Genomic DNA, 144,179 nt, shown 5'->3' with positions numbered 1-144,179 from the left:
CAAATCAAAATAGAATATGCGCGCGATGGAAAGATTTCCAGAGGCTATATCATGTAAAGATTATAAAGACCAAAACTAAGGTAGAAGAATTGGTTAAGTTATTTACTCCTTTTGGCCTTTCAAAATCAGTCCAATATGATGAAGGCTCTAATTTCATGTCGGCGATTTTCCACCATCTTTCCACCATCTTATGTGTGATGTAGTTAACAGCCAGTACATAAAGTATATAACGGCTTCAAGCAAAGAGCGAAGTAAAACAGCAATAAAGCAGATATGAGCACTTGTTTCCCGGTGTTCCGATAGAAACTAATACAATATACCATGGCGTAAAAATTGCGGTTACTATACCTATGAAACAGCACCGGCAAGGACGAATCCTCTCAAGCAGGAATGTTTGAAATTTTAAAAAATCCTCTACTTGATGGGGAATGATTTCATACAATAATGTAGAAGAAACTGGAGTTCACCATATATTTATGTCCAAAACTGAGACAATACTTTTGGCATGTGCACTGACTATGGATAGTGAACATTGTTGTAATAATATTCATATCCAATACCAAAACTCGAACATAACATTGACTAAATTGGAATTGCCAACCATGTGAAACGTTTTACCATTCTTAAGGATCGTAGCGAATTATACCCAAGAAAAAGCAATGGACATTTTGTCATTCGTAACTCCAGAAGAACTTTATCAATATAAAATGATGCAGTTTCGTAACAAAAGTTCATCATCAGCGGTCAAACGATTGATCAACCTGTTTAGATCTGGTATAAATAATTATTAAGCTTATATAGATAACGTCATCTGGAACAACGACAGATGTTAATATCACTGGAAAACCATTCTGAAGTTCTTTGGTCGACTCATTAATGGAAATTGACACAAACTTTAGCTGATCATGAGTATTGCACTGCTTGTCCTAAATTCTGAGGACATGTGTTGTACGGTCAAGTTAAATCCATATAAGTTTAAGTGGAGACAATCGTCAAGATTGTAGCACCTATTAGTAAAATACAACAGATGATATATTTTGGTATCACTGGCTAGTATCGTAATTTTGCTCTGCTGTTTCCATAAATGCTATCATCCTAACGAACTGTTAAGTAAACTAAATTAAGTTGCATTGGTCTGACATATGTTAGGGTGTTTTTGACAAATTAAAAGCCATATGTAAGAGTGTACACTTTCTTTCATCTATAGAGATCGGTCAATCATTTCAAACGCTTGTTTACGAAATCGATGTATAGGTTGGTGGAGTATTAATTCAGGAAAAGAAAACAGCTCTCGATAATGTAGTGTGGTATGTTTTACAAAAGCTTTAAGGAGCACAAGATAAATGATTACATATTCCAGAAGCAATGTCAGGTTTAAATCTTCGCTTTCCAACATATTGAAGTGTTTGTTGGTTTCGTTCCTTATTCGACTAGTGTATTCCTGTGCTGTCAACCCCTGAATTTTGATTAACTAAATCAAACAGAGGAATAAATCGGATATCTCAGGAGTACAACATTGACATTAGGCTCATGAATGTAAAATATGATCTAATTGTAGAAACACTTTCACGTTTAATAATATATATATAGATTTCCTGTCTGTGCAGCCGGTCCAGTCAGAAACCTACAGGCTAATCCATCCTGTTTTGTCTTATATTTGTTATTATTTACACTTATTCTTCATTGTTTAGATCATAAAGTGTCCTAGTGCTCGTAAGATTGCAAACATTACAATCAAATATTATAATGTTCATATAACGTCCAACAGCTCAGTATTTTGGAAGCGATACATATTTCCCACAATTGTGATATTGAGTTTATAAAACGTAGCTGTAGGATAAAAACAAGTCACTAAAACATTCGGGCTTCCCCGTCTCCCAACACATAATTGTTAAGAAAGCATTCATAAAAGACTATATTTATCAATGTTGCAAACAATTACACCTGCCTTGGTCCTACAAGTGTCGCGCTAATCCCGCGTATATAAGGCATTATAAAGAAATTTACTATACTACTGCTTGTATAATTGATGTTCAGTTCACGTCTTCCAATTTGATTTTAGTTAACAAACCAAAACGAAAAGTCATTACATTTACAATAATTTGTTCCCTACCGTTCTCTCTTTGTAAGGCAGACATAATCTGCATCTACGCCACTAAAAAGAATTTCATCTACGCACGGACCAGATGTGTATCTTGAAGCGTTTGTCTTAAAAATATTAAATCCTTGTCCATGCTAATCTAGCCATTATGGAACAGTTCCAGTCATTTAATCAGTACAGATTAGCCTACAGTGCAAACATGTTCCAACGTATCCGACATCCCACCGAAAGAAAACGTATATATCTTCACATTTACTTGCTCTACACCATCACAAAATTGAAAGAAATGATCCGATTGGCTGAGCGTTTTGAATATTAATGAGTTATGACAAGGGTTTGTAAAATTAATCAGGGATATACGACGATAACAATAGGTATATAAAGGAAAGGGTGTACTTTGTAAAACCGTCTTTGGCAGAGTAAAAGAACGATTGTCAGGTAAGTGTAGTGTACTTTGAACTTATTGCTGGACATTTTCACAAACATGTTTTAAAAGAACTTAAAGAATATTTTGTGAATTCATATCATTTTCATCACTCAATGAACTAGTACTTAAATAAACAATAATATGTCGTGTTCAAATGTGGAGTTTACGTATGTAATATCTGACTGAAAGAAGCTACTTATAACAGTACATTATTACATTGTTGCATTGTTGCCACTTTACATGAGACAAAGTAATCTGATATCCAGTGCAAAGGGGCAGGTATCCTTGATGAACTATTTTTATAAGTACGTACTGATGTACTTTCCATAATAAATACTAATTACTAGGACAATTCGCCATTGCTTATGGTGCTAAGGATTTAAATGATAGTACACAATTGTCTTCTGCTTGAGTCGAATACAAAGGGTTACTTAATTAATAAACATATTTGTTGCCTATTATATTTTGTCGTAACTTTATATGCTTTACAGTTTAGAAGCTCAACAATTATTGAATTTAAAAATATCGTTTATATCTCACAATAACATCATCACATGTTGCGGGTGTTGTCAACAGCAAACAATGTTATGAATATTGTGCTACGATTACACATTTCAGAATACTCAGAAGGTTTGTGGAAGAGAATATTAACATTAGCCCCCTTTCACCATGGAGAATTCCTACTATTCGTGTCGACGTATTATCCTGGAAATTACTTTCTTCCCTTCGGTTCAGATTCTGTTCCAGTAGATTCCACAAATAGTTATATAATATGGCCCGTCCACAAATAGTGATGTGGTTATAGACTCTAGACGAATCAAATAGTGTCCCACGTTGTGCACATTCATTTCAAGTAAAATATTTAGAGATAACACAACGATGATGTTATTATAATATGCATTATTAACAAATTATAAATGTAAACAAAAACGATCCACTCAAACTATCAGCATTAATTCATAAACGTTGCCTTCTATTATTCTGTTCCACAGACGTCCTACTACAAACATGTTAAAAAATACCGTTGGTGTGGTATGGGTAGCAATTGTTATCGGTGAGTATTAGGTTTTCAAATATGTTTAGAAAATAATGCTTAACATTATTCTCCAGAATGTTTAATCTAACCCTTGCTCAGGTTGCGTTAAATTAGGTCATAACTCGCCTGATATTGGTACTATTGTAATGCCGCCATAAGTATCAGTATTGATGTGTACCACCCTTTTCTCATTGCTTAAGGTTATCAGTTTTATCCTCTCCATTTTCCTGTAAATGATTTTTTTAACATTCTACACAATTATCTGTGCAAGATTAATTTAAATAGAAGACTTTGCGTTATTTAAATGATTCACGCTATTTTCTCAGCTATTTGCTAAACATAAGTATTTTTCTTAGCATGACTTGAATATATAAGCTATTAAACTTCTTTTAAAGTGTTTATTTTGATATCCTCGACAACCAGCATATTTATTCCTTTCTATCTCTATCTAAAGGAACTAATTCAGTGACCAATGGCATCCATCTATTCGGTGCTGCTACATCTGAAAATGAAGAGGCAAATGTAAAAAGGAACGGAACATCGGAGGAAACATTGCAATTAGTTAGAGCAGCATTGGAAGCTATTTTTAATCCTGAAGGTAGCGGAGCATCGTCTGAAGATGTTCTAACAGCATTGCGCCGATTCAGCAAAGTATCATCTGTAAAAGTAGCCCATGCAGTTCCACAAATTATCAGCTCTAATGAACAAATGAGAGAAGCATCTCAGGTTAGACTTGTTCGTCAAGTTTCATCCGAAGAAGTTCCACCAGTACTTCCCCAAGTAGTCGGACCACTATCTCGTGAGGAAGACGAAATTAACGACATGAGTAGAGAATCAATTGAAGCGTTAGAGCAACAAGATCAAGAACTCGGCAGAGAATCACCTGATGTGGTAGAGGAACCAGAGCCCCAAATCGGCTAAGAATTACCGGAAGTGGTAGTACAAACAGTTCCAACGGTATTCAGCTCCAAAAGAAATTAATTTGAACTCTTATTATGTTTTAAATAAGGATAATAAAGAATTTAATGCATGACGTATGGACAGCATATCCATTAAGCAAAGTTATACTATTTAGTTGAATATGTTCGCTACTCTTTCTATAGTCTTGTTAGCTAAACTAAATATATATATATATATATATATATATATATATATATATATATATATATATATATATATATATATATATATATATATATATTGATAGATATAATAGCTAGATATATAACAAATAAATATATTTTAATGAAATGAGCAGTACTTTCCACAGTATTATTTTAATAGCAGGAAATAGCTTGCGCAAGTCAATATGTAAAGCAAAAACTTTATTTTCAATAAACCAAGTGACATTCGAACATCTCAAGGTATTGACTGCATTGTTAGCAGACAGTTCAGTAATACGAAACATATGATACGATCCATCTTTTCATATAAGAATTAACTATCTGTATATTTCTATAAACAGTTCTATATTTATCTTCAATGCAAATATTGCTTGTTAGACAACAGAAATTGCAACATACGAAAGATAATAAGTCCATAGAACACATTTAAAAAGAACGATTCTATCAAAATAGAAACGGTGAAGAATTAAAGTTTGTCTTTCAGAATTAGCTTCTCAGTATTGGATTATAACGGTAGATATGTTTTGTCAAAATCGCTATTAAATAATTTTAGCTCACACTGTTTATGGTTGATTTGTGCCTGTCAAAATGTAATGACAGGAGCCCCCCCCCCCCCCCCCCGACACACACACACACACACACACACACTCCAATATTTCTCCCCAGTCTTGATTAAACTTGGATTACATCTAAATTAGATTATCGTCTGGGACATTTGATAAATGTTAATACATACCTTTTTTACACCGCTTACTTCAATGTTTCTTTATATTTATGTCGCAGGGTAGGGAAAGGGAGATACCCATTATTTAAGTGACTTGTTTCATCTTACCACTATGTGCTCTGAATCCAATGTCATACTTGTCTGAACTATACAGCGTTTTCAAACAGTTTAGCAGAAATGTATTAGTCATGTTTCATATGAACACTAAACGAGGATTGATTTTATAATATGTGATTGTATAGTAGGCAATTTTGCGATCTTTAGGAAATTTCAGAACCTATCAGCGATTCGTAAAATGTATTAAAAAAATTTTGATGAATGGAACGGTTTAGCCTCTAGGTTTTTTACTATAACGCCTACACAGACACACAAATACACGTACACACATTGTGTGATTTGCTTACTAAAGAAAATACAAGTTGGGTAAGATAAGATTATATAACTTACTACACGTCTTTGGCATACTATTAGCACAGTGTGTACTGTAAACCTCTTACTGACTTCATAAGTCTTAGTGCTGAAAGGGTACATTATATATAATATTAGTTATATAACAACACATTAAGACACATTACAACGCGATATACAGCTACTTCGAAATGCTGCGATGGCGTGTTTTGATGTTAGGCAATGTGCAATGTTGTTTTCGAAATATTTTAAAAACAAATTGTAGGTATGTTTCTGTACATGTCAAGAAGGTCCGATTGAATAGAAAAAATTGCTCTTCTTAGTTTGTGATTTCTCATATGTGGCTAAAGACTATATCGATATAACATGTTACGACATTGAAACTGAGAGCAGGGCATTAAAGTCTAAAGTGACATTCAGAAGAAATAATGAGAACAATATGATGTGTCTGAAAGTTAGTTCTTTGCATGATAATGAGAATAAATTAAACCGAATCCTCTCTTTTTCATTCTTTCGCTGCAAACTTATACCTAATTTTCATTATAATTTAAATGATCAATTAATATCAACAAGAACAAAATATGCGACATATACATTATTCGTGAAACTAGGGTTGTACTGCCTGTCGCATATAATCTCTAAGTAATAAGCAAATACAAACATATGCATTTCCATCAGTTCAGATTTGAGAAATGGCAACAGACGCTTATTGCTTGAGTAAAATGGTATGATGAATAAGTCTTAGCATGGAAACAGGGATGGCGTCAGTTGTATCATCTTTCCTCTGCAGTTTCTTATATTTCACCCAACATTTCACATCGGAACTGTATGGCTCTACGGTAGCGTCAACTTTTGTTGGGTAACTAGATTTGAGTATGTGAGTGTTGCCGGCGTACAATTAGTCACACACCGGATGTTGATCTTTGTCACTTGAAAACGGTTGAGTGTACATACTGAAAAAATGGAACTGAGAACGGCCTTGTGAAACAACAAAACATAAATACAATGGCTTGGATAATTTCTAGTGACGGTCCCAATTTGTGCCCTGCTGTCTAGGCAGATGATGAAACATAGGATGTATCAATATCACATACATGCTTGAGACGGCGAGGTAATATAGTGTGTGTCTATTACGTCAAATGCATCAGAGAAGTCACGAAGGCGGATCACTGCAATATTTCCACTATCCAAGACAGAGAACGCCATTAAGTACTCTCTGAAACACCTTTTCAGTAATATATCGAAGGCGAGATGTGGACTGTAATGTGTTTAAACGAGTACTAATAATTATATCAGATACAAGTTAGGATAGAAGAGCATTTTTAAAGATTTTTTTATATCAATCTGAGGTTGGAAACAGAGTGGTATATTCTAAATCTTTTGGTCAAGCCTTGGGTGGTTCAACAAAGGGTTGATAATGGTGCTTTTGAAAAATGATGTGAATTTCTCGGATGAGAGAGAAACATTAAGATCGATTAGCGAAGGCAATATTGAATCTAAATACTCAGCCAGCAATGTCGATTACATGATAAAGGGGCGCGTTTCATGACAATCTTATGTACTAAATCTAAAATGAGAGGCTCAAATTCTGTATCACAACTGTATGACTCAATTGCATTGGTGTTAGCAAGCTTACCTATATTTGTTGTATTTGTTGTCAAGAACAAAATTGCAAACAGGTCGAAAGATCAACCGGAGAGAAAGCAGTTAGAAGTAATGCACATTTGTACCATGACATTAGCTTGTTGTAATCACAAATGTTTCTATTCAGCTGGAACTTTCAGAGATACTGGCTCTGTAATATGTTAATACTGATGTGAACTATGTTTGTGACGTTCGTCTTAGCAGCTTCATAGAATTAGTTATGATTAGTGAGTCAGGTTGAAATCCAAAGCCTCTAGGACTTCCTGCGTTCTCTTCGTGCAGTGCGAATCTGTTCCTCAACACTACTATAGCATGAAACACACTTCTAAATAAATGTGAACTTTGTTGATGGGGATTGTTTGTCCAGTAATAAAAACAAGTACCTATTAAGATATGACTGTTGTAGGTGGTGACGAAGTTGATACGTTTACTTGGATGTCATGCATCTGATGGTTTATATCAATCATGCGAAGTTTTATCTGCGCAAGAATTACAGATGGGTCGTTAGTACCAATACATTAGGATGGCATATGACGCAGAGGTGATCCGATTCACTTTCGTGGGACACCAATGAAGGCTGTAGAATATTGTCATCAGATCTCTGAAGATTCTAGTCTTAAGCTTAACTATATTTATGAGTTGATTGTCTAAATGTTTTATGAGTCTGAAATTGAGAATACAATCTAGGGGTGTTGATGCGTATAGGTTTCCAGTACAGCGAAATTCAAAATTTGATACATCCAAGAATAATCATGCTATCAACAATCAAATTTCCATGCTTCATTAGGGTTTATAAAATGCTCGAAAAAGAAATATTTGATCAGTCTTTTTCGACTAGGAGGAGGGCGGTAGAGGACGACATTAATTGAATGACAGTTGGTTTATTGTGAGTGAGGTTTGGTCAGTTCAAACAATGTGATGTCGAAATTGAAGGCTTTAGTTTGTATAGGACGTTGAGTTTTAGAGTTTGATTCTATAAATAGCCATGTGTGTAGCGTTGGAATGGTTTGATGAGGTAACATGAGGGCTGTAGATAGGCGCACATTGACTCATTATCTGACATTATTAGCCATGCTTCTGCTAGCAAAAAACATCGATATCCCGACCGTTGATATAATTCAAGTACTTATGTGCGCTTTTTTCGATAGTCCTACTGATTGGGCGTTGATTAAGGCACTGCGCAGCGATGGCTCAGACTTCAAGGATGACGACTTAAGACGAATTTCAAATACGTTATATGAATTAATGGTCTAGTTTCCAAATTGGTGTCAAGGAATTGGAGGAAGAGAGATAATTGGATTTTTTGTGATACTGGTATCAGTTTCATATCTTTGAAGAAAAAAAAATATAAAACAACTTTACCTTTCGTCTGACCTTTCGGTGTATTTGGTAACATCTGCCATTTATATCATTACTTTGCTACTAAATAAATGCTATCTTTGCCGTACATTATTCACGCATCCGTTTTTATATTTTATAAATATAAAGGCAAACTGTCGCAATTCTGAGAGTATCTGACTTTGATATTAACAAAACAACTCTTAAACACTTATGTTTGTTACTTATTCCATCATTGACGGATCATGTCAATCTAGGTTTAGGAGGTTACAAACAATTCATTTAAAATATAAGTAAGTTAGACCTGAATTTGTCGCAATATCGTCGTTTATATGATGTGAATAAAGCCTATCAATAGTTAGAAGCAAGATATTTTACCTTGATTGAAACAACAACAAAAAACAAACAGACAAAGCTTACCAAATTTCGATGGGATTTCCTACATCTTTGCTCTTTTACAAGAATGTATCCCTTTATATGGGGACATACATCCAAATTCATTGTTTAATATGTTTAACACTGTTTGAGTTTCATGCACGTATGCTTATTATTGAATCTCATTTTTACCATCCGTTGTCAATTTGTATAATATTGCTTCAGATAGAACACGTCAGATTTCGGCCGTTGATGTCCAAATGGGTTCAAGATAAATTTGTTTTCAATGTCTATTAGCTTCCAGAACGTTTTTCATTTGAACAGTATAATATTGACTATACCCGCAAAGCTACAGCAGCATCTATTTATATTGCAGTTATATTAAGCAAAAACGTATGGTACAAATGGTAAAGCTTCCAATAATTTATACAAGTAAAAGCGATACTCAAAATCACCTGAACAGAATCCAATAATGGGTGAGTAAATTTGTCACATCATCCGATAGAATTAAGAAACGGTGTGTCATGGCAATATCTGTTGATGGGAATCTTAGCGATTCATTGTCAGAATTGAACACAATTGTAAATCGCACTAAACTTGTGCTGTCTCGAGACAACGATTATACACTATACACACCAATTACCGTGGCTATCATTTTACTTCATCATGCACATTAAAAATGAGGTTGAAACATTTTTCCATATTTTCTTGTCTCGTTTTAAGTATTAAAAGGCTAGCATTTATTGGAATGTGTACAGGTAGAAATATTAAATATTATCAGAAATATTAACCCACCTGCGTATTCAGCATTGGGACATTAAACTCGACGTAGAGTAGACACCTGAAAAGAAGCTTACAACCTTTTATTATCAATCTAAACCTTGAAACATTAAAGATCATTTGTTTATTGAGAAGAACATAAACTACCATATTGGTTGACTGTGTAGTCTTTAACAGACTGAAGTTGAGCAAAACTTTATAAACATTTTAAAACTCACACACACACACACACACACACACATATATATATATATATATATATATATATATATATATATATATATATATATATATATATATATATATATATATATTCCTTTAAGACAATGAAGAAACTATTTGCATGCGGCCGACACGACGCACAGTATCTGGGCTATAAAATATAGACAGCAATGTTTCAAAGTTATGCATCTTTCTATTTTCTTACTTTTCTCATGGGACAATGTTTTCTTATTTATTCATATTTTGAAGTATTGTTATGTAATCCACTAAGGCGAACATCAAATACAAACCAGTAAGATTTATTTGTGAAGAAGATTTTGATTTTTTCAAAAGAGGAAATTCCTCAATGTTTATCATAAAGCATACTTATGCTACAATGCCAGCTTAATAGAACAGATATGACAAAAGACATTGTATTAGGAGTTCTGCTTTAAAAAAAACACAAAAAAAAACAACAAAAAAAAACAACATACGGCTAATCTTTTCTCACCTGGTAAATACCTCTATTATTCAATTCGCCACATGGATGAGTCACTTATATTTAGCTAATAGCCCTCCCATATCTCATTTCACTTCAATAATTCAATAATATTATGATATATACTACTTTGGAACCCTTCATAAATGACAAGAAATTTTCCATTTGGCTGTTAATGTGTCATATATCCTACGTATGTAGCGTTATTAATGTTTACTGCACGGCAATCTTTGACAAACACAAGAATCGAATGAAGTTTTTGTTGTTGTTGTAGGGTTTAACGCCATTTTGTAGCACAAGATAGGATATATATGGCGGCCGGTTTAATTTGTGTCGGAAGAACTCTGGTAAACCCCGGGAAGAACCAACGACCCACGAGAAGCTACCGGCTTTCTCACATACCAACGTTAGCCGAGCCTGAGACTCGAACTCACGCAGACAGAGGTGAGATGGCAGTGATCCGTAACGGTGAGCGCTTTAGACCACTCGACTACTCCCCCCACCCCTATGAGGTAAATGAAGCTAAATAGAAAACGTGTCGTTATCACCGCAGGGTAAGAAAATGGTATATGTCATTTAGTCGTATCCTTCAATTCAAATGCAACCATCACATTTTATACATCTGCATGCCATAATGTCAAGAACTTTGAGATGATTTGATACATAATGAAATTGCTGACGCATGAAATGGATGTAACTGAAGCCTACGTACACCGATCACCTATCGTATGCACAATGCGGTAATTAAAATGATGACATCAAATATTGGGCAATCCGTGAAGCAGATTGTGACAACTGATCGTGAACACAACTCATAATATTAACGATATAAGCCAAGTTGATTATTAACTAACGGCTCTAAGATATATATATATATATATATATATATATATATATATATATATATATATATATATATATATATATATATATTAACTGATGTATATGCTTTAACGTTCTGCCCTCAAGATAGTCAGTATTTTGTATATGATCAAATGTTAATTGATTTATTAAAATAATACAAATTCCATGCATTACATGCTGCTTTATACATAAATAGTTCTTACTTACGTTTTAATTGCAGGATGGATTAATATATTCATATTGGTAAGATCTATTTCATAAAATATGCGATTTATACAATAGCAACATTTTAGCAAAAAGTAATCAAGAACACATTTTAATGTATTCCAAAAATAGGTTTAGTGCCACTGAACACTTTTTTTGATTACTGTCTACAAATCTGTAAAGTCAACAGTCTCGATTAACTCCTCCGATTTCAAATCATGTAAAGAAAATCTTTAGGACTCTATTTATTCACTAGGGTCGGCATGGTTAATTGCTTTTACCAATACTTCTTCTGAGGACTGTCGCAGTCGTGCTTTTGTCGTCTGGAATGCCTCAGTCGTTTGAAAATGCATCTGATTCAATGCTACTATGAACATTAAAAGTTACAGATCGTGATGATACTGTTGATAATTGTTCCACTAAGGCACATCTGAGGACGAGCATATCACCGATTAAATTAAACAGCAAACAATAAACCCAATATGTTAAAATTAACCACCTTTAACATATACAGATAAGCATTCTGAGTTCTGAATGTTCGCAAAAGAAACATATGATTGGCCCTTTACAACTTGGAAAGTCTCTATTATTTTATTGTACTATTATCCTTGAAATTATTTTCATCTGTTTCATTTTTCATTCAGTAGATTCTATAAATATTTCAACAACATTTTGTTGAATCGCAAAAATATAATTCAAGATTTGAATACGCAATAACTTCCAGTGAATGTCTTTAACCAGACCCGAAATAAAGAAATGCAACATACAGCTTGATTCTGCTAAAACTTAAAGCACGAATGACCAAGTCCTCACAGTTGCAAGATAGTCTAGTTATCTATTTTACCTCAGTTCACATTTAGCATTTTCAACAACAACAAAAAAAAACATTACCATTTGGTATATAACTTTGTAGAATGATTCTGATATGTACAAAACAATAATCTGGACTATGTATATTAACTTAGAAAATTACAAAACCTCGACCCAAATAAACATATTTACTTCTTCCAATAATAATAACAGTGATTTTAAATCTATACAGAGAGAATATATATTAGCTATGTATTAGTTGTTTACAATTAATAAAAAAATCAATCAGGTCAAGCAGAAATGAACTCAGTTTTGAACAAGGTCAAGTGCAACATACAATGTTGCATTACAATAACATGTATTGAAATATAAAAAAGTATTTAAAAACTAGCTCACAATGTAAATTATATATATATATATATATATATATATATATATATATATATATATATATATATATATATATATAAAATCACAAAAAGGTATCGACTACGCCTGTGTACACGTATTATCCGCTGACACTATGTGTCCATGTTACTCACAAGCGTATTCCGATTAATTTTTTGTTGCTCAGTGACAGAAATGAACGAATTAGAATCAATATTGTACTATTTATGGATAAAGGATACTGATCGACTGCTCTAGTGTCACATCAGGTAAAAAGTATATGTGCATGCATACATTCAAAACTCACAAACTGCTCACTAGTCGCGACTGTTACTGCTGTTGTAACATGGAAAATCCACAGCATACATTCACGCCAGAGATTGGATAAAAACTATTACATGTAATGCAGGTGAGCGAAAGACAGTCATGTCGCGATTGGGGACACCATCAAGAATCTGCGCAAATGGATTCCAGTGGATCCATTTTCTAATAAAAGTGAGCATGATAAACATCGAAGGCGCAATGAAGGCAAGGTCTTTGAGTCAGAAACGTCTTTGATTGTGGAAATATTACCGTTCACAAAAAGAAATTCAAAATAAAACTGACAAAGTCAATCAATTTAGGTGCGATCGTGGTAGACTTGTTGAATCTGCTCATGTATGTATCTTACCATGACAAGTTTAAACCGCTTTATCAGAATCGGGTCATGATACTGTACATCGACACTGATTCGCTCCTGATGCATGTCTCCACCGATGATGCATATGATACAGCCCAGTTTGACGAATGAATTTGAGACCAGCTGTTATCTGAAAAACATCTGATGGATACACCCTGATGGAATTTGCCACATGCATGTATGGTTATCATGTTACTGCAAGCCAACCTAAGATTGATACTGTTGCGTGCAGTGGATCAACGTGTCAAAACAAATCCTGTTTTCACTTCCATATTTCCTGAAACAACATGCAATTCCTGTCGTACAAACCGGAGATTTTGGTCCATCAGATGATGATGGCCCAAACAGTAAAGGTTTGATTGTTTTGGAGTATCACTCCGTTCTGAAATGGTAAACAGATATCGCGTCAGTGACATAATCTTATTGTCCACCTTCCAACTCTCCAGGCTCATAAAGATACCGAACTAACTAGTATCCTAATAGTTTTACTGGTGCAAGCTGTGAGATAATATTATGAGTAACAGTAAAGATCTATTGTTGAAACGCATCGGCAAGTTTTGATCGCGTAGTGCGTGTAACGTCATCGTTTAATGCTGCTATAATAAATGGAGGTGTCCATTCATGTGACCGCTCTTGTCTCAACAGCAAGTATTATTGACCGAATAACTGTTCCAAAAAAAGTGCGATTAAATCGCCAGAAAATAACTTGATCACAAAATACGCTGATAATCTCGACTCGTAATGGCACATTGTGTTTGGTCAACATTACAGTCACAGATGAAATAAATTCTTTGCTCGGACCTAATTGTAACAATCGTAGCCATGTCAGTGGGTCGCGTGAATTAACTGCGCTTAAGTGCATCTGGGTCATTTGCAGAATCTGTTGACGTTCACGGCTAAGCTTTTCTTTATCTGCTTGCCACATCGACAATGGTTAGTGCATATTTGTAGGTGCGTAACTCACCCTGTCCATCGCAGACACTATCGTGCGAAGAAATAGCAAATCAGTCTGATAAAACTCTTTTGCAGCTTGGACACCAAACCAGCCACTTTACATCTTTTCTGGTGAGCGCAATTAAACTTTCTACAGTGCTTGTCTGATCACACATATTTGAGCAACCCGGTGAGTGACTTAAGATGCGCTGCATAACTGTTCCATGATATTAGTAGTCCAACTGTAGATCAATCATGATTATTGTTGTCAAAATGTAGATCTACCATAACTATATATATATATATATATATATATATATATATATATATATATATATATATATATATATATATATATATATATATATATATATATATATATATATTCAAGGGTCAGGAAAACCATTTGTCGTTATATCATGACAGTTTCAAATTGGCTTTGCCGCGAAATACTTGATCCGTCTCTCGGCCGAGTAGGTGCAGTGGCTTAGCAATGTTTAATATCCTACATGCCACAATTATTTTTTCAATATTTTCTAGTTTGCCTTGTTGTATCAGCGCACATGCATTTGCAGAATAGCGCGACTTAGCTGGGTTTTTTTTATACAATTAACCAGATGAAAGCTTTATTTTCAAATATGAATCTTTCCATGAATCTGTTTATTATGAAAACACCATGTGTGAGACTTTTTCAATGCATGTCCCTGGCATATGTTTTCATAAAATACTAGTTTTGTGCACAAAATCGAAAAGTTGCTCGTTAAAGTCTATATCTTTTGGTGTTGATAGTGATAATTTTTGGTAATATCGAAATATCTTCCTTTTCATCGAGTGATCGCACATCTTTTATGGTTAAGATCCGTCCTAAGATAAGAGCCAGAAAATGTACAATTTTAGTATTTTTTGTCTTCTCTGTGTTAGATTCACTTCACGTAATGGACATTTTCAAGACAAATTGTTACTATCCAACGCCAGACGATGACATCAGCAGATATTTGTAAACAACTGTAATTACGTTTTACAATAAAGACGTTGCAGACTTACATATCGAAAGATAGATTTGAAGTTACATGACAGCCTTTACACGATGCGTTCCATCTTAATATAATTATAAAGTATTTTATGTCAATATTACAGCTGATTAGTATATTTGGCGAGGAGGGGTAGTGAGAACGTAACAAACTACCACTTGTTATAGTCAGTCGGAAGGTATCCCCTGGATGTTTCTTCTTTCAAAGGCTAGTCGGTGACATTATCCATATCATTCTCATGAGAAGTAATTATATTAAGAAATATATGGCGAAGACTTCCTTTCAACTTGATAATATATCAAACGTGCAGTTGTTTGACCATCGAAGCCTAACAAACTGTCATTTTTTAAAAATCGTAAATATGTATAATTATATGGTATTGACGGTATTTATTTTTGTTAAACTATACAAGCTGTCATAAAAATAAAAATATTAAAGACCACTTTACCATCGAAGGCTGAATAAATGTTGTTTTCTAAATGTTAGCAAAAAGACCACCAAAATTGCTCTACCGACTAATTCCATGCAATTGTAATGGTACATGCTGGAGAGTACAAGATGTATATATACTTACTAATACAGTTCTACATATTGTATATGGTAACTAGAACATACTTTTAGCTTTAGGCAGAGTTCTAACATTTTGATTACTGTAATCATGATAGATCTACTTTTAACTACTATCGATAGATCTACATTTTGATTACTATAGTCATGATAGATTTACATTTTGACAATTATAATCATGATAGATATGCAGTTTGATTACTGTAATCATGATAGATATACATTTTGATTACTGCAATCATGATAGATACGCAGTTTGATTACTGTAATCATGATAGATATACATTTTGATTACTGCAATCATGATAGATATACATTTTGATTACTGCAATCATGATAGATATACATTTTGATTACTGTAATCATGATAGATATACATTTTGATTACTGTAATCATGATAGATATACATTTTGATTACTCTAATTATGATAGATATACATTTTGATTACTGTAATCATGAAAGATATACATTTTGATTACTGTAATCATGATAGATATACATTTTGATTACTGTAATCATGATAGATATACATTTTGATTACTGTAATCATGATATATATACATTTTGATTACTGTAATCATGATAGATATACATTTTGATTACTGTAATCATGATAGATATACATTTTGATTACTCTAATCATGATGGATATACATTTTGATTACTGTAATCATGATAGATCAACATTATGACTTCATTATGACTTCTATACATATCTACAATTTGACCACAAAATCATCATAGATCTACATTTTTAATAATATAGTCATGCCAGATCTAGATTTGGACTACAATAGTCATGATACAGTTACACTGTGACGAATATAATCATGATAGATCTACATATTTGACAAATATTGTCATCATAGAAATACATTTGAACTACTATAATCATGATATATCTGCATTTTGACTATTATAACCATGACATAGATGCATTTTGAATACTATGATCATTATATATCTATTTATTTATTACCATAGTCATGATAGATCTACATTTGACCACTATTAGTCATGGTAGACCAACATTTTGCTTATTAGTCATAATATATCTACATTTGACCACTATGGATAGATGTACATTTTGATCACTATAGTTATGAGGGATCTACCTTTTGACAACTATACTCATGTTTTTGTTGTTGTTGTTGTGGGGTTTTAACGCCAGTTTTCAGCACACGAGAGGCTTCACATGGCGGCCAGTATTAATTGTAGAGCAAGAACCCGGGAAAACCCCTGGATGAATCACCGACCCACGAGAAGTTATTGGCAAACGTTTTCACATGCCCACATTGGCCGGATCCTGGACTCGAACCCACGAAGGCAGAGGTGAGATGGCAGTGATCCGTAATGGAGAGCGCTTTAGACTATTAGACCACTCGGGTTCCCAACTATAATCATGTGAGATCTACATTTGACTACTATTAGTCATGGTAGACCTACATTTTGGTTATTATAGTCATGATCGATCAAAATGTTTAGCAATATAATCATGATATATTTATATTATGACTAATATAATCATGCTTTTTCCTAAATGTTACTACTATAGTCATGAAATATCTCCTTTTGACAACTAGAATCATGATATATCTACATTGTGACTACTAGAATCATGATGGATCTACATTTTGACTAATATAGTCATGATATATCTACATTTTGACTAATATAGTCGTAATATATCTACACTTTGACTAATATAGTAATAATATATCTACATTGTGACTATTATAATCATGATAGATCTACATTTTGACTAATAGGGTCATGTTATATCTACGTTGTGACTACAATAGTCATGATGTAGCTACATTTTGACTAATATAGTCATCATATAGCTACATTTTGACTAATAAAGTCATGATATATCTACATTTTGACTAATAAAGTCATGATATATCTACATTTTGACTAAAATATAGTCATGATATATCTTCATTTCGACTAATATAGTCATGATATTTCTACATTGTGACTACCATAATCGTGATATATCTACATTTTGACTAATATAGTCATGATATATCAACATTTTGACTAATATAGTCGTAATATATCTACACTTTGACTAATATAGTAATAATATATCTACATATTGACTATTATAATCATGATAGATCTACATTTTGACTAATATAGTCATGTTATATCTACGTTGTGACTACAATAGTCATGATGTAGCTACATTTTGACTAATATAGTCATCATATAGCTACATTTTGACTAATAAAGTCATGATATATCTACATTTTGACTAATAAAGTCATGATATACCTACATTTTGACTAAAATATAGTCATGATATATCTTCATTTCGACTAATATAATCGTGATATATCTACATTTTGACTAATATAGTCATGATATATCAACATTTTGACTAATATAGTCGTAATATATCTACACTTTGACTAATATAGTAATAATATATCTACATTGTGACTATTATAATCATGATAGATCTACATTTTAACTAATATAGTCATGATATATCTACATTGTGACTACAATAGTCATGATATATCTACATTTTGACTAATATAGTCATGATATAGCTACATTTTGACTAATAAAGTCATGATATATCTACATTTTGACTAATATAGTCATGATATACCTACATTTTGACTAAAAAATAGTCATGCTATATCTACATTTCGACTAATATAGTCATGATATATCTGCATTGTGACTACCATAATCGTGGTATATCTACATTTTGACCAATATAGTCTTGATATATCTACATTTTAACCACTATACTGGTGATAGATCTGCATTTGTTCTTCAATAGTAATGATAGGTCTACATTGTGACTACTATAACCATGATATATGTACATTGTGATTATTATAGTCATAATAGATCTATATTTTGACTGATATAGTCATGTTAGATCTATATCAGTCTTCCGACTTTAACCCTACGTTACAACGAAGTGGACAAACTGTGGAGAATTCTTTTTTCGCAGGAAAAAAAAACAAGTAAACCAAAACAGCTTACAGTTGAAAAGCTCTCTGAATGGAAATGAATTATTGACTTATACGAACGCTACGTCTCATATAAACATAAATATGTTCGACGTCATGAAAACGCATTTGATTAGAATACCAGACTGTATAACGAGCAAAAGGTTAATAAAAGAGGAAAGGCTACTGAATATGAATGGCAATACTGAAGCACATTTGTTGAGATTCACACTATGTATGAAATAAGTGTAATAGTTTGGTTTATCAAAACACTTCCTTTATTACACACAGGGCCGGCGCCAGACCCGGCCAGACTATCTGGCGCACTAGGCAAGATTAGATTCTTTCGCGCCCCCCGCCCCCCCCCCCAGGAAATTATCAATTTCAAAATTTATAAACAATATTTTTTTTTAAAAAAATGCGCCCCCTGAAATCAGCGCCCTAGGCGGCTCCCTAGTTTGCCTATATGGTAGCGCCGGCCCTGATTACACCGTGTATTTTGATCATATAACTTAAACAAACAAGATGAAATTTTAAACTGCAGAGAGTTATACATTATGGTCATTTTTTCAGAATCGTGTCAACGTTCCCCTTATACAATATATATGTGCGTCGTGGTACAGAAGATATACGTGTCAACGTACCCCTATACAATGTACAGGTGCGTACTGGTACAAATAGGTTCACACCATAGTGGTTATGTTATCACAATGTGATCAGCATCATGTTACAACTACTTTTGTAAGGGGAAAATTCAAACGCAAATGAGAATGTCTGGGATGAAAATATATTTGTTGTTGTTGTGTCAGTTTATTAAATATATTTTACATTTCCGCAATCACCTTACTGTACTCTGGTACGAATATGGGTCCGAATTATTGTAGTTTATATGTAGGGCTGTACTCATTCGACGTTAAATTGTCAAAATGCACGGTGTATAAACAAACTGTTGCAAGAGTTTTAAGCACGCAGCTTGGAATAGTCCATAATTAAAAACATACATAATACTTATAACTAATTTGTCATTTTCCCAGGAAACTAATGGATCATACTGTTCGTAATATTAATGTATGACACATTAAGAAATGTATGTTAGAGAAAAACGGAGAGGTTGTGTGAATTCCGAAACAATGTGAACGCAAAATATAACTCAAAGCGTTAGGCCAATTCGTCGCTAAGCTTGCCAATGACCTTGACAGCATTCATTGCTGAGGCACTGCCAGTGACCTTGATAGCATTCATTGCTGAGGCACTAAAGAGATGATTTACGTTCATTATATTTGCATCACAACACGGGAATATATCATATACCAGTCTCGTTTACGTGTTATTTGATTGCGAAATACAACGTTAAGTTATATTCAATACTGCAAGCATTGGAAAGTACATTATAATTATATCATAAGGAAAACAATGAATTTTGTGGAAAGACACTTGAAGAAGTTACAAAAATAATTTATATCATATGATCGTTGTAAATATTTAGGTATTTTTCTTCTTTAAATTGAGGCGGTTCTTCAAGGCATGGATAAAGATATTGATGAAGCCCGTACGATTCTTGATCTATTGTTTAAAAGTTTACAGAAATTAGATTTTCTTCTAACTCTGCAATTATAACTATGACTACACCCCTTGTACAAAATCTTACCTACTGGAATGTAATATGGGGACATGAAAATCTGTATCTAGCTGAAACATCACATAGTAAATTACGGTATGGTTCGTCTAACATCGTTAACAACATGTGACATCGTACATAAATTTTCATCATGATGCAGCTTATTTCGTATTTGAATATGTGTGGAATAGACTGGAGTTTAAGTAATGTATTTGTATCTGTGTGGAAGAGACTGGAGTTTAAGTAACGTATTTGTATCTGTGTGGAAGAGACGGGAGTTTAAGTAACGTATTTGTATCTGTGTGGAAGAGACTGGAGTTTACGTAACCTTTCTCATATACGAATGCCAGATTTAATTAACGAGTATTATGTTCTATAATAATATGGGATATTACCTTCTAAAATAGAATGCATGCACTTAAATGTCATTATTTGTCTTCGTACCAACTCTAAGTCTTTAGTAGATTGAAATATATTCAAGAAAAAAGTAGACCTATTTTGAGGTTAACATATATGAGAGGTATATTTTGAATACAGTTCGTTTCCGAAATATTGGATAATATATCCCAGCTATAGGCATGGTCTCAATGGTAGGATTGCCTCGTCAGTGTTATCGAAAATAAACCTATGTACAGATAATACTGCATATATATATATATATATATATATATATATATATATATATATATATATATATATATATATATATATATATATCACAGCACCTTTCCTCAGGACTCGAAAACCTAAAACTTTATGAAGGGATTCTCAGAAACAGTTGAAAGTCAATTTCAAGAGATCACTTAGAATCTTTTGAGGGAATACAATGAAATAAGAATGTATATGTCACATATTATTCAACAATAGTTTATGGACATCATGCAATAATCAGTTATTCCCAATCACCTTTATCCAACCATTTCTCTCATATCCTACTAATCGTGAAACTGTCCTGTCAAGTCTATTTCTGTAATCACATTTCGTGCAAAAGTCCCACCTATCAATTATAAATTGTTTCCTCCTTCGTTTCGTTATGGTAAATTTCTCCAAAATGTTTATATTCAAGTTTCTTCTAAAATAAGTTTGAAATGTTCTCCCAGCTTATTCTCTAAAATTGCTTTTCAGGTAATGTATTTGCACTAATTTGGGTTCTGCAATCTTGTAGCTGTCTGTAATGAATCAAGTTGGAAATTTTTCATTGTTGGATTGCTTAGCGATATAACCATGTATCCATGATTTAAATAAATGTAATTCTTCTATTATTTGGATAAAACAACGTTTAGCTTCTAACCAGTGATATGCTACAGAACTCTAAGTCATGGTCATGAGCTGTGATTTTGGTTTTAATAAATAAAGTTATTGTTTATTTTGACAAAGGTAAATTCATATGTAACCAATGTAACCAATGACATTTTAGAAATGCTGGAAACACCCCTGATCGGTGTGCAAGACTACATCTCTTGTAAAATGTTGAATAAAGAACAAAACGTTATTAAATTTACATAGTTATGTTGCAAAACAAAATTATTCACGTTTATTCAGAACAAAACTGTGTGTCAAGTCATAATAAATATTTAAGAGGTTAGATTTCAAACTTTACGGACTAGATCACGATTATAACTGTCAAAATGTAGGTCAAAAAAGTAAGTCAAAATACAAGTTTAGAGCTGATTCGTTCTTTTCCCACGTAAATGATGCATTTATTTTCCATTCGTATTACACTTATGAAAGTATTTGATGGTTATATACTATTAAAATAACAATTTAAGTGTTAATTTTGGGTGAAATACAAATACTTAGTTCTCATATGTCGACAAGGTGCGTGAAATCGACGTTGGAGAAGACATTAATTTACATTATAATGGAGCATCTGCAAGCTGTGACGTAGAAATGAAAGCTTTCTAATTGCGTATTCCATATCCTGTGGTAGGTAAAAATGAGGTAATCATATATTATCTATGTAGTACTACAGTACTAAGATCATTGAAAGTTACAGCAGCAATGAGTTATTCAAGCTTGCAAACAAGCTATGTCAAGGTATATATGGATACTACTTCTAACGATCTTCTTTCCGGTCGATCCTCAGGACCTGTTTTCAGATTCTCATGTAAAAAAATACAATCCATGAAATATATGTTTAACAACACAGTTGTCACTGCTTGAACATTGATTGTTCGCAATAAGTTGTTAATTTAACGTTATTAATCTTGTACGTATGTTCTAATAATCGAAATTCGGCGAAGTCGAAGACTGTTTACGATTGTGGATCACAAAAACATAAGTCATAAAGGCAGTTTCAATAAGATGGCGAGGGCGAAATGCCGAAAGTACATTGCTAAAAAGATTGTTTGAATTCACCTGAGACACAAGTTCCAATATAACGACTTTTTCTAAAATTTGTTCATCAATTCGGCTTTTATAAAATGGTGTTATTTCTTTAAATTGTTAGGGCCTGGCGTTCGTTTCTTCAGCATAAGAGATTTACAAATGGCAGTTTTGATACTATGATGGGATTCCCTGGATAAGAGAGACATACTGATAACATCTGTCATTGAAAGGAATATTGAATCTAAGCACTCAGACATCAGTGTTGTGTGATTCGGATGGAGTTCTTACCATTTTTTGATCTCTTCATCACAATTTTATGTATCAAATCATAGAGGCATGATCAATTGATGTTAAATATTGGTGTTGAATGTCTGTATCATAATTGCATGTAACAATCTGCAGATGAATGATGTTAGAACTGAACCATCCTGAACACAAAACCAAAGATTTTCTTATCATAACCTTTACCCCAAACAATACGTTTAAACAATACATCACAATTTACGCGGACAGTAAGACGTATAGGTGTCACTCCATGCAGAACTCTCTTATTATACCGATATGTCATGAATTCATGTAGCCCAATATATATGGAGGCGTGAAAAGCGTTCCATTCACAATTTCTTTTCGGATGATGTCGAAATATCACTTATGTATTCTGTAGCATTTTCTAGACTTGACTATTGTAATTCAGTTTTGTCGGCTTGTTGCAGTATCTACTACAAACCCTCATAACATTCAAAAACACAGCTGATGAGAATATACCAAGAACTGAGCACATTTCTAATATCCTCTGTAACCCAGACTGACTCTCGGTTCGATCAAGAACCAAATATAAAATCTGGTACAATGCTACATTTCGCAAACTGCCTACAGTCCAATGAATACGTCTGACAATTCGTGTGTACAACGCTTCTAAAACCTGTATTCCTCTTATGGAACTTGTATTCCCATTGTCACTAATGTTAAAACGAAGTCATAGAAAGCAACGTTCGTTGCGTGCCAGAGCTTAAAGCCTTTGAAGATTAGATACTGTACTAAATCAGCATTATTATTATTATTATTATTATATGACCGTCCATAACCATACAATGGGTCACTTAATTTTGTAGACACATATTTCATTTCTGAAATGCAAATGAAATATGTCGTCATTTTCAAGGCGTAACATGTCATCTATCTTATAAATACCACATACCACCTTTAACATGTCATCTATCTTATAAATACCACATACCACCTTTAACATGTCATCTATCTTATAAATACCACATACCACCTTTAACATGTCATCTATCTTATAAATACCACATGCCACCTTTAACATGTCATCTATCTTATAAATACCACATACCACCTTTAACATGTCATCTATCTTATAAATACCACATACCACCTTTAACATGTCATCTATCTTATAAATACCACATACCACCTTTAACATGTCATCTATCTTATAAATACCACATACCACCTTTAACATGTTCAGATGTAATTTTGTTAATGTAACTAAATCGTTAAGTATCGTCCCTAACGTCATGATCAAGCTGGAAAAAGTTATCTAGGTCAACCTTCCATCAATGAGACAAAAAGAAAAATAATTGAAATTTAAATGACACGTCAAGATTTTTGTTGTATTTCTTTCTCTCAAATCAGGGCATGGGACTGTCCCTTGAGGTCAGCGATATCACATGTAAATCGCGTATGTCACTGCATGAAGTAGAAATATACAGATATTATAGAACATCGTAATTGTTAATCTAAGTCTTCCGCAATTGCGTTATATGGTCAAAAAAGAATGTATTTCCTCGTGCAAATTATATCATTGTTTGATAATTGTCACTGTGTTACCAGATGATTCAGATGGTGTATTTCTTACTGTCTGTGTTTCATGCACTGGTTCATGTACGCAGGACAAACTATTTTTAATTGTATGTACTTAGTTTACAAAATTGTAAATGCGTTGATTTCAGTAATATATGTTTGTTATGGATCTGTAAGCAATAACATTATGTTAGTTTTTGAAATCATCACACTAGCAAGATGGATAATATTGCTTTAAATTCTATTTCTTTTGCTCGACCTCTGAATCCTAGAAATTGGAAAGACACTTTAATTCCCACAGGTACATTGTTTAAATTGTTGAGAAACATTCTTTATATATAGCTTTGATTAAGTTTACTATCTCAAGTAATATATTTTTGATATAATGTGCACAAACAACTTGAACTTGATCGACCACAATTAGCAAATAAATTCATGACCACGTGTATCAAATTCCGTCTGCATATAATTAGTTTCCTCGGTTGTTTCTGTGCAAAGTCTACAATGCAATTGAAGTGTTGTGTCATTGGGTAAATGATATAAATCATTTTCCATCATTTGTTTATTTTTCCTAGGTGGCCGCTAAATTCTGTTTTCTGAATGATGCGTTGTGCGATGAAAAAATGTTTCATATACCATGTTGGGATACCAGTAACGGAATAAGTTATTAAAGTAGTAAAGTACAATCGAATTTCACACCTTAATAAATACTTACCAACATTATTCGATAACGTAGAGTCGTTCCTGCCATGCAATAAAACCATCAAGCTATATTTATCACACAAGACAATGTAGTATTGGGAATATGATACTATATTTGTATGTGAGCATATGAACAAGATTTAACTTTGAAAAGGGGTTATTCAGTTCTAATAAAGTATTTTGTATATGCTTCTTTTTCTATATTTCGTAGTAACTCTAACGTGAACACATTTCGTCCCGCTATGCAGCGCATGAAGGAAATGAACTCCATATATTTCGATGTAATATTATTATTTTCTAAAGCATGACATTCCATAGCATCAATGACGCGCTAGGAAAATACATAACATTGCAGCATTGACAACAATAATTATGTTTAGACCTGTGTGTTGTTGGGTATCAGGGAGTGCAGTATGGCAATGTACAATTAAGGGAGAAAACAAATATTACGTGATAAATACACAAATCTTAAACGTATATTTCTCTCAGTTGATGGAATGAATGAGTTTGACATGGCATAGGGATAAGTCGATTCCCTCAAGCCGAAATGTATTGATATGCCATATCAGACGAGTTCTTTACCCCTACTCAGCACAAATCACGAATGTGATATTGTATTAATTGCATACCTCCTTTTGCAAGTTTTCTAAATATGTTTAGCTTTATAACGTGAATGACGTTCAAAACGAACTGATATTTATAAAATGTTGACGTTGTGGGAATTCTGGGACCCAGTGCCCTTTCTCCTTGCAGATATAGCAAGTATTGACTTTTATCTCGAGAGGAGGAGTAGTCCTTCGTCTTCGCCGAAGTAAACATTGAAACGACTCTCTAGGCATTTGTGATGGCAATAACGGCTGTTTGTGCGAAAACCATAACCAGAAGGGTATAATGTCTTGACTCTTCCATCTTGACTGTTTAAAAGTTAAATGTGTGCTACGACTCTAAGACGCTCGCCCTATATTCAGGGATCCGTTGCGTGCAAAACTTAGTCAAATGCAACTCTTTGCAATCAAAGTGAAACTATTCCAGAGAGAAACTAGAAGAAAGTAAGGGGGGGGGGACGACTTACCGTTTTGCCTCAGACAATAGCTAAAGTGTTTGCTCAGATCCATGCAAGAGATTTCAAAGAACACAAGAGAGAGCCCGAATCAACGCTCTCCACTTCTGCCACAACACAATGAGTCCAGATTCGCGCCAAACGAATTTATTTCTGTCCCAAAAATTATTTTCACAATTATTAGAGGTAAAGCGCATTTACAGAAACTTTAGAAAGACGACTTAAACTTACAGCGTGAAATTTAAAGAGTTCAAGTGGTACGTGTAAAACTTAAATTACATTTTGCACTCATAATGAAACAATCCCACAATATGATTGTCTAGCATCCAACATTATACTCATATACATCAGAAGGATCGGGTCTGTGAGAGAAAAACAGTAATAAAACTGGCGTGCAGTTATGTATATTTCATTTGCTTTGATTGTTACTTTGCCTTTTATTTTATTTTTTATCATATGCTATTGAAAATGTGACATTATATGGTGGACTTGACGTTGTCCAAAATTAAGTTCATTTTCTACCTGACCTGAAAGACTGATTTTGGTTTTATGGTAAACAAGTTTATCTCAATTAGTGCCTTGAAAAGTGCAATTCTTTATGAACTGATTGGTCTGCCTATTGTTTACTACACAATTTATATAATAATTTAGTAACAGACTGCTAATTATAGCAAAGATTTTTTTTCCATAAGGTAATTTTGTTTTAGGAAAAGTTAATTGTGACCTGAGGTCAAGCAGTTGGCTATATAATCATGTTACTGGAAGAATTATTCATTCGTGCTATAATATATTGAAGCAGGATCGGTTTGTATTATTGTCGTACTTAGTAGTTCATTTGGGGGAGGAGTTTGTTTCTACAAACTAATCAATTCAATTGATTTGTCTGTGTAAATACAGAGTTCTCATAAAATAAGTATACTTGGGCAGAGACATTCACTAGAATAAATAGCGATTTGAAACCTGGAATTATATTACTGTTTTTCAACAAAAGACTGAAGGTACAAAAATACTACACAAGGCGCCAGTGGCACATCAAAACCGTCAGCGTTGGACTTAATTTTGATTTCCACTAATGTTTGCTCAGAACATTTATTGTTAGTAATTGTGTCTGTAATTCTAAGATTATGTTGGGATTTCATTTTCAATATGGTAAGCTACATTCCTTTATTTATTTATTGCAATTTGTATTCTAGGAAAATATTTTATTGGCTGAATTATACAATACGTTCTGCTCGTTACTCTTTCGTCTTGTTATTTTAATAGCATAGACTCGTTAAGAAAAAATTAGGAGCTTGTCCAGGATAAGAATTTCTCTAAAATATTTCAGAAAACGTTTCTGTGATTTAAATTAACTTTTGTTAGTTTTCTACGTCCCCGTTATTATTTCACATTAAAACATCTTTAGTGAAACCAACAAGCTATTGCAATATCATGTAAAGTGGCGGTCTTTATTTCAAATCATAACCAGGAAAAGTTAGACTTCTTAAAAAACGATGAATTACTTCAGCTTGCCAGGAAATCTGGAATCTCTAAGGCTAAGGCCTTTTTAACGAAATAAATAATATTTGGTCCAGTAGTTGGTGGAAAAAAAGTATTTTAATTAAAGTGTTTTGGTTTTGATTAATCAGCTTTCAATTGGCTCTAACGTACATGTAATTGAAATTAAAATAAAAGAACGAAATATGTTAAATAAGCATGAGATTCAAAAACGATAAATGAAATTAGATAAATAGGTAGGAGAATGCAACTGAATAAAAAGGAGAGATTAATACAGTTGAAGAAAGAAGAAAACCAAATGCAATTGTAGACATAAGAGAGAGCAAAACAAGTGCATATGCAATTAGAGAAAGAGGAAAGAGAAAATAGAGAAACGAATTCAACTTCAGAAAGAGAAACGGGCGAGAAAGTGAAAGTGAAAAGGAATAAAGGGTATTTCAAGGTACATCAAAATAATATGAGCTGGCAAGTGAACATCATAATGCTGAATTTACACCCGAATTAAAGTTTTGATGTTTTTAAGATTATTATGATAGCAGGTTTTAAACGGAAAATAAACAGTTACATATATTCCTCATTTTGATTTTATAAAATGCTGAGGACCGGAAATGGCTCAGGGAGCATTGGACTCATTTTTTACAAAGTGCACACATTGGCAAAGCTCGTGACATCTACACTTCACTGTCAGTACAGCAAAAAGCCGTTTAGAATGTGATTAGAGAACGCATCTTCAATAGTTATTAGTTGGTACCTGATAATAGTAAACAAGCGTTTATAAGCTATGGAAAACAATTGGGCAGACTGATGTCGAATTCACAAAAGCAAAAGGAGCAGGCATTTGAGAGGTGGGGGGTTTGGCAAGAAATTTGGTCAAGATTACAAATCTGTGACAACTCATATTAGTCGATGATTTCAAATATTGCGTCCTTGGTGACGTTAAGATTTACCTTGATTAGCATAAGGTCGAAATTTTGAAACTGCTGCTCGTGCAGCTGACGAAGATGTATTAGCGAACTGAATTTCATTAGTCAGTTATTCTTCCGCTCAGCAGCCTTCTAGCAAAACAAAAACTATTTCAGCCTAACATGAGCACTTCCAAATTATAAAATGGCACAACGTTTGAAATCAAGTCTCTGACAAAACGGATTAGAAATCCTTATTTATTCCTACTTGTGCTTATCGAAAGAGGAACGGGAACGTTATTTCTGGTTGCCACAAATTGCAATTATGCAACATAATCAAGACAGACCTATTTCGCATGCTCTTATTTCTAAATTGTCAGGGTCCAGGTCACTTATTGAAAGCAATACATTTGTTCGGTCAAACAAACCCCGGTCTGATTTTATTATAGAGATTTATGAATCATTCATGTCGAAGGACTCTATATCACTCATGGGTGATTTGTCCAATTTTATCCCACTAACGTTTTAATCGACAGAGAGTCTTTTATTATCAGGTACCTCGCCTTATCTTGTAAGTATTCTTTTATGAAAGTGTTCTTATTCATGGAGTGGAGTGCGGTTTTGTTACTGTTCCCTCCATCGTGTAAATCTGTAATCAGATTTATTCTCAGGACCCGTCACAGTTACAACAATGTCGTCTCTACCCTCTGAAGGCATTCATTTATTAATATGCAATGACCTAACTGTATATATTAGGTTGTGGTTAATCCATTTGTTAACTCACAGGCCCTTTTTGGATCAAAAGGTCGATTATATTGAAACAGACATCCATTATTTATACCTAGCTTGTGCAGTTACTAGAGCAATGGCTAAGGAAGCCCTTGAGAATGACTCCAGTCTAGTTATGATCCAACATTATATGCATCTCACGTTTTACATGTGCACGGAATGAACACTATAATTCAATAACAGAGACTGGCCAAACTATTTCTCTGTTTAAACCACTTCGTCTCACAAACTTAATTGGTTGGAAAACGCAGTTTGTGATGAAGAAGTAGCATTTTTAGAACTTTCAAAAAATATTGTTTAAGATGTGTCCTCCTTAGAGGGGTAATTGATAATTCTCCAATACTCACTCATGGTTATTTACAATTTACCACATCCCATTTTCATTCACTTGGGACTCCATAACAAACGAACTAACTATTAAACATTCACAAGTAAGTAGAAAGTAACTGATATCATTCACAACGGTGCAGATTTTGTTGGTGATCACATGTGCACCATTTTCATGCAGAACCATGCCAGTGCCATATTTTGCGCCAAAAGGAATATTAATACAAAGAAGTTTGAAATGGTCATGTTAGTGTTCCGATGTGAATCATTTATATTCAATACCAACTAAGCCTTGCTTGTGCTAGTGTCTTAATGTAATATCAATTTATATAGGATCATCCGTTCAGAGGAAACTAGTATTTTACCAATTTTCAGGTTGGCCAATTTGAAGTTAGATCAACGTCATTTTCTTATAGGAATAGATATTACAGCAAGAACCGTTACTATAACCATCCGTTCACGAGACATCGCTGTTATAAAATGTTTCAAAGTTTTCAAGATGTAGATAATTTAATTTTAATCCTTTTCATTGACAAGCAGCTAAATTTCATGAAAGGTTTCTCAGTAAAATAGCCATACCTGTATGACCGTCTGATCAGTAAATGTAGCTTGGACATGTTATTAAATATGAGTATCATATATGCAGTAATGTATACCGGATCTGCAGAATTACAGTTTAAACCCTCTACAAGTAAAGATTCATCTTCGTGTCAAAATTTCACGTCGACATGACTACCTACCTATTATGGAGAAATAGCAAGAACAATTGTTAAAAGTTGGCCCCAATGACGCTGAAAAGCAAGCCCTGCATACACTTTGGACGAGGTATATGACAAGAAAGACAGAGCTTAATTGTCTATTCCACGATCAAAGTTAATTAATGTACAATACGTGTGTTTCAACCAATGTCAAAGGGTGAACATATCGGAGTGTGCATTGTCGTACTTTGTTTTCAGGTCTGTGACGTGGAACTAATTTTATCGTGTTATATACCATTTAACTTATTTCAGTCACAGTGACCTTTTCTTGTCCCTAACAAAAATGCAAGCTATTTGCAAAGTCTGAAAATAGTAGCTGGTGAGTAGCACTAGTCAAATAACTAGGGTAAATAGGGAAGAAAGGACATATGAACATCATACCATAAGACGCTGAACCATATGATAGGCAAAGATGAAGACCTTAGTTGAACCTATCTGTATCGGCAGTGACGAAAGTGAACTCAAAAAATAATAATAGCATCCCCTGGTCAATGTTGAATTTTTATTTGACATTTTAAAACTGTATTTCTCTAATTCGTACATATGTGATGCAAGATTTCAAAAGAGAACACATTGCTTTAATAAATAAATATGTAAATATTAATGAAATATATTGTTGATGATCAAGTAGACATGGCAACGACATACTTTATTATTCACATATTTCTTACATTGTACCACATAGTGCAAAGAATAGACGTTTAAAGGAAGCTGTAAACGTGATACAGTTTGTAATATTTAATAAAATTTAACTTCAAGATCCAGAGATATATTTTCAGCCATGGAACATCCATATAGAGGACATATACAAACATTTATTACCCTTAAGCCAACAATGTACTTAAATTTGTAAAGAAATAACCCATACTGTTTCCTCCACAAATATCCATTCGTGAAACGCCAAAGCTAAGTGCTTCATATAGTATGTATTATTGCGAAACATATCTAAATAATTCACAAAAAGTGGACATACAGACAGTGGACAGCACAATGGAACAATATAGCTGCCTCAATGGTTTTGGGTCCAAATAAAGTTTAATAATTTTACTATTTAAAAGTGTATTGCTGATGAGGCAAGAAATATGTGTTGACAAACACTCACATGAAAAAGCTACAACAATGCGTGATAACACGATTAACATTGCACATATCACAATTTACATGAAAACTCTATTCTTTTTTGAGAGGGTGAGCACGGTATAAATCTAGTTCATTCAAATCAATAGATTAGTATAAATCATTAGTGTTTGTCCTTGTAAAAGCGAAAACAAATTTAAACACACACACACACACACAAAAAAAATATATATATATATATATATATATATATATATATATATATATATATATATATATATATATATATATATATATATATAACATTTCAATTAAGTAAAAACATAGCACTAACGCTGAATCAAATTTCAAGAATTCATTAAACTTACTTATGCTGTCACTAATACCATCACTGGGTATTTCATTTCATCATACGTTATAATATCAGTATTGATTTCTCTTTTTAGTCTATCACAGTAAATGTTTATTAAAAGTAAGTTTCTCTCTCAAGAAATCCTCCAGGAGCAGAGCGACGTATGACAAGTTTTCGGCACTCATCATAGACAAGGATCAGCAATGAAAATGGGAAAGCTGGGAACCACCAAGATCCCCTAAAAGAAATAGAAAATGAGCATTTTAATAAAATACGAAACGTTACCTTAAGAAGTTTTTTAAAATGTTTAACAAATAATACACAAGTATGATATGTAAATGTCGTGCCTGCTGATAATTTAATAAAAGATTTCATACATTTCATACACCTTTCAAACAATTCCACACAAGATCAGTTTTATTACAGTCATACATGTCTGCATATTAGTTCTTGTCTGACCCGAGACGCTCATGAACGATCTATACACCGCACAAAGGGTAATTCCATGGTTTGTTTATAAACATATTTATTTATTTATAAATCTCACACTATCCTTATGAATCGAAACATGAAATAATTTTGGAGTAGTCTGAAATAAGACGAGATATGGAATATTTACATACAAGCCCGCAAATTAGGAAATGTTTGAAAATCAGTTGTTGATTGCCTATTCGTGGAAACATAAAAGGAAAATATTGTCATAGATTAGTAGATTATATTTACCTTGTCTACAAATCATTTACATGTACTTTTCTTAAGTGATTTTACAGTTCAGGATCAATGTTTGAGGTTTTACATATAAGCCTTAATGAATCAGCAGATCACAAAATAATAGTATCGTATCAGTATGTTTTCTATCTCGCCATAAATGAGTGAAGTGATCAAAATATTTTTGAAATTTTAAAAATCTGTTATTAATAAATGTATCTTGCAAATTAGAAACAACGGACTCCCTTTGGAATGGGGGAAGAATTTTAGCTCTTGAAAATGTCTGTAATGTTTTGCGTTGGCAAGAGAAATGAGGGACAAATAGAAATAACAGTTAACAGATCAGAGCCAGTGGTGTTTATTTTGAACAACACAGACCCAAATATCCTGTTACATACTGAAGCAATAAATCAGAATCAAACTTGTTTACTCTGAACAGCTCCGGTGGTCTAGTGGTTAGAGCCACCGCTTCGGATGGTACAGGTCGTGGGTTCGATCCCCAGCCCAGTCATACCAAAGACTTACAAAAATGGTACTAACAGCAACCTCGCGTGGCGCTCAGCATTAGGCGGTTAGTTTTAAAACTGGTCGGCCTGGTGTCAGGATAATGTGACATGGTGGGACATCATACTACATGTCTGAAGCATGATGCACCAGTGCTAGAAATCACTATAAACTGCCACGTTGCAAACATCGTAGCGATATGACTGAACAATTGTTGAAGCTACGTTAAAAATCCAAATCACATAACATCTGAACAGCGCCAACCCAGCTCTGCTATACCATACTGGGCCAGTACACCATGATCTAGTAGGTTTGTTGTGGAAAGTATAAATACAGCTCTGCTGTACCATACTGGGCCCGTACACCATGATGTAAGCTGTTTGCTGTGAAAAGTATAAATCCAGTTTTGCTAAATTGTACTGAGTCAATAGATTAGAGGTTATGTTGTTTGCCACAAATAGAACAAAACCCATTTCTGATTGATGATATTCGACCAGTAGATCAGGATAAAGAATGTGTTTTGTGAAGAGCACCAGCCCAGCACAGATGTATCATGTTGGAATACTAGGTCAGGGACAAAGATATGTATTTTGAACATGCCAGACTCAGATCTGCTGTAGCATATTTGGACAATATATCAGAGTCCATGCTCCTGACTATCAATAACATAGACCTATGTTTAATATTACCTTCTGGGCAATTAAATCTAAAATTGCTGTATTTAAACCTTTAGTAGGATTATGGAAAAATCGAAAGATGACAAAATTTGTTTCGATATAAATAATGTGTACCAAAAGCAGCCATCCAAATGATGATGTGACCCAGTGGTAAGTGTGGCTGATGCACGATTCGAATCAGAGCAGCCTGGATTAGATCACATGATATTTTCATGGGGAAATCATTTTGCTCTAATTTCCATGATACACCATAGCCTATTTGTATTGCTGGGCGGTAAAACACCAAATCTAAATAAACGTTACTATATAATGGTTCAGTGATACATTAGTTAGCTCGGATCACCCATTCAAGTTGCCAATATCCACTTGAGCAAGTGTAATCATTTATTGGGCATCCTTTCCTTTCATCTTAATTTTTCGTCAAGCAATCGACTGATATTGTATCGATTATGGCTCATACAAGAGCCTTTTCTGCACCTTGCAATCTTATAGGTATCGCTCCGGTAGCCTAGAGGCTCAACCTTAATAGGTTAGTGTTAGGACTGGTCGTTCTGTTGTCAGGATAATGCTACATGTCTGCGGCATGATCCCCCACTGCAAGACATCACTATAAACTATCACGCTGCAGACATCGTAGCGAAATGACTGACACAATTTTAAAGCTACGTTAAAAATCCAACACACACACACATACACACAAAAACCTAGATTAAACAAATCCTCCATAACAAATTATCTTCCTAATTAGTAGCTTTATGATGGCATTTATATAAAAAAAACATCACTTATGTCTTATATGTAGTTCTATGACGCATGTTATTAATAAGTAATGTCTATCTTACTAATAACATGATGAATGTAATATAAACACTATGCCCTACACGATTCATGTAATATAAACACTATGCCCTACATGATGCATGTAATATAAACACTATGTTTACACACTATGCCCTACATGATGCATGTAATATAAACACTATGTTTAAACACTATGCCCTACATGATGCATGTAATATAAACACTATGTTTAAACACTATGCCTACATGATGCATGTAATATAAAAACTATGCCCTACATGATGCATGTAATATAAATACTATGTTTAAACACTATGCCCTACATGATGCATGTAATATAAACACTATGCCCTACATGATGCATGTAATATAAACACTATGTTTAAACACTATGCCCTACATGATGCATGTAATATAAACACTATGCCCTACATGATGCATGTAATATAAACACTATGTTTAAACACTATGCCCTGCATGATGCATGTAATATAAACACTATGTTTAAACACTATACCCTACATGATGCATGTAATATAAACAATATGCCCTACATGATGCATATAATACAATTGTTATTGTTGTTGTTGTGGGGTTTAACGCCATTTTTCAGCACACGATAAGCTATAAATGGCGGCCAGTATTAATGGTGGAGGAAGAACACGTGAAAACCCCGGGAAGAATCACCAACCCACGAGAAGCTACTGGCAAGCTTTCTCACATACCCACATTGGCCTAATCCTAGACTCGAACCCACGCAGACAGAGATGAGATGGCAGTGATCCGTAACGGAGAGCGCTTTAGACCACTCGGCCACTCGGGGCCCCGATATAATACAAAAACGACGTCTTACGTGTTAGTAGATCCATGAAGCATATGATATATACATTATGTTTTGCTTCTTAGTGGCACTATAATTATCGGTACACTTATACCCTGACTTGCTAGCAGCTGTACGATGCAGGTTGTTTTATACAGATATGTCTTTCATGTTATTAGCTACAACATGCGTGTTATATATACCATATTCTTGTTAGTAGATCTGTTATGTATTTTGCGTAAATACTAATTGTCTTCTTAACAACTCTAGTATTTAATGTATAAACGCTAAGTACTGCATATTACTAGCTATGCGATGCATGTTATATAAACATTATGTCTTGCTTGTTAGTAACTCTATGTCACATGTTGTGTAGATAATATATCCTTCGGAGTAACAATGCGCTTTTAAGTGGTGGTATTTTCCATTTTAAATAAGCATATCTTAATTGTTAGTCGATCTATGGTGTATATTGCATCACATTATTACATTTTGAAAGCTTTTCTACCTAATCGTGACACTGCTGAGGAATATAATGATATCAAAGGTGTGCAAGGAAACACGTAACTCAGTGACACTGCTGAGGAGTATAATGATATCAGAGGTGTGAAAGGAAACACGTACCTCCGTGACACTGCTGAGGAATATAATGATATCAAAGTTGTGAAAGGAAACACGTAACTCAGTGACACTGCTGAGGAATATAATGATATCAAAGGTAAGAAAGGAAACACGTAACTCGGTGACAATGCTAAGGAATGTAATGATACCAAAGGTGTGAAAGGAAACACGTAACTCGGTGACGCTGCTGAGCAATATAATGATATATATCAAAGGTGTGAAAGGAAACACGTAACTCGGTGTCACTGCTGAGGAATATAATGATATCAAAGGTGTGAATGGAAACACGTAACTCCTGGTACTGCTGTGAATCTTCTGGAATTGAGAAGGCGAAAAACCCATCCTTCCGAAAATCCATCATGTAATTTTAATTACAATGACCAACGCGGACATCATGTAATTTTAATTACAATGACCAACACGGAACATTTATATTCTAATTTTCACCGGGACTCATGGCGGCTTGCATCCCCGTTCGGGTTTAACCAATTTAAAGTTCAACTTTTCAAAAACGTGAGTGAAAATAATTCAGGACGTTCAAATATTTAAACGTTTCAAACCAACTTTTCATATTTGACTGCCATGATGTATGTTTGCTTCCAATCTCAAGGTTACACTGATAGATAGATAGATAGATAGATAGATAGATAGATAGATAGATAGATAGATAGATAGATAGTAGATAGATAGATAGACAGATATGTAGGCAGGTAGGTAGGTAGATATATCGATGTGTATATTAAACATTCAGCATTCAAGAGTAACTCGACAATCATCTTGGTGATCATGGCTTGCTTCATCGAAACATATACTGGGATGACGGCTGGATCATTTCTGATACGTGACGGATAGTACAGAAGAGACCCAATTTGCACAAAATTGGTTAGGTCAGTTGCTAAGCTTTTCAAACACTCCCTCGTGCAGACTCATTCACTCACCCAAACTATAGAAATACAAGAGGAATCTCTGTCATACAAAGCTTCTAAGCCAATATGATTAAAATTGCGCGGAATTAAGGTAACAAACACTTTATGCGGAAAGGGAGACAACAGCTTTGGCACTGCGATGCAGATTGGTTTGTTGAACTTATTACAGTATTATTTTTAAAATCTGACTATTTTATCGATGTTAGTAAGAGTGCTTTTATTTACTTTGGCCTAGATAAGGATATCAACCTTGATGCATCCAATTTAAAACAATAGTCTGGATTACCCAGCGAAACACATACATAATTAGAAGACGGTGCCTTCTGAGCCATACAATAAAAGCAATAAACTTCATTTTCTTGCTAGAAGAGTCCTAACATAATCCTGATAATATCTTCTTGCAAGAAAAATACATCTTAAAATGGTAAGAAAACGCCATCGGGACTTACCGAAGATAGAGCATTTTAAGTGCCTCCTCCATACCAGGACAGTATGTCAAAAATGCAGCCAGCGCAGTTTCAAAGAACAATGCAAATGTCAAGTAATGGTTCCTAAAAGCAGAGAGAATGCATTTACATATCAAGGTTCTTTAAAATATCAACAAGTTTAGTATACATTGCACGACCAGTAAATCATGACAGCTGTATATAGCCAGAATTAAGGACACAAACACATATAAACACACAAACGATCATGACACTGTGGTTAATAGCCTAAGTCAGTTGATATAATTAGTGTCTTTCTACTATAAGTGTATATTCATATTTATGGGCTAATAAAATTGAAAATATAAGACTGACTTATTTTTATAATTTGACCTTTGACACATGGATACTGGGAGAGGATTCTGACAATAATGTCATTCCTATGCAACGCTAGCGTAAAGAGGATATAATTATCACGTTTCGTGTTTATCTGCCTTCACTTTAGGAGTTTCCGAGACTTGTGCAGTCCAAGGTTCATAATATATCTGATGATAAACATTTTACAGGAACATATCTTTATCAATCTATCACTTTCATAGGATGTTTCCTCTTTTTTATTATTTCTACTCATGCATATTCAAATAATATTTTACACTTATGAATCTGAACCAAGCTTTCATCACAAAAGACCTTTTGAAATATCACAACAAAATTCACTATGTTGAGAAGGGAGGATACTGCAGCAAAGAAATATATCCGTTTGAAGTAGCACCAAACTGAGCAGATCGAAGAGTATGCTATATTTGCTGATGTTATATCTATGTTCAATCTCATTCAAAATATTGACATTATCAAGGCCTGTGTGGGACATTTACCACTGGTGTCAAAACTGTATAACAGAAAGAATACATTCGATGTCGTATGGTCATAAAGATGAATGTTGATTGCTGCAATTTTGGGGAATTGAGGGCGACACGACAGAAGCGGTATTCCCTGTTTTCGTCGGTATCGAACAAAAACTTAAAATTGGTTTACAGTTCTTTGAAGTTGGGAGGCACTCGATATGATATGATATGATATATGTATTTGGGTGCTGTTTTGAAGCTAAATATTCGCTCTTTCCTTGGTAGGATCAGAGTGTGAAGGTATGTAAAACTTGACTAAGACATTGACTCGGAAGTGTATAGTCGGTGTCTTCTCCCTTCATGCTGTGCTAGAATTGCGCACAGGATAAATCATAAAAGAATGTCTGTTATATCTATATACTCACATCATTCCCTTTTGGAAGAGTGATAACCTTCTTGTCTTACGAATGACCAGGTCAGCCCACTGCGTAATCACAATGGAAACAAAGTATGCTGTGTAACAAGTGTATTCCAATTTCTTTCTCTGGTAATAGGTCTGCAAGAAGACATAAAAATATATTTTAAAGGTTTTCCAAACTTATAGACTTTAGATGAGTGCACCCGCAAGCTAACTAATTAACAAAATTAGATGACATTAAAATCTCTGTCAAAAATGTATCAATTAAGAAAAACTAACATGGCAAAGACAATCAGTATTAAAAGATTTCCTGAAAGGTGCTAAAATTTAAACTATCAGCTGAATACAGAAATAATACCTCTTTTATTTTTACAGCATCATATAAAATATGATTATAGCCTTGAAATTTAAGTCACATTTTATAAACACAAACAAACGGAACGACAATAATAGCGATGATAATTTGCAGCAAGGCCAGATTAACCAAGCTCCGTGTTTTATCCACTGGTTTCCAACTTTGTGTAAAATGCAACACTACTGTTACATGGCAATATTTTCATGCAGAAGACACTTGCATCTTCTTGTTGTTCAATTCGCAGAACATGTAGGCCCTAATAAAATGCATGTACAGTTTTCTTACCCATTCCTGTCCGTAAGAGTCCTGTAGATCTTGAATAGCTGTAGAATCCCACTGTTCACGGATACCAAAAATACGGTTAGGTAAGAAGCCATTCTCTCCTAGGACGATAAAGTACACAAAGAAGCCAGCAGCAGACTCGATCATACCGATTTGTCCATAGGCCATACCAATCAACCTGTTTATTTTGTTGGTGTTTTTGGTTGTTTTCAAAACAATAAAAAGTTATAATGTTCTACGTGCTTAAACATGTTACAAAAATGAGCAAACTTAAAACAAACAATCACTATCAACCTAATAGACATAAACGTTATGAAGATGATTTTTATAAGAATGTAAAAAGTTCAACATTTTAAATATTTCATTACGAACCATAATGACCAAAGCTGTATTTACCATGGTAGAAACTAATTCGTTTTTATGTCGTGTCTGATCGTTTTTATGAGGATCTGGAGTTAATTGATATATTGAAATATCCGTAGTAAATGGCAACATAAAACATACGTAATTCCCAAAGTTATTTCTACACTTTTTCTGTATGATCGGCACATCATGTTTATATCTGTTCAATGATATATCCAAGAGAAATCTTTAAATATAAATGATAACAAGCGGTCCTCAATTTCGACAAAAATTGCATTGCAGGTGCCCATAAAAAATTCTGCCCAGTGATATCTCCCGGTTTACATATAACTGAACTTGTGCAGCGATAAGCACAAAGTAAAAAAAAAGTGTTTGGTTCAAATCTTACAATGCTTATAACTTTCTCACATGTAGGCTTCTTCTAAAGCATTTCTTTCCCGTAAATATTTTCAGCCAACAACTGCATTCATTCTTTTTAAAGCACCACTCAGGCAGACTTGTGGTTAGAGCGTCCGCCTCAGATGCGTGAGGTGGTGGGTTCGATCCCCGGCCGAGTCATACCAAAGACTTATAAAAATGCCAATCTGCAGACATCGTTGTGTGTGTGTGTGTGTGTGTGTGTGTGTGTGTGTGTGTGTGTGTGTGTGTGATTTGGATTTTTAATGTAGCTTTAACAATGTTTCATTCATATCGCTAAGATGTCCCACCCAGTCACATTATCCTAACGCCAGGCCGAACAGTCCTAACACTAATCTCTTGATGCCGAGCGCCAAGCGAGGCAGTTGTTAGTACCATTTTTGTATGTCTTTGGTATAACTCGGCCGGGTATCGAATCCGCGACCTGCCTCATCCGAGGCCGACGCTCTAACCACTAGGCCACCAGAGCGGTGGCAGAAATCGTAGCTATATGACTGAAAAATGGTTAAAGCTATGTTAAAAATCCAAATCACACACACACACACACACACATTCTTTTAAATACAATATTTAATATACAATAACGCATAGGCTGATTCCGTAGCTCATAAAATAATTAGAGTGATCGCCTCGTAATAAAATCAGTAGAATATTTGTGTAAGTCCCTAAATAAATTGCAAAGTTACAGACACAAGATCAGACATCAGGCAATAAATGTACTAGTTTCGACAAAACAAAAAATGAAAATTTTAGTATCAAAAGGGTATATATTTCATCCCTGAAATTTGTTAATTTCAGTCATATAGTCCCGTCTTTTGGAAAAATGGGAATTGTTAACCAAATACTTATGTGCTCGAATTACAACATACATTGTTATGGGAACGTCCATTATTAACAGCGCTGCTACAGAATAATGCATTACAAAGCACTGCATTAAGCTGTGATGGATACCTCTTTTAAGATCCAGTGTGAACGAGAAAGTATGATGTAAGTACAAACGTCTCAGACTTACAAAATATTAATTAAAAGAGCAAATTCAGCCAGAACTGGTACGTAAAAGGGCTTGTGCATATATTATCTGGGTTCTTCTTTCCTGGATATATATATATATATATATATATATATATATATATATATATATATATATATATATATATATATATATATATATATATATATATATATATATATCTGTGTGTGTGTGTGTGTGTGTGTTTATGTGGGGCATAGGAAACTCCCATTCAATTGTCATATACAGGATTTAATATACAATGACATCTTTGCTGTTTCATTAGCCCATGAAATAATTAGTTCATGTGACCAAATGGCAACTGATTTGTCTTAATGGAGAAGTACGAGTTTAGTCTACGTGTGCGAGTCAAAGGTAGAATAATAAGAGGAAAGTTCCAGAAGTATAAAAATGAAAATAAAATAACTAGTACTAACCTTTCATTGACAAGCTTGTCTTTAATGGGATTACGAGGCTCCCTCTTCATTATATCATTCTCCGCACTCTCATAAGCCAGGGAGATGGCAGGCACCATGTCAGTTCCCAAGCAGATGAACAACATAGCAATCGTACCCAATGGCAGTGGAATATCAAAAAGAATTAAAGCCAAAAATGGAATCAGTTCGGGAATGTTGGCAGTCAGGGCATATGCAATGGACTTCTTCAAGTTGTCAAAGATCAACCGACCTATCAAAATAGAACGCTAACATTTGAAACTGCTCAAAATCGATATTTAGATTTACAATTTTAACATGAAACTTATTTGATAGAAAATAATTACAAGACTTGATATGTGAGGTAAGACAATAGATTATAAGCAATTATCACCTACCAGCTACAAAGAAATAAATGTTCGTTTCAGAAATATCTATCCTCTGTATCAATGTATACGAATTGCATGCATTATTAGCCTTCAATGGCACCTCGGCACAAAACATGCTATATGGTGCAAATTAACAGTAAGGTTCTAAATATATAAAAAGGAAGATTGATTTCCAAATGAAACCTTAGGAACATAAGCACCTTATAATAATTATAAACAAGTAATACAACATTGATAAAATATAAACGTTAAAGATGCTAGAGTTCTGTACGAGCAATTAAGTGTAAGAAATACATTCATTTTAATGTAATTGTTTAATTGCAATACAGCTGTGATTATCACAGTACATTTAGTCTTAACATGCATTTATGTAGTCATTTGTTTTTAACACTAAATATCTGAAAAGTGAAATTAGACATTTGTCAAAATGGGATTATAATGCATGTTACGCCTGCATGAAGAGATGACGAAACATTTACCAACAGTTTAGTATGAGTGCTTTAAATTATTTAACATTTTATGGTATTCTTAAATTCTAAGGTAAGAGCTTCTTGTCAATAAAGCCTATATTTCTCTTGAGATAAATATATGCATGTTTCGCTATGTGAGGAAGTTATATGTTTATTCAAAGGAATATTATGAAACTCTTCGTGTTAACATTTCTCTCTTCAGGGTTTCTAGAAATCATGTTACCGTACTGACTTTCTTGAGAGCACTGTCGTATAATCTACTGAGCCTGGATATTAATACAAATAGTTTCTCATCTTCTTACCATAAATAGAACAGAGAAGTCTCCTGTTTTTAAAAAGTATACCCATTACTTTTTTATTTAGCAAACATTTCTTTAAATTACGTAATACTGTCACTTTCTTTTTTCATGGGTATCAATTATCGTAGTTCCATTAAATGGGATTATTTTTTGGGAATGTAGATGTCCGTTGGTTAGATTGTGGACCCCATAGTTTGAAAAAACTGTAAAATCCAAGAAAATTGGTAACTATCGCATTACATTCAATTCAGGGTATACGATTATTTCTGCAACAAGCTTTTATAACTGTATTCAATTCCTTCTATGTTCATAATATTTGCAACAAAGTATATAAACATATACACACCTTCTTCAATACCAGTCACAATGGAAGAAAAGTTATCATCCAACAGAATCATATCAGCTACCTGCTTGCTCACATCACTACCAGAAATACCCATAGCAATACCTGGATGATTATACAAAACAAATATACTTTTCATGGACGTGCCAGTTGTCATTTCATTGTCCTCTAACATCACTCATATTAAAATATACATGTTCCAACACCATTTGAACGATTATTGACAGTTTGGTCCAAACAGCATCGCAAATTTTGTCCATTTTTAGATCGGGAAATTTTCAGGTCAGCGTCAATACATGTAGCAAAAAGTACCTAATTCGTGTTAAATACTGCGTGTACAATAAACGGAGAAGTTTTAGCTATGGTTAATGACGCTGACCTGAACAGTTATCGAATTACAGATGCATAAAAAGTGCGATGGTATGTGTAACGATCTATAAGAACAGAAGAGTTAACTTATATCTTCTTACTAATAATTGTTTAGTATCTGCTGCTAAACTAAAATTAAATCAAATCTAACAAAATTTAAATTATCAAGCTGAAATGTACAGAAATAATTTAAATCTGAATTCTCATTTAACCGAAGTAAAGAATAAAGACATTCTAATTTATGTACAAGATGTTTTTAAAAATATGCAAAAATCCTGTTAGTAAGAATGTCCTCATACTATAGTATACTGTTACTGATATGTTAAATTATGAATCTTTATATTTTTGGAACCTTTATATGTTCTTACCAATATCTGCCTGCTTTAGAGCAGGTGAGTCATTGACACCATCTCCAGTGACAGCCACAATAGATCCCTGTCGCTGGCAACCCTCCACAATGAGCAATTTTTGCTGAGGTGAAGTTCTAGCAAATACAATTTCTGAATGGGTTCTCAAAAACTCATCAATCTGAGCTGGGGTCATGTCTCTTAAATCACTTCCATGGAGTACAGCAGCTTTTGCTTCTCTGAAATTTTAATTGCTTATATCAGCAATCCATTCTCTTGATTAGCGTTATCATACTATGCACTAATACCTTAAAACTTAAAGTCACTTTTGTCAGTTGCATCAAATCACAATAGTCACGCACTTAGACAATAGTCACGCACTTAGACAATAGTCACGCACTTAGAGTCGTAATTCTTTTAGGGCATTGACCTGGGATACAAAATCCACACCCCAACAAACATCACAACAATTCCTCTGTCGTACCATGTTTATGCCAAAATATCAATTGTATCATCATGTGACAGGCTTCCTCTAATGTTTGTTTTGGCTGTAAAGTATAATGTTAGAAACAATTATTTAAAAACATTAATGAACAGCCTGTGCGGTTTGCCATCGTTAGAAAGAAATCAATCTCTTGTAGTAAAATATGTTTCTTTAATAACACTTACCCAATCACGACACCTTAGGAGAATTACTACTACCTCGCAAACTCAGCGCTCCCAATTTAAACCCTTTTAGTAATAAATGTATATTTTATCTGCCCACCTAGGTGGCAACTAGAAAAAAGAAGGTCCCCTTGATAACAGGATTTGCGCCAAATCTCGTGAATTACTCAGTTACTAAAGGAGCGGGGGGCCCCGAGTGGCCGAGTGGTCTAAAGCACTCTCCGTTACGGATCACTGCCATCTCACCACTGTCTGCGTAGGTTCGAGTCTCGGATTCAGCCAATATGGGTATGTGAGAAAGCTTGCCAGCAGCTTCTCGTGGGTCGGTGGTTCTTTCCGGGGTTTTCCCGGGTTCTTCCTCCACCATTAATACTGGCCGCCATGTATAGCCTATCCTGTGCTGAAAAATGGCGTTAAACCCTACAACAACAACAACAACAACTAAAGAAGCGGAAGGCACTCTCTCTATATAGTCGTAACTGCGGGTAAATGTATGTGTATTATGATGGGCTAAGCAGTATCAGAGAAATATAATTTACTAAACAAAATCTCCTTTCCTCAATTATTTTACCCGATCATAATACCTTAGGTGATAAAGTCAGAGATGGAGGAAGATACACCTTTCTAGCCAATGGGACAATCTCTAGGCCCCTAAGGTCTGTGAGATTTCTTCTAGATAAGCCGACTCAAAAAAAGATTTCTTATGTCGGGGAACGGCTTTGAAAATGAAACATTTTCCTTGCCGCAAACCCGTGGGAAGTTGTGAAGATGGTGCCATATGAAGCTGTCAAATGACTCTTGAAGGTGACATTTTGCTTTACTTATATAGGTCCCACCAGACTGAGTTGAGCCTTTATGATTAAAGATCTCTGCGACAAAAGCTGGAGAAGAGTACCCAGCTCTAAGTCTCACATTACAGATAATAACAGCTAGAGAACAGTTTTGTTCATGTGCAATTTTTCTGGTGACTGTCATAACTTGTTGAGGCCAGACATGAAGCAGATTCATTGGTGTGGGGTTATTTTGTTATACGAAACGAATACTCCACTTTATACAGGACGAAAACCTTTGAGCTGATATATCGTCCTTTATATCTGTGAGAAGTAAGAAAAAACATGATTTCACTCGACGCAAAAACGTAGCTCTTTCTTAATTTTCAGTTTAGAGCTAGCAATGGGTTCTCTATATAACCTTAGGATGGAGTGTCAAGAAGAAGCAAAACTTATTATCAAAGTGTAATTACACATGTACGGTAGCCTGTTCTTTGGGAATGAAAAATGGGCTATCCTGAGTGGTATTGACCCGTCTTAAGAACACTGCATATTGATGTGTCCACTTTTATGGCATGCATTCCCTGAGCCTGAATGCCATTAGTTAATGCAACGAGGAGGCAGGATTTATAGGAGAGGTGAAACGATGAGGTTCGTGAGAGCGGTTCAGTTTGTTTCTGTTGCAGGCTAGTACCCATGATGGACTCCACTTGGACAAGGATCCAACGTTATTGGACTTCTGTAATCCAGGAATGACAGAAGGTCGGATATCTCTGGTTTGTCTGATATCATCATTTCCATGATCATGCAGTGAAATATTTATCGTAGAACGGTATGTTTTAACGATTTTAATTGTAATTGGAACTAACTGATGTTCGTCGAAGAGCGATAAGAAGTTATTTATTGAAGTAAGTATGCTTGAGGTGGTATAAAATGTTATTTTGCTCGCCACTGTGAGAATATATTCCATTGACGTTGCACGCCTTTGCAGTAGAATTCTATTTCGCTTGATCATTTTATCCACCACTGGCTGTTAGAAATGCATATTCCTGAAAACGTATTTAAAGAAAGATTCAAACGTTCAGGTTAAGACATTTTTTGCTGGGTGATCAGCTTCTTGTCGTGATTGTTTGAGCAGATGGGGGAATATCTCGATTTACTAGCGATTCGGTTCCAAGATCAACGATGTCGTTGATCCAATGTTCCCCATTTGAGTATAGTCATCAGGATGAGGCCACGAACTTATTTCTTTGCTACCTGCATCACCTTCGGACCTTTAGGTGTTGGAAGGTAATCTCATATTTTTGGCGGTTCCAATTTTGGGACTTTGTCATTCGGCTTTGTCACGGATAGGTACACCATCGGTCAATCTCATCGGGGGAGAGAAAGAAAGCTGTGTTCAGCCTATTGAATGATCGACATAAATATCAGATCCAACATCGTGACCACAATCACAAGGTTTCTAATCAACTACTGGGTATCCAAACGTAAAACGAGTGTGTCGGGTTTGTAGAACCACCGCAACAATTCGAGGGAAAGCGTCTGCACGAAAACACATCCAAATTCACTTAGGACTTGTAATTAACGATGAGAGCAGCCCAAAATGTAAGTATGTCAGATGGCAACGGCAAATGAATGTAGATCCTACCTTAGTCATTGATCTTCTAAAGTTGGACCTGTAGAACAGGCATCTCCTGCAGATAAATGAGGAGAACACTTTATAGTAAGATATTATTACGACCAGAAAACTGAATAGCCAGTTGCATGGTTTTTCGGGCAATGGTTGTGAAGCCGGTGTCTCTTGTGCAACTTGCGAAGAAGTTGGAAAAGAATATGGAATACTATGGCACATTTCCCTTGCAGCAGGTCATGAGTTATATCCTGTTACTTCCAAGGTGTTTCTAGGTAAAGGCTTCCTTTGAGTGGCAAAGTCTTCAGGACGCATATAAAGACATCTCTTGGAAACTGAGGGACAAGGTTGGATATCGCACGTGATAAGTGTCTAGCAGCGCTATGCGGGTAGACTGATCCATGAGAGTGCCAGTATACATTTGGCGTAGAATACAGGAAGTGCCCATTATCACTATCTAGATTAGGCTGCTGTACAAATGTAACAATTGCCTAGGTTGTTGGTACAAAATCGCTAAGACTGGCATCATACGCAGGAAGTACCTAGCAGCATTGTGCAATTCGTGCAACTGGACAAAGTTTGTACTTCTGGTGGCTACTACTGTATGATTGATTGCAGTTATGACCCATTGCGATCGAACGTATATGGCCGAGTCCAGTCGTGAAGGAAGGAACCATCTAGGTTGATTGACCAGTTTTGGAGCTTCGACAGGGTGTAAGATATTGATCCGCGAAGCCAGATCATAACTCTCATATGAAAATTGGCAACTGAAACTGTTCTTGCTCTCTATATCGCGCCCCATCGAACGACATTGTTTCAAACCCTTGAGTGCAGGTCATTGATGACTTTATCCCCCAATGTATGCTTCTGCGCCCTTCCCTTTATTACCCATACAACTGAAGCCCATTATTGTATATCCATAAAATGCAGGTATTCAACGAATAGCAAAGAAAGTCAGCTACACATCTAGAGCGGTTATCAATTCACACTGCTTAAATATGTAAGATAAAAATAAAGAACATACTTATACGAGTTTAGAGCGGCACGTATCCTGCTACATGAACTTATGAATGTCTGTGCAGTATAGCAAACTATGAAAATAAGATAGAAATGGACTTAAGATATGGAAACTATTTACCTGTACGTATTCGGTTATGGCGATAGTTAAACAGTAATACAAATTAGTTTTATGTAGTACACACCACACCTGCCATAATAAGGTAGTGAAGCCTCATTAGTGACCTTTAAGAAGAGGAGGCTCTAATATCCGGTCAAAGAAAATGTTAAATGCCGAAAAAGCCCAAACGCAAGTAAAATTAGTAAAGCATATCGTATTTTAATTGTGAAGTTGACGCAAAGACTCAGTGGCATCATTAGGGTTGGCGTCACCCAGTGTAGTAACTTGTGGTGTCACTCCCATGGACCTCCTTCCTGCACACAAATTCAAACATTTTATAGACAGCCACGTGTGGTAACTCATGGTGTCCCCCTCATGGACGCCCTTCCTGCACAAAACTTGTATAGACAGTCATTTTGCTGTCATCCCCTCTGATGGTGTCTGCTGGTGCGGTGCGCACCCGACGCACCCCCTCTATTGACGCCACTGCTAAGACAAGATAATATGAAAAACCTACCTGTACGTACCCTGACGTAGCGGAAAGTTACTAAAATATGAAACGAGTTTTCAATACTACGCACCAAACCTGCACTTAAAATAGTATGATGGGACGTCACCGCGACCCGTGCAGGTATATACCAATGGGACGTAGGTGTGTACTGACGGCAAATTGATAACACTGAAAAGTCAAAAACTATGTCTTAACTGAAAGACATAATATAAATGTTGGGAATTTATAGATGGAGTAAACCTCCCATCGAAGATAAAACTACGTAACGTGTTTAAGGTAAAATTACTTCTAAACTGCTTGTAAGGATTTTGCGAGCTCTCACTGTCGGTAAAGAGGTTGTTACTCGGCAAGAGAAGAAACAGTACATGAAGAATTCATGGGATTTGGAGCCACTGGGTATCAAGGGGAGATCACCGTATCTAACTGCTACTTAGATAGGCAGGTAACTTTCAACTTTGAGATTAAAAGCTTTAATATGGGATACCTGGATTTGCAAGGTAGTATTACCTCTCCTAAGGTACTATGATCGGGTAGTTTATTTCATGACGGAAAGTACCTGACATAATAGTTTAACGCTAGACATGGAACTGGATAAAATGTCACTCAGACTTGTACGATTGATACAGCTTTGCAAAACAAATTTCTAGGTCACTAGGACCTCATTTGCGCTGAAGATTGAAATATTCTTCCTGAAGCATGTATATAGATAGAGAGAGAGAGAGAGAGAGAGAGAGAGATGTATATGGTTTCTAAAAAAGGAAGTCTCGGTATATTATACACCAACTTCATCTACATGACATCCAGAGTTCAACAACTGGATGGTCTTGGGACTTCTGTTTCTTATTATTATGTGAGCAAATAATAGACTCCTGTTCCTTCAACCGCTACGAATCCAATTTGCTTTTGTCATTCGTACCAGGTAATTGTGCCAATTCATTTATTTACAATACTCAGGGAAGAAAATAATTCAGGCTTGAACGTCATTTCGAGCATAGTCACCATTACTGTGGTAAGCCTGTTTTGAAATTGGTAAAGAAATACGTATGGCTAGTATGTTGGGCATTGATTAGATCATACCTTAGCAACTTGTCCATATAAAGTATATGTATTCATAGTCACAATGCATTGTTCTACGAGTATTCAAAATGGTGGATGCCAGTCTCTTGTTTGATGGACATAAATTTAATAAAATTGAACGTACTCATGCCAGGATGGGTTCTTTCAAATTTGATCATATTTTGTTGGACAATATTTGTCACTTTGAGTATTTTCCCATTTTAGTAGCAATGCCTGTATGTGATGGCAGATAGACATTCTTGGAACAAATGTTCAATACCAGGATATTTCATGTCATAACTGTTTCAGTGAAATTTCAGCAGCATAAAGTAGCACGTGCTAATGAACACATGTGCATGTATTACTCAATGAACGATAATTATAACAACATAAGACCAATTGGTGCTATGATGAGGTGAGCTAACAAAATGGTTCAATAGTTTTCATAATTTGTTTTCTTTATGCTGCTATGGTAATTATGGTATTATGATACCAGTATATCTTTTGTGATTATATATGTAACGATGAGACTCACAATTTGGAAGCATTTCCAACCGAGAAAATCAACGACTTACAGAAAAAGAAAATAATGGAATCCCAGAGTTATATGATCCTCACCAAAAAGAGAGATTGAGAAAATTAGTTCTATACAAAGATTAAACAAGATTACTAGAATGCAAAATAAAGTCAAATCGACCGACCGACTTTTCACTGATTAATTTGGTACTCTACATGACACATGTAGAAAACACCAACTCAAGTTACACCACTAGTAATAATGCGTGAGAAAATGATATACGCAAAACTGAAATGAGTGTGCAATATTGAAATCGGGCCAAAAGTTGACACACAATCTATTTGGTACAATACTGCCACAAAATTAAACTATTCCCTTGCTTTTCCAGCGAAACAACTAAGTGAGGACTGTCAAGTGTACCTGGGTTTGATGGCAAGATAATAAAAGATTTAATCAGGCAAGTTGTAGATTATTATCATGTATTATATTACCTTGGGTCTACATCCTCTGGATGAATTCCACGTTCAGCAGCTATGTCCTCAACAGTCATGCTATCCTCAGAGATGATTCCTACTCCCTTAGCAATGGCTTTAGCTGTGATAGGATGGTCACCGGTTACCATGATAACCTGCCCATAGAAAAGCCATTAGTCATAATCTAATAATGTGAAGTGGAAGGAAGCATTGTGTGTCAAACTAAGCAAGATGTGTCTCAGAAATGCTTAACAAGATGTATGAACTCATTAGTATCAGCAAAAAAACAGTTAGGTTTGTTTCCATAAAATAGGATGTACTAATGGTAGTTCGAGCTAATTTTGTAAAATACAATGTTACAGTAATACTTAAGACAAATGCTGAAATACAATGACCAGTGGTAGTCAGTGCTGTTTTGCTGAAATGCGTTGTACCAGTTGCATTTTTGTCACAATGTGATCGAGCAGTTGAAGAAAGATTTCCATCACAATAGTTTTTTGACGTATGCGTATTCATTGTCTTTTCTTGTCTATTTCAGACTACAAATTTGTATGTGCATGTTCAGTTTTGTTAATACAATTTCACCTCATAAAACGTCTGTTTTAATTGATGTTTGACAAACCTAAGCTCTATGTTTAATGATACAGATAATTCTGTATATTCTGTGGATTCTTAATCCACCTAAATAAGACTTTCACAGTTTACAATCAAACTGGGTACAGCCTGACGTATGTGGAAAACACATCGACAAAAAGGAATAAAATCCTAAATGAACGCGTGACACATACAGGTTGTCTGAGATTTTCTTATTTTCATACCTTAATACCAGCACTTCTGCATCTAACAACAGCTTCCGGTACAGATGCTCTGGGTGGGTCAATCATGGACAATAGACCGACAAATCTAAGACCAGTCAATGGGAAGTTCACCTCATCTGTGTCAAACTTATAGCCAAGTGGGAACTGATCAAGGGGAAGGTCATAATCACATAATCCTGAAAAGAACAAATTTTGTGAAAAGGATAACTGTTGTAACCACTTAAGATGATATTTGCCTTCTGTTCAAGTACTTTCACTCATATTAACATTCCAAAACTCCGAATAATTTTGTGCATAAAAACCAGACACTTGCCCCACTGACAGTTCAGTGGTTTTATTGTGCAGAGAAGTGTTCGATCTTTGGTACAGTGTGGTAAACACAACATATCTGAACATATCTCCTTATGTTACTCCTTATTGGAAACAAAGTATTGCATGTTTAAATACTGTATTTATTTAGATAGACTATTGAGCTAACTGCATTGATTTCAACTAATTTATGTACGTTGTATTTGTGTTACAACAATAATTAACGAAACATTTAAATGATGTGTAACATAAACTTTAATAATGTGTTAAAACTATTGGAAACCCAAATCATCATTTAGTTGTGTCACAGATAAAAATGTGAGACTGAATGTGCCCATATGATTCTTAATACTCCATGAATTTACAGAACGTTTGGAGTTAAACACAAGTTTCATTCAATAAAATGGATTAATTTTTGTATTGAACGTTTCTAAACATAATTGAATGTTTTTATCCTATTACATTAATTATTGGTATCGGACACAGAAAATTTCCAAATTTTATATCTGCGAAACATTACGGTCCACAGCAGTTGCAAGATGTGCATACCTTTATAAAAAAAAGCAAGTACTCTTTTGAAATAAACGTTATCTACAAACATTAGTAATACATAATTTGCATTACTTTTTATAAATAATACATAGGTAATGTTGATCCTTTGCATATATCACATGTAATGAAAAATTGTGTATTGATAGACAGTTATTCATCTTCTGGTTGGCCTTTCTTTTCTCTTTCGCAAATTTCACAAGACATGATGAAGTACTTCTTAGTAATCAAGAGTTCTGGATATTATAGTTTTGCAAAACATGTTATTGATGCAAGAAACTCCATTAACGCATGATATTTAATTATAGATGCAAGAAAACGCAAACCCCATTAACACATGATACTTAATTATAGATGCAAGAAAACGCAAACCCTATTAACGCATGATATTTAATTATAGATGCAAGAAAACGCAAACCCCATTAACGCATGATATTTAATTATAGATGCAAGAAAACGCAAAACCACGAAAACGCATGATATTCATTATATATTGTCCAGGCCAATATATGCAACAAAACTCATTTCACCCTAACCAAAATGTCCATTTTTTATAATCAAAAAAAAACAACACAATAAAGTGTTTTTGATGTTTATTTCCAGGATTTCTTGCATCACTAGATTTGGCTAAAAACGCAAGATGACTATTATGCTTGGACATTCTTAGTGGTCGTCAGTTTTATATTAAAAAGGATGGTATAAAAATAACCATAACTATTTGATGAATATACAGAATTCAACATCATACACTCTCTGCATACTGTTTCGCTTATATTTTAACACTTAGTCACTACGTTATATGTATTATTTTATCTAAGAATGCTTCCAAGTGGGTTCGATTACAACTTATCGTTTAGCCATGAATTACGCATAAATATATTCTCTTCCTCGAAGAAAAATGGCGGTAATTGTAACCATAAACGTTTAACTTTCGACTTTGGCATTTTATGTTAGTGTCATAAGTTTGGTGATATTTTAGGCTTATGAAATATGACTTGGTGCATTTAAGTGTTCTAACGTATATGACTTCTACTATCTTAAATATCATCTTGCTGTGCATTACCTTGTGTGTGAAAAAAATGGGAATATATTATGAGGAACACTCCATTTAATATGGTATAAAACGATGAACTTATCTCACCTAGTACTCTTTCTCCTAGGCCTCCCAGACTGAGGTAGGCAGAATTGAATGCAGTCCTGAAAGACTCATCTATTTCATATTCACTACCTTCCTTAAGGTAGGTGGAACATCTGTCCAAGATTCTTTCAGGTGCACCCTTCATCACCAGGAGGTAGTGGGGGTTAGTCTGATCTTCGGTCTCATGGATGGATAACTGATATTTATTTGAAGAGTTAAAAGGGATCTCGACAATCTTCTTGTTCTTTTGACGGAAAGAAGTGACATTTCCAATGGACAACTCATAGCACTTCAGTAGGGCAGATTCAGATGCATCTCCATTGCATTCCCTGGAATGGTTTAGATAATGTCACTGGACTTATATGCAATCAAAGTTTCATACATAATTGTAAAATAGACTATTTCACTAATTTATCCCTCAAGGTTTGATTTTTTTGTCAAGCTTGCACTAATTTTGTCAAACCCAACAAAAGCTCCACTTTTGCCCTAGACTTCTGACCCCATGGGCACTATTTTTTGATCATGAATGAGTGCTTATGACTGGTCAACAGTAACGCTTCGTGTAATCTAACCGCTTAAGAACTGAGACTATTATCTTAGGTGTTGACACATCATAGCAATGGCATTAAAGGTTAAGCGATTTGGTCGGATTATATTATTGAATTTTCTTGAAACATAGACAAACATTTATCAAATCTTGAGCTTTTGACAAAATACGATGAAATATACTAAAGGGATGTACGTCAAGCATATCTAACATCAGTTTCTAGAATTTTCAAAATTAGTCATGCACAAGATTTCACAGAACGGTATAGCTCACATGTAAAGATGTTTAGGCACATTCGAAAATACCCAGCAGGGTCATTGAAGCATGACACGTACGTCACGGTTATCTTTCGCATATCATGCACAGTACCATTGATTAGGAATACACCCATCATACCTCATGACTGTGTATACAACAGTCTGAGAACTTGTCAATGAACTAAATACAAATACTTAACATTAACAGATACTCTAACAGCGACGAAAGCTGTCACAAACGGATGTTTTTGTCCCGCCTGTGCCTCGCGGACACGAAAAATCGTACCAAGAGAAAATATCATAGCTCACCTATTAAGAATATGTACATTCTCCTGACCAGCCTTGAATTCTGCTCGGTTACACAGCATAGCAATGCGAGCCAGGGAAAAAAACGTGACATCACTGACGTTATGTATAGCTTCTGAAAGATAAAAAAAAAATGGGTAAATGTACATTCGTATTTACGTTAACTGGTACTTACATCTTAAACTGTCCTTTCTCCATGCTCACCAAACTTTTTTTTTAATAAAAAATTGATAAACATTTCAAAAACTGGTTAAAGGTCTCTTGTTGTCAAGTATCTTTTGAATGTACTTCTTAGTGAAAAAGTATATCAATATTAAAACACTACAAGACAAAAAGTCGTCCAAAATACTGGATAAAGGTTGTAATGAATAATAAGCCTGAAAAACATAACATATAAAAACTACAACGTGCTCTTAATCACACTTATAGTGACCGTTAAGATTACATCAAATTATGTACGTGTGCGTATTGAAGCGGGAAATTCACTGTTGTACAAAAATGATTTTTATTCATTCAATTGCTGTGAAAATATAGGACCATACCATAGTAAATGGAACGTTTGAGGCATTTGAGAGCCACATTTCAATACAACCACAACAAATCAGATAATGTTTGAAAAATATTACATTTATAAGGAAGGAAAGGCAATTAAAATAAGAACCACTCTACAACAAACAACAGTCACCACTAACTCCAAACCATTGCTGTCTGCATATTATTAACGTTCGATATAAAACGTAGTTTTATCGCCATTTAAAGGTCATTTTACCATATCTAAAACCATCTCAAGTGTAAACGATAGATTATTTCCAAATTATTTCCCTTGAGCAATACCCAATATGAATCTAAGCCATTTCTCCAGCAGTAACAACAACTCTGTGCGGCGGTGCCAGCAGTACAAACGATGAATAAACAAACTATTCTTTTTGAAATGAGGAAGTTATTAATATTATATTCTATATTTAGTGTTTTTATTTTTCACTGCAATTGATTAGTATCACAAATGTATAATAAGATTTTGAATATTAATGTTATTAAAAAAATTGCACTTGCACAATATAATTAGTTATTTTGCAAAATCAAAAAAGATGGTGGTGGTGAATAGAACATGGTGAATATTCAGATGAGAGTCAACTATTGGGTAATCTTCCAATCTTTTTAATACGTTCACTTACTCAATAGAGGATGGGGATTGGTGCGTGCAAGCAAGGTGATGAGTACCGTAATCCGTGTGATACTAGTTCAAAGCACTATAAAGGACGATTAAATATTACATTACCTGTATATCGATAGTCTTTCTGCAAATATAATTTCATCTAATATGAGTATTCACCCTCATGTATGATCCAGGTATAACACTTTCTGCTCTATATATGTGTGTATGTGTGTGTGTGTGTGTGTGTGTGTGTGTGTGTGTACATACATACATACATACATACATATGTGTGTGTGTGTGATAGTTTCTTAAATTGTATTGAATAAACAAAGTTTATGGTTACTGTAAGCCCATCTTTTAATTTAATATTTGATCCTTAACAAAAGGGAATCAAATGCATATGCTCTTAACTGGCCTCTACATAAACATACTCCACAAATAGAAGCTAACAGTATTAAAACTCAAATATTATTTTTTAAGCGTGCGTTTATATGTAACCGTTCGTAAAAAAAATATGTTAACTTTCTCCTGTCCGAAATTTCATAATATTACGTCTTTTTTGTGTTAAGCCTGTCCGAAATTTTAAAGGAAATTCTTCATGCTCTCTAACGTCTGATTTTGATATTATTTAAATGACGGATAGCTCCTATTGCAAGAGTTATATGCATATCGTGTGTCCTTCAATTTTTTTTACCTTGATTGTAGATTGTACTTTGGCTAATTATCATTGATAAACAGGACATTTGCATAATTATTTTTTGGGGAGATTGTAGGTTGTCAAGCAGTATCAATAATAATAATATTAATAATAAACCTAATAATAATAAACCTAATAATAATAATAATAATATCAACTACAACGATCACGTTATTTGATGCATGTTACGTGTGCAAGCACCAAGTTTGAAATATATATTATAAATATATACTTCATAAACAAGATTACGTAGTAACTTCAAATTTCACTGTCTAATATCAGCAATATTAGTATACTCACTGGACTGGTTTTCACTAGTGTCAGACTCTACTATTTTGCCATCATACCACATGTGAGCAACAGTCATTCTGTTCTGTGTCAGGGTGCCAGTCTTATCAGTGCAGATGGTTGATGTAGAACCAAGCGTTTCTACAGCTTCTAGGTTCTTCACTAGACAATTCTTCCTGGCCATACGTTGCGCAGTTAGAGTTAGGGACACCTAGTCGGATAAATATTCTTTAAAGTATGTGTTATTCATAATGGTAACAAGAAATGGTTTACAGTAAATGGAACGGCCGGTATATCTGAGGAAAGAAAGGTCTTCACGGCTTTTCCGAATTAGCAAGCGGACTCTGACATGATGAAAGGCTCAAACATGGTTAATTATTTAAAGTATTCCCATCTATTTACAGCGATACAATATCTCAATCAACTTTGAGAATAACTTGGTCATAAGAAGAATCTTTGTTCAGATGCTATTTGAATGCTGGAAAAAATAGGCAATTATACATTTTGGAGATTATTTACTTATTGTAGCTTCTTCTCAAACGTTTGTATGGCATTGTCTAAAAATGTTTTCAGTCAAAATGTTCATACTTTTCTCTTGGTAATGACAAATGGCCTGATGCATATTTTGTAGCCTGCACAAAATAAACAATAAGTAGTGTTTTGTGTCATAATCAAGACAATTGTACTACTTACTGTTACAGTGACCAACAGTCCCTCTGGCACATTGGCTACAATAATACCGATCAAGAAAATGATTGCATCAAGCCAGTAGTATCCAAGGATGAAAGCAATGATGAAAAAGGCCACTCCCAGGAATACAGCCACACCAGTAATTATATGAATGAAATGGGAAATTTCCTTAGCAATAGGGGTTGCTCCGATATCAAGACCAGTAGCCAAGTTAGCAATACGACCAATAACAGTCCTGTCACCAGTCCTTATAACAATGCCACAGCAAGTACCTGTAAAATATATCATAATGGTACATCCACGATCAATGTGTTACTCAAATCTGATAAAACTGTATCGATATGCAAAATAAGGGATACAAATTTAATTCACCTACAAAAGTCATACGTATCTATCTTACGTTTTGTAAATAAAATGTATTGTATTTGCTTTCTTTATATTTTAACTTTCAGTGTTAGTAAATTCTTCCAGTAGTTCATCTTCTGGGAACTATGAAATAACATTTTAGTTGTTTTGTTTCTCTTTATGGCCTTAAAACGTTTTAAACGCATACACTAATCGAAGTAGCTACATAACTGGTAAATTGTTTATACCAAACTTGCAAATCAATGCCAAGCACTACATAATACCTAGTGTAAAGCTCATCCCCAGACAGGCATTCCGATGCAAACCACATGTAAGTTGAGGACGATGGGTGGTTAGATAGTGGGATTAGAGGGAAATGAGGGAAGAGCTGTGAATTGCGTACGTATCATAACTGAGGCGATTTAAAATATATTAAGACGCTAATAAACGGATATTTATTGGATTATGTTTCTCTGAGAATATTTAACAAATCACATTAACAGTAAAATTAAACTGATCTATCTCAAGTTTCCAACCTAAACTAAGGTGCCTGTTTCTGTCTGAAGTTTGATGGAGAGGAATATAACTGTTGATAAACTGAGTTCGGTTGAACGAATGAAAGAAGACTTATAGTCACACTAGGTCAATGTTGTACGCCACCTTCCTCTCTGTTCATCAAGGCATATGCCTTGTAGTCCTGATTTTCTAATCAAGTATACCACCGGGACTGCCAGATATGTGGGATATTGGATAGCCGTACAGAGGAACTGGTTGTATGTTTTCCATGTAACATACTGTGAAAGACAATACTGTCAGCAGATTTCAAACTCATCTTGTCGAAACAAATAACATGTGCTTGTAACATTAAACAATGGTATATCGGCTGGCATGTGTGAGTGATTGGCACAGACCCCAATATGTCCGGAATTAAAGTAACTCCAAAGTCATACTCGTGCAAGCATGCAGAACTTAATACAAATGAACTGTCAAAAGGTGGAAGAAAACTCTGCGTTTTTATTCAAATCCGTAGCATATGGAAAACAATAAGATTGGGAGATAAAGTAGCTAAACTCAGACTTTTTAGCGTCATTTCCTGACAACAAATGTCTCATCTCTGATTCAAACTGTGAATGGGAAGCTGTAACACTGGTTAATCAAAGGCAGTCCCTGTTCACCTTCTAGTTTACTGAAATTGATCGTCACTGACAGTACGGTCCGAGAAATCTTGGGGAAGGTAGACGTCATCGCACTGTCCCTCAACGAAATTGGCTATTAATGATGAAGTTACGCATGAACCAAAGACATCAATGTCAAATGACGTTGCCCTTGCACATCTCTCTCTTCTGCTCATATTCCTGAGTAAGTCTATGTCACGTTCTGACCGTCTGGTATAGACACATTATAGCATGGAAAAGTACATTTAATATTATGTCACGCACGATTCATTTGTACCCACTACGACCTGAGCCGTTTGCATTTATTTTTAATTAGTCATCACATGATTGCCAGCCCTTATACGACCTTCCTAGCAAAGCAGTGTTATTGTTCCGCAAGTTATACACATTTTCAGTATGGTGTCAGGAAATGTCATATGCATCCACTGTCAAATTGGAACACGTGCATTTGAAAATTTAAAAGCGTGATCTATTGCAGTGAATGAAGAATTTTGTTCAACTAAGTTCCTTACGTACAATAATTCTTACTGACCTGCAGTGTCGTTTAAGAAAATGCAGTTCCATATCCCATACAAATCAATAACTTCTTGCGAGATCTTTCAAGATAACGTAATCTGTGTTGATTGCCATTAAATTCCATGTGACGTAGGTAACCAGATATCCTGCCATTATTGAAAGCAGCAACCGAAGCAGGATATGTCTCTAATATACCCAGGATCATTGCTGCTTTCCTACTCCAGTAATCTGAATATTCAGTTTATAATTTTGAGATGATTCTTTGAATTTTTCATGAGTTTCATTGTCACTTTAGCTGTCAGTGAGTTTTCGCTTGTTAGACGGTATTTATAGATTATGCCTAGTCCTACAAGGTACGAAATAGCACATGTTAATTTTGTTTGAGTGTGCTACCCAAATAACGGGCTTATATAGCGTGTTCCAATGTCGGCTGACATCAGAACCAGTAGTCAAATTTTCATGATTATCTAACACAATTGGCAGCCCGTATCAACACTCTTCCACAAATAGATGTGTAATTAATATACTTACTGTGCTGGTTATATTCTTGTGGAATCAAAATAATGTTCCGTTCACAGGGGCTCATCGTTTATGTTCCGTTCACAGGGACTCGTGTCGTTGCTTACAATTAGCGATACATTCATGTACTATATAATAATGTCAAGGGAGGACACTTTTCTCCTTGTTCGCGGGATCTATTTAAGAATAAACGCTGATATCTCAAGCTACGCTTTGCATAGCTTAATAAATTTGCTACCGATATTTAGCTCAGGCATTCGACTGTGTATCCCTATCAAAAGTTTGACTTACTATAATACGTTTAAGGAATACAAAATAATGTTCCAACGCTACCGCTCGACATGATCCTGATCACGCCCGCTTCATATGCCAAAACAACACCCTGAATGGAATACTTATATTCTGATTGGCCAATTGAAAGTAAGTTATAAGTAAATACAGGACGTGATTTTCTATTAACCAATGAGAGGATAGTTCCAATAGGCATACTACATTTTATTCGTTATGTTAAAGAATAATATTTCCACTTAACCCAATTACTTTCGTTCCCGGTTTTCATATCTTTACAGTAAATTTAAATATAGACCAACGAAACCTGAAAACAGTTACATTTCGTTTGTGAAAATTTGGATTTATCAGAGAAAAGACATCAGAGTAAGTAAAGTCTGATTAAAACATTATGACTTTACATTGTAGAAAAGCGTCGAGATTTTAGTTGCCAGTTGTGGGAGATATTCCTGCCAATTTATCTTTCTTGCTATGCTAGTCGACATCAAAACACGCTACACAGTGCCGTTAGTTAGGCGGTAAGACCCTGACGCCCTAAACATAATTATCAGCGTCGATGTCTTACGTGTAGGACTAGACTATGACATGCAATACATTCACCGTGCATGCATTTTGTATGAAAACATGATCTGTAAAAAGAGTGTCAGACGGGTTCACTGGCAAATTCTTCTAAACGGAATATCAAGACGCAGACTGTGGCCATACAGTGAATATGTAATTTAAGGATGATTTCAGTACAACTTGCCATCATAGCATAAAAGTTATGTTATCGATGGTAATTAATATTATTTATTCAACAAAGAATGACCATAAAATGTTTCAAACTAAAATAAATCATATACATAAATACAAGCAGTGCAAGATAAATCAATTTAAACCCAAGTATTGTTGATACCTTTGCAACTACATGTGAGAAAACCACAAAATTACTGGCAAACAAGAGTAGCCTGAAAATAACATTTATGTGGTCTACATCAGATTAACTTTTCACTCTCAGTATGTGACCTTGATTGTTGACCCTCTGACCCTTTAACTCCAAAATAAATGGACTCTTGTATTGCCTGAGATGTAAATCGTCCACAAACTTCAGCGAAGTACATGTTCGAAGACCTAACGTTTTGTACAGAAATAATGTTTCTGTACAGTCACAGTGACCTTGAATTCGATACGATGGTGACAGTTATATGCAGCCAAAGTTAAATCTATTCGATGGAGATTTAAAGCCTAGCTACTGGACATGTCCTTTGAAACTTGCATTGCAAGCAAGCTCACCATCGCCATCACCAGTCCGTCTGCTCTGTAGGAACCCTGGGTAAATAATCTGGTTATTCAACTGTTAATGAAAATTCAAACTTAATTGTATATTGACGATATGAGGCCGAGTGTTTCGAATAGTATTTCACAATTACATTCATTGTTCAAATGCTCAATAGATTGCACCCATGCAGTAAGCCAGGGTATTTGTGGAACATATGCACTACTTGCAATCACCCTATTACTATGACAATTACCTTACCTTCTACAGCATTAGTCGAGAAGAAAGCCAAGTTCCTAGTTTCCAGTGGGTTTTCATTAGTTAATTCAGCAGTCCTGGTCTGGGGCTCCGATTCACCTGTCAGTGATGAGTTGTCAACCTACATAAACAGATGCTGCATCAAATACTGAATATTCTAATTATTCTGCGTCAATAAGTTATAGGATATTCAGCAGAATATGCCCTACCTCATGTAAGAGTTGATTCAGATCGATGTTGACCATTTGATGTGACTAATTCATATCGATAAACCTGGCTGACTTGGCCCCGCTACAACTTTTATGAATTTGGTCGCTGTTCAGATATATCACATCATGTTGTCTCACCACCATTTTACTTCTTGAAACGTACTTCAGTGTCCATAAAATAACATTCATTGCAGTATTTTGATATATATAATACACATACCTATTCCTATTTTGGGGAGTGGTGCGAGCTTTACAGTGCAAGAGAAAAGTTGGGATTCTTTTGGTTTTCCTATTTCGTATTTAGAAACATCATAATATTAAAAATGCATACGAACTTAACATCTTTTGAGAAATACTGAATTAATTGTATCTTATCTACATTTGTACTAGCTGTTGTAAAGAAAAAAACGTATGCTTGCAAACTTCTATACTCATATTCCTTTCCTGTTTATATTAAAAATTTAATTTTATTTCACATTGTGTAACTTATGTCCTGTGAGTCTGCCTTAAATATATATATAAGAGACTGGAAACAGTTTCATCTGCTCTGTGACGCATACTTCGAATCTGTGCCAAGTACCTTGCAATGGCAGATTTGTTAAATATCGGAAAACTAAGGAATAAGTAATTGTATCACATTAGCAATGTATTTACCTTTCTACTTTAAATGTCTAATTTAAAATCACAGTATCTGACACTTCTTTGTGTTTCAAATACTCAGCATGGTGATTCAGTGTAATATGGGTCTACAAAAGGTTTAATGCTTAAATAAAAGAACCATGTAATGTCTATACAAATTTTGTATTTATTTACTTTTCTTTTGAAACAAAACTAAGCATTTTGTTTTATTTATCATCATAAATCACCGCATTTCTTTCATCTCTGCATTCTCTAACGCTTTGATGTGCCCAACGGTAAGTACAGTGCAATATCTAGATACTCTTTTTCATATACTAAAACCATATAACGTGCTTTTTAGAAACCTTAATTTGTCTTCAGTCTTCATCAACATCACAGTGTGGGTAAGACAATAACATTTCATGATGTGTATATGTGTACTACTGGATAATCAAAGTTGACGTAATGTTTGCAAATACTCATGTGACAACTTTGAGTGCAAGGACCGTCGATTATAAATACCATCTGAATAACCCATGTAAGTAGTAAAGGAGTGTGTGTGTGTGTGTGTGTGTGTGTGTGTGTGTGTGTGTGTTTTGTGTGTGTGTGTGTATAAAGATAACGCAAGTGTCTGTAGGTTGTACACATTACGGTCTAATTTACACAGCTACATCCATCGTATTTACTTTTTTAGTTTCATGCACAAACACAATTGTGAAAGAAATGCGTTTTTTAAATGCACTTCAAGCTTTCCATGTCCGTTTTGGTTTGGACGCAATCAATCGACATTGATTCATGTGATCAAATATACAATAAACACTTTAAATTTTTTTACGAACGCATATATTTTTAAAGCCATAAACACATTTTTAAATAATGATCTCTTTTTACAGTAATGTTTACATAACAAACTGAAATAAAAAAGGTTACCTTGAACCCTTGGGCGGTTATAATCCTTATATCGGCTGGAATTCTATCTCCAAATTTGACTTCAACTATGTCACCCACTACCAATTCCTCTGCTCTTATATTCAGTTTTTCACCATTTCGTATAACAATTGCAAACTGAAAATAGAATTATACACTTTTGAAAATTTGATGTAATGAATAATGGTTTTACAACGAACACGGTGTAGCAAATTTATAATACCATTATAATAACTAGAGCTCATCAAAGTGAAAACGAAATTAATAGAATAACAAGGTATAAACATAATTCATACAGTAATACTATCGCAAAGGTTCAGTATAAATAGAGTAAGTGGTGCCGTAGAGATGTAACTTTCTAAAACCTTAAAATAGGACCTTAATACTGTCACAACCTTTCTGATTAAATAGGCTAGACTGGAACTGCAAGCATATCAGTATAAATTCTTGCAAAGACGTATTAGAAACATGGTTAGTCTCTATCATTAAAAGGACTGTTTACTTGACAGGGACATGTCTGTGCAACTAGCATCTGATTAGTTCAATATACTCACCTGAGGAATCAAATTTTTGAACGAATCCATAATTCTTGAGCTCTTTGCATCTTGATAATAGCCGAAACCTCCTGTTATTATCACTACAATTGCTAACACGACACCTAGATATAGCTGAAATAAACAAGATGCATATTCAATAGTTTGATGAGAGTCATTAATTACACAGTCATACTTGATGATTCATTTTTCCATGTGTGCTTCTAAGCACATATACACATTTAAACCCGCTACAATGACCGCCTGCCTATAAATATTACTAGTATAGAAAGGACAAATGTTATAGTTGCTGACTAGTGATAGTAATGTAATGTAGTGGTGGATAGTGGTAATGAAATTAGTGGTGTAAGATAGATAGTGAGGTGGGGCTGTCGACAATATACGGAAAATTGAATCCTTATGTGCTTTTGTGTCCAGCAACTGGTCATTGCCATGATAATTAAAACTTTTGCAGATAACCTTAAATACATCAGCACACTTTTCAGTGAATGTATTTGTAGTAAGACCATGAAGGATAGACATTGCAGTGATCGTCGCATAAGAATAGTACCTGCTTAATACCAAAACAGCCTCAATAAGTCATAAATATACCTCATTTAACTCCGACCTGTATCTTCTGATCCCAATAAGTGTATGACTTGCTACCAGACTAACTTGTATGTTTAGTATATAGTTGATAGGATATTAGCCTTTGCTGCACTCCTAGTGCAAAGTGACCTCTAAGCACCATCTTCATTGTACTCTACTGGTTGGAAATAGCTAATTTAATTACGTTATTGCCTATTCTTACCTTCCAGCAAAGTATTGAAAAAGCAACACATTTACATACGTAAATTCGAATTACTCACCCTAAAATTTACTTTTTTCTATATTCTTCACTCTTACGTTGCGAAAAGATACAACAGACCTGAGAACTCGTCAAATATCGGATATATACTAAATAACCAAAGTCTCAATTTGCAAGAAATTGAATATCTCTACCTGAAACGCTTTAGGAAAAGAAACATCTTCTTTTGACATATTAAAGACCATGTACCTGATTTATATTAGTAACCAACATCACCAAGTTTTATTCCCAACAGGAAACGCATAGAAAAAAGTTCGGAAAATCTTACAGTTAAAACTAAAAAATAATCATTACAGTTTGTGAGTAAAATGCACGATTAAGACTTGTCTGCAACTGAATCCAAATACACCTGACGATTGTATTGGTGAGATTATTTTTTGTATTAAGTAAAACTACTATGTTGATCATAAAGCAATTATAAGAGAATCATATTCAATATATACAGTCAGACAATCAGGTTACATAATAATCCTAAACTCTTCACATTTTGCCTCACATTTATATGAGCATTACGAACATATAAAAAGAGAGAAATAAGTTCCAGAAAATGATAAAATATTAGGATATATCCCCAGTAGTTAGGAAGGCGCCTATAAATTAAAAATGGCAAAAATCTACCCAGATAGCCCTTTTTGGTATGTTCCCTTTGACAGCTGGGGGGAGAAAACAAATGTCAAAACAAATGTGTTTATGTTAACGTTAAGTGTTAGTGATTATTTCCTCTCCATTAACGGTAATGTTTGACTTGTCTCTTGATTAGGTTGTCATTGACGTCATATAATAGGTATCTAGTGTACTGATGAATTTACGTTATGCAAAATATTGACAAAATGTGGTTTGACTTCTTGACTTAACGGCGACACTTCTAGCACACTATTGGATATATAATGCCTAGCAAATGTGAGCTAAATGCAGTGGTCAATGCAGCTAATCCTTGCTGGACTAGAGAGGTTTTTAACATGCTACCAATGGATTATGAGTCAAATGCTCTACTAAACAAGATACCGTGTCTACTTTCAATATTAAGTGAGTTTCTGTAAATAACAATGTAATCTGAACGGGTTATTCATTTTTGTTTGAGGGAGTGCAAAGTGTACTTATGGACAAATAATTTTGGCTGTGACTGTCGAGCTTCCTATTCCACTTTAATTTTTTATTACAAATTCAACAACCTACTTGTTTAATGCTTTAAAACTATTAGAGAATTAAATGACATTCTGACATTGCAAAAACAATAGAAACATTAAAACGTAAAAGTATTTGTTGCCTCCTTACACCAATTACTTTATGAGCTTTTGTCCATCTTAAATTATCATTGAATGAGTCCCATTCGCGCTTACATATTTACGACATCAAATAATAGTTGTAACATCAAATGAATAAAGACAACTTTCAAAGTTTTTCATTTTGTCTGGGAAACACCAACACATTCTGTGTGTAATGATATATTACCATGACTTGACTATGCTACATTTCAAGTATGGAATCTGATGTTTGATACACAATCAACCCTAGGATGTCCTTTTCTTTTTAAGCATACGTTATACTGAAGTTTAGTAATTTTATACTCTTGCAAGTGAAATTTAGCCAGGATTATCACTCAGTCGATAATGACTGTCTTCCCTCCTGCTCGCCGTTATGGCACCATAATCGGCATCACATTTAAAATGTCAGATCTAACATATAATTTTCATTTACCTGCAACCGGCACTACAAAAACTATAGTTCCTGCAAATAAAAGTAGTCCTACGTCGTCCAGTTAACAAAAATATTCACACCGATTTGCCTAAGATAAGACTTTACTGATGGAAAATATTGAATTTAATACAAACATGATAGGACTTGCTAAAATATATAACAAACAAGTAATCGAAATAATTATGTTTGAATTTGAGAAAACGTTTTTCATGATGTGTACTTTAAACATTCTTGTGTGATAGATAAATCGAAATTCTGAAGATATCTGTCACACAGTGTTAAGACTTAATGCCAACGCTATTAGATAGCAAGGTGGAGGAGGAAGACGTTTGTCATTTCTTTTCTAGATCAACTTACATTGTCTCCAGGTGGGTCTTGTGTCGATGCTGATTGAATACCATACGCAATAAAACAGAGGATTGACCCTACCCACAATAGTAAGGAAAATCCTCCTAACATATGTTTACAAAATTTAACGAACTCTGGTGTTGTTTTAGGAGGAGTTAGTTCATTTCGACCATCTCTGTGTAAAATGTCATTGGCCACCTCTGGACTAAGGCCCTGAAAAGAAAGGCAAGGGTAAGACCACATCAATATTGGCTTAACCAGGCAATTTAATTTCATAATGTGTTTGGATATACATTGTCATTATGATTATTTCTTTCATTGCCTTCATTATGGCTATTTTTCAGACTCATCTGATTATTTGTCAACATTACAAGCCCTGGTGAGACTTGCCTATATCCCTAGATTTAAAGAATTAGTGTCCTGGAAAGCCAAGACAAGTAAACCTGACTTCAGATGACCTATTGTCCAGCACTTAAAGTAAGGTCTATGTGATGGAATCTCGAGATAAATATTGAACAGAAAAGAAAGTACTTTAGTCTTTATAAGCCATAAATAACATCAAATGTTCGTAAAGATAAATTTAGTTTACTATTCTGCAGATTTAAAAAGGTAGCTAATAATCATTATAAGGAAAACATAGTAACAGAACTTGAATTGTGTTTAATCAAGCACCATCAACGAATTATGGTTATTCTTAGTTACAAGCGTAAGCATTTGACATAAGGTCAATTATAAAACTGTCAAAACTGATGTACAATTTCAGAATGTCCGATTTACTGACACAGTAATATTACTTATTTTCTATACTGTTAGCGCCCCCATACAAATAATTTTGTTGGCGTGTAAAGTTCATATCATAAAGAAATTATATGTTTTTCAGTAGATGCACCCAAAGATTTCACTCTTTATGTTATCACTCTTGACTTCGCCACCCACAACAATAAAATGCTTCAACTTCATAAGTGAATTTAATATTTTTTCATGCTTTATCTAAATATGAAAAGTAGATAACCTCTATATATTTTTTAGAAAGGTTTATAAATTCATACTCTTCGTACTATATATATATATATATATATATATATATATATATATATATATATATATATATATATATATATATATATATATATATATATATATCTTTTATTACTTAGTTCATGCAGGTATCATTCGAGTCGTGTACTTTCACAATGTTTGATGTACGGGTGTTTTAGTTTAGTTTTCTCGAGACATTTCATGCTATTTAATTAGAAAGATGTATAAGCACACTCCTGATATGTTTATGTTAACATTTCCTTCTTATTTATGAGCTTAAAATCACAACACTCGCCATATTTGGATCTGTCCCAAGCCTTGCGTACAATTCGTCAATGGGAACTATGTGTTCGTCCATCCGCAACTCCCGTTTAAGTTCATCCCTGTCATCCTGTTTTGGCTTCTTCTTTGACTTTTTCTTTTTATCATCTTCAGGACTGACGGAATTTCGAAGACCATTCTTCTGCTTATGCGAATAATAATAAAAATAATAATAATAATAATAATAACAATAATAATAATCATAACACTATATGCCATTTTGTATGCGTGTACCTATCGCTTACTTGTTATCGTATTTCTGCTTAGTTTGACAGGTGTAATTGAATTTATGGAAGATTTACCCCTTTAATCGATCTAAATAGCTTAAAGACATTACCGACATCAGAATCATATATGTCTTTGGCGGTGTAACAGCTATATATTATATTGTAGCATCATTCATACACATAATTTTTAAGTTTTATTTAGTTGATAACATTTTAAAAGCTTCTACATAAATCGTTTTGTACCTAATGATGTGTGTGATGGGTCATTCTAATAGTGCGTTCATAACTTTCAAGGCTGAGTTGCATTATTGTTCAAGTAAACATCACGTGATCCGATTTCAGGACAAGAGTTCTGAAAAGCAAGGCGGACTTAGTTCTTGAATGGTTAGCTGACAGAATACATGATCTTGTTTTCAAGTTTCAGTAGTCTGCATGAGAGGTTTTGAACCTTCTTCTCATTTTAATACTTCTATATAAGAAAATTGTTGCGTAGAATTCGGCATTCTTCGTAGTGCTGCCAGTCTAGGCAGGCTTATGTTGAGATGATTGCTTTCATTAATTTTAATTGAATACTCATTCGTTAGAATTACAGTGCTTCAACATGCATGTAAAGACTATTTGGATATACAATAGCTGTCACGGGATTACTGAGGTAATTTAAAGACATCTTGGGATTATATCATAGCGATTCTTCATTACATGGCTGACTATCATTCGAAATACCACTGAAACGCATTCGGATCACTCGATACTTTTGGTCTTAACAGAACGCATTACGAGTTTAAGGATTTCACTCACCATATTGTAAGTTACTTTTTTCACTCTGCATTTTAGTGACATAAATTATACTTTCAATTTTACAAAGCTGTCTGGTTTTCGCTCTTTCCTTTAGCTTATTCTAAGACCGTAGATTCGTAAGATATATATATATATATATATATATATATATATATATATATATATATATATATATATATATATATCTTACGAATCTATGGTCGAAGTTATTTTGGTTGCTTACTTAATACTTAATTAACTAGTACTTTTTTCTTTAATTTCCATTTAAGTACCTGCTGTGTGCTATGAATGACCTAGATGCATTCAACTGACATCACACTTGTATCTTTGATTTCGTATTTGAAAATTTAAAATCCCCATTTTTTTATTTTAACTCACCATATTTTGATCATCTCCAAGCCTTCCATTCAATCCATCAGTGGTAAATCGTTGTTCTTTCATTTCCAACCCCAGTTTAACTTCCTCTATCCCCTCCTTGTTCGATTTGTTCGACGTTTTACTTTCATTTTCTTCAGGATTCACGACGTATAGATGACTGTTCGTCTGTTGATCCGAATAATAATAATAATAATAATAATAACCAACATAATAAAATTTAATAATAATAATAATAATAATAATAATAAACAAGCATTATCACCATTAAGATCGTCATCCAGATTTTGGGAATATCGAACAGAATATCAACAAAAAAAAATAACTAATGCAGCCAAGAAACAGCATCATTGTGCCCTAGAAATTATGTTGCGAATTCTGTCAAACTTTCAATACGTGCTTAAATTTTACATGTGTCGTTACGTATTCTCGTGTGTATTTTTATTTGCTGCTATGATATTCTGTTAGTTGCATTTTCATCAATGTTATTATGCTAGGCGTCATTGACTCTGGATTATTTAATGTAATTACAGATGTAAATGGTGAAGTGTATATTATCTTAATATTTATAAACTGTGTGCGGACTTTGTCATCAAGGCTCTCGTAAAGCAGATTGTGAAATCTGAAATGAACGTGTGCTGTCCAAGGCTTTTGGGACATTGAAGTGAAATCTGAAATAAACGTGTGTTGCCCAAGCCTTTTGGGACAGTGGAGTGAAATCTGAAATAAACGTGTGCTGTCCAAGCATTTTGGGACATTGGAGTGAAATCTGAAATAAACGTGTGTTGCCCAAGCCTTTTGGGACATTGGAGTGAAATCTGAAATAAACGTGTGTTGTCCAAGCATTTTGGGACATTGAAAGTGGGTTTCTAGAGCAGCAATAGACAGCATTTTGTAAAAGCATTTATTCCAAAAGAGGACTTCAGGCGTAATGATTCCTTTTTCTTTATGTGCTTTGCCGTGGAAAAACATAATATGAATCCAAAAAGAAAACTAATTATCGACCAATTTAATATTTTATGTACACGTGGTGGACGCCGTAATACATATTTAAAATATAATGAAAAGCACTGACTTGACATTTTTGTAACATGCAACTAAATGGAAACATGCTAGACATTCATTGATGCAAGTCTAGATATCATTTAAAAATTACCAGAGCAGGTTGGAAAGATTATCAAAGCTAAACATGAGGAATAAAATAGTTGAAAAACAATGAAAGCTTTTATATACACGTGTAATTCAAATAACACGGTTGTTCAACACGACAACAACCTCTCCTCCAACCTATCTACAAATGGGCAATACGTTAGCGTTTCGCTATATTACAATTAAATTGGTATTTTAATTTAGATAAAGAAGTAAACACGTTTTACTGCTGAATATGTGCTGAATCTGATGTTATAGGGCGAATAAGATATTGACGAAAACTGCTAAGACGAGGTGTATGTAATTTCATTCTTGCTTACATTCACTGCCTATCTCATAAATCATGTAAAAAAGCCATTTTGTTTATAACACCCCACGAGATGCTCGAAGTCTATATTAACTGTTGTTGTCAAGGTGGAGAGAACATGTGTCAGATAGGTCATTCACTTAACGTAGGACGCACCAATATATATTTTTGGAATATTTTCACAGAGCTAGAAATGCATTGTAGTTATTTTACTATACGCGTACATATTGCCCAAAAAAATAATGCACAGGAATTCATTTTGAAAAATGATTAAATCAAGAAACTGTAGTAAAACCCTGAATACCTTCTGGGGTCAATCCATTCTGGGGACATTATTTTCATAATTGATCATCCTAGATACATTTAATAGTTTATGTCTGTGGGTATTTTTGAGTTACTATTTCAGTTAGTTTGGTGCGTACTAAAAGAACACAACCATTAACAGCATTTCGTTTTACTCTCTAATAGTATTTAGACTAGATTTGTTTCATACATGGTAATATGCTATACGAAGTAATTACGATTTGTGGCTGTACTGCATAATAATTTACTACCTGAAAGATATGAAGGCAGCTTCATTTTTGTAAACATTACATGTCTCCGCTGTTGCATTGAAGTCCCTCATACTAATCACTTGATAGATAAATAGTGCACAGAATGGGTGTGGGTGTGTGTATGCATTAAATGGGTGCAACTTTTATCTTCTCTTCTACACTATATAAGCCTATATGCTCGTACTGCTTCTTATTGTGGTTTCAAACAAAATCATTGATATTTTTTTCCTGATTTATTCAGTGGGTTTTTTTTTCAACGATTGAAGAATGTAATTTGCATATATTAGGAAACATTATTAAAGACTAATAGGAATAAAAACTCTTTATTGGTTCTTCTTCTTGGCTTTTACGTAATGACACTGGGGCAATAATAATTCCAGTCATCTTATTCAAATGCAGCTGATTCCAGAAACCGCAACACAACCTATGCTGATTGTTTTATAGATTATGTCCAAGGCATTGAAAGATAGCCTTATTGCATCTTCCCTTATGATTAGTTGACTATATATTTTCAAAGCAGAACAAAAGGGCAAAATGTATTGTTGTTGTTGGTTCGGGGTTAATTTCCATTTCTCAGCGCAAGATAAGCTAAATATGGATGCCTGTATAGCTGGTGAAAGGAGAATCCGGAAAAAAGCCCTGTAAGAATGATCTACCAACGGGGGACTGCTCTGGTGGCCTAGTGGTTAGAGCATCCGCCTCAGATGCTGGAAGTCGTGGGATCGATTCCCGGCCGAGTCATACCAAAGACTTACAAAAATGGTACTAACAGCTGCCTCGCTTGGCGCTCAGCATTAAGAGGTCAGTGTTAGGGCTGTTTGGCCTGGTATCAGGATAATGTGACTGGGTGGGACATCATGCTACATGTCTGCGGCACGATGCCCCAGTGCTAGACATCACTGTAAACTGCCACACTGCAGACATCGTAGCGATATGACTGAAAAATTGTTAAAACTACGTTAAAAACCAAATCAAACTCACACACCTACCAACGGGAAGCTACTGCCAGCCTCTTCACACATCCACACTGACGAGCCTGAGACTCCGCTCTAATGCGTATAGAGGTGAGATGTCAATGATAGGGAAAGGTAAAGGCGAGTGCTTTTAGACCACTCGGCCGCCTAGAGTAATTTTATTAAACCTATGACATATTCCAAATGAGGCCATTCTGAAAATAATTCCCGAACCTGTTAACTAGTACGATGCACAGATTCCTCTCAAACCTTCTTCACTGACAACTAATGAACTACGCCGTGCATCAGAGGTATTTAATACGGCAGGTATTTGATTCAGACAAAATAAGGCAAGCCTTTAGAAAAGCTAATAGTGTCAGCAATGAAACGGCAAGCAAGCAATAACACAGATAATAATAATAATAATAATAATAATAATAATAATAATAGAAAATAATAATAATAATAACAATAATAATAATAATAATAATAATTATGTGTTAAATTATAATACAGGCTACTGATTTTTGTACATCACGCGGCACGCAAAGGTGTAACAGCGTTTAACGGGAGAACAGCGTTGGTGTACTAATAACAATGTAAATGCATAAATACTGCGTTTTTTATTAGTTGAAAAAATATAAATTGATTTTTAAAAAAATTACAACACTCAGCCTTTTAAACAAAAGTTTGCGATCGTTAACATATCTTGACTGTAAGTGGCAGGAATCGATAATAATAATTGTCTCTTATCTTTATGGCTTTGATGGCAAAACCATGCTAGATTAATCACGTTGTATGCCAAGTCATATATTGTTCTAATGTTCGGCTTTCGTGTGGAAGAAAAATGTAAATGCTTTCTTCGCAGTTCCCCATGCAACGGAAAAGCAGTTATTAAAAAATTAAGTTTCAGTATTATTGTTGCAAATTTGACACTCCTTCTTTATTATTTTCATATATTCCTGTCTACTAACAATTATCGATGTTTTTGACAAGTCAAGCTTACTCTCAAATACCAATAGAAACGCAATCTTTTTACCTTGGTCCAATCTCCAAAGGGATTGTTTGCCTAAAACTATGTTTATATTTAGGATCACAGATTTTAGGAAATATATTTCATCTCTCATCATCTGACTTCTGCAAACATCATACTTATTTCAACATCTTAAATGAAGATGGTAAAATTGTTCATAATATATATCTCTCCTAGCATTATCAGGATTCTAAATCTATATCTCATACTTTCTTGGTATATTTTATTCTACATGCTAACTCTTCCTAACTCATAATACACGAAAGCATTTGGAGTAGACTTAGATATACGAAGAATATATTTATAAAGTCCCAAATTAGCTATCTCATTGTCGAAGGCATTGCAATCCGAAGAAATGCAGTTACAGGTTGTTAATTTTTGACAACATATTGAAATACGGCACTTTAATATATGCACGGACTTCAATTATTTCAAAGCCAAAGCTTGTCGACATTAGATTCTTTGACACATATATTTAAAAGATTTCTTTACCAATAGTATTGCTTTTGATAATTTGTGAGATATCTCCACGACACGATAACTCCACGACATTCACTAAACCTTGATTGATTCCTTTTTTTCTTCTTCTTCTTCTTTTTTTTTTCATTATTACTTTTAATGTCCACATAGATTCAGCCTGCCAGGAATATTTTGTTACTTGTCCACAGTGTCAGTATAGACAGAAGAATTGCATGCGTGCAACAGTTAAAGAGCTCTAATATTTCTACAGACTGTTGCCGCCTCTGTCTTGTTTCTTCAAAGAAGGGTTTCGGATTGTTACAAGAAACGGAAAGAAGTACAGGTAATAACACACAATTTTTTGCCGTACACCCAACGACCAAACGAACTCATCATTAATACAGTTTTGGACTTACAACATGCTCTTACGTCATTATTAATTGCTAGAAGTTTTACATTAATGTATTTGCTAATTAGATGAGGGTACACTACATTCCACTTCAATCAGTCAAGTGATATTACACAGCTTATACATTCTGCATAGACTCTGTAGTTATATTGATGCTGAAATATTACAAGTCAAAGGAAACAAATGAAAACATATTATCTGTTGTTGAATAACCCGCTGTAAAACAAAATGTTTCGTTTTCTTCCACTCACTTGTTTATTCTTCTCCTTACAGTTGCAGTGACAACTTCGCTTTGTACATGTCTGAAACCCGTGACTCTTTAATTCGAACGTTTGTTACATCACCCTTCCTCTATATTGGTGTAATGATAGCTGTGGACCTGGTTTCTGCATAATATCCAATACTGAATAAGTTATTGAATAATGCTGTTAATATAGGTGTAATTAAATTGTTCACAGAAGCTTGGAACAAACTAACCGAAAGCATCTAATCACCAGGATTTGACATACTTCAATTAAATCAATTCTTAGCCGACCTCCTCTGCTGAATTTTTCTTTATCTAAAGCTAAATTAGCTTTTTAAATATTTTAATATTCTTTTAACTGGACAACTGGACCTTGCATATTTATGAAAGTTTTTCATACCAAGCTGCAGACGTTCTACTGCCTTGAACACACATAACTGGATTCATTACAAGGCGCCAATAAAGTTGTGCATATTTAGAGTATAATAAATCTAATAAGACAGAATTTTTGAGTAAAAGTATTAAGATTGAAAGTTTCTCCATGTTGTATTAAAAGTAGGCTTACATTAAATTATATTGAAATAAATTTTCCAGTATGCTGTTTTATAAAGATTGCGTTTTATGAGCAGGTGCAGAAATCCACAAAACACATTTCGCTTGTATCTAAAGGTCAGCAATTTAGATTTGGTTTGAAGATGTCGAACAGGCAAGTTATTTAATCAATAATGGATGCGTTGCGCAGACGATTCACACGATTTTCTTGGTAACGGTCGAAATCCTTGTTCTGACTGGACTGAGCGAAAGCAGAAACTGTATAAATAGAGAAGCAGACTTACGAAGTTCGTTCCTCGAGTCAGAACACCTGTGTCTTTTCCTTACTGATAAGAATCTTCTGTGTTTGCAAACTTCTTTAAAGAATGGGCACCTTTTAATATTTGGGATTTTAACGGTAACGTTCATATTTGTTCAACATATTTGTGAGTTCATTATATTTTATATTATACTACAATGTAATATTTAATTGTATTTGTGGTATGTATTATTGTATAAAATGAATTTTCTACCAACTTCATGTTAAGATTCAATTTGGAAATAAAGGACTCTTTAAGTAATAATCAGTAATCTTTAGTAACCTATTCCAAAATGATTGTTGTATTAATCAAAACTATTGAATTTTGTACTCATTTGCTATCATGAAGTTAATAGAGATTTAACTATCTGTATTACATTCTAAAAGGCAGATATTATACAAATGTATAAAGTTGGTAAGCTCAATGGGAAAGTGTAAATGTCTGTCTGTTCCTTACAGCGATTCCGTACCTCATTTCCCCAAGATGAAGCCGTATCTACACCGTTATGGGAAACAGCTTTGTTAGAGAGCCTGAACTCCTTCTTCTTCTTCGTCTTCTTCTCCCCCCCCCCCCCATCTCTCTCTCTCTCTCTCTCTCTCTCTCTCTCTCTCTCTCTCTCTCTCTCCTTACCCATGGGCAAAGTCATTATTAAATTATGAGTAATCCCTTCTCATAGCAAGAGATGATAAAAAGATTATGATACAAACCCTATCATAACAGTTGCTAGAAAATCAACGGTTAGATGAGAATATCATGAATAAGAGTGTCACTCCGCATAATTATAATATACGTAACCGACACGCAACGAAACGTTTGCGACCATTAGACTTCACGCCGCGCAGCTATGCTACATCAACTGCAGAAGTGACAACGCCACCATCTTTACAAGATAGATCCATGAATCCCAAAACTTCGCTCCTATTGGATGGTGCAGCAGACTTCTACACATCGCTGGTGACAATATACCCACCACTGACCACTTTGCAGACCATTTCAACAAGTCCAACAAGTACCCTGTCAACACCTATGTCCGCACCTGTGATTCAGTCTCTATTTGACCACGGTTCAACAGGCCAGAAACACCCGGTATAGGTCTGGTTCAATGGGTTTTACGCCGGCTCGTAGCTGATCGCGCAATTCTAATTTAGTATCAAATATAAATTTCATCTGGGTTCGTGCTTCCACTGGGATAATTGTTCCACGCAAGAACTGGACGTCGACACATGGACGACCCTATGTCAACCCTGTTTATCCTAACAAATTTATATTTTCCCACAATACGCACGTGCCTTTATAAGCTTGGCATCCGTTTGTCATGCTGATAAACTGTGTCCGTTAAAGTTTTACATCAAAAAGAATATGCACTCATGTTTGGAATGTTATACTCAATTATGTCGTTTCTAAACTATGTACATCATTGACGTTTTAGCGACGTGAGAACCAACTCGTGTCAGACATCATCTGATGTTATCAACTCTGTCCTTTCGACCATGAGCAAAACATCCGGATCTGGCAAAACTCAATTGTTACTCAACTTACTTGTGAGATGGCTCAACTGGGGTACACTCTACTTAATTGCGGCATCCATGGATGATAGGCGATCCTATGACATTCTTAAAGAATGAAATAGCGTCTGTGTAGAAGAAAATACAGACGTTACCGCTGTAGAACTTATGACCATGATTATTGACTCGCAGTCTGTCTACAATCTCCACGGGGATATCAACAACTTTGTGGTTTACGACGTCATCATACAAACAAACAAATATGGCAGAGATTTCTCGCCAGGTAGACACGAAACTTCGATGCCCAACTTAACTGTAATTGTATATCCCAAATGCGATCTACAATAATGCCAATTTACTTACGGAGACACGCACGAGTTAATAACCATTGATACAGCATAGTATTCTGGCGACATGGACCACAACCTAACTTTGCGCGCGCACACACACACACAGTTGGAAGTTTATCGACCACACATGGATTAGTCAACATCGATCTCGCTGATGCACGTGGTCGTTATTGGATTGGTCTCAGTCCGCGCGAAATCGTAGCTGCAACTTGGGCGACGAAACAAACACTTGCAAAACTGCTCAGCAATGTTGGACCAATTACAACGACCACGGAGGCTTTCCAAGCCTAAATCCATGATGCCCAAGTAGTAACAAGAAATGCCGAATGGGTTGATCAAGACACCGCTAACGCTCTGGATTCCAGTGTGCAGCTAGAAGAATTCGAAAAACTAGGAGTTACCCTGCAAGTACGAATCTTCGTCAAGTACATCATCATCAACTTTTAAAAATGTTGGTCATGCTCGCATGATCATCGTGATTATATTTTTCAAAGATAAATACGAGAATAGACACATATAGCTGAGGAAGCTCAGCAACAACATCACACGGGATGAATGACAAAAATATGTCTTTCAAGAGTTAGCTGTACACAGTTATCTGCCAATCAAGTAACGTCCAACGTCAACCGGCTGCAAACCTTGGTGGTGTCGTTGCGCTTGAGTAATAAATCCGCAGACATCATTCAATAAAGCAAAGGGAATGGCTTGAGTATGTACGCATATGAGTATATCACTCTCTTGCAGGAATGGATCGAAGAAGTATACGACCAATTAATCGTCGCGTTCGTGTACAATGGACAACACAATGTTATTCACAGAACATAACGCCGCAATGCAACATATGTTTACAATCAAAACTTTGTAGTCCACTTTGATGGTCACCTCACGCAAAACACAACCGCAATTTCAAACTTCATTTCTTCAAGAAATCATGGAATAGCTGGGTCGATCATCCAAAACCGCATTGACGCAACTATGTGTGCACTACGTTTGAATATAATGTTCATTTCATTTTGGGTTCAGTAAGGAGGATGTAATTTCACTTGGAATGTAGTCGAAATTACAGTACAATTTCGAAATGTGTAATCTTGCTTTAGAACCCATGACATTGCTTATGAAATTCGGATTTGCAGAACTAAGAAACTACATTCTGAGGATATTCAGGATGTAAAGCTGAAATTATAGTATTGCCATTTGTATTACCAGCTAAAGACGACACGTTTAAGCCTTGTCACTTGCATGTTATTTGTAGGAACCAAGAAATGTTATGATCTGTCTGGCGTCTATCGCTAGCCCAAATCCAAAAATATTGTATCAGAAAGTTAATGCGGACTATTGCAAAGAAGCTGGTATGTGGCAGTCCGCGAAACATCTGCTTTAATTCATTTAGAAACAAATTTAATCAACAAAAACGTAAAGCGTCTACTATATGAGTTTAAGTGATTTGTTTACAAAGTAGTTCATAATACACTATTGGGCACACGTGTCGTGCACGTGAGTGCAGTATGAAGGTTGCAATAACGTACAATATTGCACGATTCTAACAATTTAAAGTTAACGGAGACAAAAATTAACATATAATAATGATGATTACTATCACTGTGCAGGCCAGTCGACAAAGAGGTTACTGGTCATCAGGCTCACAATAGTGGGTTTTTATCGTGATTGTGTAAGCCATGACGATACAGAGGCGGAGGGTGCAATAGCAAAATCGGCAGCTAATCTTGCACGGATCGGAGAACAATTTCAACCTGATATTCACGTCACTTTCATCAAAACTTAACCCCAATGGTCGATGTTCTTGCTTGCTTCCACTGTCGCATATTTTCTTGTTTTGCTGGAAATAATAAAAATCATGAACTGAGTTCTTTTGATCCTAATACATTTTAAACGCAGATTGTGCCATTTCCTGTTTGATACTTTTTCTCAACTGCTGTGCTTGCTGTCGATACTAATTCTTCTGTTTATGCTTGTGCGACAAAATTACTCTGATGTGCTCTATAGCTTCTGAGAGTAGCAACAGCGCTTTCACGACCTCTTTAGATTCTGTCATGTCGCATGTGGGGTCATGATATTTGTTCTAAGGGTGCGTGACGTTTTGGTGTGAAATTGTTTTCCCCTCCTCCCCCCCCCTCCAATGACCCCACAATATCTCAGAAAATATATAATAATACCTAGTGTCAAAAAATACAGCGGTGTATTATATGTTTGTAGTAAACTTGAAGCTTGTTTGCTTGATACACACATAATAATACGTGAATACCTACTTAATTTAGTCAGATCTAATAAAAATAATTTTAGGACCGTCATAATAATTTATGGGAATGATGGGTCATGAAAATTTAGATTAAACATCAGCCTAGATTTGCAAAGACAGATAGGATGACACTGGATACATATCAGAGTGATTCTGCTTGTGATCAAAGGACTAAGATTATGTTTAGCACAATAGGCATAAGGTCACATGACTTACCGTATACGCGCGTATAACCAAGATCCAACTGCAAACTTTACAGACCCAAATCTGCTGTTGCAAATTGCGCCGACAGATCAAGGTCTATACAGTCTGTTAGGAGTAGCCACATGAAAACAAACATCATATACCCCTATCTAGCGGCACATTATATGACGTGTATTATAAATGTGTACAAATTTGCAGTAATAGCCTAAATTTCATGTCGGATATCATATATATAAATACAAAATAACGTTGTGATGGTCTGAAAAATTATTAAAGTCATCTGCTCATGACCATAATAAAGTGCGCTGATAGTTCGTAGTAAACACCAAAGAAAACGTATCAGATAGCGAAACGACTAAATCGACTTGATTTCCAAGAAGTCACTTGGAGTTTCACGCACGTGATATCGAGCAGACATATGTACCTGCGTAACTAATATATTCTGACGTACTTTGAAAAAGCGTTTATGTTCCCTAGATAAATCTAACTACAATGTTTGAAAACTCTATCCTGCCTTCATACGGCCCCTAAATTGTGGCTACTGAAATTCAGAGTTAAGATGTCAAGAAGTCGATTTTTGAGTCCTCTCACCCACCCCATATATATATGCAGCAAAAAACCCAAAATATCTTGCATATCTGCGCAGGCACAATAAAACCATTTCTCTTAACAGAAGAATTAAATATATTATACGACGAATTGTTTCAAAGAAAGTTTATGTTTAAATCACGCATTTTGTTTTAGAACACCCGTTTGGCGCAATTCGGCCAGTCACTCCTTACACGTGTCTTTACACTAAGCGTGCCAAGGACGTCATTCAGTAATTGAAATAAAACTTTCTCTGGTTTGTAGTAGAATGGTTTCCTTGCATGTGATTATACACAACGCCAGCGAGTTTGTTTTACAAAGATTTAAACGACAGTCTACCCATGTTGGGTTCACTGTCTGCTTTATATCGTAATGCCTGGTACACAGTTTATTATAGTCAACATGTTTGTATGAAATCGATAAGGACAGTCCAATATGCAAGCAATAGTTTACATAAAGAAATACCCCCAAATGAAAGCTGCTGCAAATCTGTGTGAAATTGAAAATTATTGTGAACTTCTAGGTATCGAATGCTGTTTTATCTACACATATAGCACACAATTTCCGCACGCACATACACGCAAGTGTAGCACAAGATTGGCTCATCAAACACACGGAAAAACTATAGCGGAGGCAACGCCTACAGGACACAGATGACGGACATTGTGATGTCATGTGCATATAGTGCACACCACGGATTAATTCTGCAACACTCACGTGAGTGTTCTAAATAACTTTACTTTCGACCAAGTAAACTGATATTTAGTTTTATTTCTTTAGCTAAATCGCTGCTCCAGACAAAACAAATTTTCCTAATAGGTTAAAAAATTCGGTCCTTTAACGAATTAATAAAGCAATATTTAAAGAATGGCCTTTATTGTCCGTTACGCTTTTTTAGAGAACGGCAATTATATTTCCCTTTGCCTCATTATTTTGTTTTGATTCAATATTTGAAATGTCATGTGTATATATATATATATATATATATTCATTTTACACACCTTTGAAACACTCACAACAATCTAATAATTGATGATATCGAAAACTGTTCTGACTTCCGCTTAGAAAAAAAAAAAACCCAAACAAACATGTAAAGCTCATTGCTGCGGCGACTGATCGATTATTATAAAAAGATACACGTATCGGAGAAACTATATCCAACCACCTAACAATCTAATGAATCCGTTCTCCTGTAAATGTCGCAGAGTTGCTCACATTTTCTCACATATTCTTGTGATCCCACCCCGAAAGATGTCATCCTTATAACCGAAGATAGTGAAGTAAATATTGAACCAAGCTCCGGTCTATGATGATTTAAACGCCAGTCCACACTCCGCTATTTGCTTTGACAGTGTCAGGTACACCATTTTCGTATTATAGTCAGCACATATTGTATGAAGTGAAGAAAGACAATTCAATGAGAAAATAATATTTCACTTCAAGAAATAACAACATCCTAAAAAGAAAGCTGCTGTAAATGTGTGTACACCGTTTCATGTGCATATCAATAAAACTTGCAACGACAGTTCATAAATATTTACATTTTAGTATCCTTTGCAAACATCAAAAACACAAAGGTCTACATCCACAAAGATGCATATACTAGCGTGTAACTCAAATTTAGCTAATTAAATAAAGGAAAGACAAATAAGAACTAAATGACCTGCAGTAACCAGCTAATTTAAAGTGTGTAATGTGTACTAACACTGAGAGACATCTTATATATTAGTTGTAACGCGGCATGTCAGCGTTCTAAAGAACTTTTTTTGTCATGTGAACTTATTTTGTTGTGATTTCTTAAGCGGAATCGGTGCGCATAAAAGTTTGTAAAAGATCGATCAGTTTGCTGAATGAAACCGTAAAATTTTAAAAATATTCATTAATGTCCGATCGTTGTGAAAGAGAACGACACGTGTATTTACCTTCTCTAGATCATTTTGTTTTGAATCAACATTTAAACTTTTATATTCATAGTTTCATAATTTGTTCAGTCATTTTAAGCGTCTTGGTCTGTATCTATATGTATGAGGTTTATGCTATCTTCATGTTCATGATTGATGATACAGGAAAAACGAAAACATGTGAAATAAATTGATGGCGACGAAAGGCATATTCGTAATTAATGTACAAATGTAAAAATCTAGATCTAACCACTTACCTATCTAATTACTTCAGCATCCCATCAATGTATCAAAATCATTAGCATTTTATCTAACCTGCAAGTGTGAATTTACCTTAAAGGACGCCATCGTCACGCACGAAAGTTGCCAAGTATATATTTAACCAAGCGCCGATCTCCAATTGAATGACACCACTGGGAAGATAGTTTCAGTATAAAGACGAATTCATATTACAGTCCAATCTGATATTGCAAATTATTATTCAAAGTTAATTTTATGTGATTTGTTTCTCTCCTTTTCACTGTTATGAAGAAAAGTTAAGTAGATCTCAAATGTACCCTTGTGCTTATTGTCGGTTTTGAAAATGCAAACGCATTATCTAGACACAAGGCTAAATATTATTAGTGGGCGGAAGTGACGTACATAATGATTTCTCAATATAGTTCTACGGTCATAGGCCAATAGACAACCCTCCAATGAATGTTTGTATTTCGCAATAACCCAATTATGCGGAAACAAATATTTCGCATCGAAATATTTTAAATATAAACAATTCGTTTCCTTCAAACTCCATGTATATTCACTATATCGTATCAAATGATGATAGATATGGTCTAAGCGCATCTGGAAAAAAAAAAAAAAACAGTTCCCCAAACTTATTTCAACTAAAAGTTTAGAACTGAAAATGTCAACTGCTTGCTGGTAACTTTATAAGTGTTCAGTTTGTATGTGTATTTGTGTGTGTGCTTGTTTGTTTGTTTGTTTCTTTGTCTGGTAATTGATCCTCAACATATCAACATCAAATAAATCATCAAGTATACAACTTCGGGCGAGCTGACGCAACTCTATTATAACTGGATTAGTCTCCCCACACCCACCATTTGGTTTGGACCATATTTTTTTTTAACCATGGTATAAGATCACCTAAGCTATGCAAATCTGTAATCTAATCTAACCGTTTCATGAAAAAGATATTTCATAAATAATACACAGTTTAAGAATGACAACTATGCCAAGTAAATAAGAATAACCACCGTATCATGTAGATCGAATAAAAAAGTATATAAACATCGGTCAGGATATTAAGTTGGTGAAAATATAGAATTAAAAATATAATTTACACACCGAAGTAAACTGTAAACCACTACCGTCTTCGACTTTGTCCAACTCAAATAACATTGTGGAATTTACGTTTGACCTGTGAACTGATACCTTGTAACCATTATAATTAAATAGCGTCCACGAAGCCAAGCAGAACACATTTACCCGATTGATTTAAACTTTGCACGTTAGCTCTGTCCATCCTGTATTTCAAACTTTTCCGTTCAGCAAGAGTGACACAGTGTTACGAGTATCGTTGCAACGATCATACGTGAAGGAAGTAACATAAACGTAGGTGAACTTGATAAATTTATCTACAGCAAGTATTTCCTGGATTAGCATATCCAAACTGTAATCTGACCTATTCCCTCGTTCCTAATCTTTATCCTGTCGCGACAATCTTTACATGCATTGTACCAAGGCAATCCCCTTGACAGAAGGTGAGAGAGAGGTCCATCTTACAGACTACAATAAGTTACAAACACTATTTGCAAATTAGATCCTAGAATGCTTTGCTTTACCTAAATGTATGTTGTTACTGTTTTATCTGAGTATTGTCCTAAGTGAAAGCACATTATATGTGTGAGTTAAGATTTAGACAGACAGGCATATAGAAACGGAGACAGAGATATAGACAAAGCTTCGTAGCTTTTTACAATAATTAAAATGGCACCAGTTCCTTCTGATAGCAAAGTTAACAATTTTTTTATCTAAATGAGCATTAAAAAAGACATTTACATACAACACTCCATGAAAAGAAACAAGCTCATGTGAAAAGAAATAGAAGATAAACTAATATTACCGAAAGGATGTTGTGTACTTCTCCCAGTATTTCATATTCCAACTTTCACACAGTATTCTCATATTTGATCCTAATATAACACTTAATACAAAATAAATATCGACTAATGTACTACAGAAAGACATACAGACATGTCCATTCATACATTCATATATGGCCAAGCCCAGGGTTTGAGATTGCTGCAGATAGTACAAAGTTCGTCATTTATCGATAAATAATTTACTAGGAGATTGAAAGATTATACTATGGTTGCCACCTGTAGAATATTATAATACTTTTCGTACTGAAGAATATAATGCAATGTTGTTATCTGTGAATTTCTTACAGGCTCACATAAGGGACAATATGAAATTTTTATTGATATCGGTAGTGGGGGGACATGGGGTAACTCTATGTTTAAAATGTCCATTTGTTTTTCAGTATGTGTCTGTTTGGCCTCTAACCGAAATAAGTGAGTATCTGAGAATTATAGGAACAATGAAATTAATATTAGGTCGCAATGATTGAAATGCATATTGAAAAAGACTCGCATGGTCTGAAAGTTAGTTGATAATATGCTTTGATGGGTGTTTAGTCTGTCTTGTTAGAAATGACAACAATGCAACAAGGTATGTTAGCTTCGGCGGGAATGGGAGGTTACTATCTGAAGTTAATATTGCTGAACAGGATATCAGAACTGAGAGAGAGAGAAACAAAGAGATCAAGTCTGTAATATCCTTTCCTAAGACCTGAATGTCCCATGAACACACTCTGCCTTGATATCTTTCCGCGTACGTGTGTGTGTGTGTGTGTGTGTGTGTGCACTCAACAACAATGATCACATCAGGTCAGACAAAAAGGACGCACTTGAAACATGCGAGAATACAGAACTGTTCGGTAAAGAGAGTAAATTAACCCGTCTTAATATGCTTCAAAATGTACATTTGTGTCACAAAGTAAGAACTTTCTTAATTTTTGCCAAACACGCTTATCAAGCGTAATGAAACAGTTAATGTTAGAATGTATGAAACTTACTCACATCAAGAAGCCTATAAAGTCGTACGCTTTATATTTAAATCTCTATGTTCTTAATTCTCGCTAATTTTCACAAGTGTATATTAAATCCATGCACATGGACAAGTCTATCAATACTAGACATACTATAAAATTATAAAAATTAGTTTGATTTGAACTTTCTTATCTTTAATAAGTTTTAGGTTATTAACTCAAGGTAAATTTTCAGGTACAATAATCATACAGAAAATTGGAAATCATAACAAATGTTATCGATTCATATTCATATGAGTCATGTTGTCTAAAGTTAATTTGATAGAAACGGTACACATCAAAACGGTCAAAAACAAAATAGAAAAAAGGTACACTCATCAACCAGTCAAATGCAAAATAGAAACGGAACACACATCAACCGGTCAAATGCAAAATAGAAACGGTACACACATCAGAACGGTCAAATGTAAAATAGAAACGGTACACACATCAAACCGTCAAAAACAAAATAGAAAAACGGTACACACATCAAACTGTCAAAAAACAAAATAGAAAAACGGTACACATATAAAACGGTCAAATGCAAAATAGAAAAACGGTACATACATCAAACGGTCAAAAGTAAAACAGAAAAACGGTACACTCATCAAACGGTCAAATGCAAAGTAGAAAAACGGTACACTCATCAAACGGCCAAAACCAAATAGAAAAACTGTACACTCATCAAACGGTCAAATGCAAAATAGAAAAACGGAACACTCATCAAACCGTCAAATGCAAAATAGAAAAACTGTACACTCATCAAACCGTCAAATGCAAACTAGATAAACGGTACACTCATCAAACAGTCAAATAGAAAATATAAAAACGGTACATTCATCAAACGGTCAAATGCAAATTAGAAAAACGGTACACTCATCAAACCGTCAAAAATGAAATTCAAAAACGGTACACTCATCAAACAGTCAAATGCAAAACAGAAAACAGGTGTACTCATCAAACGGTTTAATAAAAAATAGAAAAACGGTACATTCATCCAACCGTCAAATGCAAAATAGAAAAACGGTACACTCATCTAACCGTCAAATGCAAAATAGAAAAATGGTACACTCATCTAACCGTCAAATGCAAAATAGAAAAATGGTACACTCATCAATCGGTCAAATGCAAAACAGAAAAACGGTGTACTCATCAAACGGTTTAATAAAAAATAGAAAAACGGTACATTCATCCAACCGTCAAATGCAAAATAGAAAAACGGTACACTCATCTAACCGTCAAATGCAAAATAGAAAAATGGTACACTCATCAAACGATCAAATGCAAACAGAAAAATGGTACACTCATCAAACGGTCAACTGCAAAATAGAAAAACGGTACACACATCAAACAGTCAAATGAAAAATAGAAAAACGGTACACTCATCCAACCGTCAAATGCAAAATAGAAAAACGGTACTCTAATCAAACCGTCAAATGCAAAATAGAAAAACTATACACTCATCAAACGGTCAAATGTAAAATAGAAAAACGGTACACTCGTCAAACGGTCAAATGCAAAATAGAAAAACTGTACACTCATCCAACCGTCAAATGCAAAATAGAAAAACGGTATACTCATCAAACGGTCAAATGCAAAATAGAAAAACGGTACACACATCAAACGGTCAAATGAAAAATGGAAATAAGGAGCACTTATCAAACCGACAAATGCAAAATAGAAAAACGGTACACTCATCAAACGGTCAAATGCAAACTAGAAAAACGGTACACACATCAAACCGTCAAAAGCAAAATATAAAACCGATGCCCTCATCAAACGGTCAAATGCAAATGGAAAAGCCGTACACTCATCGAACGGTCAAATACAAAATACAAAAACGGTACACTCACCAAACGGTCACATGCAAAATATAAAACCTGTTCATTCATCAAACGGTCAAACGCAAAACAAGAAAAACGGTACACTCATCAAACGGTCAAATGCAGAAAAGAAAAACATTACACTCATCAAAGGGTAAAATACAAAATAGAAAAAGGTACCCGCATCAAACTGTCAAATGCAAAATAGAAATGAGAACTCTCATCAAACGGTCAAATGCAAGAAATAAAAACGGCACACTCGTCAAACGGTCAAATGCAAAAAATAAAAGGGTACACTCATCAAACAGTCAAATGCAAAATAGAAAAACGGTACACTCATCAAACCGTCAAATGCAAAGTTGAAAAATGGTACTCTCATCAAACGGTCAAAAACGAAATAGAATAATGGTACACTCATCAAACGGTCAAATGCAAAATAGAAAAACGGTACACTCCTCAAACCGTCAAATGCAAAATAGAAAAACGGTACACTCATCAAACAGTCAAATGCAAAATAGTAAAACGGTACGCTCATCAAACCGTCAAATGCAAAATGGAGAAACGGTACACTTATCAAACGGTCAATTGCAAAAGAGAAAAACGGTATACTCATCAAACGGCCAAAAGCAAAATAGAAAAATGGTACACTCATCAAACCGTCAAATGTAAAATAGAAAAACGGTACACTCATCACCCATTCAAATGCAAAATAGAAAAACGGTACACTAGTCAAACGGTCAAATGCAAAATAGAAAAACCGAACACACGTCAAACGATCAAATGCAAAATAGAAAAACTAAACACTCGTCAAACGGTCAAAGGCAAAATAGAAAAACCGAACAAACGTTTAACAGTCAAATGCAGAATAGAAAAACGGTACACTCATCAAACATTCAAATGCTGAAAAGTAAAACGGTGCACTCATCAAACGGTCAAATGCAAAATAGAAAAACAGTACACTCATTCAACCGTCAAATGCAAAATAGAAAAACGGTACACACATCAAACGGTCAAATGCAAAATAGAAAAAACGGTACACGCATCAAACGGTCAAATGCAAAATGGAAATAAGGTACACTCATCAAATCGTCAAATGCAAAATAGAAAAACGGTACACTCATCGAACGGTCAAATGTAAAATAGAAAAACGGTACACACATCAAACCGTCAAATGCAAAATATAAAACCGATACCCTGATCAAACGGTCAAATGCAAATAGAAAAGCCGTACACTCATCGAACTGTCAAATACAAAATAGAAAAACGGTACACTCATCAAACCGTCAAATGCAAAATAGAAAAACGGTACACTCATCAAACAGCCAAATGCAAAATAGTAAAACGGTACGCTCATCAAACCGTCAAATGCAAAATGGAGAAACGGTACACTTATCAAACGGTCAATTGCAAAATAGAAAAACGGTATACTCATCAAACGGCCAAAAGCAAAATAGAAAAATGGTACACTCATCAAACCATCAAATGAAAAATAGAAAAACGGTACATTCATCAAACAGTCAAATGCAAAAAAGAAAAACGGTACACTCATCAAACCGTCAAACGGAAAATAGAAAAACGGTACACTAATCAACCATTCAAATGCAAAATAGAAAAACGGTACACTAGTCAAACGGTCAAATGCAAAATAGAAAAACCGAACACACGTCAAACGATCAAATGCAAAATAGAAAAACCAAACACTCGTCAAACGGTCAAAGGCAAAATAGAAAAACCGAAGAAACGTTTAACAGTCAAATGCAGAATAGAAAAACGGTACACTCATCAAAAATTCAAATGCTGAAAAGTAAAACGGTGCACTCTTCAAACGGTCAAATGCAAAATAGAAAAACAGTACACTCATTCAACCGTCAAATGCAAAATAGAAAAACGGTACACACATCAAACCGTCAAATGCAAAATAGAAAAACAGTACACTCATCAAACCGTGAGATGCAAAATAGAAAAACGGTACACTCATCAAACCGTGAGATGCAAAATAGAAAAACGGTACATTCATCAAACCGTCAAATACAAAATACAAAAACGGTACACTCATCAAACGGTCAAATGCAAAATTGGAAAACGGTACACTCATCAAACGGTCAAATGCAAAATAGAAAAACTGTACACTCGTCAAACCGTCAAATGCAAAAAGGAAAACGGTACACTCATCAAACGGTCAAATGCAAAATAGAAAAACGGTACACTCATCAAACGGTCAAATGCAAAATAGAAAAACGGTACACTCCTGAAACGGTCAAATGCAAAACAAAAACACAGTACACTCATCAAACGCACATATGCAAGAAATAACAACGGTACACTTATCAAATGGTCAACTGCAAAAAATAAAAGTGGTCCACTCATCGTACGGTCAAATGCAAAAAAGAGAAACGGCACACTCGTCAAATGGTCAAATGCAATAAAGAAAAACGGTACACTCAAGAAACCGTCAAATGCAAAATAGAAAAACGGTACACTCATCCAACGGTCAAATGTGGAAATGAAAAAAGGTACATTGGTCGAACTGTCAAATGCAATAAAGAAAAACGCCACACTTATCAAATGGTCAAATGTAAAATAGAAACAAGTACACTCATCAATTGTTCAAATGCGAAACAGAAAAATGGTTCACTCATAAAACGGTCAAATGCAAAAACTAAAAACGGTACACTCATCAAAACGTCAAATGCAAATAAAGAAAAACGGTACATTCGTAAAATGGTCAAAGACAAGATTGAAAAACTGTACACTCATCAAATGCAAAACAGTACATTCATTAAATGGTCAAATTCAAGAAATAATAACGGTATACACGTCAAACTGTAAAATGCGACAAAAATAAAAACGGTACACTCGTCAAACTGTCAAATGCAAAATGCAAAAACAAAAAACTGTACACTCATCAAACGGTCAAATGCAAATTAGAAAAACGATACACTCATCAAAAGGTCAAATGCAAAAATAGAAAAACGGTATACACATCAAAACAGTCAAACGCAGAAAAGAAAACGTGTACACTTAAAAATTGTCAAATGCAAAAATGAAAAACAATACACTCATCAAACGGTCAAATACAAAATAGAAAAAGGTACCCTCGTCTAACTTTCAATTGCAAAAAAGAAAAAAGGTACACTCATCAAACGGTCAAATGCAAAACAGAAACGCGGTACACTCATTAAACGGTCAAATGCGAAATAGAAAAATGATACACTCGTCATAGGGGCAAAAGCATAATAGAAAAACGGTACATTCATCAAACGGGTAAATGCAAAAAATAAAAACGGTACATTCATCAAACGGTCACATGTAAAATAGTTAAACGGTACACTCATTAAATGGTCAAATGATAAAAGGAAAAACTGTACACTCTCATATGGTCAAATGCAAAAAGACAAAACGGTACACTCATCAAACCGTCAAATGCAAAATAGAAAACCGGTACCCTAATCAAATGGCTAAATGCAAATAGAAACCCGTACACTCATCGAACGGTCAAACGCAAAATGGAAAAACGGTACACTCATCAAACGGTCACATGCAAAATTTTTAAAACTGTACATTCATCAAACGGTCAAACGCAAATCAAGAAAAACGGTACACTCATCAAACGGTAAAATGCAAAATAGAAAAGGTACCCGCATCAAACTGTCAAATGCAAAATAGAAATGTGGTACACTCATCAGACGGTCAAATGCAAGAAATAAAAACGATACATTGGTCAAACGGTCAAATGCAAAAAATAAAATGGTACCCTCATCAAACGGTCAAATGCAAAATAGAAAAGCGGTACACTCAGCCAATGTAGATATGTGAGAAAGCATGCCAGTAGCTTCTCGTGGGTCGGTGGTTCTTTCCGGGGTTTTCCCGGTTTCTTCCTCCACCATTAATACTGGCCGCCATATATGGCCTATCGTGTGCTGAAAAATGGCGTTAAACCCCACAACAACAACAACAACCCTCATGAAAATGTCAAATGCAAAAAAGAACAACGGTACACTGATCAAAAAGCCAAGTTCAAGAAAGAGAAATTGTACAGTCATCAAAAAATCATAAGCACTCAAGACAAATGGTGCACCCATCAAAATACCAAATGTAATAAAACAAAGGCACACTCACAAAATGTCAGATGCAACAATCATGAACGGTACACCCATATAAAACCAAATGCAACAAAAGAAACGATACGCACATTCAATTGCCACATGCAACAACGGGACATGGTACACAGAAACGTTTGCTTTCAACAACGAGAAACAGTATAGTCTTCAAAATGTTCAAAGCAAGAACGCGAAACGTTACACTGATCAAACAACCGTTGAAACAAATGGAAAGGGAACATTCTTAAAAGACCTAAAGAAAAAAAGAGAAATGGTGTACTTAACAAAAGGCCAAGTGTAACAAGTAGAACCGGTATACTCATCAAAGACCAGATGCAGCAAATAGAGACGGTGCATTCATCCTAAGGTAAAATGCATCAAATAAAACAATACGCTCATCAAAAGGCCAACTGCAACTAGGATAAATGGTATACTCATCAGAGGACGAAATGCGAGGAAGGGAAATGGTACACTAATCAAATGGCCAAGTGAAATGAAGAGTATGGGATTAGTAATCTAACGGCCTAAGGGAAAATGGAGAAACAGTGTCCTCATATAACTCCAAGTCAAACAAAGCGAAACGGTAGGCTCATCATAGGCCAAATGCAACAAAGAGAAACGTGGGTATTCGTCAAGAGCTCAAATGCAACAAAATGAAATGGTGCACTCATTTGCCAAATGCACGAAAGAGAAATAGTGCACTCGTCCTAACACCAAACACAAGAAACAGAAAAGGTAGAGTAATGGATATATCAAATGCAACAAAGAGAAATGGTACAAACATCAAAAGGCCTAATGCAACGAGAGAAACGGTAGACAAACCAAAGGGACAAATGAAACAAACGAGGAAAGGTGCACTAATCAAAATGCCAAATGAAACAAAGAGAAACGGCACACTCATCAATATGTCACATGTAACAAAAAGAATTGCTACACTCATTAAATGGCGAAAGAAAACAAGAATAAACGGTACCTTTATCAAAATTCCAGATGCAACAAAGGGAAAAGGTAAATTTATCAAGACCAAACGCAACACAAAGAAACGGTACACGCATCAAAGGCCAAATGCAGAGAAGAGAATTGGTACAGTAACGTAAAGGTCAAAAGAAACAAAGAGAAATGGCACAGACAACGAAAGCCCAAATATTCGAAAACGAAATGGTACACTCGTCAAATGCTAAATGCAACCACAAAAAAACAGTACTTTGATCAAAATGCCAAATAGAACAAAGAGAAAGGGTCCACTAATAAATAACGGACAGATGAAACAAAGAGAAACCGTAGACTCATCGAACAGTTTTAGAAAACAAAGAGAAACGGTACATGTATGACAATATCCTTTTCATGCGTGTACCGTTTCTCTTTCTTTGCAACAATGCAACAAACGAGAAACGGTACTCTCATCCAAAGGCCAAATATAACAAAGAGAAATGGTACACTCAAAAAAGGCCAAATGCAACAAAGAGAAATGATGTTGACAAAAAACTTTCCTTTAGAGGGCGACGCCTATGTTTCAAGAATATATGAATTTCGCTTTCGTCTTAGATATCCGTTATCTATATTTTAAGAATGTAACTGAAGCGATCTATAAAAATGCACAAATCCCAATTGGATGATGGATGATGGCATCTTTTGTATTTTGGGTTTTCACCTATATGCTCAAGATGAGTGGTCAAAAAGAAGAGTCTGACCTTCTTATGAGAACAGTCTTAAAATGGACTGTCACCCTTAAAATATTCGTTTGATGTCAATATTAAAATGGTATGTCACCCTTTAAATAGTCTTACGACGTCAGTCAATAAAAGTGTCTGTCATAATGTATGTTCTCCAGAGGTAGTCAATCTTAAAATGACTTTTTCATCATTACGGTCTTAATACGAATTCAGTCGTAAAATAGTATGTGATCATGAGGAGTAAGGTAACAAAATTTATATGAGATAAATATTGCAGAAAAGAGATTATACAAGCGATAGACAGACAGCGTGTTGCTATAGCTGTTCAGTTATATTTCTATAACCCATGTTCGGTTTTGACATTTGAAAGTCTAATCGAAGTCAATAACATCACCAAGTCTTAACTAGTCTAAGTAAAAAGAAAATCACACGTAACCAAGTGTCGGACAAGTGCATGAGACAGACGTAACTAATATGAAAATTTCAAGTATATCGTCTTTTTTCACATGTAATTAAAGTCTTGTTTTTCCTTTGGTCATAGTCCTGCCATTTTGACTTTGCTTAAGTTAGAATTTGGTGACTTCGTCTGAACTATAATATAAATTATAACTGCGTAACATCGTGGAATATATGGGGAAACTACTTCAATAAAAGCACGACTCACGCAATACAAAAACAATTCATCTTAAAAATATATTTCTGGGATGAAAATGAAAGATATGTGTGATTTTAATAAATACAATTCTTCTTTGTTGTGACAACGTCATTATCGCTTTTATACACCCAGTGACATGTTAGATGTCTCTTCGAGATGGATTTGAACTTTATTATTACTATATAGACCTAATAATGTTTCCTACCTTAAATATTCTCAGCATGTTTTTAATGTTTTTCTAATTTCATGGTGTTTGTTTTTGTAATCATATCATTATATGTTTTTATCTTATAGCTGTTGTCTAATGTTGTAAAGCGCTTAGAGCGTCTAAAGATTATTCGCTATACAAATTCCTCATTATTATTATTATTATTATTACTATTATATCTATATGAATATAGTGCTTGTTTATTTTGACCAAAGGCTATTTTCGTGTAACTATTTACATGATAGATATGATGGAAACGCCTCTGATTAGAGTACAAGACTGCATCGATATTAAACTGGCGAGGAAAGTTGTTGTTGTTGTTGTTGTTTTGGGGTTTAACGCCATTTTTCAGCACACAATAGGCTATATATGGCGGCCAGTATTAATGGTGGAGGAAGAACCCGGGAAAACCCCGGAAAGAACCACCGACCCACGAGAAGCTACTGGCATGCTTTCTCACATACCCACATTGTCTGAATCCGAGACTCGAACCCACGCAGACAGAGGTGAGATGGCAGTGATCCGTAGCGGAGAAAGCTTTAGACCACTCGGCCACTCGGGGGCCCCTGGCGAGCAAAGAAAGAAGAGTTATTGGATCTGAAGGGTGACTTTGCTTTGCGAAATATTTACTGGCCTACTCAAAATAGAATGTGTGTCAAGTAACTTTATCATTAAAAGCTTAGATTTCAGATGCGCAGATTGCGTAAACCCAGAACCAAACAATAAAAAATACAACTTTCGAGACGCTTTCTCTCATTTCCACAGTACATTTGATTTCCCTCAATTTGTATTCGTATATGAAAAATAAAGAAAGAGAGAAAATGGTTTCATAATTTGACTGTAGATACAATTTTAGTGAAAACATAAAATAGAGCATTAGCTCGAGGTAGTCACAGGGCTTGTCGGTGACTTTAGTATCATCCTGTCATGAAACCCCAGATATACAGCTGAACTTCGTTGTATTTGCGTCACAACACAGATATATAGTATTACAGTCACGGTCTAAGCGTTTTTTTAAGATGAAAAAGATAACTCCACTTTCATCGACGACATATGTTAAATTTACGGTGGTAAATACATTGTTGTAAATCTTAATGTATCATATGCAGGCATTAAAACAGAGATGAACGTGTTTCTAAATGTGTCGCAGAGAAGTCATGGTAGACGAAATTCAAGTAAGCAAGTCGCGTGACCTTCTATGAACGTCCAATGGGTCACTTACTATGTTCTTGGTAAAAAAACCAATGCATTGCTCCACTGTACAAATATTTCGATGAGATGGGTAGGGGTTTTAAATGGCTTATCTTGTCAACCACCTCATAAAACCAACATAACTCATTTTCAAGGTTTAAATGGAATCTTGCTAATAAAGTGAGGATTCCTAAGAAAAATATGATCAAAGTCGGAAAGGCCATCTATGTCGGTCCTTACGCAGGTGACACGAAAATGATAAAAAAAATGACAAATAAAGAACACGTCAAATCATTAGTGTTAGTTCGTACTAAATCAGTTCCTTGAGGTTATCGATAAATATTGCTAATTGCATAAGTTATTTTAAGGAATAGAAAAACACTAGAATGATACAACATCGCAACTTGTAATCTAAGTATTTCGTAATTTTGCTCTCGGCGTCCGCAAATTATGTTTTTCCATGCATTTGATAATATTTGTTTGACTATTGTGCCTGTGATATCTCCGTGTTTGAGACGGTTAATCGACGTCACATGATGTGCGCATGCAGTCTTCATTTTGGTCGGTAACAAATACAGTTTAAATCAGGACGCATATTATGCGTTTGCGCAGTTCTTTGTGTACGAATTCTACAAAACCACTGCAGCTGAAATCACTTGGATAATTGATGTAAGATTAATTATTAATCTGTGTGGGTTTCCGAGGTCGCCATTATATTTATTTTTCTGAATAGTGTATCGAACGATAAAGCAGTGTTTACGAAACATTTGCGTATACCAGCATTGTAGTATAAAGTCATCAAAGACATAAAGTACAATACAATGTCACACTTGAATAAGGCATGCAATAAAAAGAATCTCAAACTATTTTCTATCACTCAAGAAATGAATGAAAGTCTTTACCTAGGTTAATAGATTTGTATCGGAAAATATGAACCTGTTTTTCTGAGCGGTACTGCCCGACGTTAAGAGCATAGTATCGCCAAAGGAAAAGGGCGCTAATAATTTTCTATTCCAATCTTGTGACCTGTTTATTATATACTTCTTTTCTATATCTAGCTATGATTTTAACATGGAACCTTTTCCTCTCCCTATAGAACGCATGTAGGAAAAGAACAACGTATCTTTCAAAATTAGATACGTCAATAGAACAGCTGAATCGGGAGAAAATTATTTAAAATAGCAAAACCGAAAACCAAACCTATTTATGAAATATATGTTGTTTAGTATAAAAAGAGCAGTATGGAGAAATGCTGCAATGTAAAATTAATAGATAAAGAAAAGCATATGATACATAAACAAAACTGCATAAGATGTTTGTTCTTATTTTGATATGGAGTAGGAATACGTCGAGGCAGTCAAGACGAAGCATATTCATAAGCAATGTAACTAGAGTTTGTTTCCGCCTGCAACTGAGAAGAAAACGAGAATGCGTTTGTTTGTTTGTTTTTTTTGTTTTTTTTGTTGACTACATAATCCTATTTTCCACTTTCTAAATCTTGTTTGCTTTCTTGTATGAATGAATTTAAGAACGAACTGTGATCTATAAACGTTTAATTCAATATCTTCGCAAGGACGTCAAAAGGCACTTAAAATGTTCGAATATGGGTGTGTGATTTGGATTAACGATCGAACAGCTGTATTGAACGCCAGATCAAGCACATAAGATTAAACCGGTATGTTTAAAATATATGATGTTATATTTATTCTTCATTATCGTACTATTGTGTTTTTCTAAGATACTAAACAAATACATCTCACTTTAATTGGACTTCACAAACATATTTTGGTTCACAAATCAATTTCAAATAATCCGATTATAAACAAAATATGATATTCTCAAAATATCTGGATTTAGCAAACCAGCTATATACTCATCAGCCTTCGATTGCATTGCGGAAGTAAAGCAGGTAACTTTAAAATATTAATATCACGGTTTTCAATTTATACGATACAAAAAAGATAGAAAGCAATTACAGATACTGCTTATTTAATATAAGTAGTAAAGTGGGGCACATTAGGGACAATGGGACTTAGCATTAAAAAGACCCCTGGGTCAGATTAGGGACAATGGAAATTTAACATGGAGAGAAATCGTGGGTCACTTTAGGGACAATGGGAATTTAACATAGAGTTTGGGTCTGTCTAGGGACAAGGGAAATTAACATGGGGAATAGAGTTTGGGCTTTTGGGATTTTTTTTTTTTTAAATTTTTTTAAATTTAAATTTAAATTTAAATTTAAAAAAAGGGGTAGGCAGTGGAAAGGCTATCTCTTTTCGAGAAATATGGCTGGCCCTGAAAAGGGCCTTTGGGTTTTCTTCTTCTTCTGCTTCTAGTTTCTTCTTTTTCTCCACCAAGTTCTTATTTTATCTCCAACACTCTTTCTCTTCTTTTCTTTCTTTTTTTTCTCCTGCTCTTCTTTCTTCTTCTCTTCCTCCTCTTCTTTCTTCCTCTTTTCATTTTCTTCTTCTTTTTCAATTTTTTCATTCCATGCTCTCATCCTTACCCTTTCCTCTTCATCCTCCTTCTCCTCCTTTATTTCTTTCAACAGATCACTGATGATTACCTTAATTTTTCGTAAATTGTTTATCTCCATCTTCACTCGATGGGGACTATAAGAATAGTGATCCTCGTTTAGGTTAACCAACATTTGCTCTATCATTCCTAAATTGTCGAGGACGTTTTGCAATTTTTCCATTTTGTCCATTTGGTTAGAAGCCATCTTCTTTTTTCATTCTTTGCAGAATGGTTTGAACGACGAATACTGTGGGTTCTTATACGAAAAGCGCGGACGTGAAGGAAAACATCCCCCTACTTTTTCATTTCATATAATAAAACCCAAACTATACTTTCTCATTTCATATAATAAAAACCCAAACTATACTCTCCACATACGCTAAGAAACAATTAACAAAATCCATAATCTACTATCCACACAATCGTACGTGAGCGCTTACAGAACCCTAACTATACTCTTCACCTACGCTAAGAAACAATAAAGAAACCCATAATCTACTATTCCCACAAACATACCTTAGCTCTTACAAGCACCAACACACAAACACATACCCTCACACTATCTTAAAAAAGAGTTAGTGTTTATAATCACACTACTCTACCTACACACATTGGCAAATCGATCGTTATTTCTTTTCTAGAGTATTGGGTAGCCCTGAAAAGGGCTGGTTTTTTTTTGGAACTTCATGGACACCTGGTTAATGGTGGCACCTTCCAGGCCTGGCGCCACATACACATCTTGTCCCCAAGTTACTTTTTACCTTTTTGGGGGAGAGAGCAGAGGCAGGATATGTCGCTTCAGAATCCCAATTTTCGCTCTCTGGGATTCTGAAATTTCTTCTTCTTCTCTCCTTTTCCTCCTCCTCCTCTTCTTTGTATCTTCTCTCCTCCTCTTTGTATCTTCTTTCCTCTTCTTCTTTATATCTTCTCTCCTCCTCTTCTTTGTTTCTTCTTTCCTCCTCCTCTCTTATCCTTCCGTCCTCCACAATGGCTTCCGCGGCCAGTTCATTTAATATGCGCCTGGCATATTCCAGATGCACATGAAGTTCCAACAGTTTCTCCAGTCTCGTGTTCATTTTTGGTGTTGATCAATCAACAAGGGTAGCTGGACTGCCGAACGAGTTTCAATTTATAGTGAAAGCGCGGACGTGAAGGAAAACATCCCCTAAAAACATAAAATTGATCTTACCTACATCATGACCAAAAAACAACAACGCGCCGACCTAAAAGAAACACTCACTCACTTTTTATGCTACCCATCACTATTTTAAAATTTTTTTATAAATCACTTCAATAGACTATCCACATACGCAAAGCAATCCAATCTAACCCCAAATTTACACCTCAAACACCAAAAAAGACATCATTTTAATCTACTATCCATACCAACTTACTTAACCACTTACAAACACAAACACACAAACACATACCCTCACATTTTTTAAAAAAGAGTTAGTGTTTATTTTCACACTACTCTACCTACACACATTGGCAAATCGATTGTTATTTCTTTTCTAGAGTATTGGGTAGCCCTGAAAAGGGCTGGGTTTTTTTTTTGTTTGCTATGGCATTCTTTTTTAGTTTCTAAGAATGCGATGTCCTCTGAGGATAGACTTTCTGGCAATAGGTCTGCTTCTTCGGAAAGAGAAGAAGAACTCTTTGGTGTCGATACGACAATCGACAAAGCCTCTGTCAGCTTCAGGTTGCTGCTGCTGCTCTTGTTGTTGTTGTTGCTGCTGTCTCTGAAGTCTGTACTTCTCTGTCCATTCTTCTTTTTCCCTGTTCATTTCTTCTCTGAAGAGCTCTTCTATCAGGTCTTCAGTGATTTTTAACATTCTCACATTCTCTATTTCTTCTGGCTTCGGTATCAGACTGTGTCTGACCCTATGCAAATTCACGTAGGCTTCGTTGAGCTTAGCTAGTTTGGAGCACATCTTCGTAGGAGGATGAGTCGACAATGGATGGTTAGACTGGAAACAACTCCGGTTCTTAAAGTCAAAGCGCGGACGTGAAGGAAAACATCCCCACGGTTTTCGAGTCGCAACGTTCAATGAGTGTCATGAGAGGGATAGTAAGAAATGAAAGAGCATCAATCCAACATTCTTATAGCTAAATAAAAGACAAAGGCATTTTTTTCAAAACACAACATTTTTTATTCAAAAATCACTTAACACTAAACAACAACTCTAACATTTTTAACAATAATCCAACAATATAACATCAAACAATTTTTTCAAAACACAACATTTTTTATTCAAAAATCACGTAACACTAAACAACAACAACTCTAACATTTTTTAACAATAATCCAACACTAAAAGTTTCTCCACTAGGTAAAGAGGGATAACAGTCTTCCATGGTTTCTAGTAATCTAGGATGACTTCTCTCAAACTGTTGATTTCTATGGTATTATCGAATTCTGCATACAGGATGACGTTCACCGTTTCATCAGGGTCTCGGTCTTTAAACTGAATTTCCACACGAATCTGGCCGGATTTTGTAGGGTGGAAATGTCCCTCGTCGCTGCCTTGGTCTGGAGTGAAATCGAAAGCCCACAAAGCGTAGCCTCCTGCATAATCCTCGTACGTAATACCGTGACTGGTATTGGTTCCTAACTGTCCGGTGGCTTCGTACAGGGACAAGTACGATCTCAAGTAATTCTTCTTGGTAAAGTCAGGTTCGAAAGGTTGGGTACACAAGGTCTTGCCATCGCGACTGACTTCGATTTTGGACACGCCAAAGTGTTGAAAGTAGAAAGGATTTTTTTCGGCAGCTCCGTTGAAGGCTGTATTCTCGACGATACCAACGATCAAACGTTTGGGTAACTGTCCTTGGAACAGATGATCTTCGATCATGGATCGCTGTCCCTTGGGAATGGTGAAGGTTTTCACTTCCACGCGTCTTATGGGATACTTGGCAATCGTTCTACTCAACGTCTGACTGATGTCGTTTCCCACTTTAGGTAACACTTCCACACGGCGTACGTAGAGTCTGGCTTCTAGGATTTTGGTTTTGTAACCGTCACTATCAGCCATCAAATGGAAAGCGGCACTGCTACGATTCAGTCTCAGGCGGACATCCACCCCGTTCAGCAAATACTTTTCTTGCAACCACATGTCCAAATGCAAACGATCCATCAGTTCTAAACTTGTGTCGGCTCCCGTGATTCTCTTTCTTCGTTCTACAAATCCATCATTGTTGTCTTTCTTTTCATCAGTTTCCAATATTTCAAACTTGGTAGGTTCGTCAGCTTCCCATACCACACAGGCATTGAGATGAGTGTTCTTGGCATCTATTCCGTACGTCAAGAGATTTTCCAGGTAGGCACGATAAGGGTAAGTATCCATGCTGCTACTGACCAGTTTGTTATTCAAGTACAAGTCCACTCCACTGAACAAGGAATGCATGAAATTGTTGACGGGAGCTACTGCTTCATCGTCTATAGCACCTCCAGTCTTATCTAGAATTTTGACTTTCAGGTACAAGTAACTGCTATTCAGATCGATGTAATCTAAGGGCTGTCCTTTGATTTCAAACTCGATGGGAGCGGAATCGGTCAGTGAGGAGACGGGGTGAAATTCCACCCACTGGGATTCTTGCATCGTCATCATCGTGGGGGGCATGGCAAACAGATCCAGTTCCGTCTTGGAACAAGCGCAAGATTCTCGGTGCATCATTTTTTTGTCTCTTTTCTCAATAATCGAAAACGTCTAAGTCTCGAACGGTTCTTCTTTTCTTGGCCTTTCTCGCTTGAAGTCTGGTGAAAGGGTGTTTTCTTCGTCGTCTCTTTCTGCCTTGTCCTTGCTGAATGCCTGACTCGGTAGCGTGCAGGGCATTTATAGGTGTTTCTCGTTGGCCTAAAATGTCTTTGCCCGTTTGCAGCAAGACATTTTTGCCTGCCCTCATGAAGGCTTCTTTAGGATTTTGTTTGTCGATGATGACATTTTGGAGAAATTCTTTGCCTTGCGTCAGTGCCGCATCTTTCAAGGCGTGCAATCCGCGTGTCACCATCGGTTTCAACACCGGGGCCACTGAACGAAAGGCCGATTTTAACATATCTCGTAAGCCGTGTCCTCGCTGTCGAGCAACCCCTCGGTACACTGGATACATGACTTACTTACGAGTCGTGAGAGAACCGTTTTCGAAAATGGAGTTTCAGCGTGACTTTTCCTTTGGTGAATGGAATATTTTGTCCCAAATCTCCTTTTATAGCAATGTTGACCGTGTCCAAATACGACTTACTGACAGGCAAATAGTGAGGATGGACAAATTCGCGGTGGACGTGGTAAGTGTTTCCACCTTCCTCGTCAGTGTTCGTGGCAGAATCCACTTTGAAAGGAATGACGCGCAGTAACGGTACGGAGGTGTGTCCCACCACGTTGTACGCCACCACATCGGAGTACACGAACATCAGATTCAGTCCTTGGTTCAGTTCTACCGGGGCACGAAATAACTTGCTAAAAGACTCGTTGTCGTAAACGATGGGTAATTCGTTTTTCTTGAGCATGGTCTTTCTCATGTCCATGTCTCCGCCCAACATGTCAAACAATTCAGGACAAAATAAAATGGACATGATTTTACTTCGTTCAAATTTCATCAAGAAGCGACGAGCTGCTTTGTGGTACTCCATGGTGACACTTTTGTTGGCATGCTCCAAAGCTTTCAGAAACACGACATTAAACCTGGAGGCTATGGTGCTGACCAAATGTTGACCACTAAAATAATAGCCTGGGGGAATGAACAAGTGATAGGTGGTGTACTTTTGATTTTTTGTACGGGTTTTCTTGTCATATTTGACATTGCTATCCATCCACTGTTGCATTTGCTCGTCATGAACTTCCACATCAAAAAAAGTTTGATTGGGAAGGACATTGAGGACTTGGGTCGGGTGAATCATTTCTACTAAAGCCACTTCCCAATGGACTTCGTGATCTAACTGGATGGCCTGAGTTAATTTGGCCGTGTAACAGCACAACGTGTTCTTGGGAAACACCTCCATGGAACTGTCACTGGGTAAAGTTAAGTAAAATTGGCTTTGGTGACTCATAATTCCAGAGTTCTGTGGCTGTCCGAGGGGTTAGTGGACGTCAGAGGCGTGTCTCCGTCTAAAATGGGGTTCTGATTGTGGTTGAAGTGGTGACTGGCACTGACACTGGACACAAGGTTCCCGGGGTTCCCGTTCGAGGAGAATTTCAGGGAGGGATTAGGAAGCAGGTAACCGATGCAACTGCTCAATAAAATGGTCCACAATTGTTTGTCTCCTTGTTGCAAACTCAAATTGGCAATGGCTGCCCCGATGACACAATACACCACGAAGATTTGGCAGAAAAAGACGATTTGCGTTTTAGGCACACGTTCTCCACACCACACCCACAAGGGTTGTTTTTGTAAATCTTGCACAGAAGAACTAGGTGAAGGAGGAGTGGTCGACGTAGCTGCGTCTGTGTGAAAGGGCATGATGGTCACTTCTTTTTATAGTCGATGACTTGCGAAGCGTCGATCCAAGAATCAAAACTGGGTGGATATCCTTTCCAACGTACTTTGACTTCTTTGACACGTCGTTTGCCCACTTTACTGGTTCTGCGTTCGAGAATGCTTTCGATGTCGTACACGTCGTCTTCTTTTTTGGTGACACGTTGTAACTCGGGCAAATAAAACGTTCCTTTGAGTACTTCTCCGTTCATGTCTTCCAATTTATAGACGGCAGGATGACGGCCATGCACTCGTCCAGTGACACGAAACAGTTCGGTCGTCCAGTTAGGTAAGTAACCTTTGTCGAAAGTGCGTTTGGTTTTGCCAATGCGCACCCAATCTCCTACGGCCAACACTCCACTTTTCTTGGGGACAGCCCTCGTCGGGGACGTACCAAACAGGCGCTCAAACACCAGCACTTCGTTGTCGGGAGTCACGTCTTGCGGGGCACGTCCGATGCTTCGATGGTAAGATTGGTTGTACGCTTGCACCAGGTGCGGTAAGATGTCGATGTACTTCAGAGTGTGGTGATGCGTAAAATATTTCCACATGCGTTCTTTCAAAGTGCGTTGAAAACGTTCCACGATGCTGGCTTTGGTTTCGGGATTCTCGGTGGTAAAAAAATGAATGTCACGTTTCTTTAATTCTTTTTGGAAAGCTTGGTTCAGAAATTCGGTACCTTTGTCCGTTTGCCATCGAAGAGGGTGACGACCGCTTTGTTTCAACTACCGTTGCAGGGCTCGCAGTAACTCGCTGCTCGATTTGGAAGTCAAGGGCACGACCCAGGCAAATTTGGAAAAGACGTCGATGACACAAAACAAATATTTGTAGCCACGATTGTAGCTGGCCAAATGAGAGACATCGGCTAAATCGGCTTGCCATTGATGATCGATGCCTTCCACTCGGGTGCGACTTCTGGCAAACTTGCGTCGAATGGGTTTGTGTAAAGTGTAGGTAGCTTGTTCTTGTAACCATCGTTGCACTTGAGGTAAACAGAGACTTTTCAGTCGCGTTTTGGCAGCACGATACAATTTTTGAACTCCTGCGTAACCTGCAGGATGGGAGGGATCGTAGTAAATGCTGGCTAAGACTTTTTCCATTTTTTTGTGTTGGTTGGTGTGTTAATAAGACACCCACTCTTGAAGTATGCTACTCTTTTTCTCTTGGGGTATTTTCTTGGATTGCAATGCTTTGCGTGTGCGGCCAGCAATAGGTGTCGAAGAGGAGAAGGATGTCTCAGCAGGGGATATCGGTTCTTGTTTCACTTCTGTCTTCACGTCTGTCTTTACTTTCTTTTTCTCTTGTGAGGAAGAAGGGGTGGCCATCATCTTTTTAATCCATCCAATTCTGGAGGTAGGTGGTGTTGTTAACTTGCGTACTTTTTCTGGTGGAGTTTGAAACCCTTCCTCTTCTTCTCCTTTTTCTGTCTTGGTCACTGGTACTGGTGGTACTGGTACTGGTACTGGTACTGGTGCTGGACTTTTCATCAAGGTCTTAAAATCTTTCAGAGTGGGTAGAGCTGTTTCGTCTAAAGCTTTCTGGTGAAAGAGTTGCAGTCGTTGCAAGAGTTGACCGTACTTTTGCGATTTTTCTGTTTCGGACAAATCTTGGCGATCCATCAAGGACTGCAATTCGTGTTGTAACTGGGACATCTCGCTCAAATTGGGATTGGGAGGTAAATGCGGGGTGTGTTGTTCTTGCCACCGATGGTATTCCATCCATCGTTTGTAAGGCACTAAAGCTAGTTTTCGTCCTTCCATGGGGTTGTCAGGGGTCGATTCTGAGATCTTGGAACTTCCGACGCCTTTTTATCTTGCTCCCACCAGTCCTCCCAACATGGTTTCTCAGACTCCTTTCAGTATGGGGCCTAACAAGAGAGGTAAAATACCTCCACGTTGCACTAACATCTTCTTTTTTTGACGAATGGGAATTTTCTTTTGAACCATTTGGCGAAGAACGTGACGATGTTTGCCTAAGCATTGTTTCTGGTGTTTGGACAAAGGGATCGTGCCTTTCAAAACGTTCAAACAACATTCGCACACGGTATCGATGACCTCTTTGGAGGCTGTTTGAATGAGTTTTTTTTGTAGGGGTGGAGAAGCTTTGGACAGGACAGATAACATGTCCCCATGTTTGGCTAAACGTGGTGGCAGTCCTTTCCTTTTCTTTCCTTGGGGTTTTCTGGAGGGTGACATCTTTGAGTCTTCAGGAGCACCAAAAAACACTGATACCCGACTTGGTCACAGGCCTTTTTTATACTGGAACGCGTCGCCACTGATTGTCTTGACGTCGTATTAGTTTGAGGACAGGCATGACACGTCGTGCAAGGGTAAGTAACGGACTAAATCGAGCCAGTTCTTGCTTGGACAAATTCAGTAAACTTTGTAACATGCCCGACCTTTCTTGAACTTTGATTTTGGGAGAAGGTACTTTGTGAGCAGCAGCCACTGCCACTAAATTGGAAGGTCCTGCCACTGGGGAAGTTCTTTTGGGGGTCATCAACGGAGAAGTTCTTGGTGTGATCAACGTCTCCAAGTACTCTTCAGTTCTGGGTTTCATTAACGGAGAAGTGGACAAACGTGAAGCTGCCGGAGACGCAGTCACCGCCGTGGCAGGTCGTGGTTTGCGAGTGTAAGGTTGCGTCCTGGCCGAAGTGCCTCTCTAGCGACTAGTTTTCTGTGGACTTTTCTTTTTCTGGGGGCTTCTTTTCTTTTTCCGGGGTGGTGGTGGTGTCTGCTCAGAGGAGGGTCCTGCCACTGGAGAAGTTCTCCTTGGGGACGTGGTCTTTTTCTTCTTGGGGCTTCGTTGGACTTTTGTCTTGGGTATAACTTTGGGGGCATTAGGATTCCATCTTAAGAGTGAGCGAATGATGACCCCTCCTAGAGTACCGCTCCCTCCAGGTTTCAAAATGATTTGTTTTTTGGTTTGAGTGTCGATGCGGGGATCGGCCAGTTGGACCAAAGCGACTTTGTTTCGATCGAAAAAGCGTTTGGTTTGATGAGGAATCTGAATGATTCCTTGGAGTAATTGACGTGCCGTCACCGTGAACCATCGTAAGACTTCTTTGAGACTAGCTTCTAAGACACGAGCTCGTGTTTGTGGATCTTTTTCTCGACTGATGCCATACAAGGCACGAATCAATTTGACGGGAAGATGCGACTGAAGGGACGTCATGTTCGCACTGAGAGTGAGACAGACGAAAAAGGGTCTGAGGTTTTTATAGATTTTTTTATGGGGAGTGAAATGAAGTCGAGGACGGAGACGTGTACAGGACAGGCCCTCCGTCTTGGCACCAGTGGTGAAACAAGTGGGTACGAAATCGCAAATCCTCGGGAGTCGTAGGTTTCAAATCGACGAGTAAATAGGCGTGTGGAGTTTGAGTGGCATCGTCGTACGCCTGAGTCAGCCAAGGCGTTCCTAACTGTTTGGCTAAGACTTGCACTTGCGATTTATCTCGAGGGCTTTTAAACAAGACCACGTAATGCGCATTGAGACTGATGGTGCGATGGGCTTTACTTTGTTGAAACAAATTTTGGGTGATGTAAACGACACTGGCATTACGGTGATGCCCTTTGCGCGTGAACCACAGTTTAATTTCTTCTTCGTCTTCTCCTAACATGTCGTCGAAAATGACCAAATGGGTTAGACGGGAGTCAGAGACGATGCCGTCGTCTTCTTTAGGAATGCCTTCCACAAACACGATGGAATCGCCTTGACTTTCTCGCAAGAGGCTGTACGCCGATTGCCACTCTTTGTAACACCACACGATTCGTTGAGGGGGTCGATCGATCAAATGATGTTTATGTTCGATCAAACGTTTGACGAATTCGGTTTTGCCTGAACCGCTAGGTCCAGCAATGAGCATGTTAAAGGGATGGCGAAGATACAAAGCCTCCCAACTGGCACGATCTAAGTGCTCGTCGATGACTTTGACAGTAGAGGAAGAGGGAGCAGAGACAGCAGAGGTAGCCATGGTGTGAGAAATGTCACTTGTGACACGAAAAACAAACAAGACAAGAGTTTATATACTTTTTCAGAACACGTTTATTGAATGTTTCAAACATGAATACGAAAGACAAAAATGCATAAAAGCCAAAGGCTTAAGTACAAGAATAAAAGGCACATGATAACCATGAACGTGGAATAAACACAAGTGTCTGTACAACATGTTTTGGGTAAAGTTCTAACCAGTTCTATAGTAGGGGTAAGGTCACACAAGTGTCCTCCCGAAAGGGTCTTTCAGGCCTGTCCACGACAGTCCTGTCCTGGGTGACGGGTTCTTCTGGCACCGTCACTAACACAGGTTGAAAAGTAACTTTTTTCCTTGAATAACTCTCGTGCATACTGGGTCACCTCTTCTGTCCAAGCCTCAAAACATTGGTCTCGGTGATGTCCAACATTTGACTCCTAACCAATCTGGTTTCTTCTTCGTCAACGACATGGTAAGTTACTTCAATGAACAATGAACTATCGATCTTGCCTAGGGTTCCTTTTCATATACAGACCAATACCGACGTGACCGTACGGTAAGGTGAAGTGATTGGGAAGTCGCACTCGCTTCTGGTATACAATTTGATAGACTTTTTCCAAGGGTCGACTGACGATGTGGTGAGTGGGTAAACGTACAATCTTGTTCGGTTGATAGGTGGTCACTTTAAAGTTTCCATCCTCTCCCGATTGCAAGGCTTCTTTCAATACCCCAAAGTTGACCACTCGACTGGTACGATGATTCAGAGTCAGTCCTTTCACTTTGCACGTCGTGTGCACTTCTCCTTGTTTGTCCCGGTATTCGTAGCCGTAATTTTTGGGACCACCACTGACGAAACTTAGAATCTTGTCGTCAGGATGCTCGTCTGTCCAGGCTCCTAAACGGTCTCCTTCGATGTCAGGGTGCTGTTGAATCGGGTGATGGATGTAAATGCAACTGTCCGTGTCAAAGTACAGGATGCGTTCTTCTAACAGTTCTAAAGCTTCGTACAATTTTAAGCGAGCATGAGCTGTCACGTAAGCCGCAATGATGACATTTCCAAAAGGGTCGTCTTGTACAAAGTCCAGATCTTCTTCGTAATTGACCAAGGTCAAATCCTCTCGAACGACGTCCACGTGTTTCATGTATTTGGTTTTGTCGTGAATCATCTGGAAGTAGCGGGAAGGTTCTGTCAAATATTCCGTCTTGGGTAAACACGGTCGTTGTGCCATTTTACCCCACAAGCAATTTAACATCACTTTGGCAAACGATCGCCTGCCTTCGTTGTTTTCGATGTGGTCTAAAGAGATGCCTTCTTGTGCGTAGTATTTCTCTTTGAATTGTATTTGGTCTTCGGGAGTGTGACACCAGGAAGGATAGCCGCTGGCTTCTTGTTTCAATTTCAAAAAGGCATCCACGTAGTCGGCGAAAATGCCTTTCTGAGTAGGGTCACCCTTGTGGTACTGTTGTGTCTTGGGAAAGTGGCAAATTTCGTACACTTCTAACAGTTGGTATCCCATGTCCAGAGCTTTGAACAATTCCACGCTGACCCAGGTTCCCGTCAAGGCACGTTCTTCCTGGCTGTGATGGCAAGGTTGGTCCTGGTTGCACGTTTCGGCACAAGTACGGCACAAGGGAAACATCAGTTTGCCTTGACAATGGTGAGGTAAGACGGGATGGTATAGGTTCGTGGGAGGCAAAACTTTGCACTTGATCAAGCCTTCGTATTGTCGAATGTTTTTCAGGTCGATGTGTTCCGTCAACAATTGCGGGTGCCCTACAGGAAAGCGACAATATTTGCACACGTAGGGATACAGCGAACACACGTCCAAGTATTTGATTTCTTCTCATTTCTCTTCGTCGGCTTGGTACAGCAAACAGGTGGCATTGGTCCTTCCTCCGTACAAACTATCCCTCGGGTTCAGCGGGTCCATGAACTGGTAACTTTCCACGAGGCGTTTAAACTCGGGATCGGTTTTCAAACGGTGATCGTACTCGTGTTCCCACATTTCCACCACTTGGTATCCTTGCTGTTCTAACTTTAGGCGTCGCTGACAAGTGTCCTGGTACAAGTCTTCCATGGTTCGTTGCAAAAACTGATTTTTAGTCTCACGGTCAGGGTAACAGACGGGACATCCGTGAAATAAGCAACCGTTAAACTCGTACACGATCTTGGGGTTTTCTAAGTCCCAGCCATCTACCGAATACGTTCCGATGGTCTTTTCGCCTCCTCCGTTGCGGGCATGCTGAATCCATTTGTCTTCCTTGTCGCACAAGTAATGTAACCAAAGTAGGGCTTTGACCGAGTATTGACGCTTGACATAGTGGGTCGTTTGAGGACTGATGACAGCCACGGTGTTTTCAGGCATGAATCGTTGGCGGTACACTAAGGAACACGCTTTGGCAATGGTGCAAGCTTCTTTCAAAGAATCGACCCCTCCGTGTTCCATGAACAGTTCTCGAAATTTTCCACAGCAACGTCGTAAAATGTCCACGTGGGAACGACAATACTTTAACATTTCTTCCTGAAAGTCGAAAGGGTCAGAGGCATGAGCCTGGTACCAAGCGTAGAAAGCTTCTCGTTGTTCGGTACGCATGTTGTCGGGGTCGTAATAGTGAGCCTCAGGTAAATGGGGTAGAACGGCATGTTGATTGGCTTCCGTATTGAAAAAGTGTGGAAAGTACCCTTTAGCCATTTCTGTCATTCCAAACGTTTTAGGCATTCGACTCAAAGGCATGGCCAAGTAACTCATCGAATCTTTAAACTGTACTTGTCCCACTTGCATGAAAATGATTTTGGCTCCGTTCAAAGTGACTTTAGGACGCTCGGTGCCTTGTTCCGCATAGTACCTCAAAAGAAACTGTCCATCGTATCCGGAGAAATTGTGAGCCATCACCGTGGCATGACGATGACAATCTCCGTAACGTTCGATGTCCTCTTGGCTCCACGTCTTGTCGATGGGGTCTAAGACCCATTGGGCAAAATCGGCTAACGTGTTTGGTCCCCGAAAGATTTTTTCACGTCCTCCAGGAATCTTGCTGCAGTGAGGGCAATGACTGAAGATAGGTTCTTGAATGCACTTCTCGCACGCTCGATGAGCCACGCAGAAATTAGGGATGTGAATGCCAGTCTCTTGCATGCATTCGAAATCGAAAAAGATGAAATTGCCTTTCTTCTTGTGACCGTCCTCTTTCTCTGGTGGGGGTTGGTATTTTTGCACGTAACATTCGTGTTCCAAGTCCACGATGTGGTGACAAATGTGACATTTTTTCTTTCCTCGACATACGTGTGCCTTGGCATTGTTGGTAAGTATGCCTTGTCCACACGTAGGGCACAATCTCAGGAGTTGACAAGCACATTTCTTCTGTGAACCTTGTGTTTTCAAATGTTGCTGGTAACAGGCAGGGCTGACAAACGTGCGCAGACAAGTCGAGCAAGGCACTGGTTCTTCGCTCAGACAGGGTGGAGAGGCCAAACATCCTGGGCATTTCAATCCACAATGCTTGTGTTGCTCTCGATTGTTATAACCATAATCACATTTCTCACAATAATAACTGTATCCCAGAATTCCGGTGATACTGGTAATGGTATCGAAATGGTCATCGTGATAATAAAGGTGAATGTATTTTCCGTCCTTAAAATCCTGGCCTCGAAACAACAGAGACCCGCGCACTTCTTGAGGGTGCACTTTCAAGGTGTAGCATGGAGCTAGGGCATCTTGCAATTTTTGCATCTCAGGAATGCCACAGGGTGTGTCTTTGGACAGGCCAGCTTGTTGCAACAGGAGTTCTGCTTCGTTTCGTTGTTTGGTTCGGTTCGATTTTCGAATGTTCTCCCAGGTTCTTTTCCATTCTACCGTGTCGTTCTTGTTGGCATAGGTTCGTCCCACCACGATGGCACGGGCTAAGCACATCTGGTCTTGAGGGTTGTTAATTCGGACGAGACTCTTTTTGGTGTTGCGAAGGTCGTTCACCAGTAGGACCTTTTTGCGTCCTGTCCCTTGAGGAAGAGAGACGTGAGCCATTTTCACTGTGGCTTTACCATCGGTGATGTCAAACTGGTCATTAGATTGTTGTACGTGTTGAATCTTGTCCATGACTTTGGAAGGGGTTAGTTCTGCGGGTCTGCTAAACTCGATCCAAACAGGGGATTTCAAACCGTCGTGATCTATGGATAGTGTCAAGCGATCGTCTTCTTTGGGTTGACATTGTCGCTTGAGTGCGGTGAGCAAAGAATCCCACATCTCGGTGATAAACCCTTCTGCTTTCTCCAAGGGTACGTCGGCCTTGAAATCTTTAAACTTCACCGTGTAGGTGTAAGCCGTGGTTCTAAATTTTCTAGAAGAGCGCTTTTCCGTCTCTCGAATGGAATAGTACTTTTCAGGGTTGACTAAGGGTGGTGAACTTGGTTTAGAAGGTTCGAATTCTGGTTCACTCATGTCCTCTTCAAAATCACTGGCATGAATTTGTGCCAAGATTTCGGCCCTGGTACGAGGCGATAGATCACGTTTCTGCCTCTTACTTTCTTCTTCTTCTTTCTTCTCGAATGAATAGGATCGTTTCATCTTGAGTGCAAAACGTCAAATGACTCAAGTTCAAACACCATAGACTAATTTATAGTCATGGCAAACCAGCTTATATAAAAAGGGTGTGTCTTGTCCTTTCACTATTCATTTCACTCTCAAACCGAGGAGAACGATGGAAGAGACTACCCAGATGGAACGTTTCGTCAGAGCTTTGCGAGGGGTCATTAGAAAATTCTCTTCAGACCAGCCGACGGACTACTCTCCTTCCTTTCGAGATAAGAGTCAGGATACTTGCTATATCTGTCAGAAGAAAGGGCATTGGTCTTCAGAGTGTCCAGACCGTCAAAAAAGAAAAAAAACAGGGGCTAAAAAAGACAAAAGTCAAGATACCTGTTATTATTGTAATGAAAAAGGACATTGGTCTCCTGATTGCCCAAAAAAGAAACAAGAGGAGTCAGAAGAAAAGAAGGATTCTTCAGAAGAAGAGAGGGATTCTTCGGAAGAAGAGAGGGATTCTTCGAAAGAAGAGAGGGATTCTTCAGAGGAAGAAGAGGAAGAAAGAAGACAATTCTATTTAAAAGAAGCAAAGAAACAGGAGAAGAAAAGAAGAAGGGAAGAAAATGAGGAAAAAACGGTGAAGAAATTCAAAAAACAGAGAGACTAAACAAGGAGAAAGAAGAAGTCAATGAACTTTTAATTAAAGTGTTCTGTGGTGAATTGGGAATTGGATTGTAAAAAATGGATAAAAGAATACATGAATGATATAAGGTAAGTGTCTTTGAGTTTTGATTTTAAAATAAGAAGCTACACTCACGCACTCATACACAGACACGTACTATAAGGGTAAAATGGGTGGGGTTTATTTTTGAGTTATTGGCAAATTGAAATTGTATTTCTTTTCGAGAAATGTGGGTGGCCCTGAAAAGGGCCTTTTTATTTTGGTGTAGGGGTGAGTTTAACCAATCAACTTTAACTGCCTTAAGCCTTTGCCACGGCCAAGGCCTACTTCTGATGATTGGGTTGAAATCACTAAGGGTGGTACGACAGGCTTAGTCACAGGGTTGGCGTGTTTAGCTCGGGAAGGTCGTATTCTCTTCGGTCGTGATAAAGAAGTCTGATACATTTGTTTCAGACTTCTTAACTCCGCTAAAATGTCCAACAGTACCGTAGCCGTTTGATTTTCACCCTCTTGTTTCTTTGCTGCTACTTCTTCTTGCTGTTGTTGCTGTTGTTTTTTTCTTACCTCTTCTTGTTGCTGTTGCTGTTGCTGTAGGAGAAAAGCTTGTTCCGCTTCCTTTTGTCGTTGCATAAATTTCTCCAATTCTTCTTTCTGTCTCTATCTAAAATTCTCCACTTGCGGTAATGAAGAAGGTAACGAAGGTTCCGGAACAAATTCTTGCGAGGTAAGAAAATCCACAAAATCCCAATGTACCTCTTCTGAAAGTAAGTCCGGGTTCCCTTGGGCAGTCTCCCCTGCTGGTGCACCCCAATGGATCGTTTTCTGAGTTTCCATCATGTTGAATCACTGTGGCATAGATTGACTGCACACAAGCGCTAGCGAATCTATATAGACCAACTGACGTCACAGACTACTCTCTTCGGATTGGATGCGGGCTGACTGAATTTTGTAACGCGTGTTTGGATTGGTGAATGAACTCAATCCGTTTCAATCCTGCCTCTACCTATAAATAAGCGCAGTTCAGTGCATTGATTCACTTGTTCTCGTCGCTTCAAGATGTGGACCGATGTGCAATCTTCTACGCTTGTGTCTTCCATGATGTTCCGGACGGACATACCCATGTATGTCCGATCCAAGTGGACCGTTGTCCACAGGACAAACACCAGCCTGTGGATACGTAGGATCTACGTAGAAAGACAAGGATGCCTGAAAAGAGTGCTGATTTACGGACCAACAGTGAGACGTAGCCTAAGGACAAGAAGAAGACCAATGCGGTGCCCTTTATGTTAATGAATACATTAACATAAACCCAAAGGCCCTTTTCAGGGCCAGCCATATTTCTCGAAAAGAGATAGCCTTTCCATTGCCTACCCCTTTTTTTAAAATTTAAATTTAAATTTAAATTTAAATTTAAAAAATTTAAAAAAAAAAAAAAAAAATCCCAAAAGCCCAAACTCTATTCCCCATGTTAATTTCCCTTCTCCCTAGACAGACCCAAACTCTATGTTAAATTCCCATTGTCCCTAAAGTGACCCACGATTTCTCTCCATGTTAAATTTCCATTGTCCCTAATCTGACCCAGGGGTCTTTTTAATGCTAAGTCCCATTGTCCCTAATGTGCCCCACTTTACTACTAATATAGAAACGTTAGGTGTTCAAGTAACAGAGGAGATTTATTGGATATATTGCAAACATAAAAATTGTGTACTCGCTAAATAATTTGACCAAATAAATGATTAGCATTTACCACTCGAATAAAACGACTATATTCCAGCATGGTATTTCAGAGAACTATATCAATTTAAACAATGACCTATTACCACTCGAATAAAACGAATCTATTCTAGCATGGTATTTCAGGGAACTATATCAATTTAAATAATGACCTATTACCACTCGAATACAACGACTCTATTCTAGCATGGTATTTCAGAGAACTATATCAATTTAAACAATGACCTATTACCACTCGAATAAAACGACTCTATTCCAGCATGGTATTTCAGAGAACTATATCAATTTAAACAATGACCTATTACCACTCGAATAAAACGACTCTATTCCAGCATGGTATTTCAGGGAACTATATCAATTTAAACAATGACCTATTACCACTCGAATAAAACGACTCTATTCCAGCATGGTATTTCAGAGAACTATATCAATTTAAACAATGACCTTTAACATCATCATTTGTTTTATTTTCAGCAATCAAAAGCCTGGATTAATCCCCGTGTTTGAAAGTTATAGTCATGGGAACCATAACACGGTAGCAGTTCTGAAATATATGTTGAAGGAATTAACATGCGCAACACTAATACATATTGCATGAACGTTTAAGTATATAATCGTATCCTTTCTCAATTGTTTCACTACTGAGAGAGAGAGAGAGAGAGAGAGAGAGAGAGAGAGAGAGGAAGCCAGTGCCTGATTTGGACTGCAATTTACCAGGGAACAAAATATGTTAAAAACATTGCACCTTGGCACGATGTTGTTAGAGCATCAAATTTGAGGACTCAGTCCCTTAGAGCACATGCTATACTCGCTGATGTTGCTTTCTTACAAACTGGTTGGGATATAATGTGAAGTAAAGAATTTACATACATACATACATACATACATACATACATACATACATACATACATACGATGAATATCTGAGACATAGTCTTCTAACTGTTAAGATGGAAATATCTGAATACAGTAATTTCGACCTCAAGAGATTGTACAATTCAATGTAAATATGAGTACATTTTACTCTGATCCAAGCCGAGATTATCATCCTACAATTAGACCAAGGTAGTTAAAGCATCCGTACTTATATATATATATATATATATATATATATATATATATATATATATATATATATATATATATATATATATATATATATATATATATATATATATATATATATATATATATATATATATATGTTCAAATGTATCCACTTAGCTCCTTTGGCGCCGCATAACCCATGAACAGAAAAATCATAACATCAATAAATGTCTTGCCCAAATTATAACCCAGGAAAATGGGCATACCTTCACACTTATTGTACAGTGTTTTTTGTCACGTTTGCTTATGGGCCGTGTAGATAACGTGCAGATTTACAAACACCGATGCTCAGCAGTACGTAACATTTTACAATTAGGGCAATGTTACTGTAAACCACCTTTTCAAAAATAAAGACCTTGTAGGAACACAAACACACACGCACACACACACACACACACACACACACACACACACACACATATATATATATATATATATATATATATATATATATATATATATATATATATATATATATATATATATACCGACTGTTTTTCTATTTTTTTCATGAAAAGTAATTACACACCGACATATCAGCATCGGCTGGTACCTCCACTTTAGCTTGAAAATTAATCAAATTTTCCACTCTTTCACTACAACAAACTTCACAATACTGAGACATTTTCTGAAAATGTATATCTAGCCGTTTTTTATATTAAGGTAATTTCATTTTATTAAATTATAAAAGATCTCATAAAAACATATGTAAAAGATAAAAGTACCGTCTGGGCCACATCAATGGTATTTTCTAGATGCATTTTGTTTGCAAAGAGACTACCAGAACTACCCTAGATACTAGCGCCATGCATGTTCAGTTATCCTAGTTAGAGAGTACAAGATGCAGACATAATTAACAAGACAGCTCTACCAAATGTGTATTGCAATTAGAATTTTTTTCCGCTATAGGCGTATTTCTACCATTTTGACCACTACCTTTATGATAGACCTGCGTATATCGTGTGCACTTTACTCTAGGTTACACTTACGCAACAAAGCTGCAAATAGGCGACATTTCTTCCAAGCAGGCACGACGCATGCCAAAGGAAGATGTTGTTAAAACAACAGCACAAAAACAGTTTATAGATTGCGAGATTGAAATGAAACGTATCATTGATTCAAGCAAAGGCTGCGTCGCAAGAAAACATTAATAACAGAGTGCCAGACTGCTTCTCGAATAAAATGTTGTTAAAAGAAAAAGAGGCACTGAATTTGAATGTCAACATTGAACCATGATGTATTTGCAAGTTTATTGAGACCCACACTATATATCAATTAACTGTAAGTGTTGGATTTAACCTAACACTTCCGTCAACACACGATGTATTTTTACCATATGACTTCAAAAGTGCGAACCTTGACAATATAGTGTATTGAATTCTAACTGTTTGTTGTACCTAGAATATATTATGGTAATTTCGAATAAGGGAAGGTATTCCATACACTGCCACTTATACCAACAATTAAGTTTGCTGGTTTCTAGAGCTTTATGAATAGTTTATAAAATATTCAGAACATTTCAGATTTTTTAACTACCATTTGAAATGTATAAGTAATCACATGAACAAATGTATGAACGCCATAATAATTATGTTATCACGGGTGAGCAACCTTAATTTAAAACTATGCTTTTAGGCGGAAAATTGAAAAGTATATGAAATTGTCTTTGGCAATAATATATTGTTTTGTGGCCGTTTACTAAATAGTTTTACCTTTCCGAAATATCACTACTGTACTTAGATACCACCAGTTCTTACAATTTATTAGTGTATAGTTTGTTTGTTTGTTTTTGTTGCTGTTGTTGCTACTGCTTTTGTTTCTGATTTGCTATTTTTCCCTTGCCTATTTCATGTCATGTGGTCAAAAAGGCACAGTGATTATAAACAAAGCATTATTATAAACCTTCAGAGCTAGTTTTCAAAACACACACCTACGAATAGGCAAGAACTAAAGGAAAAAAAGTACAAAGAAATAAAAAAACCATTTCCCCAAGTAAACAGTCTCCGTAAATATCAGCTTTTTAATACTTAATAAATTGTTTTTAATACATACAAGATTCAGATATATTTACTAGGGACAAATGGTGTAGGTTGTGTGACTTCCGGTACCATTAGAAACGAAAAATACCGATCAGAGTCTTACTAAATAGTAAGGGACAAATTATGAAGTACTATGCGTCACAAAGTGTTCGATTAAATTAGTCACAAAGCATGTCGGTGAGATTAATACCATCCTGTCTTGAGACAGGAGAAAGGTAATTTGATTTGGTTCTATCTGCGTCATAACACGGGGATATATAATATATGTCATGGTGTAAATATTATTTGATTGCACAATACGATAACTTAATATTGATGTGACGTCAAAAAACTATTAGAGTTTAAAGTTACATAGTAAATTTAGTATAATGCAAACTGGTTGCTTTTGGAGAAAGAGGAGTCAAGAAGTTACATTTAATTGTAATTGTATGATCGTTGTGATCACATTCAAGATGGCTCTCAAAACTAATGTTTCCAACAATAAATATTCTCAGCATGTTTTTTATGTTTTCCAGTTTCATGGTGTTTGTTTTTGTAATATCATTATATGTTTTTTATTGTATAGGTATTGTCTAATATTATAAAGCGCTTAGAGCTTCTAAAGATTAGTCTCTATACAAAGTCCTTATTATTATTATTATTATTATTATTATGATTATTATTATTATTATTATTAAAAAGCGAGATGTTCTTTTTTCTTTCTCTAAACACAGGAGATTTCTCAGTGTATGAAGTTACTGACTGTGCCCGTAAGGTTTTTAATCTATGTTCAGGAGAATACTGAACTTATATTTGCCTTTAATTCTACAATTTAAAATATTTCACAAAAACGTTCTGCTAAAATCTTATCTACGGGAATGCAACATTCTTGAAAATCTCGGTGACACGAGGTAAATATAGCACAGACTATACGAAAAGTTAAAACGTTTGACAGTCTCTAGCTCGTATCATATCACTGAACTTTCTTAGTAAAGATATGCTACCACACTTTGAAATGGAGTATGTCTCCACATTAAAATAACGCCTAAATAAACAAAATGTGTCCCTATAAATATAAATACCATTACAAAATCAAGATCTATGCACTAATCGCATCTTTTATTGACCATTATCAGGAATAAAGTATTAGGAACTTTTTTAACCTGGTGTCTTTACCCTGAACGTAATATATTATTGGTTCTCATCAAATGTAAACACAAAGATTTGGTTAGATACATGGGTAAAAATCTAAGTCGGTTTCTTTTGCTACATGTTATTACACTGATAAGAAGGAGGACACATAGACATCATGAATCAATAATTGAAACACACTACATGTTTGGCACTGATGAACTTATCGTTTATCATTTATGAATCTGCGTCTACTCTGCCTGAATCGAGCGTGCAGTAATGTATTTCTCGGCACAGGCAGTTTTTACACGATCAGGACGACAGGACATATTGATTTCCTGAGCCTGGAAAGTGGGGTGTATTATTTATATATTATATAAATTATAATATGGTGTCTATAAATGTTGTTTGTTGGTTTTTTTATCACAAGAACTGCGACCATTAAATCTCTAAAATATCTCCATCGCTGAATATGTATGCTATATGATAACAGTATTAGTAGTAACAAGAAAAACCAAATACTACTACTACTGCTGCTGCTCCCACTACTACTAATATTACTATTACTAGAACTACTTATTACGTCTACTACTACTATTACTAGTAGTAATAATAATAATAATAATGACGAATGAATGTCAGTACCGATATTGAGAATGCATGACGAGCCGAAATTTTTGGTAGGAGGGTTTTTCTACTTAAAACTGGACCGGAGAGGCATACATTGGACATTATATAATAGCTATACAGCACAATTTTTCATTTTTAGTACATATATTTTTGGCGTTAGCTGGACACGAAATTGGTTGCATGATATAAAAACGTTAAAAATCGGGTATTTTCAATTTTAAAATTAGCAAGATTTGCATACAATATAACTAAGTAATTAGTATTTTAATAATGTTATCAGTGATAAGAACATCGAGTAGCTATTTAATTATAGCCACCTAAATATCACCTTTCTCAAAATAAATCCACAGTTGACAAAATAGGCCTACGCTTTGAAGTGGATGCTGTTATAGGTATCTCTGTTCAGCAAAAGTCTCTCTATGATTCCGTCATTCCAGAATCCATTCAACTGCGCTTTTCTATCGCGACTGCTACGAATCTATGGCCATAAACTAAGTAACAGAAAGAAGCAAAACCAATCAGTTTTTTATATAATTTAACAAGTTATTTAATTTTCTTAATTTAAAGATGAAAATATAAGGGGAACTAATAGTATTATGCATTAAATCAAAAATGATCCTAAACAATTCAACATAAAATCCAAAATAATCGAGTGTTCCGAATAAATTCTAGATCTCGAATGTCTTAAATGTGCAAGCGGTATTGATGTATTGATTTTAGTGTCCAAAACGTTCTTGAATAAACTCGCTACAGTATTTTAGCCCAGAGTACATGAGTACCTTTTGTTGCAACGATATGACGAAATGTGAATATTTCTTGTTTATGAATATTAGGAATAAAATGTACTCAGGTTTTATTTCTGTATAAATCATTAGGGTGTTTTGTCTATATCATACATTATTTCGATGCAGTGGCCTCGGGTCCCGCCAAGCTGAGCGATCAAAGTGCTTACAGTGGGAAAACCGATATACCTTGAGCGCACAGGCTGTGCATTGCAACATAACCAATGTACATATGAGCTCGTGGTACATTCAAACTTCACATTATGAAACGTCTTGTCAATAAGTGATCCTCTTTATGACGCAATAGCTCCATCTGTGAAGGTATGTGAATTGTAAAGTTGTCTTTTCCTATCCCTATTATAATATATAATTGTTTTCTTGTATTGTTCCAGTATTTATTGTGCATTTTGTTTTGTTCTGTTTTCATGTTCACCAGTATACAGCTGAACAGAATGATTGCATTCACATTAATGCTGCATGAATGAAGGGACGAAAGAAAGTTATTTCCAGTTCTGTAAGATTCTCATCAGATTATTGGTTTATCTATGAACCTGATTACGGCAGTCCCGATAGTGTTTTTTATAAAATGATCAACTCCACCTTCGCGCATGCGTCACGTACGTCACTGCATGTTATACATGACAGTGTCACTGATGTTACACGGATTTAGATATTATATTATTCATCTGAAAGTGGTGGTGGAGTGACAGTGATAGAGTGATAGTGAGAGAGCTATGCTATATCTTTGTGTCTGCACTGTATTGTAGGTGTTTTAGCCGTGGTACTCATTTGGGTTGGTTTGTACCCGGTGTGCTGCTGTCGGTTTTGACAGTGGCCCTGAGGAAGATAGTGGTTATCAAAGCTTGGAGACCAATGTGTCTTTAGGGAACAAGAGGTTGTACGGATCGTTAGGCAGACAGTAAGGAGCGAACCATTCGTGGTGGCTTCTTGACCATCCGGCAAAGTGATAAGGCTGAAAATAATTTATGGTTACGAATTGTACACTGAAAGGTGTCCCAATTTATATTAAACCCAGATATCACTATCTGAGTGAAAACTTAGTCACTGTTTACATGAAACTGGTTGGCACTATTGGAGAGAAACCCTTGTTGTTTTGAAATTTGTGTATCATTGTTTGAGTGATTATATTTTGTTTTTTGCTTAATGTTCTTTTTTAATTCATTTATTGTTGACTGTTATTTTTAGTTTATATCTTATAATTCGTTACAGTTAGGAACCATATAATTTTTCGTTATATTAAATATTGCAGTAATCTAGCAGTTATATAACTCGGTGCACGTAATTGCGTTAAAAATCCAGTCTTGGAATTTATGAGCACGAGTTTGGTGTATGATTTGTTTTATCTCGTATCCCCTATAAATAAAAATCGAACTTCGATTTTATCATTCTTAATGTTTTCATTGTATTAATCTAACCACAAACCTGTTCACCTTGTTTCAAATGAATTATCCAAACAAATGTTTCTTAAACTATATCTAAACACAACATTATACACATCACATCTGTAAACTGATGCAAACGAAAAGAAATTATTATATGATCATTTTTGTATATTTCATTTCCATTGTCGGAATCGTGCAGTATTTTACAATACTGAACTCCTTGATATTGCACGCATATGTACGACACGTGTACCTCACATTAGTATAGTGTATTTGAAACTACTTTATAAACAAATCATGTATACTCATGCAGTGATATTTTAGGTTTCGGTTTATTACATTTGTTAATGAACTAACGAGCTATTTCCTCAATTTCAAAGTATAGACGATAAAGTTTATGATTTAGACAGGTTCACCAAGTTGAAAACGATCCATTCAATCAAGCACATGAATGAACGTGATATTCGTAATGTCATCCAAGACGCATTAATTTAAAATATATCCTTGATGGATAAAATAATGGTAATAAGTATACTTGCATTTATGCATCTTAAAATTCCTCAAAATTTCCTTCGTTCTGCAAATCCGAATGACATGTCCTGCAAAACCTGATACACACAGAAACTGTAATGGAATTTTGAGTACATATCCATCTGACATCTCCACTGATCTGACCCCATAATCAAGTCCATCATAAACATAATTGAGTTTGAACAAAATACAGAAGAAATCCGTCATTCCAGAACTAACGGAAAAGTTGTTACAATGAACGTTCTTTCACAATATGACTCTAAATTTCAATTTTAAGTAGACCGAACTGAAAAATCTTTTTTAAATTCCTGTCAAGCGAGCGCGTGACAATGTTCAAAGATCGCTGGGCGGTACTGTGTGTGCATTATTTTTGTTAATGTATATTGATGAATATAGGGCTGTGTATTTATTTTGGAATACTGCATAAATTCAATTTGTTTCTTTCGTGTATTTTATTATATTTAAGCCTTAGTATCTCGTGCCTCCCTATAGAAGTATTACTCGCCCGGAGAAGGACGGACAATCGAAAGGTTTAATAGCTCCGAGCCGCCAGTCGGCGAGCCCGACGGTCTAGGTGAATAAAGTAGAACACAAAACAGCATTCAACAATTACAGGACAAGTTTTCACTGCAATTTCTTCCAGTCAAAACAAGACCTATTCAAATTGCCAGTTATTTCATCACGAAATTAAATGTGAGAGTATTTCCTCTCCGTGTTCATTCTGTTACACATCTAAGTTCCTCCTTTGTCGGTACTTCTAGTACCATTGTTTCCGTACTCCCGGCTCTGTTGGTCGGTAGTTCCGGTACCTTTGTTTCCGTCTCCGACACTGCGCCTTTGCACTGCTGCCTCTTCTTCCGGCCATATGCGTCGTCTTATCTCTCTAATCTTCGGGTAGCGTCCTATCGCACCCGGAAAGCTTCCTGTGGATTTGTCTCTTTGTTAAAGCAAAGGAAAATTAATGCATTCTCACTGACCTTTCATCAGCATAATGACAATTAAATCATTAGGTCAGCTATTACACTGAAGTCTAAATATCCACACACCCTAGCTCTATAATAACGGCTATAACAACAACAATAATATCACGACTACTGATACATATACGCATATCCTTAACTCTCTATAACATAAGCAATAACAATGTCCCTTCGAATTTCCTACCTTAAAAATTATAAAATGCACACACAAATATAAACTGCCTAATTATACGTGCACATGGCCAACAATACCTAATTGTGCATAATTAACAACTACACGTTCAAATGCAAACAAGTACAAGGATTAACACTCCTATTAAATTCAGTTACGCAACGTGATAGCAGATTATTCCATCCACTTCGATTTTGTCCTAACAACTACATACATTGATCTTGAATATTACTAATTTTCTATATGCTACATTATGATATACATAGAAGATTCCAAATTCAGCTAAATTGAATGCACATAATAACGTATAAATATTAGTACACCTAGTTAGGAACGTGCGACAGTTTCGGGCGAAGTTCCTAAAACTCCTTTCCAGCTCTTTTACAAGTGCATAATTGGTTCTCGGAGTGCAGTCTAGTGTTCCCCAACTTCTGTAAGACCTACTCTTTCCACGTCCAAACGTGCACTCTTTCTTTCCCAATGGATGTAACAGAATAATGTCTGACTGAGTGAGAAACCTTCCAACAATGTGACTATTTTAGTTATGAGTGCTTACCAGTGGTCTCTTTGAAAACTATTCCAGATAGAAGGACTGATATGTTGTAATCTCAGGTGTCCGGTCTCGAAGCCTAAGTCGACCGGTGACATCATTGCAAAACAGAGTTTCTCACCCCGCATTATGGTTCCTTTCGAAGTAACCGCAAATATTTGACCGTAACGTAATGGCTAAAGCAAGGATAGTAAGACAATTTGTTTCAGAACTAGTCCAACGTGGTAATATTATATAACATTTACCGACATTATCTAAACTACTTTGAATTAAGAATTCTATCAGAAGACATTTGTAAACATGAGGCAGGAGTTGTCAGCAAATTGTCTCACACAACGTGACACTTATGTACAATAACAAAATGAGGATATAATAAAAAGGTTACTGCATATGTATGGGAAAATATGTGCTGGTTTACTCGGAATAACACCTCACTCCCAAAGGTACATGCAGTATTATTCGGAAATAAGCTCGTTCACATTTCCTCATACAAATGCAATAACCTATAAAAATAAAATGGAAATGAATTTAGTTGTTTAGCTCTGTCTGTATATATTTGCACCCATACGGCTCTAGAAAGTATTTTTTCTTACTCGAAACTGTCTTTGATATACCACGAAGAGATGCCACCAAGCTGCATTATTAGCAAATATAAAGGGAGGCTTCTTAGCCAAATCAATATTTTGCATTAGGGCGAACAGACAGTCCTACCCACAGACCCCGAACTAGGAAAGCAAATACGATAACAAATTTGTTGAGGCAACAAATTTGATTACTAAACTGGAGAACCTGTAAAGGAAATCATCATCGTGGTAATAAAAAAATAGCTTTGACTCAGAAACCCCCCATTTAAAATAGTACTGCGATCTCTATTTTTATTTTCACAAAAGTTTACACAGCCACTTGTCGAGATAATTTTAAAGTCTCAGCTTTTGCTATGATGCAAGATTCATCGTCATGACAAAATAAATATAAATTAATCTTACCGCTGATAAGAGAGATAAGTTCTAACATCTTGATACCATTTTCATGTGAGACTATTGATTTATCGACTCAACACTTTTTTTTAGCTCATCATTAAGTGTGATCTTAGAACATTTATCCTTCGATATCGGATCATAAAGATTATCAATAACATCAGAAAGTGAGTTTGTGATCAAAGCAACCTTACTAAAATACTATGCATTTTCTGTGCGAACCAGAGACAACTTTTTTCTTGTTTCTGTTTTTGAAATGTGTTCTATATTTCTCATCGTCTACCATAATCGTCATATGCTTTTCGCTGAAAAGATTTATTTTAATCATTAACGTAGTGTCCTCTGTTGTCATTTCTTCATATGGCATATTCACACAAAATGTACTGAGTACTATTTCTCGTATTTCACAACTCTGTTTGGCATGATATCAACAAGCAAATCATCTTTGACTGGCAGTTCCTGTATTACATCTAACAAAATAAAATTTCACCTCTGAGATAAGCTCGAAGTTGATTAAGAATTTCGTTGTAGGTCGCACGTCCGTTTTACATGAAGCATTTTTGTTCTCTTATTTTTGATCGCACTGTATGTTTTACCGCTGGAAAAAAAACTGATCCTGACACTATCTGGAGTAATGAATGTTCTGTTCCTCCTGCTGCATCTCTTCCCTGTGTTATAAGTAACAAAAGTATGTAGTTCAGCAAGCCTATTGTTTTGCTGTAGCATGTTATGGCGCGTCTGACGCACTAAAGTTTTTTTATGATAGTGTTTGAGGTATTAGATCAACCCATTCCTGTCGTTGTATCAGTTACTAGATGAGATATGACTCAAGTCGATTTGTTTCTTTTGCGTCATTAAGAAACGGTTTTAGTAATTATTTCAATTGACATATTAATTGAAATTTCAGTAGCAGCCCTATCAACCACAGCACTAAATTTATTATTAACAGGATCAGCAAGAAAATCTATTAACTTATCATGTACTTCAGATGAGATATCATTATATCTGCTATCTGTTAAAACTTTACGATCTGAGGATGAAAACTAAGGGTCAAAATTTGTTAGTATTTCAGTAATAGCATTGACCTTATGACGACAAATATCTTCTGTTTCATCGATATAACTAAGAACTTTACAAAACCGTCCCAGTTTAAACATTTTAAGAACTAGATATTCTCTGAGAATTGCATATGCTGTTGAAAAACTCATAAGACCTTGAATATCTGCTTCTTTTATAGTTATGCCATTGACGGGTAGGTTTAACTATCCACCAATTAACTTTATAATATTTTTGTATTTTGGTTCAGTTTCTAAATTTCCAGCTTCTTTTTTTTAATAGTTTTTCAACGCAGTTGTTTCATAACCTTGATACTATCATAATCTTCATCAATATTTGTTTATACTGGTGCAATATCGTCAAGGTCCTGATAAAATATGTATATTTCAACATCATCATTGTAAACGCCCCCACTCTTTGTAAAGGGTGAGGGTTGTAGCTGTTCTCTATCCTTTCGACTTTCCTTTTCCTTACTTTTCCTTTCTCTCCCCAACCTCCCTACTGTTTCGCCTCCCTTCGGCCCTCAAACTTTGTGAGGGTAGGTGGATATGCAAGCATAAAGATACAAATATACTTGGATATATAACTGCGTAGGAACATCGTAGGATACGTCTGCGAATACGTCTGAAGAGCTATTTTCCCGTTTTGTGCTTCAAAGCCTTTCTCGCTTCTATCGCCAAAATTGTGTCCGTCGACCTTCCATACATCCGGTCTCTCGGGAAAAAGTTTTACGAGGGCATTGCTTCCAAATTGAGTCCTCTTTACCTTTACACTTGCAGCAAAGCTTAGACTGAGTAGATTTCTCGACAAGGGGGAAGGAATATTTACAGCTAGGAATTTTCGTGTGGGAAACACGCCACTTATTTAGCTAAACCAATCAGGATCAAATATATATACCGCATTTTATAACTAGGCACCAAAATTGGAGGTGAAATTGCCCTAGGTCTTCGAATAATTGATTCTAACAAAATTCAAATTTGACAGTTCCACTATGAAATCGAAGTTAGCCGTGTCCCTAATAGTCCGTCTCGCAATTAAGTAAACAAATGCTTAATTTAAAAGTATCTACCTCTACCGACCAGACATTACGAATCCCTGCAGTATAGCAATTTGACAAGCGCCTGTCTCCATAAATCTAATTAATTGTTATCTGGCCAAAACTAATGTTCTTTTCGTAGATCTACAGACATTTGCCCCTTCACAATAATATGGCTTAATCATATGCTCAAATTTTGATATTACATTTAGATCAGTATTAATGTGATATATGTTGTACTTGTTATCGCCAGTGAGAGAGTCTATTAGAACTAGATATTTTGTTGCATGGAGGTTAGCATAAGTATTATTATATACCATTTCCAACAACGTCTTTTTATCAAAAAAGTTCATGCATAGTACACGAAATATTCTACGTTTAGCAAATGTGTCTCTGAGCTAAAGAATTTTAAGAAACTTATATTATTTCTTGTTTAAACCAGATTGTCAAGAACATCGATACTATTTTATAGTTGCTGTTGCTCTGGCTTTTAATTGCCATGTGATTTTATTTTAACAAGGTTAGATTTTTCAATCTTCACATGATTTTCTTTCTTTATCTCAAGCAGAGTATCTATTAACAACAACTCAACTTCTAATCGTTGTTCCCCACATTCACATACACGACCTAATTTACTAATTAAGTATTCAACATTTAATAATTGTTCACTCACAGGCCAATATTTATTAATTCTATGAAAGTCTCTGATTGCGCATTTCAGTTGAAAGCCTATCATTCCTGTAACTCTAACAAAGTTGTCACACTTTTCATTTAAACCTGATCAATCTAAAGTTTATTTTGTCATTCGAGCAATTATATTTACACTCTTGGTTCCTCGGAACTTTCTTTGTCTAGCAAATCGACATTAGCAATTTCGATCTATGTTTTCGGGTTTAGCATAAAATTATCAAACTATTTTGCGACCCTGATGGATGAAGGATTAATAGACATTATATATTATAATTACATTAAATCGTCAACTATATGTATCTGAAACACAGTCAAACCTTGGAGATAACTATCTGTGCCAAAACATAAATCCTGAAATATTTGTTTATGGTTACTTTAGTGCATATTGCCATGAAGTAGTAATATGAAAACTCGACGGTATATACAGCGTAATCCATGTTATATTCTCATTAGACACTTCTAATTTCCAGGCGAAACGTTTTGCAACATGAGCAATTATTTGACCTCATAGTTGAAATTTCCATATTGATACGACTTCGTGACGCTATTTTGATCCAAAAGTTTGATGTTTCTCCGTTTGCGATCCAATATGATCCGCCAGATATAGGGCTGTTAAACCTAAACGCTTCAATTGAATTATTTGCTGAATACTGTACTGATGCGGTTAAAATAAAACCCCATCAACGATAGGTGGGATAAGACCAACATTATTTTCAACCAGCTTTTCGCTCCCACTAGCTGAATAACACTGTCCACGTACTGTTTATTTGCAAGATCAAAGGAAGCAATATGTACATACGTAGAAGTCATCTGGCTGCCAGCAATATCGATCGTACCTGTAATTGTACCTCCTCTTTTTTAAGATAAGCGGCATCTGCAGCAGTAAATGTACTTGCAGATGCTGTACTTATTTCAGCATCCACGTATTTTTATTTGCAAGATCAATCCGGCAATTACGTTATACGACGATGTGATTTCGCTAGCTCCCGTATCTAACGCGCCAATCATCATATCCCCGGATTTTATTATAAATCTATCATTGACATACTTTACGTTTGTTTCAAAATCGTTTCTGGTCAACGTTGTAATATCGAATTGAGTATTAAATATTAATTTCCGCCCACATCTCTATTTCCAGCCATTGTTCCACCAGCTAGTAACAATTAGTTATTATTGATCGCCTTAAGGTAAGAATAACTTACAAGCTTGTGTGTTATTTACGTCAGCAAAAGGGTATTCCGTTTCCAGATTTATTATTTTATTACCTGCCATATTTATTGATCCAGTCATAGTTCCGCCTCTCATCAATAAATATTGATATTATCGAGCTGAGAATAGCTTACAGCTTGTGTGTTATCTACGTTGACATGAGGATGTGTACTTTACTCAAGGTCTAGCACTCGCTGACCTGACACGTAAGTTATTTGTCAATGTATCTCGGGATTTGTTTTATAGATAATTTATTAACTATGCGGTAATTGTAGTGATTGGTTTTTCTTCTGTTGAGCTTTCGATTAACGTACCAAATCATGTGTAAAAGCTCATTCTTATCATTACCACACAATAAAAGATTATCGCCTGATACAATTTTGCTAACACCTTATATAGAATGAGTAAAATTAACTTTGACAATTAATCAAACATCAACACAACCACGGTCCACCAGATTGTCATTGTCTGATAGTAACAGAACTGGATTGGGCAAAACTAACCTGCTGATGAATCTGTTACTTAACGACATCTTCAGCTATAATAGGAAATATATTTGCACAATAAATCCTCAACAGGACAAATTACGGGCTGCTTAGTAAGTATAACTAAAACCTAAAAAATGAACTTGGCTTTGCTGGTGAAATTTTCATCATAAAACAACATGAAGAAATCATTCCGGCTGACGAACTAGATTCTGACGAACATAAAAAAGTATTTGATGGCATCTCGCTGAGCAACAGTGAAATAAATATGATAGAATCGTACTTTTCATTGTCGTGCAACAGAAAAAGTAATGCAGTTGATCTAGCAGAAGGGTTCGATAACTTTAGTCAATGTATCACGCGAGATACTGGTTGTTTTATATTATTCACTGGACTCGACGACTTTGACCTACAAAATATAGCATGAAAGCAGTTCGGAGATGTATTAAAATAAAATTGATGAACTTTTTCATCAAGCAAATGGTCAGGAAAAGCACAATTCATTTTTATTTGATAAGCGAGCACGAGATCAAAATCGCATGTTTAGATGTGGAATAGGCAATGTTTTAGATTGTGAAAATTAATCTAACAAATTCTTATAAAAATGGACGCAAAAGAAATAGAGGTTCTAAAGACATTAGTTGCAATAAGAGCTGCATTTAAGAATATGGTTGAGCGAGAACGTCGTGGGCATCCACAAACAGCAGAAGAAACTGCACGTATATTCAAACATGTGACAGAAGCTGCATTTAGCAAACAACCCGATATTTCTGCGGCATCACATGAAGATATCGAAAAATTAAAAGAAAAATGATTACTTAGTACAATTAAAGAAGGACAGAAGAAAGTTGCTGAAAAAATTAAAGATTCGGCATGCGCGAGAAGCAGACATTTAGCATTAACTTGACGAGCATAAGCGATTAGCTCAAGAGCATGAATAAAAGTATGGACAGCATATTGCGAAAGAGCAGAGGGACGTGAAGGAAAAACTATGGATTCAAACTTATCAGGAGAGTGTTAATGAGGAAATAAGAGAGGTAAATACAACACATTTGAGTTATAATTTACCAGAGGTAAATTCTCTGATCCTAACAGAAATATTGAACTACTTATAAATTTCACGACATTACAAACAATTTCAGAATAATAGCAGAAATTCTGATCAGAAATTTTTTTATATAAAGCCAAAACAGTTAATGGTGCTAGGGAAAGCTTAGGAGGAAATACGATATGGTACTATTGCTAATGTTTATCTTGACGTTGCTCAAGGAATGTTAAATTAAGTTACAGATTTTAACGCACGATATAAATTTAGTAATATGGCTAAAATATTGATAATGAGAGTCAAGAAAAAACAGACTCTGGCTTAAGATCTTCAATTACCAAGTTGATCGATTGATCCTAATGATCTCATCAAAAGAAACCGAAAATGTAAACACAGAAATCGAAATTGTTGTAATTTTAGATAATTTGGTTATATGACATCTGATGGATATGATATTTTACACAGCGATCTTATATCGGAGAATTAATTTATTTACCGCAAATCACTACCAATTTTATCTATCGGATAAAAAAAGAATCTTTTCAACCACATTACTGGTTGATTCATCTTAAATTACGGCGGCCAATGCAAACGTATGTTATTTATAATCCACCAATTAAACTTGGCCCATGGACGCAATATGAGCTAGGTTTAGTTTCAGCTGCTGCTTGGCATGATATGTACAACATAAAAACTAAAATGAATGACGATTTCTCATTTGTATCGGGCCAGATAGTTGGTTCAGCTTGCATTTCTGTTAAGATACCACTAGGCGCTTACAACGTTACAGATCTAAACAAAATAATAAAATATGTTATAACCGTTAAAAGCAGCGATATCTCATCAGATAATTTTGAGCTCATTCCAAACTATAATACGTGCCACAATTACGTTGAAAAACAATATTCTTCTTGATTTTATAAGACCAATAACACCGTATTGTTATTAGGTTTCGCTCGACAACAATACGGTTCTAGATTGCAAAGTACTTCCATTCCATACAAGGGCGAGTTACCAGTGGAAATAAAAATAAACACTACTTAAGTAAACTTTTCCATTGCAAGCGGATCGTATATGGCACGTGGCAGTAGAGGACAAACTATTTGCCACAGAAGCCGCATCTCAAGCTAGTACAGATGTCGGACAAAAGATATCTGATAGAATTAAGAGTGCATCAGTGCTAAGTGCAGAAGATAAAAAACAAGAAATTTCTGAAATAGCACCAACATCATAAACAGCTACAGCGTTGATAAAAACAACAAACAGCTGTTATCTCTGTCCGGCGAAGAACGTATTAGAAAATGAGTAACTAAATCTAGACTACGTCCAGATATTGCCAAATTAGAGTGGGTTGATTTGCAACCTCAAACCGCAAGGACGGTCACGATGTCTTTTAATAATTACACATAAAAATATTTATAAAAAATCCCCATGACCATACCGAGGAAATAACATTAGATAACTCAACAACAGAATTTGAGTGAGTCGTAATAAACATTCGTATGTCCATGTTGTTGGTCTCATTTGAATTGTCATCGAGATGATGAAAATTAAATGAACCTAACACGATGGACATACGACTGTTTAATACACCTGACGAAGATGTGTCTGCCACCGCATACAGCCGTACTTGAAGTACGATGTATAATCCTAACGATTACTGATCCACCTGCTCATATAGCTGTTGATACACAAATAACACTAGCAAACAACTGTTGGAGCTTATTTAAAAGCACAAGATATCAACCAGCTAATCAAACCGTAGAAGATATTGGTATGCACATACCAGTAGCAAGTACCTTGTTTCTTTTAGATTACTCGAGACCTGTTCCTTATATTATATCAAGACAACGTCGAATATTAAATGGAACAGATTAAATGTCGTTGTCAGATTAAATATTTCAGGACACGTGGAAACAAATCGATAAGTAGAAAGCATCAGGATCAGCTTACACATTTAATAAAAAACGTATTTTACTTCACACTGTGACATAGAAATCACTCCTAGGTATCTCATATAATGAGCTTGCAGCTAAACAAATACTCGAAATGCTGTGTAAATATCAAGAACAGCGACAACAAATGTTTTCAGTGGGATATATGATAAGCATTATTTCCAGCACGAGATCATCCTTATCGAGTATCACATTATATTCTACATGTTAGCAATCAAAACTTAAGTACGATTAACTTTACTGTTGCTGAGAATCAATTTCCACAATTTGAAAAACAAAACAATGTCGTGTTAACAGCAGGTATTAACGTATTTGAAGTTGATGATGAATTACATTATATATCCCAGATACATCAGCGATCCAGCATTACGAACAACAATAAACTTGTTTTATAAAAATCATTACACGAAGATAAAACATTTTAACTGGCTATTCGGAAGTCAGTACAACAAGCATAAGAAAAAGAAATATGTATGTGTCAGATGCTTGCACGGCTGTAAGTCTGAGCATGTACTTGATCGACATCTCGAGCATTGCTCTGACGTACAGCAGATATCTATGCCTGGCGAAGATGAAAAGATATTACAATGTACAAACTACAGACACAACATGAAAGTACCTTTTTTTATTTACGCAGATTTCGAGCCTATTTTGTTTTGGTATTTGTTTTGCTAGCTCGAAGTTTATGGATAAGATAGTCTGGTCGTCCTAATACAAACTGGGGTTTGGCTAAGAACACTTTTAAATTCACTACTGCACCAACATAGCTAGCAAAGCTACTTGACTGAGGATCAGTTTGAACATTTTTATATTTATGTGGACACATTAACATTAGTCGGAACAAATAACTTTATTTATATATTTTTGGATCCTAATGTGTGTAAGACATTTGTTCTCAACGCACTTCGAAAATTTATTTTCCCCCCAAGAAAATTAGGTCAAGGCGTTTTGTCAATCAAAGTGTATAACTGATGTATAAGAAGCCAAATCATTAAAAACGAATCAGCAAAAAATGAATGTAGGTTGGCTAGAAATTTATTAAAGGAATAAAATATGATGGAACTACAATCAAGAATTTACTTAAAGAAACATTAAATGATGAGGCATTTAAAAGATTACTGATAAAAAAAAAGAATGATATCGTGACCTAGCAGTACTTTCGTAATACTTACTGTGCTATTATAAAGTATTGAGGAATATCAAAATTGAGTAAACTTAGGTAAATCAGCTATCTATTAAGGTCAATTAGTTTGCAATGAAGTAGGTTTCTTAAGTAGCAAAAGAGGGATGGTAGGGGTGGTGAAATTGCTGACCATGTAGCAAATACAGATCGACTGGCTCATGAACTTTTCTGTTCCATCATGGCCGCATGTTCTAAGATGTGTAACTAAAATAAGGAAAAATTTATATTATCATACATTTCTTTGATATTTGCAAACAGCGAGATATAATTAGTCCTTTTCTTTTGACATACAGTCAAACAAAGGGAGCTCGACTAGATTAACATTGTCGTAACAAAGAGAGCTGGACTAGATTAATATTGTCATAGCAAAAGGAGCTCGATTCGATTAGCATTGTCATAACAAAGGGAGCTCGACTCGATGAACATTGTCATTATTACAAAGGTTGCTCAACGCGACGCTTTGTCCACTTGAATATCACGTGCTGTTTTATTTTTATGTTCTTTGACGATTTCTAATGAGTGTGGTTCTGTTAAATGAAGAAAAAAAAGATTTATTTATAAATTAAGAACTAAAAGTTTTATTATCATTTTAATGTTTTGAAACTGTCAATCATGTCTCTAATTAATATCAAGGAAACGAATTTACCAGCATATCTCAGACACAACGAGTTTATATGCTTAATACAAGGACAAGTTAAGAATGAATCAGTTCCTCTGATAGCACGACCAGATTCGAAATAATACACCCATGCATACAGTCTAAATGGCAAATATGGCTAATCTGCATCAATGTATTATTACGAGCATGGTAGGTGCTTAGTGTTTCTGCGAAAATGTGCAGACTAATAATCTCATCCGTGACAAATGTGTATAGTGTATTATAATTGGGCCTTTTGGAGATGTTGTCAGTAAATATCTGAAACAAACTTTGTCACTGAATTTGATTTAACATTACCAATAGAAACGACTTATAACTGATATGTGCAAATGTATTCTCGGACATAAGTGTAAGACTGTAAACTTAATTTAAGCAGTAATAAAGTAAAGAAAAAAAAAGACACAAAGAAAGGAAACGAAGAAAAGGAAGAAGCTTAGCAAGCTCTCAAAAATGACTTATTTAAGATACGCTGGCAAATAAATTAACTTACATATATCCTTTACTTAATCGCATTAAAATTTATATAAATGTATATTCCATATTCTTCTTGATCCATTTTTGTTCCTCTATTACTGTTATCATTTTTACTTCTCCTCATATTTGTTAATTTTTGGGAGAATTCATCTGTACAAATGTATAAAGCATGCAAATGTATTTAATTGATACTTTTTCAGAGTATATGCTTTATATATATATATATATATATATATATATATATATATATATATATATATATATATATATATATATATATATATATATATATATATAGGGAAGAAATAATAGCAAGTGCTAAAACGACTAAGAATGACTCGTTTTGCATCTTTCAACAGAGGGCTTTTGCATGTTGCATTAAATTTTTCAATGTTTTTTGGAAGACAAACATACAGACGTTAAAGGAAAGAAAAATAATTAGAACATTTGTTTCAGTAGTTTGTAGTAGCTATGAAGTTTTTTTTATATTAAACTCAGAATTGCACTGAAATTCACTTTTCAGCGTGACAGAAATGCAAATAACTTAGATGACTTTATCTGACTAAAAATTGAAATCAACCGAAATATTTATTTTCTTTTCTATAGTTTTGCAGTCACAAACTTCAAACCCCATTCCCGACCTAACAGAAAATCACAAATGTACAAATTTAAAGTATTTCCGACGACTCTTTTACGGGCGAAATGAATCAATAACGAAAATATACAAATTAAAATAAGTTTTATAATACTTCATCAAGTATTTATTATAGATAAAATAGTGTTATCATTTCCGGGGGGATGGGGGGGGGGGCTATAGTTTGAAGGACAATTTTGGTAATGAAGAAAATAAGACTTTCTTAATTTCAAATACAAAATATGCCAAAGTTTAGAAACAACATTTTCTTTCCACAAAAAAAAAAGGAATTCAAGAAGAAAAATGGAAACATAATTTCGTGTGAGTCGTATCCAAAATGACGTGTTGAATACATTTGACTGAGTGTCTTTTCAAGAATGTCACACATGTACCTCCAACTTTAAACTTTAGTCCAGTTTTTGGATTTGTTTACATATTTTTACTTGGCCCTCCTAACTGGACAATTGAGTAGCCCTACAATGACTCACGTTAATATGTAAATAATGTTTTAGGTTGAAGAGTACAACTGTTTTTATTTTTTTATATTTAGGGCAGGAACGAATATAAACGTAAATAAGTGAATGTGCACTAGAAAATTAGAATTATTGTATGATCGAACCAAATTCAAGGACGATAATATATACTGCGATGATTGTATAAGACTATGGATTAAAGTTCTTTTGAATGAGCGTGTCTGAAATTGATATTACATTGATTTGCTTTTAATATTCAATTTTAATTAATTAATTGAAAAATGCATGTTATTATAAGACATATTCCTTGTCACTGGTTATGCGAAACATTTTGCGAGTGCATGCACTTGTTATCTTGCATATGCAGCTCGCACAACACCATTGATGTGTGTGTGTGTGTGTGTGTGTGTGTGTGTGGAGACAGACAATAAGACAGATAGACAGACAGACAGAGAAGGTATTTATTGGTCTTATTCTCCCGACACTGATAAAGCGAATTCACACGGTACTTAGTCACAGTGAATGTCTCTAGGCAAGAAATCAAATACTCACTTATAGCCTGGATCGGGTTTCAATAAGCCACCCAATTAGGTTGAGGGTTATTCACCTCAAAAAGTTATCGACACTCTGAAACAAAATCTACTTGAATCTCTATTTTTGTCCAAATCAAAGGATATATAATCTCAGCGCTGACAGCATGTGGCTTTTTTTAACATCTGGTTAAAAAAAGTATCATGTCACAGTAAACACCAGGGCGTCATTATCATGCGGTATGCAAAAAAAAAAAAATATATATATATATATATATATATATATATATATATATATATATATATATATATATATATATATATATATATGGGATGTAATTCACTGTATAGTTTGTCACAGGCTCTATGTTCATTAATATTATGTATGTGACGTTTGGGGTTTAGGGCCCAAACAGTTACCTTTAACTAGGGTGATGTCTTTTGGAGTAACACAATTCAGCTCTCAAGGAGCTTGAAAAATTATTCTTGCTTTGATTTAGAACAATTAATACCCACTTTTCTTTTACTAATATATTATTTGAACAAATGACTTATCTACAAGTAAAAGATAATACACAACAAGCTCGAAATATAATTCCAGGTCCCCTCCCCGACAATTAAATGGACAGTACTTTTCACCCAATAATAATATAGCCAGGGCACTAGAGAAAGTGAAAATACAATTTTATAAAGTCAATTTTATCCAATCAGCTGTGGAAATCGTCACCAGAAGCCGTGTGAAGCAATGTTACTTTTTGAAGGTAAAGGAAATTAAGTCATGCGGATTAGGGATAACGTGATCCCATTCAGCATTAATTAATGCACTGTTAGTAGTATACATACCGTCTCACTGTTAGATTTACATGCAAGTTACCTGGTTTAATTAGCAAAATACGGAACACAATAATGCAATATTCGGTGAGCATGCATGCCACCTCAGTGGATAATTTATTAATATCAGTGAGATGTATGCAAATATCTATGAAAATATACGTAAAGGTTATCACCACAAACTATAATAATTTGAGACAATAATTGTTTCCAGGGGAAATGTATATAAGAGACCGACCATAAAATTTTCGGAAGTTAGGGAGATGGTAGATGGTAGATGGGGAGTCGGATTTTTTAAAAAGGGCAGCCCTCAAACAGCTTCAAAAATACCTATGCTCTGATTTAAGCGAATAAAGCACCCATAATTCCCAATATATTTGATGAAAACAAATTATCATGAAGTATAAAAAGAAAGTCTTCCTGCTCGAAAGAAAAAGACAGCCACACAAACTCCCATGAAATTAATGTGTTGACCAATAAATGATCAAGAACAAAATTACAGCTGTGCTATCGACATAGAAATATTAAAATGTGTTTATGGTGAGCCACACGGGTACACAATATTATCGATGGTGGCCGAAAGGTGCTCGAAGAAGTTTCCACTTGTTAAATTAATGCACTTTGATAATATCAGTTATGTCCATCGCAAGTAAAAAGCCTTAATATTTACAGGAAATGTATATTCTACGGACACACACATTACCTCTATAATACTTATTTTTACAATTTGGAGGAAGGTGCAGCCGTTTATTTCAAAATACAATCCCAGTCTGCTTCTAGACCACATACTGGAAATATTGATGAATTGTCAAGTGCGATCAATCTTTTCATTTAATAATAATAACAAAATCAATAAGAAGAAGAAGAAGAAGATGATGATGATGATGATGATGATGATGATAAAGAAGACGAAGAAGAAGAAGAAGAAGAAAAAGAAAAATAATAAATTACACGGTTTTTGCTGTGGATTTAATTCGTACTTCCTTGATATACGGTATTACACACAAAACTAACTTTAAGGGATATATTAATTGTTTCCGAACCATTCAGTCAGAAAAAGACAACACGGCTGACAATCTGCAGATTTTGTGGAACCTGCAAGGCCCAGATCTCCAGAGACACAGCGGACAGTCACAAGTCCGTGTTCAAGACAAGCAAGTACTATGCGCATGCATTAACTGAAGAAGTGTCTGAACTCATTATACATTCAAGCGATGCAAATGTAATAATTTCGTTACAGATGTGTGTTGTGAGAAATTACGCGCTTACATTGTACTGCTTATTATAAGTGAAACAGAGATAACGGCATATGAAAGGTAAAAGTGAAACGTCCAACACATCGTTAACTCGGAAGATACAAATTATATGTTGGCAACATTGTGCTCCTTAGAATGAAATAAATTACCACCATACGTACTTAGTTCATCCAGGTTGGCAATCACTTTATCTAAAGTTACAAGATTGTACATAGCTCAGTAATTGGGAGTAGGATCAAGATTACCAGTTCCTGAGTCTATTTTGTATATGTACATTTTTATATAAAATAAATTCTGCTTTATTTTACTACCAAGAAAGTAGAAACAAAAATCATGCTGAGTGAATTTTATCACATGCACCTTAATATTACGTTGCAGCTTACAGCAAATCGGTGATTCATTTCCTGGTCAATTATTAACTAAAATTTTATCCCTAGTGGCGGCACGTCCAGGCTCATCATGACCAGAGTGGTGGAATCCTTTCAGGATCAGTGCCGGATTAAACCCTGTGGAGGCCCTTAGGCCCTAAGGTAGTTGAAATCTTGGGGCCCTTCTTGCAAAATTATATTTTAATACGTTTTATCAATATTATTTTGATCCGTTGTCGCGGGGCTGGTGCTTACTATACCTATTTGGCAATCCGGCACTGTTCAGCTCATGACTAGTGCGTGATCAGATGCAATTGTCCAATGGTTTATGACGTCAATAGCCGGTTATGAATAGAATAGGTTAAGAATTCATTTTGTTGGTATGAATATAATATACCCACACGATCTAGCGTTTATCGACTAAATGTGTTGAGACAAACAGAAGAAAAGGGATTGTACACGCTGTGGTGCGTACTCTGAACTATGTCTATAACTCTGTGAGCTCTGTTACTCTGTTCGTATCAAAGAGTACGAAATAACACTCAAAGATAAAATAAAACCAGATTTAATAGATAAAACAAATCAAGATTTACTTTATAGCCTTAAGTCCTCTAATTTTGAGAGATTAGTGATTTATTGGCTGAAAAGATAATTTGTTATTTTGTAAAAATCCATGAAATAATAACTTCCGTTCACTGTTGTAAGTAGCATCTTGTATTTCTATTCCTTGTTGAAGTAAAATTGAAATGTCTGTCTTGCGGAATGTTGTTGAACTTGCTTATCCTCTTGTTTATTCATCTGTGTGTAAATTCATACATTTCGCAATTCTCCTATTTCTCTTTTTTTTCCTACATTAATTTAATGATCATTCGTTCCTTTGTTTATTCTTTTGTTCGTTTTGTTCTTACGTCTACTCTTTTACTTACCAAGTTACATGCTCCTAACTATGTATGTTTGTCTATTTCATTGTGCATTCCTCCCAATCATAAAATTGACTTCCAACTAAAGCCAAATGAGTTGGATTAATAATGGCAATGTCAATAATATTTATTTCAGGAAAATAATCGTCCAAAAATCTGAAAGCACATAATGATAATTAAATTGATATCGACGTGGTGGAGGAATTTCTGAAGATTATTTGAATATTCATCAATTACGCGGGACTTAAACATTTTCGTGCATTAACTGTTTCAGCCATTTAAAAAAAGGAAGATTTCATGTGTCAAAATTGGCATGTAATGGTACACCAGAAAACAAAATCTAATTCACTACGTAATGTTGAGAAATATATGTCATCGTCCACTTCTACCTTGCATCTCTCTAACGATTGAGTGTTAACTACATCTAAACTGCTACAATGATATTGACGTCATACAGATACATTCTTATAAAATAACCAGTGTTATGGACAAAAAATATGTTACAGACAAGACTTTGCACCGACATATTTAAGGACTAAATAAAGATAATAGTTATTCCAGTGAGTCTAATTTTGTCATCAAAGTTTAAAGGACAAAGTTCGACAAGGCCAATTTTTAGACCCTACCCCCACCCCACCCTACCACCAGTTAGTGATAAAATTAAGTGACTGACTATATGTCTACTGTAACATGTATACATTTGGTATATTGAAACATTGTGAAATAAACATTTAATATTTCTTCAATAGATGTTTATGCGACAAAAGACAAGCTATTTTCTTATCTTACCTCATATGTTAGTCGCCATCTGTTATATAAAGTCAGGTACACATTATCATTACAATAAACCCCACCCCACCCCCCTTTAAAGATGTCTGTCTGACATTAAAATGTCGACTGTCATTTGTGCGCAAATCTGAATAGTGAGGTGAAGGTAGTTAAATATAGAAGAGTCGCATGAAGGACGTCGACCCACAACAACAAAAACAATTTATATTATGTTACAAACGAGGTCTTAAAGTTAAGGAGTGGTGCTAGACATGACGATTACTGTGTTTCTATTACTTATCGTGATCATTGTAAACAGTATTATGGTGTTTTGATTAGTTTTCTATATCTTGTATGAATAAACAATCTTGAACTGACAAATATCATCAGAACCTGAAATAATAATGTAAATCACACACGTACAAGCTATTCAAGTACTGAAGGACTCACGGTACTAATTCAGTTCCCGTAGTAAACCTATGCAAACCCCATGATATTAAAAATTCAATAACTTAAAAGTTTTGAGTCATCATGATTTGTTGTTGTTGTAGGGTTTAACTCCATTTTTCAGCACAAGATAGGCTATACATGGCGGCCAGTATTAATGGTGGAGGAAGAACCCGGGAAAACCCCGGAAAGAACCACCGACCCACGAGAAGCTACCGGCAAGCTTTCTCACATATCCACATTGAACGAGCCCGAGACTCGAACCTACGCAGACAAAGGTGAGATGGCAGTGATCCGTGACGGAAAACGCTTTAGACCACTCGGCCACTCGGGACCCCTGAGTCACCATGATCAAACATATATTTATCAGTATAGATGAAACCTGGATGTCAGCTTCTGTGTAGATGAAAGGATATGAGAAGCTGCATTTTCTGGACCTGCATGTGTTTGAAACATGTGCTTTTAATTCCGCACCAAAGAGTCAGGTACTAATTTTAGTAATGAGTGTTCCAAACTCAAGACTGTTATAGGACTGAAAGTCTATCAATAAAACAATGTCTCTAAACAAAAATCACTTACAACTATGATAAACTCTCAAAAGGTTCAGTTTCCTACAACATAACATACATTAGTAACCAGTCATGTTCAGCCTAACCCATATATACTCTATTTAAGGTTCACCCATTTCCAGGCTGGTTCCCATTTTTCCATACCATTAGTACCGTGTGTCCTGAAAACATCATCGAACATCAAATATAAATGTAGTACATGTTATGATAAGTATATCTGTCTCCCAATTGATGAATCACTTACGTAACCAACGTCACACTATCATCTGCTATAGAAAATACTGAAAACTAGACTTCGGTCGTCAGGCGACAATAACACTGAGAAATAAATTTGTTTGCAGTAGTTTACGATGAAGTACTTAGCTTAGAAAGGGAGTTTATTGTAAAGTTACGAATTTGACTCTACTAGTAATGCACAGACATATCTAAAATACATTTGTTTCAAAATCGAGAACAGAATGTGGAATATATTAGATATAAGAACCAAGCAAGGCATAGTGCTATATATATAGCAGTTTACATATCACGCTAACGGCGAAGACGTGTTTGATTGCAAATCGCCAATAAACATTACATCAGCAGATTGAAACTCACAGGGAGCATTATTTTTGTTTAATTTAAATCATAATATATACCTGTTTTTCTTTACTATTTCCTTCTTTCTTTATTTCTTTTCATATCACATATTATTGATAAATAACTTAAACCGTTTCCTACCCAATGACATCAGTTCGCCTTCCCTATAGTCAGGAAAGCAATTTCTTTTTAAATACCGCAATTTCAGTTGGTTTAATTTCTCATTACCTAGTTTGTTCTTTATTACCATTCCACTGTCTACTGAAGCGTACTAGTACAAAGCTTTAGTTCGTGACCATTCATGTGCGTGTACGAGACAGACATACAGTGTGGCAAAGTGACAGACAGGCGTACGCTAAAAACAGTATCGAGAAACAACAAACTGGTAGGGACAACCTTTTGGGTGGCTGTCTCTCGCGTCATTATCAGAGTTCAGTTGTTGGATTTTTAATGTCATGTTGTCTGTTATCTTTGCACTTAAAATGTATATGTCTTTTTTATACATGCATGTGGATTGTCAAAATCGGACGAGATGTTCGACCATGGCTATTTCGTTTTATTTTTCACATGAAATAATAAACATACATCTTGATCGCGGGTCTAACCACTGGTGCAAAATTATCCTTATCCTTGAGTGAGCAGCCTCTTTTCAGAAGGTCACTATGTCCTGTGTGTGCGTGTGTGAATGTGTGTGCGTTGGCACTTGCTTGACCATGCTGCATTTCTTGAAAAATGTCCTCACATGCTAGCTTACAGCTATTTTGATCTCTCTCTCTCTCTCGATCTCTCTCTCTCTCTCGATCTCTCGCTCTCCGAATTATTGATAACATGACTTAAGCTATTACCCCGAGCAATACATGCACAAAACGGCTTTCGTCGCCGACGTTTTCAACATTTTTAATTATTCTTTACACACAGTATGGACATTCGTCTATTATTAACGTACAAAGTCTATTTTGCTCAAGAAAATGAGCAAGGGATACAACATTTGCCTTTTCTGTTGAGATTATGGTAATATTTTGTGATCAGGTTCGTACTAAACATAAACTTGTTGAGTCATTTATAAATGAATACGAGGATAGATGTTAAGGGTAATACACCGAACCAATAAGAAATACAAACTACACATGAAAGGAAAACTAAAATTTTCTAAGTCTTATCACTGCATATTATGTACAGTTCGTGCAAATGCACTATTTAGGATATATTTTTGGAGTAGCATGTGAGATATGGGCTTTTCAGCCAGCATATCTAAAATCTTCGAATATAGCTATCGCAACAGTGGGGAAAAGCATTGTGTATTTAAAAATTGGTTTCTTTTATTAATCCTCAAAAAAATCAAATACTTATTTAATGACCGAGAGAAGGACATCTCTCTCTCTCTCTCCATTTATACCGCTCCGGTGGCCTAGTGGTTAGAGCGTCCGCGACCGAGTCATACCAAAGACTTACAAAAATGGTACTAACAGCTGCCTCGCTTGGCGCTCAGTATTAAGAGGTTAGTGTTAGGACTGGTCGGCCTGGGGTCAGAATAATGTGACTGGGTGGGACATCATGCTACATGTCTGCGGCATGATGCCCCAATGCTAGACATCAAAATAAACTGCCACATTGCAGACATCGTAGCACTATGACTAAAAAATTGTTAAGCTACTTTCAAAATCTAAATCATAAATCATTCTCTCTCTCTCTCTCTCTCTCTCTCTCTCTCTCTCTCTCTCTTGTTTTAAATCCCGTTTCAGGTTTATATTTTTTTAACCTTTTAACTTAAAATTTCTTAGGGTTCTTTATTGTTCTCGTTTGCATCATTATTCATTACACACGAAGCATTATAGGATCACATTAAGGTAAGTATTGCTGTAACCGAACATTACGTCATTGGAGTTACACATCTGTAACACATATTTGTGTACAAATGTAAGAAACGTATTGCCAGAGGGCGGAATTAAATAATAATACATGCACGTATATTCAGTTTATGCAGGTATGAACATTTGGAATTAAAATTTTCATGGCCAATCATATTGCTGGAAATAGTAATTGAGAAAGAGAATTTAATTAAGGCTTATTAGTCGAAATTATGTGTAGTTTGACCCTTCGTCGTTAGTATACATCCGTATGCAGCGATATCAATGTAATAATGTCAAACATATATTTTGTACATTTGCTTAGCTGAAAATTTTAATGTTCTTAAACTTGCATTTTCTTAAATCAAAATCACCGTTGCATCATTTGTTATGTAAGATTTTAAATCACTTATAACACGGAAGAATTATCACTTTATGTTAAAGTGCAGGGTTAC

The 144,179-nt window shown here is 35.6% G+C and overlaps 1 protein-coding gene across 2 annotated transcripts; it reads right to left on the bottom strand.

The window, feature by feature from the left end:
- Positions 1–31,402: 31,402 nt before the first annotated feature.
- Positions 31,403–83,302, bottom strand: LOC149794567 (sodium/potassium-transporting ATPase subunit alpha-like). Of its 2 annotated transcripts, none has more exons than XM_089968840.1 (20): positions 83,074–83,302; positions 69,980–70,144; positions 68,551–68,721; positions 67,227–67,430; positions 64,325–64,438; positions 63,774–63,908; positions 62,020–62,137; positions 57,664–57,932; positions 56,983–57,181; positions 54,833–54,944; positions 53,723–54,048; positions 51,724–51,899; positions 50,924–51,060; positions 44,187–44,404; positions 43,453–43,554; positions 41,952–42,201; positions 39,729–39,903; positions 39,096–39,226; positions 37,850–37,951; positions 31,403–32,581 (listed from the first exon to the last, which is right to left on the bottom strand). In XM_089968840.1, the coding sequence occupies exons 1-20, from the start codon at positions 83,086–83,088 to the stop codon at positions 32,458–32,460; spliced, it is 3,243 nt and encodes a 1,080-aa protein (XP_089824966.1). In that variant the 5' UTR covers positions 83,089–83,302; the 3' UTR covers positions 31,403–32,457. The 2 variants fall into 2 exon arrangements, with proteins under 2 accessions (XP_089824966.1, XP_089824967.1); XM_089968841.1 differs by having other exon boundaries at positions 68,551–68,718.
- Positions 83,303–144,179: the final 60,877 nt, after the last annotated feature.

The sequence above is a fragment of the Sinohyriopsis cumingii genome, chromosome 8 (genome assembly GCF_028554795.1).
Source record: "Sinohyriopsis cumingii isolate HCF-2022 chromosome 8, ASM2855479v2, whole genome shotgun sequence".
Lineage (NCBI taxonomy): Eukaryota > Metazoa > Mollusca > Bivalvia > Unionida > Unionidae > Sinohyriopsis > Sinohyriopsis cumingii.
The sequence above is the reverse complement of the archived record's forward strand: the minus strand, read 5'-3'. Positions and strand labels throughout refer to the sequence as shown.

What these genes read in the sequence shown, in the direction of transcription:
- LOC149794567 (XM_089968840.1), bottom strand. An exon ending in TAACCGCCCAAGGGTTCAAG is followed by an intron (nt 62,138 to 63,773) that starts GTAACCTTTTTT and finishes CTGTTTATGTAG; the next exon opens with GTTGACAACTCATCACTGAC. An exon ending in CACTAGTGAAAACCAGTCCA is followed by an intron (nt 54,945 to 56,982) that starts GTGAGTATACTA and finishes TTTATCTTTCAG; the next exon opens with AAGCTATACATAACGTCAGT.